At 45.0% G+C, this 102,750-nt stretch overlaps 7 protein-coding genes across 14 annotated transcripts; 3 read left to right on the top strand and 4 right to left on the bottom strand.

Moving 5' to 3' along the window:
* Positions 1 to 14,583: 14,583 nt before the first annotated feature.
* LOC131668732 (rotatin) lies at positions 14,584 to 24,339 on the bottom strand. 2 transcript variants are annotated; one of them, XM_058943137.1, is made up of 29 exons: positions 24,235 to 24,339; positions 23,721 to 23,905; positions 23,490 to 23,645; positions 23,314 to 23,426; positions 22,981 to 23,239; positions 22,748 to 22,906; positions 22,566 to 22,670; positions 21,974 to 22,495; positions 21,682 to 21,902; positions 21,351 to 21,585; positions 21,052 to 21,261; positions 20,726 to 20,932; positions 20,467 to 20,640; positions 20,264 to 20,399; positions 19,978 to 20,196; positions 19,656 to 19,917; positions 19,401 to 19,576; positions 19,091 to 19,318; positions 18,792 to 19,015; positions 18,427 to 18,720; positions 18,032 to 18,278; positions 17,742 to 17,904; positions 17,460 to 17,656; positions 16,722 to 17,380; positions 16,365 to 16,569; positions 15,937 to 16,148; positions 15,699 to 15,839; positions 15,246 to 15,375; positions 14,584 to 15,049 (listed from the first exon to the last, which is right to left on the bottom strand). In XM_058943137.1, the coding sequence occupies exons 3-29, from the start codon at positions 23,607 to 23,609 to the stop codon at positions 14,802 to 14,804; spliced, it is 6,066 nt and encodes a 2,021-aa protein (XP_058799120.1). In that variant the 5' UTR covers positions 23,610 to 23,645; positions 23,721 to 23,905; positions 24,235 to 24,339; the 3' UTR covers positions 14,584 to 14,801. The 2 variants fall into 2 exon arrangements, with proteins under 2 accessions (XP_058799120.1, XP_058799119.1); XM_058943136.1 differs by lacking the exon at positions 24,235 to 24,339 and adding an exon at positions 24,007 to 24,128.
* Positions 24,340 to 28,795: 4,456 nt separating this feature from the next.
* Positions 28,796 to 56,838, bottom strand: LOC131668803 (heparan sulfate glucosamine 3-O-sulfotransferase 1). Of its 2 annotated transcripts, XM_058943245.1 has the most exons (5): positions 56,518 to 56,838; positions 44,995 to 45,115; positions 41,358 to 41,581; positions 40,936 to 41,276; positions 28,796 to 39,485 (listed from the first exon to the last, which is right to left on the bottom strand). In XM_058943245.1, exons 2-5 carry the CDS (start codon positions 45,051 to 45,053, stop codon positions 38,880 to 38,882), a joined length of 1,230 nt encoding a protein of 409 aa, XP_058799228.1. In that variant the 5' UTR covers positions 45,054 to 45,115; positions 56,518 to 56,838; the 3' UTR covers positions 28,796 to 38,879. The 2 variants fall into 2 exon arrangements, with proteins under 2 accessions (XP_058799228.1, XP_058799227.1); XM_058943244.1 differs by having other exon boundaries at positions 40,936 to 41,581.
* Positions 56,839 to 68,313: 11,475 nt separating this feature from the next.
* Positions 68,314 to 72,986, top strand: LOC131668725 (probable protein phosphatase CG10417). 2 transcript variants are annotated; one of them, XM_058943119.1, is made up of 7 exons: positions 68,314 to 68,679; positions 68,876 to 69,008; positions 69,472 to 69,736; positions 69,811 to 70,582; positions 70,659 to 70,863; positions 70,942 to 71,397; positions 71,486 to 72,986. In XM_058943119.1, exons 2-7 carry the CDS (start codon positions 68,898 to 68,900, stop codon positions 71,699 to 71,701), a joined length of 2,025 nt encoding a protein of 674 aa, XP_058799102.1. In that variant the 5' UTR covers positions 68,314 to 68,679; positions 68,876 to 68,897; the 3' UTR covers positions 71,702 to 72,986. The 2 variants fall into 2 exon arrangements, with proteins under 2 accessions (XP_058799102.1, XP_058799103.1); XM_058943120.1 differs by having other exon boundaries at positions 68,314 to 69,008; positions 71,486 to 71,743; positions 71,821 to 72,986.
* A 214-nt stretch (positions 72,987 to 73,200) lies between these two features.
* Positions 73,201 to 74,332, bottom strand: LOC131668711 (intraflagellar transport protein 20 homolog). 2 transcript variants are annotated; one of them, XM_058943093.1, is made up of 4 exons: positions 74,013 to 74,135; positions 73,832 to 73,948; positions 73,574 to 73,728; positions 73,201 to 73,490 (listed from the first exon to the last, which is right to left on the bottom strand). In XM_058943093.1, exons 1-4 carry the CDS (start codon positions 74,053 to 74,055, stop codon positions 73,377 to 73,379), a joined length of 429 nt encoding a protein of 142 aa, XP_058799076.1. In that variant the 5' UTR covers positions 74,056 to 74,135; the 3' UTR covers positions 73,201 to 73,376. The 2 variants fall into 2 exon arrangements, with proteins under 2 accessions (XP_058799076.1, XP_058799077.1); XM_058943094.1 differs by having other exon boundaries at positions 73,832 to 74,332.
* A 69-nt stretch (positions 74,333 to 74,401) lies between these two features.
* LOC131668710 (BTB/POZ domain-containing adapter for CUL3-mediated RhoA degradation protein 3) lies at positions 74,402 to 78,306 on the top strand. The gene is made up of 6 exons (XM_058943092.1): positions 74,402 to 74,541; positions 74,653 to 74,795; positions 74,860 to 75,157; positions 75,231 to 75,543; positions 75,624 to 75,822; positions 75,895 to 78,306. Exons 3-6 carry the CDS (start codon positions 74,878 to 74,880, stop codon positions 76,102 to 76,104), a joined length of 1,002 nt encoding a protein of 333 aa, XP_058799075.1. The 5' UTR covers positions 74,402 to 74,541; positions 74,653 to 74,795; positions 74,860 to 74,877; the 3' UTR covers positions 76,105 to 78,306.
* Positions 78,307 to 78,483: 177 nt separating this feature from the next.
* Positions 78,484 to 80,746, top strand: LOC131668706 (INO80 complex subunit B). 2 transcript variants are annotated; one of them, XM_058943087.1, is made up of 7 exons: positions 78,484 to 78,653; positions 78,915 to 79,080; positions 79,152 to 79,335; positions 79,396 to 79,629; positions 79,694 to 79,866; positions 79,942 to 80,142; positions 80,627 to 80,746. In XM_058943087.1, the coding sequence occupies exons 1-6, from the start codon at positions 78,617 to 78,619 to the stop codon at positions 80,075 to 80,077; spliced, it is 930 nt and encodes a 309-aa protein (XP_058799070.1). In that variant the 5' UTR covers positions 78,484 to 78,616; the 3' UTR covers positions 80,078 to 80,142; positions 80,627 to 80,746. The 2 variants fall into 2 exon arrangements, with proteins under 2 accessions (XP_058799070.1, XP_058799069.1); XM_058943086.1 differs by lacking the exon at positions 80,627 to 80,746 and adding an exon at positions 80,205 to 80,340.
* A 1,264-nt stretch (positions 80,747 to 82,010) lies between these two features.
* On the bottom strand, positions 82,011 to 99,972 carry LOC131668705 (3-hydroxykynurenine transaminase). 3 transcript variants are annotated; one of them, XM_058943082.1, is made up of 7 exons: positions 99,631 to 99,972; positions 85,468 to 85,660; positions 85,013 to 85,213; positions 84,777 to 84,934; positions 84,238 to 84,393; positions 82,911 to 83,261; positions 82,011 to 82,173 (listed from the first exon to the last, which is right to left on the bottom strand). In XM_058943082.1, exons 1-7 carry the CDS (start codon positions 99,861 to 99,863, stop codon positions 82,011 to 82,013), a joined length of 1,455 nt encoding a protein of 484 aa, XP_058799065.1. In that variant the 5' UTR covers positions 99,864 to 99,972. The 3 variants fall into 3 exon arrangements, with proteins under 3 accessions (XP_058799065.1, XP_058799066.1, XP_058799067.1); XM_058943083.1 differs by having other exon boundaries at positions 85,468 to 85,657; XM_058943084.1 differs by lacking the exon at positions 85,013 to 85,213.
* Positions 99,973 to 102,750: the final 2,778 nt, after the last annotated feature.

Below are 102,750 nucleotides of genomic sequence, written 5' to 3'. Positions count from 1 at the left end.
TTTATCTGTTATAATATTTTTATAATGGCAGTTGACATAAATATTCATGACGAGGGTCCCACAAATCATTAATACCTAATCCAAGTCTAGAATAGATAGATAGATACAAAGTAACTATACCATTTATCGTATAAATAAATAATACTCGTTTATTTAAACAAATTACCACAAATTTGGGAATCTTGAAAAACTAATTATAGTAATGGATTTCAAGAAAAAAATCAGAATAATGCATAAAAAAATGATATAAAGGTGTATATAATTTTTGTACACTGAAAAACTAATTATGCCAATCGACTCTTTCGTTTTTTTGTCAGGCCCCATTTTGATGGCGTCAAATTATTACAAACAATGTTAATCCGAAGTAGCGATTCCGGAGCAGTGATTGTTGTATAACCTACGAAAATGAAGCTGAGAAAAAAATGCTAAAAGGTTTTCACCTTGGTTTTTACAATGGTTTGAGAAAAAATGAGCTATTTTTTTATACGAAAATTTGGATAAATATTGAAAGTTTGCGAACAATCGATTGACTCGTGTCTGTATAGACTCATCGAAGTAGCAGAGAATCACTTATTTTTGTGACGTGTTCGCGTCGAATCGGCGATATCTGGCAGAGAGAGAGAGAGAGAGAGAGAGAGAGAGAGAGCACGTGGCGCGTCGTCTCCTAATTCCAGGCGGGTTGCTTGAACTTTAGTGTGCGCCAGTCAATGTCAGGCGGGTCTGTTTGCAAGCCGAGAGCAAGTGGCTCGGAAAGGTAAAGTCGAAATTGAACGGAGAGGGGGGGGGGGGGGGGGGGAGCTCGCGCACGGCGCGCGTAAATCTCGTTTATCGTCATCGGTTTATCGACATTATTGCAAACAATCGAGGGCATCGCTTATCCAAGATCATTTGAACGAGGTGTTTTCGAGAGGCCCGGCCGACCGAAAGTTAATCGCCGCGACGCACGCGATAGACCTCGTAGAGAAAGGGAGAAACTAAACGGCTGGTCGACTCGTCGGCGCAAAGCGATGGAACTCACGACCCGAGCTCGACCTACCTCGACGGAGAACAGCCGAGAAAGTGTCTCGCTCGGTATGGTTCGTAGAAATTCCGAAGCCGCGCGCGTCAGCCTGAGAACACTTGTCGCGCAAATATTGACACTTCAAATCGAGAGAGGATAATCATTCGGCACAAAAGAAAGCCTCACGATAACCAACAATCGATCGTAGAAGCCCAAGATTTTATTTTATTGCGCTTGTGTTAGACGACAAAAGCCAAGCACACTTGACGTCTTGCATTTAATTGAGCCGCTCTCGCGCTCCAATATTTTTTATGCCTTAATTATGCAACGTTTCGATCGCGCAACTGTTACACGTGGGATACCGTCGAGGAATAGATTGCGGCTCGGCCGATTGACGAATAGCTCGGTGAACGACCTTGGCTAGTCTTCGCACTGATGTGCTTGTTTGTCCGAATGCTTCGCCTTTTATCGAGATCCACCTTAAAAGCTTATCCGGTTCAGTTGGCTGTGCAGTGAGCCGCGCGCCGGCGCGATTTGCCTCGATTTGCGTCATATCAACGGTACAACTTCCACTCGGTTATCTCTGCCCACTGCCATAAACATATTAAAACAACCATAATCCCTCGGCACTTATTTTTAATTTAAGCACGGCTAAACTATTTTTATTCGCTGCCCCCTCCCCCCCTTCCGTCTTTGTTTTTCTTTTTCACGCAGGTGGATCTACGCGAGATCCATAAATCAGCCTATGACTAAGTGACGCGCAATACAGTTTGATTACGCATTATATTCCGGATTCGTTCAACATTCTAATGTTTCAATCTCGTGTATTAATTGAGAGATCGTAAATTTCATCCATCCTTTTATACAACTGACCTCAAATGTAAAAGATTATCGCGAGATGAAAAGACTTTAAATGCAAATATCCGAGTAGTAATAGTCTTTTTCTTTTTATACGGCATATCTTTTCAATTGCACGCTCGGTAGAAGAAAAAAGCAAGCACACGCAATGGTTCAATCGAATGCACGACTTATAAAAAGCGCGCTTTGCCACATAAGATTGACGATAAACACTTTTACGCCGATCGCAAGTGCGTTGGCATTTCAATATTAAGTCGAGTCGCATGTTACGCGTGATATGATGGTTTATTTATTTTTCCGCGCGGCGAAAATAGAGCGGCAAGAAAATCGTGGCAATTGACGTCAGCACGCGACCTAACAACAGTAAAATGAAGAAGAGAGAGAGAGAGAAAAAAAAAAAGAAGAAGAAGCGAGACATCGATATTGGCCTATCGAATATCGCACGCGCCGTGCTCTTTTTCATTTTTTTTTCTTTCCGCACGTATCGTTCGTACGCGCTCAAGACCACGGCTTTTTTTGCGAATTGTTAAACTCGATCAAGCTCGCGTCACCGTGCTATCTAAAGCGCGATCTGAATTGCAAGCGCAACCTTCGCGAGAATCGCTGCGACACAAATATTCGTATTCGGCAAGAAAAAATACCGCGCGTCGATGTATTTTCGGATGATACACGTATCGGCGACATTGAGGATGGAAAAGTAGCGCGCGATTCCAACAAAAACCAAAACAAAAAGAGACATGCGTTCTCTCTCTCTCTCTCTCTCTCTCTCTCTCTCTCTCTCTCTCTCTCTCTCGCTTGCTTACACGCGCGAGAGCGTGGATTTCCATAACGAAACCGCGGTTTACGTGGATTCTCGCCTCGTTACATGCAGCGAGGCGTGGCGCAACGATGATACTCTATCCTACGACGAGACGTAATTTATGCTCGTACGAGTGTCGTTGGCTTATGCAACGCGGTGAAAAACTGTATTCCGCGCGTGAATAAACAAGAACAAAGAAGAAAAACGACGCCGCGTTCACGGCGTCGTCTGTCGCTTTATCGGGCATCACGTCTCCCGATCGGCTAGTTGCGCGCGAGCAAAAATATTTGCCACCGCGAAAACTTTATAGTCATGCGGATCGTCCGATTATCCGGCAAGTGATTTGGCGCTTTAACGGGAGAGGAAGAAAACAAAGTGCCGTTGCTTCCCTCGAGTGAGAACCTTGACACGTTTGAATTGCACGCATTGTAATCAAGAGAGAGAGAGAGAGAAATTCTTCTTGCATAAGAATGCATCGCTCGTTTCTTGTGGTTCTCGTGAATGAGTGTTCTTTGAGGCACCGAGCGTGAGAGGCAGCTATAGCCTTGCAGGTCGAACGCGCTTGTGCCAAGCTTCGTTCTCTGGTTCTATCCGCCGCGAGAATGAAACTTCCGATAGGAGTGAGCTTCGTGTCGATCGACGCAACGTACTTCCGCAAATCGTTCGATCCACTCACGAGCGTATCGTCTCTCTCTAAAAAATCTCTAAACTATGTTCAGAAATCGAGAGCAAAAGTCTCGCCGTCCACGCTTATTTAAGGAATTCAGCGGTCGAACGTTAAAATTGGCCGCGTTCATTCCGCACGAATCGGCTTCTCCCGGCAGCTCATTACCCCGCACGCCCATTAATTTCGGCGCTCGCGTTTGTTTGACTAACGAGGCAGAGCCGCGTATCGCGACGCGTCGGTATGTACACCGAGCTTTGACGAATCGGGTTACGGACGGCTTTGCGTCTGTTATCTTTCGAAAGGAGATCACCGAGGATTTACGTGGCTGGCTCTCGAATGAACGAAAATAGACGAGGCATCCATCTGACTCACGATAAAAAAAAAAAAAAGAAAAAAAAAAAAAAAACAAGTTACAAGCTGTCTTTTGATCGGCATCGTGAATCAGCGCCGGCTCGAATAAAAGAGAAAGAAAAAGCTGGCCAAGCAATTTGCAATGCGAATGGACGATATAGCGCGAAGATTGCCGGCGAAGCATATAGGTATCGTATCAGTGCGCTCGGCTGGTGATTTGGAGAAGGGCGCGCGGTTACTTTCGGACGCTGCGATCGATTGGAATTGAGCGCCGCAGAGATCGGGGGCCGATGGCTCGATCGAGCGGATCGACGCGTCGCGCGCGCTCCTCGGTTAGGTGCAGCGGTAAGGCGGGTACTCCGCGCGCGACAAACAATGCTAATTGGACGCGCGCTGCTCGGAGCGATCGATTTATCGCCGCGACCTAGAATCTCCTATGCGCGAGCGCGGCGCACGATCTCGCCGCGTGAGAACTTTATTGCCCGCGAACGCGCCCGTCGCTCCACATTCCAAGGATAGATCGGCGATTGGCTGAGTCTCGACTGCGTCGCCGACGCTCCTCCGACACCCGTGCGAAGACGAAGATGGAAAGTGCTTTGAACCGCGAACGAAAGTTGGCAGCGCGACATTTGAAAATAAGGCGGACTGCAGAGTTGGAAATGGACGGGGCAGCGCGAGCAGGCCGATAAGCCGCTTGTGGCCTGCGAGTGGACGCGACGGGAACGTCCGAGCAAGGTGGAAATGGCTTTGCTCGTTGGATCAGCTTCCAGCATAAAAATCGGGACGAGCGCTTCGTCTCGCTCGGGCGCACGCCCGTTGCGCGTTGAAATCTTAGACTCGGACTCGGCTCTCGACAGCGCTCGACAAAAGCAGCACGAGCAGACGAAGAAGAGGCGCGAGCATTGTCCGCCTAAGAATAGCCGGGCGATGCGCCAGATCGATCTCTTTATTGCCTTACTCCGCGCTTGCACCGCCGGCAAGGGCGCGGCGAGGCGCTACAGCCTCACCCACCGCGGCTTTCCATTGCCAATCCCTGTATCGATGAACGAGACAGCGAGAGAGAAAGAGAGACTTTTGTTTGGCGAATAAAAGCGCAGGAGGCGCGTGCTGCTCTTCCTCCTCCGGCCGCCGCTCGGTGAATAATGCGAACCCTCGCTCGCTCCCCGCTGTGACGGCCAAGTTCACGCGTGGGCTCGTCTCCGCGCAGATTTACGTACACGTATCTGCCGTTCATTGGACATTGGGAATGCCGATGGCAACAAGACCATTGTGCTTCTCCTCGCGGCGATATACATCTCGGCTGAGTGCGTAACTTTCGACAATGGACCAAGTTGTCAGAAAACCAAATGCGGCTACGCAAGGAAGAGGTGAACAGGTATAATCGTCGATTGAAAGCAAGCTGCTGAATAGTAGCAGGCGCCGTCTGGAAGCGATCCGCGTCGCACTCTCGGTTACGCCTTGTCTATCCACGTATGCTTTCGGACAGTCTCGTTTGAACTTTCAGACTCGGATTGTACTTCGTTGAGCGACGACAAGCATAGCCAACGCAACGGTATAATTGGTTTATAATTGGAAAACGTACATCGATGTTGAGAGTTAATAGGCGGGGCATTGCACAGCACGTGACTTTCGTATTCTCGAGCCGAACGAAGGGAACCACCGAAATCGGTTTTGGGACAAGCCTCTTTCCTTTGCAAATGCATTCAGAACGGAAAAACCACGACAGGCGAGAGGCGTGTAGTGTCATTGTTTTCGTTGACGACCTTCCGCGCACGATCGTACGAGAACGAAGACGAGCTGGCCAGCGAGGGAGGAAGCGAGCGAGGAAGCGAGCGTCGAGAGGCCGAGACTCGATTAGTTTCACACGCTCAACGATGTCAACTGAAGTTTCTTGGAAGAGCGCCAATTTCAACAAGTCCAAGCATCGCTTGACGTGGCGCGAGCGCCGGTCGATTTTCGCGCGAGGGCTGTTGGTCGGCGCCGAGGAGCCCCTTTCGACCCACCGTCTGCTCCTGACGACTAACGGCGCCGAGGAGGCTGTCGCCGTTTGGCAGCTCGTGGAGCCTCCGCGCGAGATTCCGAACGTATCGCGATGGCAATCGGAAAATGCGCCACGACACGGTCGGAATGAAGAGGAGCGGCGATCTCGCTTCCCGCTTCGCTACGGCGAGCCGACGACGGATTCCAATGTCGCGGCAGCCGTCGAGAACGGCAGTGCCGATCTTGGCTGCCGCGCGGTGCGCGTGGCGGGGGTATGTTAATTCGGGTCGCACGTGCCAACGCGCGCAAACTCGCAACGATATTGAAGAAACAAACAAACAAAAGCAAAAACAAAAGAAAAAAAAAAAAAAAACAAAAAGAAAAGAAAACCAAGCTCGCGGCTTTTTCGTGCACGCGCGTGCCATTGAACGGCATTCGCGCTATTGACTCGCGCGAGCGAGGATTAGGTCGCGAGTTTGCCCCTGGCAAACAGAGCCACGACTCGTCGCCGCCGCCGCCGCCGCCGCCGCCGCCGCTGCCGCTGCTGCTTCCGCGCGCTGCGTTTCCAACAGTTATCGCGCCCTTCGCCCTTTGCGCTTCGCCAAAAGATCTTACCGCGTGGCTATGGGGAACGAAAACACGCGCACTCTCTTTTCCTTTTACGAGAACATCCCATCCAACTGACCTTTATGCACGTTGATAAATAAAAATGAATTATCGCGTGATTAAAAGATTGAATGTTTAATTTGGCGTTGGCAAAAAGAAATCAGTTCAATGGCTTTGTATCAAATCAAAGATGTCAGATGGAAGTGGGCACTACTGTTTTCATTTGCGCGAGTTATTTGTTCGACAATAAAAAGTTACTTTTTATAATAAAGCCAATAGTTTTTTAATACTTTAGACAATTAAAGAGTCTTTGTACATTGAACTCAATACATTTCAACGACGTGAATATTTCATTTCCTCCGCGAAAACAAAATGCAAGTGTATTGACGCCGAGATAGCTTTTATCCTTTTTCTTCTTTTTTTTTATTCTCGTTTTCCTTGAAGAAGATTATTGGCTATATATACATGCGCCGAAAAACTTTCCGCTGTTGTAAAACTTGTACTTCGGATCGTTAAATTAACCGGGCATTATCTGCACGCACATGCCCATCGCGTCGAGCCAAAGAAAAGCGTCAACTTCGCCGACATTTATAGAAGCAAAACGAATCCTTGACGGATCACTCGGCTTGGCGATAAATCAGCTAGCACTCATGACTCTTGTTACCCTCCGCGAGCAGGCTAAAGAAACGAGCGCGAGCGAAAGTGAGGAAAAGAGAGAGAGAGAGAGAGAATGGTCGAAGGTCCTGCGATCAACGGCATCATTATCGTGATCGAGGTGGAAGGATGCACTTTAGCACCTTCGCGCATAAATCATCGGAGGATGTTGGTCAACCCTCGATTATACGTTGCAAAGGAGCTTGTTTCTCGCTTGGTGACGTCAATTGTCTGGATAAATTTAGCGCTAAATTTATAAATGGATAATCTTAGAAGAGACAACTACGCGACAAAAGCGAGCGGATAAAACTCGCGTATGTTTTTCGCGAGCCGTGGCTTAATGTCGGGGCACACGACTCGATGTACATGAGCCTCATCTCGATGTCTCTCTTGTCGATTTCGAAGGTGCGCCTTCGCTAACTTGCAGCGCCCATTTTTTTATCCTGTTTGACGACGTGCCAATACAACCAGCCAAAGTTGCCTCTCCGCGTAATCAGTTGATCGTTATACTTTAATCCTATTAACTTTGGCGAATCGACTCGATGCTAATTTCAACTAGTTTTAATTTGTTTCCTTTTTACTCATATTTTTGTCGTTAGTCTAATTCTACGCACAACTTTGAACAAATGGCTACACGCTAAAATAATAACTCCTTTTTAAGGATTTAATCCGAAATTATTTTAGGATTATTCATATCGTTGAAGGAGATAATCAATTCTTATTCTTTTCTCTGCTACAATTTCTAATCCCTTATTTGGTTTTGTTATTTTTCTTATTATCGTATTTGCTGTACGCAGAGACCTTAAAAGTGTAGTTATCGTCTGTCTATCACGACATATATATGATAAATAAATACATATTAATCTCGCTGGAAACCTTTATTTCATCCTTCTTGGGTGCCAATGAGGCATAAAACATCATGTGTTTATGTATATACGTGTGCGTGTGTAAGAACAAAATTTTTTTGCTTTTAGATAATTCTCGACGTGATCATATTCTTTAGACTTCGATATTTTGTAATTAGTTGGTCAGGCAAAAAGGTTCAGTCACATTTACACTCGTGATTAGATACAAATTGAAATGCGTACTTTACTTATTTGTTCAACGTTCAAAAATAGATTTCTCTAAATGGGAAACAAAGAAAATGAAATGACGCGCTTACAACGCTGAAAGACACATTTAACATTGGAAAATCGTATAATAACGAGGATTTCAAAAAAAAAAAAGAAAAAAAACAAAACATGAAATATAATGAGGATACTAAGATCAATTAAAAGGAATGCAAGGGTGACTATCACGCGAATTGCGAAAAAAATAAAATTGTGTTTACAAACTTGCGTCGAAACAAAATCAATACTGGAAGAATTATAACGCCATGAATGAAAATAGAAATGTACAATTCGACAATGTATTTGAAGAATTTATTGTTGATGAAGCAACGCGTTTTTTAATTTGGTTTTTCTTTCCATCCCATGTGATGTTTGCTGCGTGTTCACGTAGCAGTTTCCACAAGACGTGCGCACTTTGTTCGCGTCGTTCTCTGGAATAACATCGCGCTAGATATTTCAACATTTAACTGACGCACGACTTTTAGTATCAAACTGAGCTTAAATTAAGCAGAGGTTCTTAACACTCTCGTTCCCGTAAATATATTCCTTGTTTTCAAAGCATTCAGCAATAACAATGGCGATAACGTTTCAAAATTACGATCGAGAAATAGCAATATTATCAAGTAGACTCATCTTCTTCGTCACTTGCCAACGTCATGCTAATGGCGCCTTATATACTTGCTTTTTTTCCCTTTGTCTTTGCCGTCAGCATGATAAAACAATGCTTTCCTAAGTTACTATTTACACTGGTGAATATCAGCTTTACAAAAACTATAATTGTAACATATTTTTCATAATCAAACATTCAGTCGTTAAAAAGTACGTAGACATCGCCATTTCGAAATAATAATACTTTGAAAAGCAAAATTGAAAATCGATTTCCATTTATGCAATGAATACAAAATTAAATACATTTATTGATTGAATTAAAGGAATACACTTTGAATTTTTGGAAAAAATACTGTTGACGTGGGGTTACATATGGCGTTCATTCGGGGTTGATGTGGAGTTATCGTGGCCTATATCTAGGCTTCCTGTGGGGTTGATGTACGGTTAGTATTCACATCAAGCCTGAACTTAGTCCACATTAACGTCACGCTAACCTATGACTATCCCCGGATCGACGTCAATCCCATATTAACCCCATATCGACACCTCGATTAATGTAACGATAAAAACCCATTTAAATAAAAACCCATTGATAAAATATGGTATTCGATGATTTGTTTATACAGTGGACTTGTATGAAAACTTGGTCGTTTAACAGCATTTTCCATGTAATATCAATATTTTTACACCACTACCTTTTCGCTATCTATATTGAATGTATAATAATAGAATAATAATTTTGTAATATGGTACATGATGTATAAATTTCATAGTTAGTTTTAAAAAGAACGGCACTCATATAATTATATACTAATGTCACATCTTGAATACGATATCATGGAAATTATGTAAATATTAGATCAAGACGCGTATATACAAAAATATGATCTTGAAGAGACAGGTTAACAATTTCAATTACTCCAAGTTCATTTTTATTTACAATTATAATTTCGATGGACCAAACAAATGAATAACCTAGACTTTTTACTATCAAATCACGGCATTTGTGAGTAAATTTAATGAAAGTTTTTGAAAAATTAAACAACAGTATGACTTTCATTGACGTTTATTATTTCGGAATATTAAATGGAAATTGATCAAGCCGTCCACATGAACTACCATTGGGCATCTCGAGTGATTTCCAATCTCAAAACGATTTTCAAATATTTTCCCGGAGTGACCAAATATTTTGCGTATATCACATTCCGTAAGCGATAATCAACAAAGGCCTTTTTTTTTCGTTTTCTCTCGCACAAGCACACATATGAACAAGCCAGCACGTTAACGCCGTCCAAATGAAAAAGATTAACATGGACACGCGCTGCCGCGAGTGCGATGGAAAGTTTGCAACAAGCCGCGATCGACCAGGAAAAAAAGAGGCGAGAGCGAGCCTCAAAATTTGCCGGTGTTTACGCTCGAAATTTAGGGCCTCCCTCCCCGAGCTGGACACACACCGGCGTTGCGACAATGTTTGCCGGCAAATAAAAAGTTCCAGTTGGCGTTGAGCGTTGCTCGCGCGTGGAATATCACCCAACTCGCGGGTCACTGATACCGCGCGCGACCGAGTCAGCACGTTACACTTGCGCTAGGCAAGTGCGCGTTCGACGTCAATTGGATGGATGAAACTGGCCGCGAGCTTGCAGCAACCCGACGACGGGTCAATCGGACTGGCAATCGGTTTCGGTTCGACAGCCCACGGCAGTTGGATTCGCTTCCGAGTCGATAACGAAGACCGTCGTTTCTTGCTCGCACTGCCGATTTTTTATGCTTCACGAGACGCTGGTTAGATCGTGTCGGTGCGTTTTGCCAGTCCGTTCCTCCTTTTGTTTTTCAATATTTTTTCGGGAATGCGAATAAACGCGTCACCTCGAGACGGTAGCTCGGAGCTTCACACAACGTTTGCTTTGCCTATCGATTGCATTTGAACACGTGACGGGAATGGCGCTTAGTGGTCTATGGTCAATTTCAACACGTGCCATTAGAATGCAAGCGTATCTCAGGCTTGGTTATCATTTTGAATGTTTCGCATTGTCGACTTGCAGCGTTTGCGTAGGCTGTTTGTTCGTTTAGAAAGGGATTAACGAGTCCCTCTTGAATCATGCGACGAAGCTGTGCGTGCGCGAATCGAAATCAATCCACGTCGGTGAAGAAGACCTATCCAGCAACTGATAACTCCATCTGGTAGAATAGCCCAGCCAATTTTCGCTTAAAGTATGAATATTCCATCGGTTAGAATATTGATGCCAAAATCGATAAAATCGAGTGATCTATACCTTCAATTTCTATATGGCCGTTCGTATAGATGGGTACGCAGATGAATGGACTTTGATTGAGCTTACGAGTAGCAGTTTTATAACGTAAACTTGATTAATAGCTGCTCCTTTAACGAACGATCTTTCGCTTTGCGTGCACGTAGCTTGAAGGAAAAAACTTGATATAAATTGCCTCGTAGTATTGATAAATTTGAGGCGTTCAGTAGCAGCGACCGTTCGTCATTCGCCTTACTATTCTTTTGCGTATCTTTCGAAAATTACGCTAAAATTAATGGAGCTTTCGTTATTTCAAATCCTCGATCGCGGACCGGACCGTCGCGGCGATGCTCCGCGCCACGGGAAAGGCTAATAACGTCGGCTGTCGGAGAAGAACGGTTAATCAGTGCCTGCTCGCACGCGAGTGCCAATTGACGTCTTTACTCGAAGCGCCTGAGACAGATATCGCGAGAGAACGAGCGTCCGCGATAAACGAGGAGATCAAAGTCTTAACCGTTATATTTAGGGACTTTGCTCTCTCCCCCCTTTCTCTCTCTCTCTCTCTCTCTCTCTCTCTCTCTCTCTCCCGCTTACGCATTGCCGTAACCGATAAAGAAAAAAAAAGAGAAAAAAGAAAAAGCTCGTTTCGGCCGATGATCATGCCGATGATTGTGGTGCGACGCGTGCACACACAATTTGCCAGCCGCCACGGTCAATCAACTTGCCCGATTATTTTCAATTTTTTGTTTCTCTCTTTCTCCCAGCCGGCTAATGTCACTGCGAGCGAGGGATCGCGTCACTCTTAACCGCTGGATTCGACTCGATTCCGGTGGTTGTCCTCTCGACTGCTCCCGGCTTACGGACTCGCTTGCGATCAATCTCATCGGCTGAAAAATACTCGCAAAGTATATATTATGCCGCGACCACGCGAAATGCGCATTGATATGCGTAGTGTTACAAGATCGCAGCCACACGCGCCACGTAGGAAAAGAAGCGCCGAACCGAGTGGGAAGTACGCGCGAAAAAGCAAACACTCGGAGATGTATTTATCATCCCAGTTTTTCACTGGAAAGCCGCCACTGGAAGGTCAATGTGCAAATCCTCGACGAGCTTGAAGGATCGCTCCAACGCGAAGAGCAAGCGATCGCCGGTCAAATGTCGCCGACGGCTTCTTTGCCAACGGGGCTCGCCTCGCTATCGCACAATCATAAACGTAAGCGACTTTGGCCGCGGGGATCGAAAAGTTTGGCCGTTGCATCACTTGCCTTCGACTGATTCCCGACCAGTCGGAAGCGAGGGAAGGATCGGATTCGCTCGATAATTTATTGCGGAGACGCGCGCAGAGCTCGCCATCAATATTTGCACGAAAGTCGGTGATCCGATTGCCAGCGAAAACCAGTGCAGCCCCCGCTCCGGTCGACAATCGCGCAGCCGCGAACGATGTTGCCGACACTGCCGCAATAGGGTAACGCTGTCGATAGCACGCGCACGCAATTAAATTATGACGTCAACTGGTTAGAAAGTGTCCGCGTAGAGACGCGATTGACAATTTCACCTCGCAGCGAGAGGAGAGAGAGAGAGAGAAGTCGCTCTAACGAGTTTGGCCGTGCGCGGACAGATGCAAAATTCGCATCGACGATTCGCGCGGCATAATCCAACGACGGATACTTTCACTAAAAAAAGGAACGTCCGGCGTATTCGTTACGTGTCGACGAATCGGTTGCAAAACAGGTGACTTGGCCTAGGCTTAGGCCCGAACGAAACTTGCAAGGAGAGCAGCGAGAAACGCGAAGCAGCAAGCGTGGGAACGGAGAAGACAGCGAAGACAGGGCAGAACAACGTCTTCCGCGACGAGGCGAAACCGCGGACAAGAAGCGATCTTCGCGTCGGAGGCAAAGGGGTCGGCGGGACAGCGCGCAGCTCGGCCGATGGTGGCCGCGCGCGACGAGAGCGCTCGTCGGCGGAAGGGTGTAGCGCGCGCGGCTCCGCGCGGCTCCGCGCGGCTCCGCGTGGCCCGGTTAGCCGCGGCGCGCGCGCGCGCGAAGCGAGGCGAGAGAGCTCGTCGTGTGGTATGCCACTCCGGAGGTCAGCATTGACGCAAATCCACTCGACGTCACGTGGTACGGCACGCACTCGCACGCCGCGCCGCGCTCCGACCGAATATCTCTCTCGCCGCGCCGTGTGCGTGTGCGCCCGTGCGCGCGTGTGCGCGTGTGCCTGCATTGCTTATCCCGTACTCGATTGACGCTTTATATTGCAGGACGCTTCGCGCATTCGACAAGAAAACCTCCGCGATGGCTTCTCCTGTTTTTGCCGCCGCCGCCTCGCGATGATGACTCTACTGGAAACATAACGCGCCGCGAGCGAATTGCGGCGTGGCCTGACGAGCATGTATATCTGCTAAATTATCGCCTTCTCTTCTTTTTTAAATCGTTGATGGCACTCTTTTACCTTCGTTCTATTTTCTTTATTGTTTGGGCTAGCGAACCAATACTATTTTCAATTTTTCATTTTTCCTATGCTTCTTTGTGACGGTTTGCCTCATCGTAGATTCGAGCACTTGTAACTTTAGCTTGATATTTTCGCTATTGATTTAGGCAAACTCAAGTATCTCCCTTGTAAAGCGACCTGGACTGATAAAGTTGCACATCGACAGAGGTACTTTGGCTTTCTTATATGCATCGAAAAACGAGTATTGTTTGCGTTTGAATAAAATAAGGTTTTGACTATTGTCAAGCTGGGCCTTAAAAAACGAAAGGATATGTCGAAGAATCGCCGCTTTAAAAACGCATATAACGAAAGAATCGCGCCTATTGCACGCTTTCCCGATAAAATCGCCGTAATGCGTACCTCGCGCGCACATCCGGCCCGACGGCAAGAGGGCACACGTCTCTCTGGGAGCACGTTCCCAATGGCCAAACGGCGAGCTATCGTAGCTGGGACTGGCGCACGGAGATCAAACGCGTTCCGCGCGTGGAATAGGCAAACGATCGTTCGTTAATTCCAGACCGCGCGCCGAAGCAGCAGTTCTCCGACGAAAGGCCCGATATAGCATTCTCGAGCGGCGATAATAGCGCGCGTCGCCCGTGTGCCACTTCCTTCGCTCCGATGCTCGATCGAGGGGAGATGCCCGCGTACACTCTCACGCCTACGATTCTACATCGGCGGACCATTGGAAAATATCGCGCTCATCGCTCGTCAACAATTATGCATCGATGCTCGCGCGTAAATAAGGACGGCAATTGTGATCGCGCGTCGCTGCGCCGGCGCAGCGCAGCCCACCAGTTTTATTCCAACTCGCGCGTAGAGCCTCGCTCCACCCTTTTTACTTCCTTGTCGACTGGTTTTCCTTGAGGCGATCGAAAAATTGGGCACGCGCGTCATCGGTGTACGTAATTGACAAAGGACGCACTCATTAGAATCCTACGAGATATTTACAGACTCCGAGCCGTGATCGCGTACGACTTATAATGTACACGTCGAGTTGACCGGAGGCATGGAAGCATGCGTTCTTCATCGCAACCGCTTTTCAATTGAATACAAAAGAGCGCGCGCCGTCTAGGATCGATGCGTGCGTATATAGTATCGCCCGTTATTCGATCGACGCAAGTGTCAATTCTTGGCTAACTGATGCGACATGTACATACATGGTCTACATGCTCTAATTATCGGGATACTTTAAAAGTCAAGGTCGTTCCAGTCTTACTTTACTTTTATTATTCTGCAGGCATACAAATGTACAAAGATCTTTACAAAAATACTTGGTCGTGCACAAAAAAAGCTTCGTGTAGCGGCAGTTCAATAAATATACACACAGTGTCGACGCTTTAAGCTACGCTATAAATTGATTTCATTTACGAACGGACGACAATTTACCTACCGCGAGTTTATTTACAAATAATTCTACGTAATCTGCTCGCTAGTGAGACATAATCTCGTGTACGTACTCTAGCATTGCAACGAGCTCTTGCTCTTCGGCAGCGTTGTCCTGCTGTATAGACAAACGGCTAAGGACCGTTTGTATGGCATGTGGAAAGCCAGCGTTGCGGGCGATGAGCTTGCCCTTCTGGTTATTGCTAATGAGCGACCACAGAGTCGATCCGGCGACTTCGATCTCCGTCACCGTGCCTTCTTTCAACGACGAAAGCAGCAACTCAAGGAACTCGCCTGCGAATTCATTGTCCTCGTTATGATTTTGCGTTGCGTAACGCACACGGGGCATTATTAGATCTATTGTCACGTTGCTTACAAATTTTTCATTCAATTGAAGCGGATTCGTGAGCGCGCGGAAATGAGGAAAGTTTTTTTTTTCTTTTTACATTAATTAATTGGAGAATGATTTACGAACGAGGAAAGTACTTACTGGAACCTAAGAGCCTTGGTCGATTGGTCGAGTTGAACGCCAAGTTGCGCAGGATCGAAATAGCCAAAAGTCTTGGGGAACCGGTCGATAGCCGAGCTAGATTTATCAGCACTTCCAAGCTGTCCACCGCCTATGCGTGCGACAACAAAATATACAATTCCTGCTTTTGCTTTTTTAATGACTAATTCATATTTATAGATTAAATGTGTGACCCACTGTTTTTCAATTTTTTCAAACATTTTTCAACCCGTAAAGAGTTGGAAAATGTCGAGTTTTTTTTTAATCGTATATACTCGTGCGACAAGATAAGATTAATCTTTTAATTAACTCTATCCTTTAGAATGCGAGTGTTCCAGTTGAAATATCAAATCCGACAATTTTATTTTTCCAAGATAAACAGTCTGTTAATGAATGGTTGTAAATACGCAAAATATGTATCCAATTTAAATGTACCTTGGAAACGGCCAGTTGGCCTTCGTCGTAAAATGTGAAATCTATCAGGAATTCTAAGCAGTTTATCTCTACTATTTGCCAAAGCTTTGTGCGTTTCGTTGTCGATGGATGAATCTTCGTGAAGAATTGTAGTAGATTGCTCTGTACAAAGAGAAAATTTTTTCTTTACGATTGTCATGCGTATGAATCAGACGCAGATCGACGGAACAACAATAATTACTCGTGAACAAATTACTACCTTCGAGATAACAACGCGACATTCGTGACTGTGAATGGCATTTCGTAGAATTTGAAACGCAAAGTTGAGTTTCTGGCAGTCGGAATTGCGATTAATTACGTCGAGCTCCTTGGCAACCATTTGCATTATTACATGGATCAACGAGAGGGAATTTGGCGTTTTTCTAAGACCCACACCTGGCGTCACAGTCGTCAAGCACAATGAATGAGACGCTGCAATAAGAACAAAGAAAAAAACGATAACCGTTGTCAGCTGTTTCACTTTTTACTCGGAGTTATGAAATAGTTTCTTTTTTGCGGCAAAGTAGACAAAGACTGTAATTTGAACGAAACGATTTGCCAAAACCAATGATAGTTGCAAATTTGTTCTCTTATATACTTTCTCTTAGAGCAAAAAAGTATAAAGATTTATTCTCGCAGATCACTTACCTTCCACGCAATTCGTTGTAAACGTTGATAATAATTTCAAATTGGTAATGAGCGTTTTCTTGTTAACCGAGGTGTGAGCCCATAGTTTGTGAATGATGTCAGCCAATTCAATCGCAGCAAAAATGTTTTTAGCCTCAACGCTATCGTACATGAAGTTCATTAGCAGTATGTAAATCAAATCAATCTCGTGTAACAAAGGATGCAGCTGAAATAAAAAAGAAGCGTTGATAAAACACATTGGAATGTCAACGACCACCTGTACTCGACAAACAAAAGTGTTGGAAAACCCGCAGCCGAACTAATCAAATAATAGATCTCGTCAATAGATTTAGAGCTACAAAAAAGAAAAAAGAATACCTTGTGCGTGCGATCAGCTTGCGATTTGTATTTATGTATCGGTATAGCATTTAGTCTGATGTACAATTCCTTCAGCACCATCATGCAAGTCGTTGGAAAATTTTCGCCGATCGCGAATTTTTTCGCCTCAACGGATACGCAAAGTAAATTGGTGAGTGCAACGGTGATGACATCTTTGTCGCTTGAATATTTAGTTTTCTTGACGAGTTTGACGTAATTGTGAGCAATGAACAGATTCACGAGCGCTTTGCAGATTTCAGCGCCCAAACAAGATTCATCCATTGTCGTCGAGTTTACATTCTGGTCAATCAGATTTTCAGCGCTCAATTTTTTCACTCCCCAATTACCATTTGATTCAGTGTCTATTCTAGAATCCAGCACTTCTTTCAAAGGACTAATTTTAGTCTCTTCGCAGTCGTTTTGGATCTCTTGAGATAGAAGAAAAGCGAAGAAACTCGCCGCGCTCATACCGAGATCAGTTTTGGAAGTTTTCACCATTTCACAAATGGTCTTTACAAGAGCTTGCGTGTTACAACTTGTCAGTGCTACTTGAAACGAGTCAAAATGTTGATTTTCGGTCAGAGATAACGACGTCAAGAATTTCAAAATTTCAGCGCTCAATCGATTTCTTAAGTAAACCAATCTGTTATTAATCGCGACTATAAACAAATGGTGTATTTTTATTAATTATCAATAAAAAATGCACGGGTTTTAATTTTTTTCAAAAAACAAACTCACAGTATAAATCTTTGTTTAACATGTTGAGCAAATGTCGTAGAAATTCTGGTGAGAAAGTAACTATCGATGCAAAATCAGGACTATTGATAACGCAGTTCGTAAGCACTGCGCACAAGCTGGTATACATTTCCAAAACATTGCCGTAATGTTCGACTTTTCTTTCGCCATTGATATTCTTCGGAATTTCCCCGAAACACCTACTCATTAAAAAAAAAGGCGCATAATAGCTCACTCATAACTCGCACAAGTAGGGCAAATGTGTCATTGTAAAGATGAGCATACCCAACGATGTGCTTGTAGAGCGAATGCTCGAAAATCTCATGAATGACTTCGTGTTCGCCAATGCCAATGAGATTATTGAGCAGCATGCATAGAGCCGTAATCAAAGTCGGAGTTGTGATAAACTCCAGCTGATCATCGGTCATATCAGAGTTCCCAGCGGAATCTATAAATAATTTCAAGATCTGTCAATCACTGATGTCAATTTCGACTTTGAGAATCGCAGCTCGTTTATTAACGACCGGTTCAACGCGCAATCGAAGTGAAAAACGGACAAATAAGAAATTACTCACAGCCCTGAAAGTTGTCTCCGCAGTCGTATAGATAATATACAATCTTGGGTACCATCGACACCGTCGTACTTGTACGGCTACTCGTTAAACTTTGTGTTTGTATATCCTCATCGGATTCCGTCATATCGGACACATCAGGATCGAGGGTACTTGACATGTACAAATTAGAAAACATCACAGCGATCTCATGATAAACGTTGTTGTCTGTCACGTAAGACAGCATGACACTCGGCTTGAACTCGTCGACCTGCAAACAACGCAAAAATCAAAGATTCATTAAGACAAAATTACGATGAGTATCGAACCGACGTGCGCTGCCGAATGCAATTCGGAAAACGCGTGGTCGAGATTTGCTTTTGTCGGCACGCGGACGAAACTCCTTCGACTATACTCACATATTGAAAGACAATCGCGTTTGAATTCTTGATGAGGTTGGACATTGCCAAACAAGCTTCTTCCTTTACTATGCAAGATTCCTCCTGCGCGGTGATGAAGTACAACAACGAGTGACATAGCTCCACGGGAGATAAATCGATCGCTGTCAACAATTGCAACGCCGTATGTGGTCCATTGATGAGGCTTGCTAGCAATTGCAATGATGATGCGCGAACTAAGGGATCGCGGCTTCGCCAGAGAACTGGCACGAAGCTTAATGATTGTTCCTTGTCGTACCAAAACTTCGTCCACACCTAAGCCATAATAATGAAATGAGTGAGATGGTCGTTTTATTTGTTTAGGTTGAGTATTTAGGAATGCCGACGTTTTTGTGCAAATGAATTTGCATTTGATGAAGAACGTGGTTGAGACAAATGATGCAATCTCTCGTGATTGTCAAACCCATGAAACTAGCACTTCCTTCTTGGCTGAACGAAAAAATGAGCTCAATCAAAGCGTTGCCAGTAGATAGCAGCGTTTCTTCATTACCTTTCCACTGACATTTGCTAATTACGTAAGTTAACGTAGATAAGACCCATGCCAAAAATGCTACAAATGAAAAGATTGAATTAAGCTCACATCAATCTTACGTGGAATCGAAATTAATCGAGGAAAAAGATTCACCCAAATTGTAATAATCCCCGAAAAACAAATTTGAAACAGTAAACTCGATAAAGCTGATCCAAGAGCTTCTCGAGTCGTCGTTATCCTCATCATCGATCATTGAACAAGCGCGCGTCAATCTGAGCATCGATTGATAAATGTCTTCACTGCCACTCTCAGTATTGCGAATCCATTCCGTTAATGACTTCATCATATTTTTTACAGCCTTGCACAACCACTTTGATTCTTCTAAAAATGCATTTATAATCGCGCATTAATTGGTTAATTGAGCGAAGGAAATTTGCGAAAATCTGAAGCATTATGTATTTACCTCCGTGAGTCACTTTTACATATAGATGTAGAAAATTAAGAACGTTGACGAACAGTTCATAATCCTCTTTACAAGTAGGATATGAGTGTAAAAAACGTTCGAATGTGTCAGACCAAGAAAGTTGTATTATATTTTCCAGATTTTCATCATTTATTAAGTGACATAATTTCATATATCTGTGAAAAAAAGCAAATATGAGATGTTCAAATCAATATAATATTGTTATGCTTTAATGTGTCGTAATTGATTCCTTACATGGTGAGGTAATCTATTGCACAAGAAACTCCATTGTGTGTAATCGAGTTTTGAATATTGTACAACTGTTGTTGCATGCAATAATGCAGTGAAGTGTTAACTATGCAGGCGAGCTCTGATTCTTTGATTATCAGAGTTACAGAAATCATAGGATCATTAATTTCCTGCCACTTTTTCCACAAGATTTTTTTGCCCTCGTTCCATTCCCAGGCCCAAAACTGACGGACAAAAGTCGAAGCCACAGGATTGTTTCGGTGTAAGACTGTGAAAATAGTTACTGTTTGCATTCACCTGAAATTATTAAAAATCTTCATTGTCTTACCTGAAACATCCGATCGTTTATGGACGCTTGTTTTCCAATGGACTTTACATGTAAACGGAAGTTTCATGTTGACTGTGATGATGTAAGGCAGTGAAATATTGTAAGGATTATTTAAAGATTTCTCTGTGAGCTTCATAATATAACTATTATACAAAAGTAGAGATAACAATTGTGCAGCGTCTGTTTTAACACTCTCATTGTTGGGATATAAAAATAGACCTGAAATGATTCATTTCACTTCAAATTTCAATTTCAAATAGTTTAATTTCATCTACATAAAACTTACTTCTCAGTATATTGAAATATACATCAATACGGTTTGACAATTCAATTCTAACTGAGGTTTCGTTTGAAACAAGCAGCTTCAAAATTGTTACAACAGATATTACTGAATCAGGATAATTGATAAAGTCTTTCTCTAACTAAAACATAATTTTCATATAGTAATTATAATTAAATCAATCAAAATAATAAATGTGAACAATTTACCAAGGCTTTCGAGAAGATATCTAAAATTAATGGTAACCCATTTTGTGAAATGAATACTTTATGCAATGAAATATCAGTCAACATTACACTAAGTTGTACTAATGCCGACTTTCTAATTTTAGGCTCGATATTGGAAGACTCTAACATTTCGAGTACTGAAATCAGTGCGCTCCTCTGGAAAAAAGTGCAAAGTACATAAAGACAAAGCGCAAGAAATGAACAATATAATAGGAATCGAATAAATGATACGTTAACGTACTTGGTAATTTCCCTCTGGTCGTCTAGCGGACGTTTGCTTCTCAAACACACAAAGTGAATTAAGAGGTAAACCGTGTAATGACGAGAGTCGTGGTAACTTTTGCGACGAATTTTTCTCTTGTGCGAGTAACCATAATATTCTATATAAAGCTTCGTCTCTTACTTCAACGTGTGGAGAAAAAAGCAGTCTTGTGTTACCTTTTAGTACCTTGAATATATATATATATATATATATATATATATATATATATATATATATATATATATATATATAATACATTAATACAACAAATCTATTTGAATTAATTATAATTGTGTAATATATACTTCTATGTAAGGAAGTTTGAAAGAAGAAGAGTAGTCAGGATTCAACATTTTTGTAATAGATTTCCCTAAGGAAGATATAGGATGTGCGAGGCATTGTAAAAGAGGTAGAACTGGAATAAGCGTTTCCAAAAATTTCATCCATCCTGAGTCAGTCATTTGAGCTTTACCGTTTAATAAGAAAAATAGTATATCTTGCGACATATTGCTTATCTGGAAAAATAAAATCATTTAATAATAAAAAATTTTACTACTTGATTAATTTTTTACCTAAAAGTTATTTAAGTGAAATATCTGAATACCTTTTCATTTTCGTGTGTCATTCCATGACAAATAATTTCTGTTAAAATACTGGTTTCTATCAAAAATAGTATGTTTTTCCAAGTATATCTACTACCGTAATTATTTCCTAAAATTGCTTTTACCAAAGCATGGCATTCGGTATAAATTGCCTCTTGTATATCATCATCACTATGTGCAAGAAGAGAAAGTGTTATTTTTAATGTAGTTTCTACATCTTCTTCGCTAAGACTATAGCTTTAAAATAAATAATAAAAATGTATTAACATATTCCTACTAACCGATAAATCTGTTAAGTAAGATTTAAAGTTGCACTTTAAATTGTATCCTTACCCTGGTCGATTTTGGGCCAAAGCAATGAATTTTTTAATCAATTTAAAATTTTTGTGATAAATCAAACTAAGTTTTGACGCATGAATTGCTTTTAATTCTTCTGAATACGACTTCTCATTGACAGATTTCATCAAAGAAATAGCAGCTTTCATAGATTTAGTTATCAAGCGCGTTTCATCTAACAATTTGACCACGTCACATTCTTGAGGGCCGCGAAATCTCTAAAATAAAAATAAAAAATGTTTAATAATTAGATTTATTTACTAAAGTAAATAAAATATTTCCTAATTACCCTTGCATATTCCTGCAAAGTTGCATGAAGTGGTTGATACATTAAATAGACAGGAGCATCCATAATTGCAGCACATAGAGACACTTTCATTCTTTTTGGTATCACTTGATCAGCCAATTCTAAAGGTATGATATTACTGAGCATTTTAACTGTTATCCATAAAAAGTATAAATATGTTGCTCTATAATAATCTACATTGTTGAACTGTCCAAAGTAATCTAATATTTCACTTAATATTTCCAGCAATACTTTGACGTTTTCATGAATTTTCAAAGCAACGTTATCATTGCAAAACCACACAGTGGGCATTACACTAGTTATAAGTAATTGAACAAGTTCATATACCAAATCGGCTATATAACGAACAATTTTTAATGGACGTATCGAGTCATTTGAAATGCTTATCAGCTTTAGTACAGTCACAAGAGCTTCAGTACAAAAATTAGGTATGAACAATTGTTGTAACTGCAGTACTGAATCATCTACATTATCTACCAAACTAGAATTTCGATTTCTTTGTCTCTGAAAAATATTGAAATTAAAAAATAAAATAAATTTCAAAAAAAGTTTGTTTACAAAAAATATATTTTACCCTTGGTTGATGTTTTTGATAAACTTCCTCAGGTTGCTCTCCTTCAGGACTATCTCTTTGATGTAAAATTTCACTATTTAAAATTTGAATATTTCTGGCCAATATCTAATTATAAATTCAAAATTGTATTCTAATTCTAATATATTGTAAAATATTGCAATAATTATCGTTTGTAATTTTACCTTTTGGGCTTTATGTGCAATGCTTGGATCACAGTAATAATATATGCGAAACCTCAATGATCGTGCAAGTTTGTAAAGAGTTTTCAGAATAGTAATAATAAGAGTTTGTGGTTCTAAATCATTTTCATTTTTAGAAGACTGCAAAAGAGCTAACAGCATCTGAAAAATTTATTAATTTGAAAATTGACTACAACAAATCCATTACCAACAGAATACAATTTTTACAAACATACATTTATAGTGGTTGGCCTTTGCAGAAAAACTTCAGCTGGAAAATCTTGCACCATGATATTGGTAATGAATTGACAAGTTTGGATTTTTGTAGCATTATCTTCTGACCTGCTTAATGTTTCCTCAACAGAAGATAATACCCCTTTGTCTGTTGTAACTAGCACTTGCCAGGGCATAACTAGCCATTTAACACTACTTTCTGATCTTCTTGGTATTACTGCATTGTCTTTTTCATTAATTGTCAACTCAAATGGAACTGAACTAAATATAATAAATTTCATTGTGTTACGAATATTATTATCCTGTTAAATACATCAAATAGTATTTATTCATACCCATCCAAAGGAGATCCAAAACTGTGTATATCTGAAGAGCTCTCGCTACATTGTTGATGATGACAAGACTGAATATTGTTTTTCACAGATTCTGATAAAACAGCAGGTGTATCCTACAAACATTTTTAATTATGAATCAGTAATCTTTATTACAATGTAAAATTATTCATACTTACTGCAAAATTGTCAATGTATCTTCCAGGATCTGAAGCTATTTGTTCCAATAAATTTAACTTGTCATGCCATTTACAATCTAATTTACGTCTCAAATCTTTTAATTCAGTGTGAAATCTCATTCGTCCAAAAGAATTGATATAACTGCCTCTATCAGTCTATCACAAATAATAAATGATGTAATTTAAGAATCAATTTTAATTATCAATAAATATTTACTTTAAAAAATTTACTTTGATTAGTTTGATTATTAAGTCTAAAACTGTTTCTTCCTCGATGACTGGTTCAGTAGAAAACCATCTAAAAAGTTTAACCAGCAGTTCTTTTTTAACAGCATTGCAGTCACATTCAAAACCAAGTTCTAATTTAGAAATAATATTTTTTAACGCCCTCAGACGAATTTCCACAAGAGAATGATCTGATAAAGAAATAGAGAATATTTTCACGGTGAACATAAACATTCTTTTAATATTCTAATATAAAGAAAATAATAACGTCAAAAAAGCCAATTCAACATACCAAGTTTTCTAATATGAGCATTCGTTATTGCACTCATGGTAGATATTTTTTAAAAATAAAATCTTTGTTTAATTATGCTAGCATTATAGAACATATTTATATGCGGGTTACAACCTAACTTTTAAAAAAGACGAAAACTGATGTTCAAAATGTAATACTATTTTTTATGAACACGTTTGTACGGTTTTTACAAATGATGTTGCGACTTTATCATTGGTGATACTTAACTTTATCGATGCACAAATTCTGGACAATATCCATGGCCGACTAATGATAACAATAAAGGCGCGCTTTTTCCAACAGCGACGCTATCATGGAGACTGCATAGATATATCTCCATGTTGCGTGCATGGACGCTATATATCTGATCATATAAGTTTGGTTAGGTAAGCGTCCAAGTATTCTCTCGCGACCCAATATTAAAAATGCAAAAATTGGTATTTGAAAACAAAAAATAGCATATAGGGTATAAAACATAATATGAGGTTCATCATTTTTCAACTCGATCGCTGCAAGCGAACCTTGTGCAAAAAAATTAGCAAATTTGCAAAAACTGGTTTTGTGAGAATATTTTAAAAACTATTGTTTCGATCGAAAATTGTTAAACGAGAAAGTTGTAAGTATTGGAAAGACCTATAGATTGACATATTAATGTACTTATATGTTTGGTAATTATATGAATCATATTTAAAAAACTAGTAAATAGCGAGCTCTTCGTAACTTGTTAATATTTATCCGCTCTGTAATTATTATTTAGTATAAACATGGCTTTTAATAAATAAAAAAATGCTTATTTGACAATTAAAAAAATATTAATTATTTATTAAGATATAAAAATGTTGGCAAAATAACGCTCTAGCAAAATGGATACTCTTAGGTTGGAGATCCCACATTAACGATAATCAGCTTATTTTCTTCATTAAAAGTTGTACTATTATTGAAAACCTTTCGTAGATATAATCTTTCAAAGTATTTAAAAGTTAACGCAAAAAAGTTGCACTCACTTCGCGGACATGTTGCATTTTAATAACCATTTCAATTTTTATATTACCTGATTTCAGTATGGCATAGTATTACATAGTATTACTCGTATTTTTTCACACATTTAATAAAGAAAATTGTTGCTATGATCATTTGTAGCCGAGATAATTTTTTTATTTAACAAATATTTAATAACCTTGTTTAACAATTTACCGGTCAGTACTCGGTAAGAAATTAGCAAGTAAGTAATAAAAAAATATCCAAATAGATTTCATTTATTTCTAATGTCAGCAATCGCTTCATAAATAAAGTTTATACTATGTAGCTTGTGCGGCTGCGGACGTCGCCTGCTCATACTGGAAAACTTTGAATAGCGCTCTAAATGCCTGGCGCTTGTAAAAGTTTTCATATCTGGACTTCTACATCACGTAAAAAAATCGTTTTATACTCAAACTGGGGTGCCTCGGCGGGATTAAGACAAATTTGATAATTGACTCCAAGAAGTCGTAAAATTTTAATATTTATCAAATAATTTTGTTTTAATTTCATGAAGCTACAGTTACTATTTGTAATTTTATAATTAATTTTTATTTATACTTACAGTAAAATAGTAATTTAGATGCATAATAAAAGAATATGATTCATGTGGATGACTTTGAAATGTATTTATCAATCAAGACATGTATCGTACATTAAAGTATCTATAAAATCTAATTAAAATCTAGATCGTATAAGTACATACACGTTTAAGACAAATGTTTAAAGGGATGTAGTTCCCATTCTTTTCATTAGAATATCAGGTTTTCATTCTTAATGCTCATTATTATAACTATAATTTTCTTCTATGATTTGGTTCTACGAGTCTGATGAGATACTTTCGTCTAATAATAATGCAGGGTCATTTATTTTAACGATAGAACAGCATTCAAAATTATTACATTGCGTTAAGTCACAAATGTCTACATATAGTTATACATTTTAGATTATTTTTTCTACAACTACATAACTTTAATTGACATCCAGTCGCGTAACTATACGTAATTTTTGTTTTTAGAATTTCCTCCGGTATCAATGGTCCTTCCAGGTATAAATGGGCATTAATGTATATTGTTTACCTAACCATTTTCGCAAACGCAAATATACTCGGAAGGCACGTTGTCTGGCAATTCCTTTAGTTTGAGTAAGATTTTCCAATGATAATGAACTTCTAGAAGCGGATCTTTCGAAGTAATCGAAACGGTATTTGTTAAGTGTCTCCTTTCTTTCATCGCAATATAATAACAATATAATTTTGTACGCGTGTTCAACAAGTTGATCGCGGGGAGCATCTTTTTTATAAAACACATCCATTAGTAGCATCTCTTAAGACATAAATATTTTAAATAGTTTATTCTTTCCTTGGTGCTTCCTTGCTTGTAAAATGCAGAAACTGAAAAAACAGCCTGAAAAAACACGAAGAATAGCAACATAATTTTTTATTTGAGGATATCTAAATCTATTACGAATACCTTTGTCAGTATCTTGACCTCTTCCATTTTTTAAAAGATAAATCATTTTTGGTACTAATAAATTGTGTACTAAAAAAAACTATTAAGTCAACGTTTTCGTGAAAATGAAAATCTCGCGATACATTGCCGCATTGCAATCTGATTCTCGTCTAGGATTTAATATTATTGCCTGTATCTTTCGGATATCCATCAAATATTACGATAGTATTTTTATACTGATCGTGCCGTCGTTCGCGCTAATATCTGGAAGCTGAACTAAACATTTGAAATTGTCATAAAACTTGGACTTTGCTGTTTACCGTCTTCCATCTTATCAAATAGTGAAAGAGGGAATGGTGCAGGCTCATATTGAAGGTACTGCTTCATATGGTCTTGCTTTTTCACGTTTAAAGAAACTCGTTGGAAAATTAACAACGGATTGCCACGGCAATTTCATTGTCATTTTTTATGCTACAAGACACGAACTGCAGAGAACAAACTTTATTTTTTGATACAGCTATCATATTTGCAAAAGATTGTCCGATGTAGCTTTATAGAATTTAAAGCCTTCTCCGAGCGCGTTGAAATATTTGATATTACCAACACCGACTGTGCCCGAACAAATTTATAAAATAGATGTTCGAAAGTATCGCGTCCACAATTTACATGTTGGTCCTCATTTTTTAATGTTGTTTATTTACTCCATAAATTTATATTTGATAGTTATTACTACATTACTACTACTTTTTTAACTGCATCGGAATATTTCATCGGACAAGAAATTTGTTCTTCGTTTAAAGGAAGCTCATCCATTCGTTAGCGTATCACATTGAGCATTTGTATCGAAAAAAGCTTATTTTATTGAATAATATATGTTAAGAATATTAAAAAAAAATTATTTGATAAATATAATGAGAAATGATGAAAAATGAGAAAACGCAATTACAAATATAAGAATTGAATGAATTGTTTTCGATAACTAGTAATAAATACTATAATTTTTTACGACGGGTTGGGAGTGTTTCATATCTAATTCGCTCCGCAATGGAGATAATCGTGAAGACGGGTATATATATATATATATATATATATATATATAGATATATATTGTTGCTACGAACGTAGGAGATCGCGCTACTTATCGAAACGATAGCCACTGGCTAATACTCGCGCTGGATAGATTAATTAGTCGCGAAACGTGTGTTAGTCTTGCTCGAGCAATGGAACCGAAAAAAGATAATCGTTAGTTTAATAGAAACCTGCGCGGGTTGAAAGTAACATGTCGCGCGTTCGGCACCTGTATTCCTGATCGAACGATTTTACGTGTCGTTTACGTTATTTACGCCTTATTTTCATATACGCCCCCTGTGATTTTCATATATGACATAGTTTGGAAGGAAGTGAGTCGCGGTCAGGCCGTAAGCTTGCGGTCCAGCGATATAATCGGGCTGGCGATCTGTCGTGTCGTCTTCGGAAACTCTAAATGCCGCGTCGCTGCTGCATCTCGATCTTTGCATTGGTCAGAAATGTATCCTACTAACACTGCGTATAAGAGCTTTGTCATGTAACGTGCTGATGCTAGTCGAACGTCCGATCATGTCGGGTAAACGCAACCCGTGACACTATATAACTTTCGCTAGTCGTAAAGATATAGTATTCCAGTAAAGCTATTAAATATTTTAATCCAACAATTTTCGAGCCAAAAAATAGTTTTTGAAATATTCTAAAAAACCTTGGTTTTGCAACTTTGCGAATTTAAAAAATGGCGAACTTCGTGTTATTTTTTATACCCTATACGTCCATATATTTGCTTTCACGTACTAATTAAGTTTTATTTTAATTTATTGCAAAATCCTTTAATTCAAATCTGTATTTCAAAATCACTGTATACTCGTTTGAAAATATACATATAAATATGTGCTCATTCATTAAGGTCTCATGGCAATTAATGTGATTCATCCTTTTTATTTAACTTCCGCTCATTAAACAATATTCTACGATATTTTGTTGATACTTACATGAAGCATGGTTTCCATATTTCACTTTTTTTGCAGCTTCCAAATTATGATTGAGCAAATGAAAAGTGAAAATAGCTTGAAGACGTGATCCCAAAATAACAGTTCAAACAGCTCAAATAGAAGATTCATTAAGTTTGAATTGAGTCAGTTTATTTTTATCGAAAGAAAAGGAGTAATTCCTTCAAATAAAACCGTGAAAAATAAAAAAAACACTGCATACATTAATTGATAAATATTGAAAAGGAACGAGGAAAAGGGTGAAAAGACTTTTGGACTTAGCAATAAAGATGAAACCCATTCGAAAACGCAATCTTTATTTATTTGCTCTTTTTTTGACTTGTGGTCGAGTGATTATCGTACAGAGAGTGTGCCGCACGACCGCGTGCAACGCGGCTATATCAACCTGTACACACATTCAATCGGCGCAACTCCGTGCGACAGTCACGCGCTCGTCGTTTTCTTTTATACACAATTATAATTTGGCTAAACATACACATCGTCATTGAGAAGGAAAATCGAACGATCGAAGCGCAGAAGAAAGGCTCTCGTGCGCAGACGCTTCACGCGCGTACGAGTAGCCGCCTCTTGCTGTCAACTCCGCTGAGAACGACGTCGATAAACATACGAAAGTCTGGAAAGATTAGTGTCGGGCGAGCGAGGCGCGATTTGCGACGCGCCGAGCGATCTCATCGCGACTCGCTTCGCCCGCGAACGCTACTTCGTACGCGACACCGATAGTACACTATTTAACTGCATATAAACGTACAAAAACAGATTCCCTTCTTACTGTCGCTCGATCGCCGTGCCGTCGCACGGCGCTCTGTTTTCACTTCCGTCCCGGCGAACGCTGCTCTCTCGCCATCATTTATCTTTGAGCGTAAAGGCGCGGACGACGGCAAAAACAGGTGAACAAAGCCGACGGTCGATCGGACGCAGAGAGGGTCAACGCGAAGCGAGGAAGCGAAAGAGCGAGAGAGCAGTCTTCGATTGGATTTGCCTTGGCGCTCGCGGCGGACGTCCAATTATCGCGCCGCGGAGCCAATCTTTTGCGCAGCGGAGGCTCTCGTTCTGTCGCAGAATTAAGTATGGCTACACTCATTAAAAAGTGACGCGCGCGAGATCAATATTGTGCTTCGGTAATCGTTGTCCGCTTTTACTTTTACTTTTCATTTCTCTTCGCTGTATTGCTTGTCATTGCTTCTCTCGCGTCGCGCACCCAAATTCACGATAAAATTCCACATAGTAATCGTAAAAAAATTCACATTCATAGTTTTTTCTTTTAAGAAATTCAGGAATCTACTTTAAACGCCTGCCCCGCGTTGTCGTAAAGACGCGCGCGTTATTACCTGTTGCGCCAAACCTCTTTAACAAGCTTGTTTGTCCGCGTGCTTTGTGCTCGCCAGCCGCCAAACAACATTTTTCGTCCTCCTGGCGTTTCGCCGACTAATCGCGCGCTTCAGCCCCCGCTCGCAGTCGGCGGCGCGTTGCGCTGCGTTAAACGCCGCCTGTATATAAAAATCAAAAGTTACCCCCGTACAAAACATCGCGTGACTTAATTGATAATTAAGGTATATAGCGCGCGGCTAAACAACGTGTTCCAGTTTCCGAAAGCCCCTCGCCCTCTGCTAATATTGCTTTACGACCCTTTTACAAGTCTCGCCCGCGTCGGCTGACCTTCTTCGAACCTTCGAATTTCACGCGCGACCGAGATGAACCCTCCCACTCCCTGTCTCGAGCCAAGTTGCCACCGACTTTGTCGATTTTTCAAGCTTTAACGCCCCCCTCCCCCTCCCCCGCTTCCTCCCTTGTCGACCAATCAAACCAGCCACGCGTAAGGGTTATTTGTTTCTGGGAACGAATAGAATAGGAGTGTAAGTTGCGCGCTCGCGCGTGTAAAGCTATCTGATACGCGCGCAGGGGTGAGTCTAGTTGGTAAGAACGAGGCCGAGTTGGCGAATTGCCGGTACTCCCTCGATGCTTTCTATGTTTTTTCGAGGGCTTGTGACCCACTTTCATCCCTCTTTTTCTTATTTCGAGTTTTGATCGATTACACCGTTTCTCGAAGTTCCTTTAGTTTTCTTTTCTGTTCTTTTTCTTTTTTTTCGGGAATCTCTATTCTTTTTCGCGGAAAAGTTGAACTTTCGCTGCAACTACTTGTTGAACATCAAAGTGATTATCATCGAGGCAGGTGTGTACGTGTGTGTGTGTGTGTGAGAGAGAGAGAGCTCACGCGTAAATGAATCAGACGGTGGTTATACAAGAAATAAATAAAAAGTAATTATTTGTTCAAAGTGCATTATATCTATTAAACGAGATTGAAAGAAAGAGAGGGAGAGAAACCAATAAAAATGTAACTTCTTAGCAGCCGGACATACGAGGCGAAATTTTTAAACTGCACGAGCAGTGGTAACGAGTGTCAGTTGTCGGACAGAAAGAATTACAAAAGAGAGAGAGAGAGAGAGAGAGAGAGTGGTCGGATGAAATACTCGTTTAGCGTTACGCGCGTCGCAGGGAAGTAACGCAAATTAGCCCTAAATCGTGCGATACGAGCTAACTTGCGGCGTGCGCATTCGCCCCATTAGCCAATTACAGTCCGTGCGTTTTATACATTGCATTATTCGAATTACACGAGCGCAGTTCGCCACCCGGCCTCCTCAATAATTCAGCCAGTCTGGCGCGAGCGCGGTGCACAACTTGGCATAGTCCAACTGCAGTCGAATAATTGAGATGTCCGAGGGGTCGAGGGAGTCCATAACGGTCTTTAATCCAACGTTTCGACCCATTAGCAAGGCTGAGCGTTGCTTTCCATATTCGGAGGGGGCGCAATCTCGGCCCGCCAAAGTTGTCCTAGCCAGCGGCACGGATCCGTCACTTTAATGGCGCCAACGTCTCTCTCGCCTCGATTGGCGTGCGTGTGTCCCGCTGATTCATCGTTGTCGGCTTATCTCTACTGCTCGTTCGATCGGCTTTTCTTTTCCCACGTTCGGTCTCGCTCTTCCGCCGTTTCGCTTGACTAGCCTCGAGCTGATACGACGCACGCGCTCTAGCGACATTTGGATATACGCGAGTGGCGTGTCTGCGTGTGTGACTAGCGATAATGACGAGAGAGAAAGAGAGAGAGTTAACCATTTGATTCGTATCATTGGTGTACGAGACATTAAAGTATTAATCGCTACTGAGAATCGAGTGGGACACAAGCGCTCGCGCAGCGATACGGTTTTTATAACAATGCCAATTTGGCGTATGCGCGACGTACTGTCGGCGAGCGTTCTTGCAATTGAGTCTTCGATTTGCCGTCTAGGAAAGTGGAAAGTTAGATATTTCGATAGTCGAATGAGAATCAGGATAATATCGCGTCACGATGATTAATTTGGGGATCGAACGCGCGCATCTCTCTCTCGGACGGAGGTTGAATTTCGCGCTCCACCCACTGCGACAATTAGTCGCGGCCAAACGCTAGCAAAAACAGCAGCGCGGCAGCGTCCAGTTGGCAAATTCCGGCGCGATGAAATAATGGCGAGTAACGTACGGTAGCGCGCTCCCAAAGACGAATCCTCCGCGGATACGATAAAAGATTGTATCCGGCGCCAAGCGCTAACGAAAATAGGCAAAAATCAGAGCATGAAAAATTTACAACCGCGCGTTTGGTCGCGATGGGGGAGGGCGCTTGCGAGGAGTGAGCTTTCAAAAGCTCTCTCTCTCTCTCTCTCTCTCTCTCTCTCTCTCTCTCTCTCTCCCACGGGATGTTTGATCAATAGGTAGGCGCGCGCGAGCGAGAGTTGTAAGATCGATGCGTGCTACGTGTGTGTGCGCGCGCGCGCGCGCTGTCGAAAAGGGAAATTTCTTTTGGCTTTTTCCGCGTGGAAAGCCTATTTCGCAGATTCCCACGAAAAATCGGATTACATCCCTATGCGTATATAGATCGAGAGAGACTCTACTGAGAAGATTGCGGAATATATGCATAATTCTATATGTAGATGAATGGACACGTCGTATATATGCAGTTAAACAATTTCACGCGCGAGATACTTTAGAGCGCATCCGTCCCTCGAAGACGAAAAAAAAAAGAGAAAGCAAATGTCCTCGTAGACTAACAACGGTCGAGAATTGACTGAACGCGAGAGCTCTTTTTTAGCCATCCCGGCCGCCAACAGTTTGTTTTTGGATCCTCTTCTACCTTTTTCCGTTTCGCGAAGAATATGACTTTTTTCTTCAGCTTGATCGGATGAGAAAACACATATCTTTCTATTTACACGAGCACGATTAGATTTTTCTTTTCTATATAAAAATAAGAAAATAACGAGATTAAAACTCTTGGAATTTTTTGGAGCGGTAACAAGTGAGGAGACGAACGCATATGCAAACCTTCCTTCTATTTTTGGCGAAAGTATAATCTACGCGTTCGAATTTCGTTTGATCTGAAACACGGGACTGACTGTTTTTTTTTGTCTTTGGTTTTCAAAGAAGAAAACTGAGCTGTCTACTGTTTTTTCTTTGTTTTTTTTTCTCATTTTCATTTTTCTTTATCGACACGCCATCGTTATATACAAACAAGTAACAAACGCGCTTATGAGTAATAAACAAGTAGCTTCGTCTAAAGCTTTCGTCCCTCTTCCGTGTGCCTCGTTTATTGTAAAATACACCGACAAAAAATGAAGGAAAACGACATTGAAACATGCTATCGCTTTTAATTTATTTCCTAGAGATTTTTTTAGTTTTCGTGTTTATTTGTATGTCCGTTCCTAATTTAAATACTGCCTCGAGACTTTCGTTTTTCTTTCAGCTTTCTTTGTTTATGTACGCATCCGCTCGATCCGTACGCACATATGGGCTTAAGTGTAAAGTTTTTGCATTTAAAATTTCTTACTATTTACACATTACACGTGTGTGTGTGTGTGTGTGTGTGTGTGTGTGTGTATATAATATTTAATAAAATCTTTTTTGTTATATCTATACATGCAAGATCGTAGAATATAAATATTGTTTTCGCAAGTATGCCTTCAAAGAATCATGTATACGCACAATGTATATATTTATATAACCATTTTTTTATCGTCCCAAGCCCACATCCCCGACTTTGTACATCAATTGATATGTATGTGTATTAAATATTACAACAACAAATGATCGTTACGAAAAAAGTTGCGCAGGCCGTTACCGCAATATTGCAAACTATAGCGATATGCGTAGCGAGATTCTGCCACTTTGAACTGTCGACACGCGCAGTTATAACGATATGGATATCCTTTGATGTGGTCCTACCGTTGCATTAATGCGCGCGGCCGGGGCAAACAGCTACATATTGAAATCGGGAAAATTTATGCCCACGAGTTTGATCATTTTGCGTCTCCGTTTCCAAAGCTAATGTCTTTTTAATTACCGACTGCCGGTCGACCGGCCAGCGTTGATCACATTATTGCCTGATTCCCATTCGACTGCGATACAGTCCTTAACAGACCGTCTGTCTAATGACGGTTTGTCGCTTCTTTTCGTAGGGACTCGCATTACCTTAATTCGCACTTGGACTAAGTATCCTATTATCGGCCCGCGCGCGATTAGGCGAATCTCTGATATGTTCCGTTTCGTTGATATCACCAATGTTTCATCCTTAGTCTACGTGCCCTCGACTTTCTTGGAATCGAGCGCGCGATATGTAATTTGATGATAGTCACGTATAAATTAATCGTTAAAATTATAATAACAAGTAGTTTCGTATTCTCGACGAAGATTTACTAATAGATCTATACATATACATATATATATATCCACATAACTTTTTGATTTCTAACGAATGCGTGAGCATTGATGGATAGGTATTTGTAACAATCAATAAAAATTTGGTTCAGAAGTGACAATTACATAGTCGATAATAAACGTGTTGTTCAAAGTTGAACTATATTTTTGAATGAGCCAATAGGCGCCATAGAATATTCAAGTAGAATATGACATGCGAAAGGAAAAAATTAACTAGCGCAAGGTGGGCCGTCTCTTGGCCATGAAACATTTTTGCGAGCGTTTGACAAGTTGCACTAGGCCGAACCTAAGCGTATACGAAAACTCGCGTGAGCCCGGAAAGAAAGCAGCGCGCCGAAGGAACGCAATAAGAAAGTTTGCGCCATCTCGCGAAATAAAACACTCGAGCGGGCGAGGGAGAGCAAGCGACGAGAGCCCTTCCGGAGTTTCGCGAACGCTCGGCGTTCCGGCGGATCCTCTTCCGGAACGACGCGGAACAAAGACAACGGCCGCCGGACGATTGGCACATCGGGAGCGGGAAACTTGTCCCGACGATAGCCGCGTTGATTGGGGACTCGTTAATGCCGAAAGCCGGAGAGTTTGCTCGGCGCGTAACGAAATTATCGAAGGGCAAAGTAGAGACGGCGGCACCAGTAGCGCACATACATAACAAGGTTGGCTCAGCCACCGCTGACTTCTCTTCGCTCTTCGCTGATCTTTCCGAGTGAGGAAGCTCCACGAGAGCTAATGGAACTTTCAGAGCGACGTTATAAACAAAGTTGACGAGTTAACTTTGAAGCCCTGCTGCCCACCCCATTTTTCCCCTTCTTCTTCTTCTTCTTCTTCTTCTTCTTCTTCTTCTTTGCCGCGCGCCGCGACTTTTCTTCCTCTCCCTTCCTCTTTTCCGAGCGAGTTTGATTCCAGTTTGCTCCCGGAGAAGGATCTTTGAGGCGCGACGTCGCGCCGCGCGAGGACGCGAGGCGCAACGTCGCTCCTACGCAAAACATATACTTCTCGTTTTGATTCATCGCTCGCTGCAAAAGTTCCATGCCGAACAAACGAAAATAGCGTACCGGGAAAGTTTGCCGATCCATCGCGTCGACGGTACTATGGCGTACTTGCTTTCATCTTAGCTTCTAGTGATATGTTGATTCGATTGAACGTCCCGTTGAGACATCGACTGCTCAGTTTTCCCATGATACGCGCGCATCGGGATTTCAAACGAGCATTCCGTGAACCACGCACACGTGTCGCGCGCCGTGTGATCGCGGGAATGGCGCCTGCTCGAAGCTTCTCGCGCGCTCAAATTTACGATTTCCTCGGGAGTGCGTGCGACTTCTTTTGGCTCGACGCTCGCAGTCGTCTCTCTCGTCGTCGACTACGAAGGAACAGCGTCCGTCGATCGAGGATTTGCGAGCGTCGTAACTTACGCTGCCGCCGATTCTCTCTGCTTGCTGTCCACGTGTTTACGCGGAGATCAGGTTTGTTTGTCCCGCTCGATTTCAATATTGCCGCGCGCGTCATAGGCTCGCTGTTCACGAGCGTGTTTGACCGGAAAGAAAACCAACTCGTTTTTGTTTTCGCGAATGGCTTTTACCCATCGGACAAATATTGAAAAGAGCTCGAGAAGCGAATATCGGATTTTTTTCGGTCGCTCGTCAAACATTCTTTCTCTATGTTTTTTTTGTTTTTTTGTTTTTTGTTTTTTTTTTTTTTTTTTTATTTGGCACAGTTTCCTTCTTTCTTCGCGTTTTTCAATCCTCCCGAGCTACCAACTGATTTTTCAGCTTCGACGCGGAGAAACCGCGGTCGGCGATCAACGTTCGCAGCGAAGCTACGCGCCAAGGAATTCCATTTAATATTCATTAGTCGTGTCGGAAACATACCGACACGGTTTGAATTCTACGGCAGACGAGAGAGATAACGCTCGCGTAAAAATGTCATTTACAATTGAACCCACGCTAGCGTCATTTGTCATCGCAAAGCCAACGACATCTCGCTGCTGAGCAGCATTTAGTTTCGTATATAAACGGCTCATCAATCATCGCGAAAAAAAAAAGCAAAAACAAAAAAAAAAATATCGATAGCAATGTCGTTTAGCGCCACGAGAAATCGCACTGACACCTGTCGCGATATCCATCTCTTCCCCACGTGGATGTTTTTATTAATGTCACGAAAAAAGAAAAAGTATTCCCTCACACTCCGTTGCGCTAGGAACTTTAACTTCGAGCCCCCATTCCACGAGCACGCGCGCCTTGTTTTCCGGACTGACTTCGGGGCAGCAGATCGTCGCTTTTGTCTCGTTATGTCCTCCGAGCGAAATGAACCGCGACTATGTTAAGCGTATGATAACGATAAGCTTATCAACAGTCTTGTTACTTTTGTGTATTATTTATAACTTTGTGTGTTTTTATTAAATCACAGACGGGTTCTTCAATGCGTCGACTGACCTGTCGTCCTTCTATACATCGTAAGCTCGCGTTTCGTACGATAACCCATTTCTTTCTTCCTCTTTTTGTGCTGACGAGTCAATTATAAATTTGTACTTGCGTATATTTGAGTGGCGATGGGTGATTTGTGCATAGGTCAGGCGGCCGAGACTCTTGCGCCGATGAAAACAGAAAACGACGTCGACGGTCAACGCGGCGTCGTTTACGCCGGGCTATCCGGCAAATTGGATAATGCTCGGCGAGCGCGCTGCTTTCTGGCGGACGCCGAGTTTCGTTATTTTGACAGCCCTCTTTTGGAAAGAAGCGCGTCGACTACACCATTCGTACGAATCGCCCAGAACGTTTGCGCAAGCTTTACCGTTTAGGGGCTTGGGGATGCGCAATTATTGGAACAGAACGTTCGACGTAACGTTTAGTTGGTCGGTTACTCGGCTTCGAGCTCAATTCAGAGGCGAGCGTCGACACGTTCAAAGTATTACGTACGTATATTCGATCACACATTCATACCATAAGTCGTAGTTGGTCGAACTGAATATTTCATTACTCGACGCGAATATCGTTATAGAGTTCTTTCCTCTGATTCCGAGTCTTATTTTCATCGAGAAACCAATAGCTCCGTCGACGAATATCCGACGAAACCGTCGTGTGAAACCGTCGTTTGAAACCGCCGTTTGCCGCGGCACCGGATCTCGTCGATGTATTCTGCTGCCGAGAACAAAAAGGAGAGCATATCCGGTAGCGTCGTCAGTGCAGGGTTAATTCAATGAGCGTCGAAAAAGTTGCTACACGGCGCAAGAGTTTGCCGCGTGAAATCTGCACGGATATCAGCATAATGCGCAGCGGCGACGGTGGCGGCTTCAAATTGGTCGGAAAGTTGCGCCGGGAAGACGCGCGCTCGGCCTAATTGTCTCGCTCTGCCCGCCGTCGCGCGCAAATTAATTTGCCAAAGCCGCGTAATTGCAGATGGCGCGAGCTCGGGGATTACATTATCAGTCGTGCGGGGGACGAGCTGCTGCTGCCGCGTCACTCGGGCGCCCGGGCGTCCCTTTCGCCCATCCACCGCCACACTCCGCTGCGCGAGGCAGCGCGGCAAGAAGAGCGGCAATCGAGGTTGACAGGTGGAGCGTGCGCGCCGGACGCCGATCGGGTGCGACGACCGATCGCGACCGCGGCGCCGCGCGGCTCGCCGTCGAAAAATCGTAGCGCGCTACGTTGATCGCGGCTGCCTTTGGTTCCCGAGTCAAAGTGTGGCGGCGACGAGGCCGACGCGCTGCCCGGACGCGCGCTCAGTGTGCGATGCATGCCGTACGCTGTACAATAATAATAGCTTAACGATTAAATGCCATAACAACGTTTCCAATGTGGATTAGAAAAATATTTAATCTTTTACAATGCAACTAGACTTTCCATCTACGCGTTTACGTACTTTCCTCTTTCCCGGACCAATATGATCCATCCTTCTCCCTCGCACACTCTCGTTAAACAGTTGTGTCGACATTTAGAGCGCGCACGGCGGTCCGGAGTCTCCCTTATCCCCTGGCCAACGTCTCTTTTCCGGCTGGTGAGCTATCCGATTAAGAGAGAAAGAGAGAGGCTAGGAAAAAAAGCCGCCAACGTCGCAGCCCTTTGACGGTAATTTTCAGTCTCAAAAGCGCATGCATGTACACACGCGCGCGCGAGTTAATCGAGCGATGAGGCGCTCTCTCCCTCTCGCGCTCTCACAGATGGCGGTTTACGCGTGGAGCGCGCGATTTTTTCTTTCGCCTTTTAGAGCGCCGGCTTCAAAGATGCCTCGGCTCTGAGACGCAAAAAGGTAAGCTCGCACTCGGCGAGAGACACAGAGAGAGAGAGAGAGAGGAGAGGAGAGAGAGAGAGAGAGAGAGAGAGAAGGTTTGATCAAAGTCGTTCGCGTTGCGATATCGTTCTGGATTCCCGCTGGCCGTGCGCATTTCAGATTTGCGCGGTAAATTAATTTGCCCGAGTCATAATGGCTCGTCCCCGCGAGGGAAGCCCACGGAAAAGCAAACAAATAGAGCCCCAGCAGCCGGCCGGCTCGTAATTAGTTTCGCGAAATTGCACGGCAGGCGGGGGCCTTCCATTGATTTCCGAGGCGCCGCGGAACAAAGGGGCCGGAGATCGACGCCGCGCTCCCCTCGCGGCTGGCGGCCGGCAAGGATTCCGGGCGGCGCGAGGCGGTGAGGGCTTCACTCCTCGGGCCAGCCGAGATCCTCGCCGACGAGGTCGTAGAAGCGGCGGTTGTGCTCGCCGAAGAACTTGCGCAGCTTGGCGACCACCAGCGGGTTGACCCGCGGGTGCCTGCGGCCCTTCGTCTCGCGCAGGCACTTGCCCTCGGTGTCGCTGCGTATGCAGTAGAAGCCCTTGGTCTGGTTGAAGTAGAAGTGGTGCCTGCCGATGTAGGGCTCGAGGCGCAGGAAGCTCTCGATCCTCTTGAGCTGGGGCAGGGGGTCGTCGATCAGCTGGTCGCCGTTCACCACCAGCATCTGGCGCCGACTGAAGACCGCCAGCCACCTGGCCATGTGCAGGTGGTAGGTCGATATGGCGATCGGCCGGTAGGACTCGTTCACGCTGCCGTCGGCCCTCAGCGCCAGCTCCTCGAAGCGGCGCTCGCGGGCAGGCGCCGCCGGCTGGCCGCCACCGCCGCCGCCGCCGCTGCTGCTGACGTTCGCCGACGGCGCCGTCGCCGCGTGGCTCTTCAGCTGCGCGTAGTCCGAGATCGCGCGGGTCACTGGCTCGCGGACTATCAGCAGCAGCCGCACGCTCGAGTTCATCGCGTAGATGCGCTCGGGTACCTGCATTAGCATCGGCGTCGTTCAGTCTCTCCTCGGCGGCTGGCCGCTCGCAGGCAGGTGCGAGAGTCCGCGGCCGGCGCGAGACTTTGCCGGGCGGTGCATACGTACGCGGAGTGCAGCGAGTGCTTGCCCGTGGAGAAAATCAGGTGCACTGTGCAGGTCGCTGTTGCGACGACATTCACTCCGGTGCGCCATCGTCGATTCGCGCGCGTGCGCGCCGCCTGTCCGCCGTTCGCGCGGGATTCTGGACTTCGTTTACGGAACACACCTGCTAATGAGCTGCAGGCGCCGAGTCGCTTGCGCGAGCGCACGCTCACTTATTCATCGATTTCATCGACGCTGCGACCGATGTGCGCGTATCTTTTATTTATTTGCTCATTTATCTATTCGGTTAGTCGGAACAACAGGTTACTTTCGCGAAATTTCATAATTTACGAGCAGCGATAAACCATCAATTCAATCTTTCAATTATGATGCTGATCGTCGGCGACCGACAATTCATAAATAATAAAGCCTCGTTATATTCTCCGACAGCTAATAAATATAGGCTTATCACAGCCGTAATATCCAATTAACGTCGTGCTTACAAGTTTTCCCACTCAGTCACTCGTGAATTCGTGAATACACACGTGCGGGTGCACTTTGACACAGACACTCACGCAGTTTTGTGCTCACATACAGAGACAACCTCTCGTCTGTCAAAAATATCAAATCCACACATCGCAGGTGCACGTACGAGTTGCGCTGGTGCAGATCCGGTGACCGGGATACGCAGGTGCAGAGATGGCAGTCGTGGTGGCTCGGGTGCAGTTTCGCTCGTTATATAGCTTTTACTCTCTCGCTCGCCCTATTTTTTTCTTTTTTCTTTTTTTTTTCAACGTGCAGTGTGCAAAACAAAAGTATTATCCCGGTGAGAGGGCCAGTTTCACGCTCAAAGCATGCCAGAACAAAATCGAAAAAAGCAATTTTTTTAAACGAACGGACGATGGAAAGAGAGAGAGGGATAAACTGCATGCCCTTTGAAATGATTCGAATTTCAATCATTTGGCGCTCAATTGAGTTATGGCAATGTATACACGCGGAGGCGTGAGAGAGAGAGAGAGAGAGAGAGAGAGAGAGAGAGATAATTTGCTCGGTGTTTATACAGTTTGCATGCAAAACAAGTGAGTGAGTGAACAAAGGACTTCTCTGGCCAAGGGCCTTGTTCTCTACGTTTCCTGTGCAAAAAATCGATTAGTGCCGTCGCTACACGCTACCGTGACTCCCAAAAGGCAGCTCTGCTCCCTCGAAATCAGATTGCAGCGGAGCGTCTGCTCTCCGTTTTGATTTTATTCGTTTGCGGACGCAGCTGACTGTCGTGAATCACGGCAGGTTAGAGAACGTTGCCGCGGTCGGAAACTACAAATAGAACGTGAAAGTGGAAGCGAACGCATGCGGTAGCTTGACTAACCTCGGGAGTGACAAAGTAACTGGGACTCTTCTCAATGGTGATCTGTCCTTTGAAGGAGTAGGGCATTTTCCTTCGGTACCAGTCGAGGCCCTTCTCGTAATTGTCGTTCCTGTCGAAGAAGTGCACCTCGCCGGCGGCCTTCTGGATCTGCGGATGCAGGAACAGGTACTCCAGGAGCGCTCGGGTGCCGCACTTGCGCACGCCGACGATGATGGCTTGCGGCAGCTGGCGGCTGGTTCGTGGGAAGTGCGCCTTGCCGGTGACGAAGAGCGCCGGCGGCGGTGGCGGTGACGACGATGACGACGACGACGACGACGACGACGACGACGACGACGATGACGACGACGACGACGACGACGACGACGACGACGATGACGACGACGACGACGACGATGACGAGGAGGAGGAGGAGGCCGAGGACCGCGGTGACGCCTCGTCAACGGGTGCGACGATCACCTTGTTAGCAGCGGCGCGCAGACTGTAAACCGCGCTGTCGTAGAGGATGTGGAAGGTGAGGAAGAGCGAGAGCAGTGCCACCGTGAGGAAGGCCGCCGCCACCTTGGGCCTGGAGAAGCCCACCACGAGGATGCAGTCCGAGGCGCTGTCCCCTAGATCTGTTGGCCTCATAGCCGCGCGCGGCATACATCTGCAACCACGACCACCGCCAAAGCTGACTTTGTTCTTTCGATCAGTCGCTCCGTTCTCTCCGGGCGGGCGCACCGACACTCTTCCAACTTGTCGCCGAGTTTCGCGGCCGCGCGCCGGACAAGTCGTTAAGGACTTTGCAAAAGTGCAAAGTTTGCGCAACTAATTTCCCCGGAGCGAAATTATAAGCCCCCGGCCCGAAACTCGAGCGTGCTTGCAAAGTTTCAAAAAAGATGTGCGTTTGACGGATCGAAGATTTAAAGTTTGATCGCGCGAGCCGCGTCCCGGTACACACATTCTTGCCAACGGACTCGAGCGCGCCTCGTCGAAATTCGACTCGCGAGTCCGCCTCGACACGGCCACGGAGCCCGCGAAATCAACTCCCGCCTTCCGGCGCTAAAGCCTTCAATGGTGATTCCAGCCTGTAGTTCGCCCTTGATCGAGCTGTCGCTGCGAGGCCTCTGCGCGATTTCGCACGCTCGCGGACCTATTAACATTTCAGAACGAGCACAAACGACCTTTGTGAGTTGGCTCGTGCTGGCGCTCTCTTCCTCTCCTTTTTTTTTCCTTTCTTTTTGCAGAAAAATCATAATTAAATACTGTCGCGTGCAGCCTTTACTCTCTCGACCAAGGGTCGCTGCCGCAGCAGCGGGAGCGCGAAAAAACAAGCGAAACGATTTTCGCGCACACGACTTGCCGCTCCAGGCGACTGGAATATCGAACTCGCTCGTTTCATAAATAAATCGCGGTCGTGCACACGTATATTCCCTCAAGCTCGATCAATCAGAGCGAGAGGGAGAGAGAGAGAGAGAGAGAGAGAGAGAGAGAGAGAGAGAGGGAGAGAGCAATGTCAATACACATTGCGAGTGGTTGTTTATTCCTTTCTCGTCCGCACGACTAAGAGCTAAAAATAAAATCGCCTGGCTATTACCGCGCCGCACGCCACGTATACTTTTTATTCGCGTTCCGGAGGGTTTGTACAGCCAGAGTTAACTCGCAAAGACACCGCCCACGCAGTCCCGAGAATTTGCATTTGGCGGATTGGCTGCCAGCGTTAATGAGTTTTCTTCGCGTGGTATCTAAGTGGCCGATCTACGCAAACGCTCGACGCTGTCCGTTTGCGTCCCGATGAGAAAATTAAATTTTGTCGAGCGGGACGAAAATCGAGTCACGCGGCCGCAGGTAACAATGACGAATCGTCGCACGGCCGACACACTGCCCAGGCATCGCGTCGTCATAGCTGCCAAGCTCGCTCGCTAATTGGTGATTGGTGCGCGACCCCGTGACAAACGTAACGTCGCTCGAGCCGAGCGCCAGCGGAAGCCGGGCGCGCGCAACGGCGAGCGAGCGCTCGCGCGAATCGGCCCCGTCCAAAGCGAGAAAACAACGCCGGTTGCTCGTTACGCGCGCCCCGCGCGCCCGGCAGGCGGAGGAGGAGCCTCGCGTTCGGACGTAGCGCCCGAGCCGCGGGTGCAACAACCGGCCCGCCGCGGACACATTTGGGGATGAGGCCACGGGCGCGCTCGGCTCGTCGATCACGAGTAACGCGATCCGCGCGCTTGGCCGAGAGTACAGCTTTCCCGATGCGCGCCGGGCGAGGCTTCGGCTCGCTCTCGTTGGCGCCGTAATTCAAGCCTCGCTCAGGACGGATAAAGCAGTCGCGGCCAATCCTTGCCTGCCTTGCTTTGCGCCCCTGGGGGATATTTCCCGTTGGCGCTGCCGGCGTCGCTGCTGCTACTGCCGGAGCTCCGAATAACGGATAGCTCGGGCCTTTATCAACTTGTCGGATTCGCCTTGCGCCACATCTTTCGCGCCGCGCGAGAAATCGATAAGCACGTATGTGCGTATTTCACCTTCTTTTTGTCTCGCGTATACTTCTTCGGGAACGCTCTTCGTTACATTTCTTTTGTTTTCGCAGCTTCCGCAACGGCAAAGATCACGGGCTGGCGATTCGACGAGCGCCGACCGATAAGAGGCAGAGAAACTGCGGCACGGCCTCGAAATTTTCACGCTCGAGTAATTCAAATTGTAACATTGCAAAACCAAGTCGAGCGAACGGTACGACAAAATTCTCGTCCGAGGGTGATACGAGCGCGCGATAAATTTACAAAGTCGCTATCGAGACTCGTCGAAATTGGAGGCACGGTCGAAAGTCGAACGGTAAAAACAAAAAGAAGAATGAGAAAAAGGAAATCCCAGCCGATCGAGAGCGGAAAAAACTTGTTTACGGCATATCGCGCGCGCAAGAAGAGTTTCGTCGGCCGACAAATATTCGCGTGCGAGTCGGCGCGCCGGGACAGGCCAAATATTTATTTGGCTCCCTCGGCTCGCGCGCCCGATCGAACTGCGCCGCTGTTGTCGGCACCATTCGCCGGGAGAAAAAAGGACGATCAGTCGGGTGGGTGTCTCGCGCGCAACGGCCGAGCGTCCGCGGGCAACGCGAGTGGGACGAATCGCAAAGCCGAGAGCGCGTGGAAAACAAAATTCCTCCGTGTTCCTTTTCTTTACCAGCTGTTTATCGCTACACTTCAGGGGCAGATGTCGCCGAGCGAGAGAGTAACATTTTTAGCGTCGCTGCTTCAACCTGGGTTTTTATGCCTCGCAGTACAGAAAGAAAAGAAACGAAACGAAACGCACGCGGATAGACGAGACAACGTTTTTCATAAATATTGTACGATTATACGTATGAACGAACGTATCTTTCAGGGACAAGACAGGTCGAAGATCGGCCGAAAAATTTACAGCGGTTTTCTTACTCTTCTTCTTCGTTATTGGACGAAAGACTAATGATTCCGCAGGTGAACGCAAAGGAAAATCACAAAAGGTGCACGCGCGATACCAATGGCGAACGTTATCGACGCGAAAGTGGACCTCTCTCTCGTACTTCGTTCCGGCGAGTCATCGAGTTGCTCATTCCGGCGCGAGAACAAAAGCCGCAGCGCGACGCCGACACAATAGCCCACCGGCTCGCTCGATCGACTTTATTTAATTAAACTTCTCCCCAGAGGCGTAAGTCGCGATTATACGGCTTAATAAAGCATAACGGGAGGAGAGCGCGAACTCAGCGCGACGCGTTAATTAGGCCGCGGCGGAGGCAAAGAAAAAGCGGGCGCGGTTGGGCAAGGGGGAGGCCCGGCGGATGCAAAGCGTTGTAAATACGAGGGGCGGCGCGTCGTTCGTGACTCGGCGCAGTACGCGCGCGAACATTCCGCGGCGAGCTCCCGACGGCACGCGCGGTAATTCGGCGTCAATTAGCGGAGAGCAGCGATCTTCCGCTCGCGAAACTTTAATTAGTTAATGGCAGGCGGCGAGCGCGATGGCCGAGCGCGATGGCCGAGCGCGATAACGGCGGACGGAGGACGCTCGGTCCCGGGCCCGAGCAGGCGAGCGCCGGTCGATCGGGTGCATACTCACAGAACATCCAGGGGCAACGGGGCGGGCCAGCCGTGACGAGACCAAGCCTTCACGGGCATCGAGCCGTCGGTGGTCGTCGGCCTCTCGGCGGCTCTGCAGCAGCGGTCCCTCACATGCTCACCTGCAACGACAACCGAGAGCCAAGTGAGTCCCGATCCGCCTTCCGTCGGAGTCCGCTGCGCGGGAAATTGTCCAATTACTCGGGGAATTCACTCGCGGCGCCTCACGTCAGCGGCAGCGATGCAATTCCATTTGTCCGCTTTGTTTTTTCCCTTTCTCGTGCTCTCCTCGGGGCGAGCGAGGGCGTTTTAACGAGCCAGCGAACGAAATTACCGACACAAGCCGGCGGCGCGGGACGGGGCGTAGGTGTAGGAAGGAAATAATACGACGGCAGCGCGATGGGGCGGGGGAGGGCGTTCGCTCGATCGCGTGCTGCAGTCACTGCACACGTGTACGCTCGCTGTAGTTGGCTCCCAATCGGAGAGGAATCGATGCTCAGCGCCAGCTCGCGACACGCGTACGAATTTCGCCAGGCGCCGCGGCGACTCCGACGCCTCGATTAGCTCGGCCTCGCAAGAACAACGTCCGATCGAGCCGAACGACGCGCGACCGGCCGCAGCCCTCGCTCGGCCCGTCGTCGAGATCTAATGCATATTCGGCTTGTTTAGGTTCCAAAAATCGATGCGCGACGAGGCGGAACAGCCGCAACTTCTTCACTTGGACTTGGCCGTTCTCATTTGTGGCTCGGCGAACTTTCTCGTGCTCCGTTGCTCTGTACCCTCAAATGCAAACAACGCTTACGTATAATCTAGAAAATGAAGCGGCGACCGCTCCGCTGCATCCGGCCTGCACTCGGTGGCGCGACTTCGCCTCGAAAATCGCACGGCTCGCCGCGAGCGCATTTCCAACAAGGACCGATTGCCACGGGCGAATCGATACGGCGTCGCGTGCGATCTGTCCCGTCGCAGCCGACCCCGATCCGACGAACAGCGCGGGCAACGATGCGGAGGCTGCTGGCCGAGGTCCGTTCGCCGGCGTCGGCTACGCGCGCTCGAGCCGTCCCACGGCGGCCTCGATTCGTCGCGAGCGCCGCGCGGCCGAATCGAGACGGCTATAGCAGCGAGGCCAAGACAAAAAGAAACGAGCGGCCGCGCGCCGAGGTGGCTCCGGGCAGCTTTACGTACTCGCGCGGGTCGTTCGCACGCTCGAGCGCCCGGGAAACGGAGCGGATTACTCGTTTTCCAGCGGCCAAAGCCGCGAGCTTTCTTATCTCGAAGGCCGAGCTGCGCTGCTTTTTAGTTTGTTCGCGGCCGCGCGAAACAACTTTTTCCGCGAATTTATATGTAGGTCGGATCGATGTTTAATGCATTCTCAGAGACTCCGAAGCTCGCGCAGCAGAATGCAGCTTTCCCTTTGCGTTGCGCGCGCAAGCTCTTAACTCGCGACTTTGTATCGGCAACTAGGCTAACCTTACTTCTCATCGGCTCGGTTCAAAATTCTACGTGGCTGATGAACAGCGCGATTTAGTCGCCACTTGTAACTCGGGAGCTCGGACGGCGAAGAACGAGATGCATTTGATTTGGGTCTACCAGCCGTCCACTTCGATTAGGACGTACTAGGGCGCGACTGCTACCGGCGACTTGGCGCTGTTCGGCAATTCAGTTGCGGCGTGGTAACGCGTCGAAAAGCAATAAACCGTTCGAGTACATAGCAGTGCGCCGATGAAAGCCTGCGATGGCAAAAGGAAAAAAAAAAAAATAGTGCGCTGCGCGGTTGCACGGAGGAGACGGCAGAGAAGAAAAAATAGATCGAGATCATGCACGACTGCACAATTATTCATGGCATCGCATCGATCGTCGCTCTTGCTCTTTCGTAGCTTATGCCCCATGGCTTGCAAGTGTGCAGCAGCAGCAGCAGCAGCAGCGCGGCTGCGCGTGCAAGCTAGAGAGAACGGAGGGCTTGGGGGAGAACTCGTGGGAGAGCTCAGCCATTGACAATCGATTTTCCATATTTTATTACACTTATGTGCGCGTGGCCCGTAACCACGGACAGAGACTGGTGCGCGGCGAAGGAAACGGGACAAGGGTGTCGGTTTACTTTGGCAATTTACGATCATCGCTAGTACAATCCTGATGGATTGCGCTCGTTATTTCGTTCGCTCTCGCCTGTTTCTCGCGCTCGGCCGCTGGCTAACGAGGCCTCTGATGAATATTATTCTTTTTCTTTCAATTTCCCTTCCGCAGAGTGATTTAAGAGCGCTTTTTTTAAAATAATGGACTTGATTAGAATTGAGGTCACGTGGTAACGAGCTTCGGAAAGTTTTCGGAAAAGAGAGACTACTTTTCGAACGTCCAGATCTCCGGCGACGGCGCGACAGAGCTGGAGGTTTTGAATTTTGTTTGAGATTGTACGGCAGGACGACAAAGTGCCTTTACGAGTTTCAGTAGCGTTCGACTTATTTGCGCCTCCTATCTCGCGCCACGCACTTGTAGCGCTTCCTTTTTCCTCGATGGATTATCTCTGGCAGTAGTCTCGAAATGCGTTCGGCCCGTCGAGCTGGAGAGGAGGAGTCCCCCCGCGCCTCTCGACAAATCAGCCGCTCCCGTTCGGATGGTTAGCGGGAAAAGCAAAGCGAGCTTCGGGCTCGAGTGGCGGTAAAAATCTGAGGCGTCAGAGCAGCGGTAGCCCCGGAGCCCGGAGCTCGGAGCCCGAAGATTCGTCCGACAAATAAATAGGGGCCAGGAGGGTGGCAGCGGAGAATCCCAATCGCCCTGGGGAAGGCTCGCAAGAGGCTTCCGAGCTATAGCGCCCAAAAAGAGAAAAAAGACCGCAGACTCTTAAGGGGTCGACGCCACGGCGGCGGCGCTCGGGCTCCTTGTCGCGACTCGCCATCGGACGTCCAAGTTTACAACGCTTTTACCGCGACGTGAATAATAGAGCGGGCAATTTACGCCCGCCCGCTTTTATGCCGCTCTTCTTTTCTTCTCCTAGACGGGGACAGAGACTCGCTCGCTCGTCTGCTCGACAGGACTGATGCGCGTGCAAGTGCACCGACAACGAGATCTCGCGGCTGACCGTAGCGAGTTCGTTTCGCTCGGCGCTTGTCCGCGAGAAATGACGCGGCGAGGTGCCCCCGAACGGCAGCCGCCGCGCCAAGTATTTTTGGTCCCGCGTGCCTCGCGCAATAGCATTAGCTGCAGCGCGGCGGCAGGCTAAAAAAAAGTCGAGCGAGCGTGCATCCCTCGGGCCGCTCAGGCAAATTGGCAATATCCTGCGAGAGCAACAGACCAGTCGGCCGGCTTTTTGCGCGATTGCAGCTCGGCCCCTGTTCTCGCTCCGCGCGCCGCTCGCCAAATAAGTAATGGTGCCGGCAAGCGGCCGAGGTGAGGCGGGGCGAAGCGGGGCGAAGCGGGGCGAAGCGGGGCGAAGCGGGGCGAAGCGGGGCGAGGCTCGAGCGCCGACCGGCGCCGGCAAAAACCGGGCCGCGCGGACCCCTTTGTTTGTTTTTCGGCGGCGAGCTCGGCGGCAAAGCAAACGGGCGGATCGCTGCGCCTCGGGCAAACAGCTAGCTCGATCGAGTGACTTGGTCCAGCGTAAACTCCCAAATGGGCAGTCCGCGCGCGTTGGCAGCGGCGACGATGACGATGACGACGACTCGAGCCGAGATGATGGACACATCCCGCGCGATCGTTCGCATTTCGAGCTGCCTGGTTGTCCTTGACGGGCGCCAAATTGCCAAACGGCTCTCGGTAATTCGTGTGTCAACGTGTAATGAAACGGGAAAAAGGTCGTCTAGCCTCGTCGATTAATTCGCTCGCCGTTACACGTCCAACGCCATTGGGGTATATAGACATACCCTCGGTACATAATTAAAAGTTCGGCTTATCCGAAGAGAAACGGAGGGGGCGAACAGTTAATTGGCAAAGAACGCAATCATTCGAGTTCTCTCACTCTCTCTTTCTCTCTGGCAGTGCTATTGAGAAATGTCAAGAGCCATCGATTCTCTTTTTTTCTGTTTGTTCCGCGAATTCTTGACCTATTGCCGGTTTAATTTGGAAAGCCACTCGACTCGGTTAGCTTTAATTGATAGAATAGATAGTTCAGTGTGTCAATTAGGTTTGTGCCAGGGGTCATTGATAATGCAGGTTGACGCCAGTTCGATAATTAACTGTCTTTCGAACCCACGGTCTCTCATAAAGCCGTGCAATTTTAATGCGCGGCCCGCTCGTGTCTCCGACGTGCAATCCGATTGCGATTGCTTTCTTCGATGGGTCATTCTGACGAAAGCTCCAATCGAATTTCTTAAGACTTTTGCAGGCTGTGCCTCGCGATCTAGAAACGGAAAAGGGAGCTGCTTGTCGCGGTGCAGTACATTTCGTAAAAGAACGGGAAAATATGGCATCCAACTGTAGTGGCCTTAGTGTCAACAATCACAAAAAGCTCTCCTCTTCGCTTTTTTCTTTTGTCACTGTTGCCGTCAAAATTCAGTTCAGACATTTTAGGAGCTTTCGCCCAACGAATTCAAGCCGCTCGCGCAAAAAGCAAATAAAAGACGCGACACCTTGGAAAACGAGACACCGTTCTCTCGAAAAACCTGTTATGTCGCGCGTCGTCGTCCGGGGATGCCGAGGGTGAGAGAGACCGGGGAGGCGAGAGAAGGGAAAAACGAGGTCAAGGGTGATTAAGAACTCGCCAAAGCTATATATCGCGAGGCGTGTATGTATAATGCACAGAGGTCAATGGGATTCAGAGGCGTGTCCTTGTCTCTCGCCGGATTTCTCTCGCAGTATCGGTGAATTACGACGAACCTGCTCGTTATTAGCCGAATGTATTCGGCTGGGCGTCGAAAGCGCGCTTTGACTAGATTTTTAAACGGACGAAATTGCTACGAACGATCGGAGCACAGGAGACTCGAGAAGCCGTCGTCGATCAGTTCTCCATACTGCAACTATAAATCGCGAGAGAAAGAACCAGCGCTACTAATCGACGAGCACGCCAATCATCTCTAACGAAAAAATATCATGCCCTAAAAAAAAAGAAAAAAAACTGTCGTTGCGCTTGCTCTCTCGTGTACGGAGCCGTAATAACAGTCGAGTCGGGACGCTCGTAAATATTGATTTTCGCGCGCGGATAAGTGTATTAGGAATATTCCGGGCGTTCGGAGGTCAAGCTCGTGAAGGCGTAATCGCGCGGGAGACCGGCCATTAAAATCAAACAAAAAGGCCGTAAACCCGTTGACATCTTGGGGCAAGCTTCACGGGAAGCTGGAACGAGCCCTCGAACTGCGCGCGAAAAATAATATTAAGGCGCGAGTCTGCTGCTTTCTAATTTGGGTGTCTTCTTCTCTTACTCGGGCGTATTCGTCTCGCGGCGAGGTACGACCCACCCAAACATTGCAAATAATTAGCCAAGTGCTCTGCAAAGCCTTCTCGTGAGTCGATTCATCGCCGACTACTCTTTCGCGCGATCACTTGGCGGATATATCCGGCGCAAGCGACGGCAGCCCAGCCGTCACTCGATCGCAAACTATTTTCAAACGGATCAATCCGTCATTCCAATGCATTGTCCAACGAGATTTATCTCGAGTCGTGGGAACGTAAGCTTTAATGTTTGAACAGACGAAAAGCCTTTCCAAATAAATTACTCTCCTGGATAGCCTCATTCAAAAGCTTACAACGGCAAAGTAAGCTACCATCGCGTTATTATTCCGTTCGAATAACCACGGCGATAAACGTCGAGGCGCGCCAGTGGGAAAGAGCTTTAGGTGTTTTGGAGCTGTGAAGGTGACATAAACTGTCTTACGAGCAACTTAAAAATGCACGCTGTAATGAATAATAGATTACGTAGCTAGGCCGGCAAAGTATTGGTGAGTCCGTAACACGCGAGAATTGACTAGGAGAATCGAGGCGAAGCCGAGGTCGGCAAACGCGTGCTATGGGCTTGCCAGTTTCCCGGTCGCGTTGCGCATACTATTTTTTTACCCAGCAAGGTCGAAATAAGCATATTACCGACCGGCCGCTGGACGAAAAAGGCAATTTCGAGCGATGCGTCGTGCGTAAACGCACACGCTACGGGATTGCAGAGGGACGCGCGCGTACGATTATTAAGCGTGGCGAGACGAGGAGCCGACGATCCTCACGGCGTCACCCGTCAGCTCGAGCGCGTTTGGGCTCGCTCGGTTTCAGCGGAAAAGCGAAGCTGTCGGCGAATTCGGCGATGCTACAGTGCCATCGGCGCGTGCGGGTACGCGCTCACGGGAGAACGGCAAGAAAAAAGAAAAGACGAAGAGGACGCTACCATTGAGATCGGATTCCTATTCAAATCGCCGAAACTTCAAATCTGTACGGTCGTTCGGGGAGATTCGATCAACCTCTCGGCCTCCGGACGAGCACCGGATTCCGTTCGTCAGCGTCGGAAAAAATAAAAAAGCACAGGTTCGCTCATGATTAAAGAAAGAGCCCACGCTCCTCCGAGATTAAAGTATTTCTTTCCTCTCTTCTTTCTTCTCTTTTTTGGGCGTGCCGCTGCCCCCCCCCCCCCCGTACATACATTAAGCAGATTCCGAAGTCCCCTTCTCGCTAGACCGATTCCCGGGAGACGCAAGCGTGCACGCGGTTGATCGTCGTCGTCGTGCCGAACGCTTTCTCGCGGCGCCGAATACGCCAGCGTAATTGTAGCGAGCAAATCGATATGCGCGGCAGCTCTGACGGTGTGGCGCGCGCTGATCGCCGCCGCGTCTTCCCCAGAAGCGCGCGCTCGCGGTCGCTCGCAGTTTCCTCGCGCCGCACATCGACGATTAAACGGCGCTGCGGGCGGATCCGCGCCTGCCTCGTTTTGGAGTGGAGCGCCGCCACGTAAGTCCTGTCGGAGAGGGCTCTCGAGATAAGAATTGCACGCCGGGCTTTATACTTGTTTTGTCGCGAGCGAGGGCTGTTCGCGTTCCATTGAGCTCGCGCTGCACGCACGCGCGCGACGTCCAAGACTGCAGCGTTGGGGAAGAGCCTTCCATTAACTCGCGAACTCGATAGGACTTGGTTCGCGGAAGAGCGGGGAAAATTGACCGACCGCCGGCAGCCGCGGCCTGCGTGACAGGACGCTCTGCATTGCAAAAGCAGCAGCGATCTTTCCGGCAGCGCGCGAACGTTTAATGACGCGAGAGCCACGAAGAGGGGAAGCGAAAAAAATGCTTCCACTCGAGCTCGAATGCAGATTATCCAATTTCCCGCTAACAAGCGAGAGGGAGAAGCTTCGCGCACGGAGAGTCCCTCGGCGATAAGATGCTACTTGGAGAATAACAAAAAAGAAGAAGAGGTGGAGGAGGAGGTGGAGGAGGAGGAGGAAATCCGCGCGTATTTTCCGGAAGGCCGGCTGCAGTTTCTACCCCGCGCACCCTCGGCCCGAAAGAAGCCACGGTCGTCATGAATAATTCCATAAAAGCCTAGCGCTTCATTTCTCATTCCACGCGACGCGAAGGCGAGGGAAGGCAGGAGTAACGAGGAGCTCGCGCTCATCCTGACCATCAATTTTGCCGATCGCATGCGCGTTACGAAAATTATTAGCTTTCTCGGGCAGTGACGAGAGTCCGGCTGGACATTCGCGCGAGGAAAGCGCGGGGGCCGCGTGGGTTACGTCCGCTGTACTGAGCGCTCGCCCCGCGGCGCGGCCGAGTTCCTTAGGGGTGCCCAGCGCCGCCAACGGGCGGGTTATCGCGATTCGGCAGCGATCCGCGACTCGCGCGCGCGATATTCGCTCTTATTCCCGCGAACGCGCTGATAGTGCAATTAACTTTCGGTTCGTTCGCGCGCTCCACTGCGAAATTAATTCGCGCCTATTTGCGCCGAAGCTCGTTACAAGCGCAAGCGTACAATCATCGGGACGCCCGAGCGCCAATTTCAATTTCATTCCTGCACCATATTTAATTTGCAATTTTGCTAATTGGGCCCCGTCTCTCTCCCCCCGTCCCTTCGTCTTTCTCTCGCGACTGCGATCGAATCGCCTTAAACGCGACGCTCGAGTCGCAAACTCGTAATTATTAATCGTTTCGGAAGCGTGCCATCCATTTCTCTGATTAAAAATAAAAAGCGTTCGTGCACGACGAAAGGGAATTTGCGAAAAAGCACTCGCGAGTCGCAGTTCAAAGCTGCGCCACGCGTCGAGCCACAGGGGGGGGGGCGGAAAAACGGAGGCAGGCATATTTACCTTTTCCCGCGCGTAAAATTTATCTCACAATCAAAGCGTGGAATGGAAAGAGAAAAAAATTTTTCAGCCGTGCAATCCCAGGCAAGCGGCATTTCAACGGCTGCGCGAGGCACGCGAGCGAGTTTAAAAACCAACGAGATACGTACTTACTCCGAGGCGGCTCGACGCCGACACGTACGCTGAAAGAAGCCTCGGCGCAAGCCAAATGCTGATTCACGCGCGCGCGGCCGTTGAGTAAATATTCGATAATTAGGTTCGTGAGATATCGTTCTCGGCGGCGAGCGATCGCACTGGCGGCAGCCACCGCGGCTCGTTGGAAATTCACCGTCGATGCCGAATTCGAATTCGTCCTGGGTTCGGGTAACGAGCCGTCCGATCGGCAAAAAAAATGCGGCAGGCGCGTTCACGTCGAGCTTACGCGCAACGATATTGCACGTTCTAACGGTGCGAAATTTTACCGGACAAATATTTCTTATGTTTCCACTCCCAGCATAAACGCGACATTGGAACAGCGGACCTGTCTTTTTTCCTTGTTTTTATTGATTATCGACGTTCTCGATCGCGCTCGTGAGATTTGTCCGGCGGGTCGGTCCGCGACGCCGAGAGATTTCGCGTAATCGAGGCATCGAGGCACCAACGGCAGAAGGACAGAGGTGCGATGCTCGGCGTCGCGACCGCGTCGAAAGTTCGTAAAGCCCAATGGAGTCGAGGCGAGACTCAGCGGCTCGTGCACAATCTCGCGCGTTAATCTCGATCCCCGGCGAGAAGGCCTCGACTCCTCCGGCTTGAAAACTGACCCTTTTTGCCCCCTCTCCCATCCCCCGCACGGATAAAGGGCACTCGCGAGCGAAACGCCTCAAAGGCGAGAGACTATTTATTGGCCCTGTCGCTGATTTATATTGCGCGGAGAGTTTTTGATTATTCGACGCCGCGCATCCAACCGGAGCCGCTTTGCGCGAGCTTGTAATTAGTAGCGCGTGCGGCAAAGAAGAGGAGAGAGAGAGAGAGAGAGAGAGAGAGAGAGAGAGAGAGAGAGAGAGAGAGAGAGCGCGAAAGATGAGGTGCGCAACGGAGATTTTTTCAATTCGGAAGAACAATAATGACAAAAAAACGAGGTCGGGCAGGCAATTTTTCGACATAAATGTTTGAAGAGAAGTCTGTCGGCTATACGTATACATATTTTCACAATATCTGGCAGAGCGTCGAAGCTTCGTCGAAAAGAGCGTTAACATTTAACTGGGAAGTTTCATAATCGAACGACGGCGAACGTCACTGAAATTGAAAACTCGCGAGCGCTCGCGAACGTCCGTTTGCAGAGGTCAGCCGAAGTGTGCGGCGGTGGTTGTGCTCGCGTTTCAATAGCTTAATTGGCCGCCTCATCATCTAATAAGTCGCCAAATTATCATTTAATGCGGTCGAGCGAGACGGGGCCGATCGGCGAAGAGGAGGCATTAGACGCCGGCAATTGTATTGATTGCAGACCGCGCGCATCGTCTCCGTGAACTGAATCTTGAAAGGCTATACTTAGCTCAGGCATCCGAGAGAGACTAAACGGATCCATTTCAGGCCGCATATTCTAGCTCTATTTTAGGCACTCGGAACGGTCGAATAATTACAAGCGAGAATATGGTCGCGTGGATAGTTCGTCCGCAACCAGGACGATTTGCATTTTGCAGCTGCGGACTCTTGCCGAACGCAGCCGAATCTGTTCGGCGAGCGAGGAGAGGCCTCACCGCGACCGATAAGACGAAGGTCTAGTGCATCTCGGAGCAAAGTTGGCGCGCAGCCGGTCTACGGTACGTAACCCGTCGAGCGACTCTCCGACGGTAATCAGAGCGCGCCGGACGCGCCAGCGCAATTAAACTTGGGCCAATTAAAGTTTTTCCCGCTTTTCCCTTTCTCCTCTCGGCCAGCGTGTGTCGCGCCAAACGCGTGATTTCGATTCGAGCCAATCGCATCTCTGCCCCGTCGCCGAAAAGCGCGAAATTCCGTTGCGAGTTCCTCTTTTGCCCGACAAACGAGTCTTCCTCCGAGCACGCGCAGTCTCGAACGACTCACTTTGAAGAAGCGGCGCGAGATCTCTCGCCTCGAGCTTTTCTTTTGGGAGACAGGAAACTACCGGCAGAACTACTGGTTGCTAAACGGAGAGCAGAGTGGCGCGCGCGCTCATTGGCATCGAGGCCAGCTGCGGAGAACGTAATCACGCGGAATGCTTGTCGGTCATGAGTTTCGCGCGAAGACGTATTTCAAATATTAACGCCGGTGTATAATGCGCGACGCGGGCGCGCTTAATTGTTTCAAGGTTGACTTGTCGTTCGCGCGCGAAACGCGCCTCGTCCGGCGAGAGGCGAGCCAAATTATCCTCGATCGTAGCGATCCCAGAGCTCCTCGCGGCTCCTCGTTCTCGCGCAGTCGAGACTAGCTACGGCCACGGAAACTCCGGTAATTAGGCTTCGCCGAGCACTCGTAAACGGAACGACGCATTCGCAAAAGTAAAGCGGACGAAAAGACAGCAAAAGCGAAAATAGACGGGCACACGCGATGAAAAAACGTACGCTACATGTGGCTGCAGGTGGACCCACGCATAAAACCCAATCGTAAAGTCCGAAAGCTCGTGAGGTGTGACAAAAGCTCCAGCCCGGGCGCCCCCTCCGACGTCCCGCTCAAACAATCCGAATTGAAGCAAATAAAAGAAGGAGAGAGAGAGAGAGAGAGAGAACACGCGAGAGCGGCTTCGCTCGCGTTGTCCTCGGGCTTGGAAGTTTATCTTTGTTAACTCGTCAACTAACCCCCTTCCCCCCCGGCCTCTTTTGTGTGTTCGCAGCCCGTTAAAGACCGCACATTACAATGCTTCGTGCCGGAACGACTCTCTCTTGTTTGCACTCGCAGGCTTTTTAATGTTTCAGGTGTCCCGAGCGAAAGAAATGCTCGACGACCTCGCGGCGCGCGAGATATTAGGCGCTCAGCGAGATTACGTTCGCGCGCGTACACTGTCGGGTATCGAGTGCCAAGCAGCCGTGAACCGAGGCTGCTATTGGTGACGCTCACCGAATCTGCGCCAGACAGAGAGAGAGAGAGAGAGGCTTAATTAATTCCAAGTAGTTTTGTCGCGAAAGGCCTTAATCCTCGGGCCGGGCTGTTTGGCGCAGAGAGCAGCTCGACACGCGATTACGCCGCTGAAAAGCTGGAGTATAATTGACTCGCACTTCGGGCGTGCAGCGCACGCAGCCTCGAGCGAGCGTCCTCGCGTCCTTTGTGATCGATTGCACGCGCGTGTGCCTCGGACCGGAGTGGCAGGGGCAGCTCGGGTCGGGGGGTGCTTACCTGGTGCGCGGGAGCCAAGGTCGGGTTAGTAGGTTGCCGCCGTTGCCGCGGCTGGTCGCTGCGGCCGCTACCTCGTGCGAGCCGTGCGGCGTGCCTTCGCAGTGGAGCAGCTCGAGCTTCGGTCGGACGCTGCACTGTTGACGGTGGCGGGAGCTGGAGGACGGCCGCGGGAGCCAGCGAGCGAGCGAGCGTGTGACCGAGGGGGGAGGGGACAGGCGGGCAGAGAGAGAGAGAGAGAGACAGAGAGAGAGAGAAAGAGAGAGAGAGAGAGAGCGAGAGCGAGCGAGCACGGCTCTGCGGGACTCGAGTGTAAAAGCTGCGAGGCTCCGCGGTCTACTGGCGAGCGGAGCGCCTCGGCGTCGCGTATTATACTCGTCCGTTCGTCGACCGACGCCACCTCGCTCCGTCTCTCTCTCTCTCTCTCTCTCTCTCCCTCTCTCGCTCGGTCCGCGCGCGCGAGCGTCGGCACGGGTAGGACGTAGTAAAGCGTAGGCGCATGCGCTCTGCGTACGCCGAGCTTTTTTTCGCTCGTCGCGGTGGCGCTGCTACTGCCCTTAGCCGACTTTATCTCCGTATTGTTCGCTTGCTTTTGTTCATTTCCAAGGAGAGAAGGGAGGCTGTGTGGGTGCAAGCGTGAGCGCGCGCGCGCGCCTTGCCGCTGCACTTCGCTTTGAAAGCTCCGCTGCCGAGATTAGAGTTTAGTGCCACCTGCGCGCGCGAGAAAAAAAAACAAAGAAAAAGAAAAAAGAACAGAGCCCGCAGTTATTTCGACTCTGCTCTCGTTTTCTTTACTCCGGAGCGGCTGTGGATTTGGACCTGGGAAAGGATCGCTCTTTGCCGAGCGCGACTAGAAAATTGGGCCGTATCTCGAATCTTCAACTCGAGCTTTGCCGCGAGATAAATCCTCGTCGAGCGGATTGTTAATTTGCTAAATGGGATCGTATATTTCCAGAACCATGCCTCTTTTTGCTTTTGAGGCTTTCCCCACCAATTCAGCGAAACATCAAGTTCTTCGTTTATGCGATTTTCGAATAGCTACCTATCTCGCGAGGTGTACGCTCTCGTTCTAATTTCGAATTGTAGATTGCTCTTTTGTGCGAAAATAGATTTTAATCATATCTAAAGAGATTAACGAAGCATTTTCACTTTCAATGTCGAAGGATAATTTGCCGCCACGAAACTCTTAATAAATATTTACGTCGATTAGAAGAAATTGGCTTGTAAAGCAACAAACGATTTCTCTTTGAGTTTCAATGTTTCATTGCGTGGATAAATAAGTGGAAAGAATGCCATCCATCAAGATTGTCGCTTGAACTGGTATTGAACGAACGCTGCACTTTGCCTAAATGAAATTAAAGATTGCAGCGAAGGCTAGTTTTTCGAAATGATCCTGGAAAACATTACGAAAAGGCTGGATGGTTCATGGCCGTATCATTGGCCCTTTGAAAAACTGCATACTCGATTGCAGTCGACGTCGAGCGAGGCAACGCGTGCCTCGTAGCGCTTTTGCCGTCTGTCGTCAAATCAATATCAAATTGAATTCGTTCGCGCGCGCACTCGCGTCGCTCGTGGAGCTACAGTCCCATAGCCCGACGAGCGAAGTCGACACTTTCGGTTGCACAACGGAGCACCGGACGGAGCTCCCATAAATTTCTCACGCTGCTCTCCTAACGTCCGCACCGAATAACGTTCTCTCTCAGTCGCGGTGGAACTCCAAAGCCGCGGCACTGGCGCTCCTCTATTTTCCCTCGAGGAGATTTGGCTCGGTCTCTCATTAGGTGCTGGCCGGCTGGGCGAAGAAAAGTGGCGCGCTTAGGGCGGATCAAAAGCGAGCGAGATCATCTGGGATTCGGGGCCGTCGCCACCGCCGCCGCCGCGGATTGTCGGCTTTGCAGCGAGATTGCCGCGGCACATCCTGTCGCTCGAACAATGCGCCGCTGCCTTCCCCCCGGTTCGCGTGTCTCCGCTCTGGATGCGCGAGACGTCGAGGGCTTTCTTCGTAATTTGCCCCCGTCAATGCCGATCGGCCGCCGATTTCGCCCGGCGCGTCAACCTACTTGGCGTCCTACGATAGAATTAGGCGACAAGGCGATCGATTTGGGAATCACGAGTGCGCTCAGGTCGACTGCGGCGTCGCTCGTTCTCGCCGCGACGGGCGGAGATATTCGGGAGAAAGCTCGGCGCTAAACAGCACTCGCTTCCGTCTCGCAAAGAAGGCGAAAACAATTGCTTCCGCCGACGCTGCATTGTTGAGCGCCGACGAGAATCCTTCGCTCTGTCAAAGCAACACTCGACAGGCAGGAGAGCCGACAAAGGCAGGGCGCGTATCTCGAGTCCCGAGTAAAAAGAACAACGCGGCTGCGGGAGGAACGTGCCAGCCGCAGTGCAGCTGCTGCCTCGCGCGCAGCATTTACATGCGTAGCAATAACCCGCCGCCGCCGCCGCCGCCGCCGCCGCCGTCGCCTCTCCTCTCTCCCGACTCCAGCTGTTCGCTGGTAAAGGCCTTGTCTGTCGACGCCAGAACGGTACGATTAATAATGCAAAGACTTTTCTTACGTCCGACAGAGTTGCAAAGTAGCTCAATGCTTGTCGATCGATTTATTGGCTCGCGCGAGTAACGCCGCGAAATTGAGTTTCCCCACGGCGTTTAGCGTAAGTTCCGCGCGATAGGCGGGTGGAAGAAGATTTTCTTAACTTTGCGCGCGATATGGATTTCGCTTTTGGTGGCATAATTTGGATTATTTGTCGGCGACTTCATCCCGCAGTATTTCTTGCTCTCTCGCTGGCTGAGAACACCGTGGAATCCTCTTTACATTTTGATCCCGGATACGCTCGTCGTCAAAATGTCCGTCGCTTTTATTGGCGTGCAGGACAGCTATATTTGAAGCAAACGGAATGGCAAATATACATTTCTTTCGAGCGCGTTAACGTAAATCTGTTGTTTTTGATTTAATTTCATACCAACTGTAAGATACTTGTTCTTTAAAAAATCTTAAACAGAAACAGCTTTTATTCGAGCTTTAGCCACAGTTGATATAGTCGAAGATCCAATCAGTTCGAAACCATCTTATGAACAAGTGATTTCAAATGAAGAGCGCGATCAGATGTTTGTAGAAGATGAACTCTGAGAAAGATGCATTGAGTTTGTTTCGAACAAGGAATAAAACTCTTGTATCGTTGATCAGATCAACTTAGATATTTATTCGCCGGAAATGGCAACGGTACAAGTATCGAAAGGAGCCTCAGTAAATTGTGGAAGTTCGTGTCTTTTTTAGATTCCTCTCCATTACTTCCTGAAATCAATTCTATTGTTTATGGCTTTAATCAAGCGAGACCGACATGGTATTTCCATGTCCGAAAACACTCAACGTAGAATTTCGATCGAACGCCGGTAGTCGGAATTATTTTGACTGTTGGGTGGGAACTTATTTCGGTTAGCCATACTGGTATAATTACAACCGTAATGTGCGAATGCTTATAAATTGAGGTTGAATGGCTTTTCAACAAATGTTGGTCGGCACGTTTAGGCCATCACGATCAGCTCCTGAGGTGTAAGTGACCGATTTTATTCAAACTTGATGTAAATACTCTCTATTTAATAATGAGCTGCGTTATTAATTAATATTGTACGAAAAAAATAATTGACAGATTAAGAAAAAATAAAAAAAGTATTATATAAAAATATTAAATTACTAAAAATAACAAAATATTTTTAATAAACAATAATCATAATAAATACCTTTTAAGGTGGCTGCAACCACGATGCGCCGGTATTCAACCCCATTGAACGTACAGAGGAAGCGGATGATTGTCATTAACATTTTTTTCAAATATGAGATGGGATTTACGAGTACACCTCACAGTATCAATGTACGTTAATCAAGGCAGGAAGTCAGCCGGCAACGAGGTCGACTTAGGCTGTAGCGCCATAGGCCAAACCCCGTGCCATTATTTCTTATTGCTGCTGATATTATGTCAACTCAATTTTAATGTTCGTTCGTGTAGAAGGAAAGGCCAGGGACCCCAACGCGAAAAGAATTAAAAAAATTAAAGATATACTTCTGGAAGTAAAAGCCCTTTGTTCATAACAAAAGTTTATAACTTTTGGAATATTATTGAAAACGTATTCCTGCATGGATACATTGATAATTTACAATTTTACGTGTATTTAAAAAAATTGATATTAATAGCTTTAACGGTTGAATATGAATCTGAGATATGAATTATGAAAAATTTTCATCGTAATTATTTCATTGTTTATTACTTTTGACCTACTTTAGAGGTCGGAATTGTCTAAATGTCCATAACAAAGTTTACTACTATATAGAGAACGTTTAACCAAGTTTCAAGAAAATCGGTTACCTACACCTCAAGAGCTGATCGTGATACCCTGGAACGTACCAGCTATTGTAATTTGGTTGTAGGTTTGTCGAGTCGAACTCTCCGAACATTTACCCTTTGCTATGGCAACCTTGGTGCAGAAATGCCAATTGTTCGCTTGCAATAGAAGCTATTTTGTTGTCGCATTTCATCCAGCATTATTGTCCTCTTGATCAGTCGTAGGCTTACGTGCGCGTCTGAGTGTGCGTGTGTGTGCTGGAGTCAAGTGAAGAATTGTGCTCAACAAGAACAGATTCTTACACTCGTCAACGCATAAGTAAACATCGTATGCATTTGAATAATTGATTTCATAATGCAACTTCAGTGAATAACTTTTTGTCGTACCTCATTCGATTCAAAGTTGCACGAGTTACATCTGGACTTCCGTGTACAGTTATTAGCATAATGTAATGTATGCGCCGTTTTGTACTGTGCCTCCATAGAATTTCGCGCACTACAATAAATATGTATATTTCATAGAACAAATTGACATTTTTCCGAATGTTAAAAGAGCATTCTCACCGAATCTTCAGGGCGCAGCCCCTTAACTTGTCGATTTTATCGTTTTGCGCAGTGTGACCCCGACGAAACTCGTTCGAGCTGTCGCCACGTAAAATCGCGTCATCACAAAAAATTAAAAAAAAATTATAAATGCACGCGGTCGGTCTGTTTAAAAAGCGACGCTCGTCCGCGCGTGTAAATGTAAAAAAATGTTAGTTTTACGTTTCGAAAGATTCCGCGGGCCTGACGCCAACATCTCACAAAAAGAAATTAACACCTGCAACTGACGCTTCTTAATCTGTGTGAACGTGTGCCTTGGCGGCGTATTCGATAAAAGTATTTATGCTTATTAGGTGCTTAATTAAAAGAAATGTTGAAGAAGCCCGTAACCCGTTCGACTTTTGAAAGAAGCACACTGGTGATAACGTTTTTCCACGTGACCGTATCCGGATCGATTTTCAGTGCTCTCTTTCTCATTGAGAAAGCATATGAAAAAAGCAAGGGATTCAAAAGCGAGTTCTTGAGGGTATAGCCCAATCGATTTAGCGAATAAAGCTCAGTCTTTCGCGAACGATAGTTTTTCACGATTCTTTGCGGGCTTTCTCGATATTCAATTAGTACCGTGAATCATTTTATTTCGTTTTAAATTGATGCTTCGACACGATTTTACAGTGGCTTTTCAATCATTGTTCCTTCTATGTTGTACGATACTGAAAAGTGCGCAGCTTATTATGATGGATCTACTTACGTGTATTTTTCAATTTCTTTCAAACTCTAGCAAATTGCCACTGATAGATCTGAAAATAAAATTCGTGAAAATCGGTATAGTAGAAATTCACTTTGACGCATCTTTCAATGAAGCTTATTTCAACGAGTTTTGATTTTTGGTTTTAGCTTATTAAAAACGTCATTGGCTTTGCTCGATCAACTTCAAAATATGTGTTTTCAATAATTTCTCGATAAAGCTGCGTAAATCACGGGTTTATTGGCTTCAATAGATCTGTAAATTGACCGTGATTCGGAGCTTAGAAAAACGACAGTCGACAGCGGTGCCTGCCATAGCAATGCAAAAGTGTGACGCACTGCCTTATCTCCGTGCGTACAGTTGTCCTCGCAACATTAAGCTCTCTCAACTTTTTTTTTTCAAAAACGAAATAATCTCACAATCGAAAATATATAATTCTTTTTGATGTTCAAGGAAGCACTCAGTCAATCCCGTTGGCAACGTTTTTTTCCTTTTAACTACGCATACATCTCGTCCGCTTCAGATACCATCATCAATTGTTATTTGGAGTGAATGTTCCTAAAAGATATGATTGGCTTGATAGTTTCGTTGAGAACACATCCTGCAACAAAGGTATGACAAGAATTCGAAAAATGAGAGTGACAATAAAGTTTAGTGTGCACACGAGAAAAATGATTGGTCAGGTCTAAAATGGAGGCAATAAATGTAATCGTAATAACGAGAGATAAGTCAGAAATGAATGTTAGCGTATCGGATCTAAAGGCATTTGATCGAGCTTCAATTACGGTCCGATTATCAATTAAAGTTGCAATTATCTCCTACGGCCTTATCGTAATTGGAGGTGGGCCACAAATAAGCTGCCCAGGTTGTCGGCAATACCCAGTCTCGACGAGCCTTATCACTCAGAATTCGAGTCCTCATAAAAGCCTGGAGCCCACTCCAAAGCAGCACTAAAGATAACGAAGAAGAAGAAGCAGCGGCAGACTCGCACGCGGTGTAGCGATAATTAGAGCACTGTGCGACTGGAATTCGGGTGCTGCAACTTAAAGCCCCAAGTGCAGCGGCAGAGAGGAGAAAGGAGGGCTCGGGGAGGCGAGGCTGGTCGGGGGAGAAGGCCATTGCTCTAATTCGCTTGCGCGTGACTCGCCTGCGCGAACGCTGCGCACACTGACAAGTGGGATTAAAGAGACGCCGCCGACGGCGGCGCAGCAGCCACCGCCGTGGAGGCAAATAATTAGAGACCAGTCACGGAAATTTTTCTTGCCTCGAGATACTGTCATTAAGCTGCGGACGGATAAGATGCAACCCTTCTCTTCATCCGTTTGCAATTGTCCAGGCGGATGTAGGTCGCTAATACATGCGACTCTTGCATTTTGCTGTTATCGTCGAAACTCGGGGATCCCCTTGTTCTCGTTGCAGAGTAACTTTGTTTCGGCGAGCATAATGAAATGCCACGACGGCGCGAAAAAATGCCGAGTGCGAAGTTATCCGGCTCGAAATAAGCGACTGTTTTTCTATTCTGCTTACTTCTAAAATGAAATTGTGGCATAAAACGCAGCGCTGAACTGCAGCTCATTCGTGAAAAATTTCGGAGCGCAAAGTTTCCACTGCAAACAAAATAAGAAAAAACAAAAAAAAAATTGCACGGGGCTTCGGGCAGCAGAAATTTGCATTAAAAATAACAAATAAAAAAACAAAAGGTATAGGTAACTTTCCATGAATAGGAGTCGGCTCGTTGCAAAAAATGAGAAGAGAAAAAACGTTCCTTCGCGAACGGTGCAAGGAGAGGGGGGGGGGGGGGGGGGTAATAAATTCATGAAATTTGCAAGTCCAACTCATCGTGGACGCGAGGGTCATTGATTCTCGATGAAATTGCTCTCAAGTTTCGCGATCGAATTTGCGCACTCTTCGCCGGGCGCCCAGTCCTGATTGCAGCGAGCAAATCAACGACAGCCAATTGCAGAAAGAGAGAGCGAAAGAGGGTAACGAAAAGCGCTCGCGAGAGCGCGGAGCCATTGTGCCCGAAAAAAAGGAGAGCGAAACAATGGACTCGCGTCCCACAAAGCGTCGGCGATAAGACAGAATCAGCGTCGAGCGAGGCGAGCGAAAGGGACGCAGGCGAATTAGCCGCGACGCGAGCGCGACGACAACGAAGCGCCGAAGAAAAGGGCACCCGCAGCCTCCGAGCCGCAGAAAAATGAGCTCCCGCCGGAGTGCACGCGAGACCGAGAGGGGAGGGCTTGAGAGCGGCGCCCGCGCAGGCACCTCCGCCGCATCGATCGCGGAGGCGCGCGCCCGCGTAGCGCAGCCCACTGGCACGCTTCGCTCCCAGCGAGAACAGATCGGCGGCCCCGCGGCTGACTGCAGCTCGAGCGTTACTACTTGCCGCGGCGGGACGCTCGCTCGGCCAAGTGACCTCGGTCCGCGTTCGGCGGGACTGCGATCTCGACGCCGAGGCGTCCCCCGGCTTGCAGCCTTGACGAGCGCGTCTCGGCCAAGCGGATCGAAGACGCGCGGCCGAGAGATCGATCGCTGCGGAAAGCGAAGCGCGCGTCCAACGGGGGGCCGTCGTCGTGGACCGAGTCGCATATTACGTGGCTGTCCGCTTCGTCGTTCCGCCGACCGGCCGCGTCGATTTGCGTAATCGGAGGCGATCGGCCGCGAGTGGTTTCGTAGCTGAAGCCACTTCGCTAGGCGCAGCGGGAGGAAAACCCGGCCTTGCCTCGTCCTCGAGGCGGAATCGATCGACTGCTCGGCGCTGTTCGCGCGCGAAACTGCTAATCGGAGCACCCGCGCGTTATTGTCTCGGGATACTGGGTGCAGTCCTGGAACGGAAACAGCTTCGAACTCTCACGGACGCACGACGGTCCGAAGCGAAACTCTTTCCAGCGCTCCTTCCTCCTTGACGGCTCGCCATGCTTTCAATTGCAGTCGGCTAGTTTCAGTAGATTCAACGCTACACTTTTCCCCTGGAATTGGCTCGGCGCTGGTTCGGTAGTTTCGCCTGCTCTCCTTGGGCCTCGGCGCGAACAACGTGACAAAGAAACGCGAAGGCACAGGCTGGCCCTGGCAGTGTCGCAATCAATCCCATGGGGTTTTCCATGCGCGCACGCACAGTGGCTTCCCGCCATGTTGTCATCGTTAACCTAAAGGGGATCACGGAGCTTGGGAGGACCTACGTGACATTGCGACGGGACATTTGATCCCGGTACGACTGGCTGTGAACACTGTACAAAAGTCTTGGTGGGAACCGCGCGAGTTTAATAGTGGCTGTACAGCAGCCTCGCGCCACTCGGGCGTAAATGTCACGCGGGACGAGAATCTACTTTCCCACGCTGGTTAGCTAATGTACTGTTGTGCGGCTAACGGAACTCAGCGGAACATTGGCCAAAACCGCTGAAAAAACAACAGATAAATTGCATTCTGTTAACAAAGACAACAAAAGTAATTGGCTCATCCGCGTCATTTCGTTTTCGTGGAAAACGCGGGAAAAAAAGCAGCGTGTTTGCAGTTGCAAAAGCCAGTCCGAGTGGTAGACGAAAATTTTTGCGCTTATTTCCAAACGTCTTCAGTTTTGCGATGGTGCTCTCTCACTCGTGGGTTTGTCCCAGCGAGTTCCGCTTCGTTGCGCTCGATTCAGCCACTGGCGCTGGAGCACAAGCCAACACGAGCGCGAGCCTGTTGCTACCGTTGGTACAGGTGAGCACGCACAAGTTGCCGATGTGGGAGTAAAGGCAGCTGTTCCCGACTCGCTGTCGCTACGGTAGGTAGTTGCTGGCGACTTGCCGCGCGGCTGCCGCTTCGAATCGCGTTGGAATCACCACTCCGGAGATGCGTTCGATTGCAAGGTGAATGCACGGAGTCGTGGGCGGGGGTCGCTCCGACCTCCGACTACATATCAAGCCAATGTTAACGAATGATCAACATGATGCCTCGCACACGAATTTCGAAACCCGCAAAAATAAATATGGACCGACGAATCGCTGCCAATCAATTTTGGCTCTTCCTCTCCTGTAATTTTTCTCAAATAAATGCTAGAAAATAGTCTTTTCAAACATTGTGCTATCATTTATCAACTGTTGAGTTATGCAAACAAGTCTCCAAACCTTGAAATACTGTTGTAGTAAAGCACACATTTATTACAATAAAATTAGTAGCGCAACGAATAATTCATAATTATTTCACATCATAAACTTTGCAAGTTGTCGTAAAAAATAAAATTGAAGTTGGCCTTTTGTTGCAATAATTATCCTTATGGAAATTTAGAATTTTTCTTGAGGCAAAAAGAAGGTTCTCGTCGTATTTTAATTTTCGTATTAAATCTCGTTTAAATCTCGTATTTTAATTAAAAGAATAATTTAAAAATAATAATAAAATACGGCCTGCCGTCGTGAAACCATAGTTACCAACAGTTCTGTATATTTCACTATTCTCATTCAGTTTTAAAATGTTTAAGAATCAAGTTCATTCGAAAGCTGCGCCATGACAAATATATTCAATCTAATGAAATGGTAGAATGATGTGCCAGTTGTACGTTCGATTTCAATTATGACATTATTGTTACAATATACCTGAGTATAACAAAGATTTACTTCGAATAAAAATATTTACTTTTGCAATCATAACTTCTTATGTATAACTAACTACAACTTTCAGTCCTGATGTTATATAGTGACGGTTCACTGTCAAAAATGACGTAAGAGAAATCATTTTGTTTGTTGTTATTTGACATTGTGCAGTTTTCTAATGGGCTAATAGAGCACGAAAGTTAGTGATATTTGACAACAATTTTAATAATAAACCAATTATTCCATCAGGTGCGGAATAGTGAATGGATTTGAGTCTCGCGTGAACGTTTGCAAAGAGGCCAAGCGAGGCTGAAATCACCTTTCTCGCGCATGTATTTAGCTTGATTTTTCGATACGACGCGTGTGAGCCGAGATTTGAAGCACGCTCGCTTTACCGAGCCTGCGTCAATCGCGCACGGAGCGATCGGTCAGATTTGAGAAGTGTACACACGTCAACTCCGATTCACAGAGAAACTGAGGATTTGTCTCTGCTTGCTTAGTGCTGTGACGTATGCAAATCAAACTGCACCGGTGTCGACTTGCGATCCGCATCACCGAGAAGAGTATTATTGCGTTAACCTTAACGCTTTTATAAACTAAAATAGATATCAAACGCAGAAATGAAATAAAAAGTCCTCGACATGTTATTGTTAGTTGATACTAAAAAACAGCGCGAAATTTATAATTTTCGTATGCTTTGAAATATATTTTTATTATATATTTAGCAATGGAAGATTTATATTTCAGCAGTAAATTCAATTCATAATTAATATGGTTAATAATCTGCAAAAATAGATATATACCGTAAATAAATAGTTTTAAGAATAGAAGCGGTTATGTTTTGAAATAATTTTATAAGTATCTATGATACTGAAATTATAATATTGTGATAAAATTTGGTTGAAAAAGAAAGAAAGTGAACGGAATAAAATTGGAGGACAATACATTTTTATCTTTTGTACATTGTAAATTAAGAAATATGCGGGCAATTGAAATTAAATATCAGAATATTAAACCCGTTAAATTTAAATTTGAAGAATGTTCACGGGTATTTTCAACGAGGCAACGAAAAAACACACGACGTTAAATGTATTACTCATACTGATATATGACTGGGCCATAACCAGTATTTAAAATATTTAAAATTTACTATTGTATAATAGCTTAGTATATTTTACCAATCGTGGGTTCAATTAATTTTTTGGATAATTTTTCCAATACATCGTGAAATAAGTGAAAGTTCATCGTTTCTTTTAGATAAAATGGGTTCAAATTCAATTTTATGCATTGCAAAGTTTTTCGTTTCAATTAAAAATTTACACCTTTTCGTCCATTTTTCAACACCAAATATTTTGCCTCGAACCTTTTCACAGTGACAATAAACATAACATAGAGCCTTACTATTTTTATATCACGAATAAGACTAATATGTAAATGCAATAGGTACACAATTCCTTACTTTCAAATAATAATTTTGAGCGTAACTTAAAATCACAATTTGACGGATTCAAAAATGATGTACAACAGCGTCCAAGTTCCTCGTTTTAACAAATTCGCTGTTCGTTCCGTCCCGATTTCATTCCGTTCAAAGACCTTCGCAAAAGCCACATTCACAAAACTACGCGCTTGTCGCAGCTGAAAGTTTTTCTCGCGATTCTTTGCAAATTTAATCATCGCTTGATTGTCACAAGCTCTGCGTCTACTATCGCGAAAACTAGAAATCGGAAAAACAAAGGAAACTGCTGTTTTTGGCGTAACGCCGACATGTGAACATTGTGAACGATACCTAACCTCACGTTGTAGCGTGCATAAAAGCGGGACAGGCGAAGATCGTGTCCAAACGAGTGCGAGCAGGACGGAGCTAGTACATCAATTGCATACTGCGTGCGCGGCGGCCAGTACACAGACATTTGCGCGCGCCAACAGTCGTTGGCACTTCGGCAGCGTGCTGCGGAGCAGAGCGCCGGTGTGAGTGAGAGTGAGAAAGAGAGAGAGAGAGAGAGAGAGAGAGAGAGAGAGAGAGAGGGAGAGAGAGAAAGAGAGAGAGAGAGAGAGAGAGAGAGAGAGAGAGAGAGCGAGCGAGCGAGCGAGCGAGCGAGCGAGCGTGAGTGAGTTATAATTCGCACCGATTCCGTTCGTTCATCATCACGTAGTCCATCCGTAGTTACGGAGAATAGAGTCTCAAAATGGGCGCCTACCTGTCCGAGCCGAACACCGAGAAAGTCTCGAGCGATGAGGATGGCAAGAACCTCGCCTACGGTGCCAGCTCCATGCAGGGCTGGCGCATGACCCAAGAGGTATGTAACACGCTCTAAGCCGCTGCCGCCTCCCGGCAATTCGAACCTATTTCAGCTCTATCTCCTCTATCGCCGTCTTTTCTTTCTCCTTGCGAATAACCGCTGGTCACATTTATCTTCTCGCGCGAGCTTATCGAGCTATTTGTTGCTGCTGCTACTGCTGCTGCTGCTGCTGCTGCTACATGTACCTGCCGGCAAAGTAGCCACCTTTACGCTCTCTCGCTCTCACAAATTGTGCTCCATTTCGTGGGATACGGTTATACCGCTTGTTGAACCGACGCACAGCCCTTTCTTTTCACATTTCCATCAAACCGGCGACACATTGTCTGGGATATTATTAATGTAGATTACAAGCCGCGAATTAACTGAAATTCCTATTTTGTCTGATATATTGAGAAATTGTATGATCATTTCGTGTTTGCACATAGTCCGTAGATTCATTTCAACAAATATATTTATGCAGGATGCCCACAACTGTTGCATCAACTTTGATGAAGATGTCTCATTCTTTGCTGTATATGATGGGCATGGTGGGCATGAGGTTGCCCAATATTGCGCCAAACATCTACCAAAATTTATCAAAAACACAGATGCCTATAAGCAAGGAAACATGCAGCAAGCTCTAATCGATGCATTTTTAGGTTTTGATGCGACACTTGCCACTCCACCAGTGATAAACATTCTCAAAGAGCTTGCTGGAAAGAAGAATACTTTAAATACTGAGTCTGGTATACATTATAAATTGTACAATTGAATTAAATTTTTTCTGTAAACTTTAGTCTTTTCTTTTGTGTTATATTAGATGAAGAAGAGAATATTGATAATCTCTATGAAGAAGCAAACATGCCATTGGAAGCTGTAATGCGCAAATATTTGCACAAAGTAATGGTTCCACATACTCAGAATGAGCGGGCTAAAAGTTCTAAACCAGCAACCGACCAATCCAATGAAACACCTAGGTGGCAAAGAGCTTACTCTTTGTCTCAAGCAGGTTGTTCCACTTCGTCAGCTTCATCATCTTCATGGAATACCAATGAGACTGATGTTAGTAGCTCCAGTCAACCTTGTCAATCATTGCCTTCTTCCTCTGCAAACCAAAAAACTGATGTAAGTGCAGGCAGTAGTGAAGCGGATCAAGTGCTGGATTCCACTACTAGTAACGGTGATGTTCCTCATCCTTCTCAAGTTGGATCTTCTGTAGATTCTGAACCAGCAAAATTATCAGAAATGCCTGACAGTTCTGAAGATATTGATGAAAAAGTAACACCAAGTAAAGAGAGTAAGGAAGCTGATGTAAGCTGTACACCAAGAGAAGTGGAAGTCAATGGAGAAAAGCCATTAAAAAGTATTGAGGATGCAGATAGCAGCAAAGCTGCCAATGACAATGAGTGCAGCAGTTCTTGTACACCATTGGAAAATGGAGAAGCTGAAGAACACAACAAAATTAGCAGTACCGATAAGAAGAACAATGAATCTACAAAGCATTATACGTTGATAACAAACAATCAAGGAGCTGCTTTAGTGAGCAGTGATGATGACGATGAAAATGATGAAAGTTTTGATGGACAAGAAAGGTATTTGTCTATCCACAAGATTTATTAAAAAATGATTATTTATAAAATATTTTATTGTGCTGTATATTTTTACTAGCGACGAAGATGATGAACAATCTGATGAGTTAGATAATGATGATGATGATGATGATGATGATGATGATGACGACGACGACGATGATGATGATGATGATGATGATGATGATGATGATGAGGAGGATGAGTATGTGGATAATGAAAATGAGAATGATAATGAAGAGGGGGAAGAGGATGATGAAGATAATAATGCTCTATATGAAGAGGTTTGTTAAATTCCTGCATTTATTAATAAATACTACGACTAAAAAAATTAATATTTGGTTATTAAAACTGTTGTACAGCCAGGTTCTGGTAGTGGATGCACCGCAGTAGTAGCTCTCCTCAAAGGGAACGAATTGTATGTAGCTAACGCCGGTGATTCTCGATGTGTATTATCCCGAGCTGGTAAAACTATAGAATTAAGTCTTGATCATAAGCCTGAAGATGAGCCAGAATTGGAGCGTATCACGAAGGCTGGTGGAAGAGTTACCCTAGATGGTAGAGTAAACGGTGGACTTAATTTATCTAGAGCGCTCGGTGATCATGCTTACAAAAAGAACACAGATCTGCCGCTTCAAGATCAAATGATTTCGGCATTACCAGATGTCAAAACAATTCAGATAGATCCGGAGAAGGATGAGTTTATGGTTTTAGCATGTGACGGTATATGGAACTGTATGTCAAGTGAGAGCGTCGTTGATTTCATACGACATCGTCTAGAAGAGGGATGCGAGAAACTTTCTCAAATTTGCGAAGAGGTTTTTAATTTTAATATTTTTATACATAAAAAATCATCTTGACGATTGGATATTATCTACTTTTAATTATTTATCCGACTGTTTTTAGCTTTTCAATCGTTGTCTGGCGCCGGACAGTCTCGGTGACGGAACTGGCTGCGATAATATGACGGCAATAATTGTGCGATTCAAGAAGCAGAAAGTCGATGAAGATGGAAATATCACAACGGAATTCAACAACTTACGCAGGAAGAGGATTCGGAGATCCTTCGTTGATGCCCTTTTAGGAATTAAGCGCCATAAAACAGAATCTAATCCGTGCTGAGGACTTTGAACTGGAACCCCTACAGGAGCCGTTGCATTGAATGTGAATTTTTGTAAAATTATGAAACTTGTAAAGCTATGAATTTACTTCAAATTCATAGCGATTTTCATATGTTATAGTTTTATGTATAAAAGAATGTATCAGCGTTGAATAATGGTGATGGACTGACTGACATCAGGAGCACATGCGGATGATATACTTCTTTCAATTACTGTGGTTCTTGTTATCTACTTCAAGTTCGTATGCATACAAGTATTTTTTATTATTTTTTTTAAATTTGAAAGTAACTGCCGCGAAAGGTAAGCGATCTTTACGAGTAAAATTTTCTGCTCAAAAATAAATTATTCGTATATTGGCCAAGTCTTACTTTGATTATACTTGGATATTTAGATCTATTGAATTAAAACTTGCTTAGCTTTGTTTTTGTAAACACAAGTTCAAATTTTTCGACACGATAATTTTACAACGTTAAAATGCAATTGAATGATGATATTATTTTCCTCTTAATTTCATATAAATAATATTAACTCTTTTATTTACGGATATATAGAACAAATTATTATTTTAACAGTTTGACATTACTTTTTAGATTACCCCATTTGCTGCATCAATTAATATGACGCATCAACTTTTCTTAGAGGTTGCATAATTTGTAAATTCATTTTTGCACCTATATATTTTTTTCAGTTGTTATCTACTAATCGCGTCAAATAATCGTAAGAACACTAAGTCTTATTGATTGAAATCTTATCATTTTTTTAAATCATCGTATTATCACTCTTTTAGGCTTATTCATTGTAAATATTTATGGTACTAGCTTGTAGAATTTATATTTGTAATTTGAAACAAAATCATTTCTTATTTTTATTGTAACAAATAACGAAGTTAATTTTTTAATTCCTGGTCACAATGTTATAAACAATAAATGAAGATTGACTGGAAACTTTGTTGTAAATTCTCAAATTAAGACTAATCATTTTTCATGCAGGCAGAATTGTCTTTGTTATTCACCTAAGCGAAACAAAATTAACATTATTTCTAACTTTAATTTTTATACAAAGAAAAAACGCTAAATTATATATGCAAGTTTCAACACGAAAGTCAATGATAATTTTGTAAGGCTTAAACACACCTAATTGCCCTGTTCTTACAGTACAAAGTGTATATTATGCAAAGTAATATCAAGCTTTAACAGATTTCTAGTAATTATAACTTATTTGCTCAGAAAACGACTTTTCTAGTATTTATATACAATTAACAAATTTTGATTAAAACTATTCTTATAAGGAAATATTGTTTTATTTCTGTTTTATTTCCAATTCATAAGTTTGAATGGAATTCTGTCTAGTTACGTTACTTAAGTTGCATATAAGAAAGTAAGCGAGGCATTTCATTTTTCGATCTATGTAAAAAAGCTGTGGGTACTTTTATCAGCTCGACGATTGCGTGTACACGATAAAGGAAGCTACCTCTAAAATAATATCTTATGAATATCGTATTAATCATTATTCTATGTGTGCTGCTTTATTTTAACTTGGCAATCATTGGTACAGCGAACTATTGATTATTGAACAGGTATAAGACAATCGTTCATATTCTCTAAGTATGAAATAACGTAGCCATGAAACGAAATAAAAGTGGTACTTTTTTTTATTGAAAAACTGATGGATTCAGTTTAAGTGGACGTCAAATGCTCGATAGTTTCCAATTGCTCTTGTTCGATTTTCTTCAATGACTCGTATTCGATGCGCAACCTATCCAGCTGCATATTTTTCTCCAGCAACATTGCCTAAAAATAATTGCAATGGATTGTGAAACTAAAAGAAAAATTACTGAGAAAGTCGATTTATCGCAAAAGCTTGATGAATTTACCTCTAACCGCTGTTTTTCCGCGTCTGATTCTTTGGACATGGTGTGCATTAGATTGCGAAGGCCAATCGCCCGCATCTTCTCCCTTTCAACTTGTTCCGCCAGATGATGCATGATTTTGATAAATTCTTCGGCGGCTTTGTGAAAATCGCCAATCTCTAATTAACAAAAGTAACAAAATATTGAAGATCAGCCTGCAATAACAACGATAATATTCAGTGATTCTACGAAACACAATTGTTCATAAACAACTTCACTTACTCGCAACAAAATTTTGGCATTCTTCTCGCAGTTTATCCGTCTGATGAGCGACTTCCGGATCGAGTACGCGAATTTTCGACAAATCGTCCAAGTGAAGTCCGTACTTTTCCAAAGAATCTGCCATGTTTACTGTTCGGTTGCTATCGTGGTAACTAAGCTCTCGAAAGTCAAAACATTTTACCTGCGCAGGATTTGGCGTGCACGGTTGAAACACAATGAAACATGCACGGTTTTTCGGCTTCGATTAATTTTTCATCGTCATAAAAATAGAGATTGACTCGGCAACAATTTTTTTCCCACGCTAGCGTTTGCAGAATGCTATATCAGCGCCAAATAATAAGCAATTCATAATAATTTTCATGTTGCACTGTAATTGCATTCGCATTAATAAATTATGTGATATTATCGCAATCTGTGAAAGATAAATAAAAGAAAGATCGCTTAAGAAATGTTCAAATACAGCCGCGCAAATGTCAGCTCACGGGTTATATACTGCGCGTTCACTGTGGTCACTAGACCGCGACATACATACATACAACAAGGCTGCTTCGCACGCTGGACGAACCAACGGAGAAGTCTACTTTTCATTGCAAATACGTAATCTAGTTATCAGCTAAGCCCTGATCTGATTGTTTCAAAACAATTATCAGATAAGAGAAGGAAGCGAAAGAATACACATCACGGGCGCGCCGTTTTCATGTATACTAAACGTAAGTGTGTAAATCTGACTTCACGCGCATATACGCGTATGCGTGTTCAATTCTTGAGATCAGCTCAACTTAGTCGTGTAGTGTACTGGTATCTAATAAGCTCTTTAACAGGTTCAACTGGACTCAGCTCACGCGCTGCTCGCACGTAAAAAAAGGAAAAAAATAAGCGCGAGAAAAACTACCAATAGAGATGGAATTAATCGAGACGACTTGAATTCTATACATCTAGAGGGCCTCAATTACCTCTGCTCGACGTGTGTACCCACCCACCAATCTGTTCTTTAACAGTTTTTTCCTCTTATTCCACCTCTCTCTCAGGGGGTTCATATGGATTAAATGTTGAGTCTCGCACTTGAGAAAATAGATATTTCATCATCAGCATCGTCCTCATCTTCACAGCTAACTTCTACACTCATTGACTCAGCTGATCCGCAATTCTTTGTTGAGTCCTTCGTCATGTCTGGCATTCAACCAGGAATCAAATGCCCATCCGAATATGTCAAGCTCAACGTTGGTGGCTCTTTGCATTACACCACCATCAGTACCCTCAGGAAGCATGACACAATGCTTCGCGCCATGTTTAGTGGCAGAATGGAAGTTTTAACAGACTCTGAGGGTAACGAGTTATCTTTTTAATGAATTACTGCTTTGCTTGACTCATCAACTTAATAATTTAATTTGTTATCTAGGCTGGATTCTGATAGATCGATGTGGAAAACACTTTGGGACAATTTTGAATTTTCTTAGAGATGGTAGTGTTCCTCTACCAGATAGTACAAAAGAAATGGCTGAACTGCTTGCTGAGGCCAAGTATTATTGTATCAGTGAGTTGGCTGAATCATGTGAGCAGGCTCTTCAAAAGAAGGAAAGAGAAACTGATCCTATCTGTAGAGTACCTCTCATAACGTCGCAAAAAGAGGAACAATTACTCATTAGCAACACTTCTAAACCTGTTGTTAAGTTGCTTGTGAATAGGCACAATAATAAATATTCATATACAAGGTAGCGTAACAGAAAAATTTATAAAAAACAGGTTTCATGCTAAATTAACGATATATTGGTAATTAGTCTTTATTTAACAGTACCTCAGATGACAACCTATTGAAAAATATAGAGCTATTCGACAAAATGTCTTTGAGATTTAGTGGTAGAGTTTTATTCATTAAAGATGTGATAGGCTCCAGTGAAATTTGTTGTTGGACATTCTATGGACATGGCCGCAAAGTGGCTGAAGTTTGTTGTCATTCAATTGTATATACAACTGATAAAAAGCATACAAAGGTAATTAATATCACAGTTATTTTCCAACATTAGACGTTTATAACATTACTCTTGAAAAAATGATTCACACAGGTTGAATTCCCTGAAGCCCGCATTTACGAAGAAACGCTAAATATCTTATTGTACGAAAATCGAAATGGTCCAGATCAAGAGCTTATGCAAGCGACGTCGTCAGCATCGAAAGCTGCTGTGAGTGGTGCACCAGCTTGCACGTCGGACGAAGAGGAAGGTGAACGATCAGGACTAGCCCGACTTCGCTCCAACAAGCAAAATACTAACTGACCCATCTTCTCTTCACCAAGTTATCCTGCGATACGAAACGTAATGCGACATCTTAATCGGGCCAACAGATCCGCATTGATACGTGTTCACCAAGATATTAAGAATTTAAGGTTGGAACCTTAACTAAGCCTATTTCGTTTTTGTTGTTAATTATTTTATTTCACTCGACTTTCGCAAGCCTAGTTGAGATTTGAACAATATTTCGATAGATCTTGAAAGTGTCAAATATGAAGTAACAAATTCACACAATCATAGTCCTAATGAAAGCACATTTTATTTTTTATTTACCAAGGTAGATGATATTAAAACTGTCAATTTTCGGTCAGTACATTATCTTATATTAACCATTAAATGTAATATTTTTATTGCTATACTACTGTTAATCTTTTTTATTAGGCTAATCTATTCTTGATAAAATTAGCTAGTTGAGTAAGTTCATGCAAATCATTCTGTCAAGTTAACATTAGTGTAAAAATTGTAGAATTTTTTAATTAATAATTTTAGAGTGATAATCAATGTTGATCATTGAAGATTAAAATATTATTACATTCATTTGGTACTTTAACAGAAAAGTAATTCATTTTTTCACTAACAACATTTTACTTTAACACAACATTCAATTTTTGATCCTGACATTATTATGTAGTTAAGAAAGGAAAAAAAATGACCTAGTGATTTGCAGTTTTTTATGAGCATTGGTATCAATTTCAATAACGTGCCAAATTTAAACATCATAAAATAATTAAAAATTAATAAAAGATGCCACTAAAAAATCCCAATAAAAAAATATCGATAGCTTAGTTCTTAAAAAAAAATTCAGTAGTTAATTAATAGCGAATTAAAGAAACTAGATAAGGATTGCTGTAGCATGCAAATCATCATTGTTGTTTTTGTTAATGTAAAATCGACTGAAACTTATAATTTGAAAGTATTTACCTCTTCATAGTTATAACTATTAAGGATTTATTAATATTTAGTGTGACTTATGTAAAACGACCATTATTTTATTTTGAGTAGTTATGTAATATCATCGAAAACAAAAGGATATACACTGAAAAAATAGGTAGCTTAAACGTTCTTATTTAAAATTTAATTAAGTCTTTGATATTTATATTGTACATATATGTACCTATCGACAGTCTGTAATTCAAATTATTTTAAGGAAATAACGAAAATAATTTTGCAACCAAACGAACTTTTTAAATAAATTATTGAAATACTGCCTTCTTCAAACAACGTTTCATTGAAATGATATTTCAAAATACTACTTACTAGTTATGATATTTTGTAAATATTTATGGCATATTCACATGTTGTACTGAAAATTGTATTTTACATTTAATATTATTCAAGCATAGTTCTATTTCTTACCTTTATATATTGAGTACTTTGTTGTTTTCTATTATTCAGTACAGATAATCAATAACATTTGAAGTTAATAAATTCAAATTATTTTATATTGATACTAGTAATTTTTATCACTAAAACTTTTTATTGCATTAACATTGTAAACTAATTTGATTATAAAGACTAATATAACTGAAGAATGATAAAATCTGTATATATTCTAATTTAACCACTTTATTATTTATTATAAAATTACTAACAAATAATAATAATAAAAGTATCAAGTGTGCATAGAAAGAATATTGGAATGGAAACATAATTATCTTAAATTTGACAGGGTATTGTAAACATAATCTATGCAATCATGACATTTATGTATAGGTATATACCTAGTAATTAAAAATAGTAAACACTTGACTTGGACAATTAAACTTTGTGGAAATTTACAGTTTTTGTAATACTGATTTCAAATTTTCATTTCTGGAAAAACTGTTGAATTTGATATATGATTGAAAAACGTAATGGTAAATGAAATACGGTGGTTGTAATTTGTTTGCTTATATATTATGACTATAAATAATTAAATTAAAAATAGTACAATCTAATTATATACAACGGTTATAATGAAGCGACAGCTCTTGTTCCATTGTGTCTGTGTAATTGTGGACATGTTCTTGTAGATATTTAAATCTAATGATTACGATATTTACAACGTATATAAGTATATATATACATTGTCGGTTAACTATAGAATGCAAGTGCCAAAATCGAGAAAATTAAAAACATCGATTTGCGTTGAATATATTACGGTGTGATAAATGATATTGTAAAACATGAAATTAATAAATATCATCTAGTGAGAATTTATCGTTTTATTTGACATTTATTTATTACAAATACGTTTATTTAATACATCTTTTATGTAAAATGTTATAATCATTGTAATAGATTTGAAACGTTACTTTTCCATTCTTCATTCAATGATTCCCTCTGGTGAGCTATTGCGTAAACAGTTGAATCAGCTGACGCGAATGATCAATTTTTAACTTTTTAGTCAATAGTCAAATATTAGGCCATCCATTTTTTTATTAGTAGATTTGTTAGATGTTTTTCAAGCGTCAATTTTTTTTATATATGTTAATGAATATATGATGAAATCAAAAAAATGAAACAAGACAGTTCTGACGATGATTTATTAACAGGTAAATTTGTATTTATGCCTTTCAAATCATAAAATTCTAGTATTACAATCTTTTTTCTAGAGATTTTCTTTGGTTTTGTTGTTTGCTTGCAAAATTAAAGAAAATCTTTATAAAACAATGAAATCATAACTTTAATAATGAAGAGTAATGACAGGACCAGCACTTCACAAGTAAAATCCTCTTTATAAGGAGTTCGTGTTCGTCTTGCTCGACCTTTCAGCTAATTCAATGATATAACTGTACTGGAAATTTTTTTTCTAGACCCTTCTGCTATTGCAGTTTCTCAAAAAAAGCATAAAAAACATAAACATAAGAAGCACAAGAAAAAGAAAATTGTGCAAGATGGTGAAAATTACATTGGTGTTTCTATGGACTCTGACTTAAAAAAAACATTTAAAGTGCGAATTAGGAAGGAAGAAGATAAGAGGTATAATAAATTGATGATTTCATTAAAAATATGTTATTGATAACAAAATATACATTTAATTATTTTTGTAGCTCTGATAAAGTGAAAGAAAAGATTTTCAAACTAACGAATCTCAACATGGCCAGTACAAGCACAGGACTTTCACCAAAAACTGTGAAGAAAAAAGTTGTTAAAACTAATCGTGGGAAAGATAGTGGCACCAGTAGTGAAGAAGAAAGGTGGTTGGATGCTATTGAATCCGGTAAATTGGAAGAGGTAAGGTCATGAATTAAATATTATTATATTTCAATGTTGAATCAAAGTATTTCATTGTAGGTAGACGATGAACTGAAAAAAATTAAACCCAAAGATCCCAAATTAATGACTGCTAGGCAGAGAGCAATGTTTGAACGTAAAACAGATACAGAACCTAATTCAGGCATAGAACAATTAATGTCTTTGCCAACTGGCTACAAAGAAAAAGTTATGACTGCAGAAGCTATTCAGAAAGCAGCTTTAAAATCTTTAAAGCGTAAACAACTGGCAGATGAAAAGAGAGAAAAAGATAAAGTATGTAGGACTATACAATTTATTAATTGTAAGTAATATGAGTAACGGTAAATTTTATATTTAGAAAAAAACTATGGAGAGGTTACTAAAAAAGCAAGAATCTAAGACATCCAAAGTTGTTACAAAGGGTAAAGTGTCAAAGAGACAAGTTCCAATTACTACATACAAAAATAACTCAGAAGGCAGCTCATTATCACTACCACTTGGTGAACTGTTTCCATTAATTGATAAAAAAGGGTGAAATTTTACTATGTATAAGAGGTTTTATTTTTATTTTAATAATTAGTTTATAATTTTTATTTTATTTTCCAGAAAGGAACCACCAAAAGTAACTATATGTGGAGTACCACTCTGTTCTAATACAAAAAAATATTCGTGTTCAAAGACAGGCATTCCATTGTGCAGTTTAGAATGCTACAAAATGAATATTGCTGGAATTGTATCTTAACTGACAGTCAAGTTGTAAAATTAGTTTAATACTTTTTTACTTTTCATTTGCTTTAAGTAATTGAGGTAAATAGATCTATTTTTATACTAATGTTTAAAATGTTTTTATTTAAAAATATTTATTTCAGACAAAAGATTAAAAAGCTTGATTAGTTTATTGATTTTTTTCGAAAGCTTTATAATAACTCGATCCAAAACAGTCTCGTGAGCTATTAATATCACTTGAAAATAGCTTATATTATTAACTAAGAGTCGAAAAACTCGAGCCATATATATATATTTATAAAATTATACGGTACAACTCATTACACGATCTCAGATTTACTACATGTTTGAGTGAGGTTTGAGTATTATGTTAAGGAAATTTAATTTCTTCAGTCGGTCTGTTAGATATCTTCCGTTATCGTTTCATGAATTTTATGTCTCGTATTTAATGTAGTTATTTCTTTCATGAATTCTATGGCAATTTTCAAACAAAGTCAATAATTTTTACTTAATGTCATTTGCTTTAATTAAATAAAAACCACTATAATTTTTTTTAATTAATCAGGTCAAATTTTTTGAAACCCGCATTGTAACGAATAAACTCTAATAGATACATTAGTACAAGTCTTGACCAATCGGATTTTATGCTAAACAATAAAACAGATGTATGTTCTTACTGTGAACGAAAATAGACACTTATCTAAGCTTAATTGGATAGTTATTACGCTGCTAACATTGGGTTTGCTTGAAATTACAATTCTTTTCTGACAATAGTAAACATATGGTTACAATAAAAGCTGAAAAGTGTGAGATGAACAACTATGCAACGAATGTATGTACATACATAGACGTTTATAGATCAGCTCTGTGTAGAACAAGAGACACACGGGTTTTCCAATTACGATTTAGACCTAACCATCAGCTAAGGATTTTATACCATTCGATTACGCCACCTAACGACTGCGTCACCGCGACATTATGGCTTACCCAGCAGTTGCACTAAGGTAATTTTTCTTTGGTTGGTTATGCATCAACAAGTATAATCTCATTTTTAAAGAGTTGAAACATTTTCGGCATAATTGGCTTTCAATAAAATTGTTCGACTACACCTTGCCGTCAATTACAAAAAATACAGATTTTCTTAATGTTTTTAGATTTAAAAAATAATGACATGTTTCACTTCAGAACTATTCTAACTCAGTGTCACTTTCACGACTATGATAACAAGGGAGCTTCATGCACGTTGCCGCAGAATCCTAAAAACAATACTTACATTCTAAAAATTAAAGCGATAAATTTTTAAATGATAGCTACTTGATAAATGAAAATAAATGGAAATATTAAAAGAAACAATAAAGTATGTTTTGAAATCGAGTTTATTCGTAACTGTAAAGTAAGCCTACTTATAATGACATTTGATAATTAACAGATGTAATAAATAAAAGTACAATTGTTCAAGAGTGAAAATATAATTAAGTTTGTAAGTTTATCGTTGGTCAGATTTCTTAGGAATCAACTTTGTGCATTACAGTAGTTTCATCTTAATACTTAATAGCCTTAAAATGTCTACAAAAATAAGTTCATTATGGTACATATAGTCTGCAATGGAAATCCGTCCATTTTAAGTGATATTCATTCAATAAAAATAAACTAAAAAATTCAATAATGAATTTCATAGGGAAACTAAAAAAACTTTGAATTCATTATTGAGTATTTTATTGATTAACAAAAAAAAAAACTCTTTGCTCTGAATGACTATATATATCTTTAGTTGTATTCACATTAACAAATTTAAATACTCGTATAAATAAAAATTTGACTAAAATAAATATGACTACCGAAGTTGTGTTTTAATTATCGGTTAAAGCGTTTCAAAGGGAACAACGGTGTTAAGTCTAAGCAATGTTATTTTGGAATCTCGAAAGACCATGAAACTAAAGGAACTGCGGTTAAATGTGCGAACGTAAGTGTTGTTTTGCGTGTTTGATCGCTTCGTCGAGCGCGCGCAACACCAAGTCCACGTGTCCTGGCGTGGCGTTGACTCCCATCAAACCGATACGAATGACTTTTCCGACCGTGGGTCCCAGCCCTCCGCTGATTTCCACGTTATATCTGCAAACAAGTAACCAACCAATTGTTATTCCGCTCAATTGTCTTATATTAATTTTTTCGCCTCGTCGCATCAGCATTCGTTGACTTTGGCGTTGATATTCACGAGACGACTTTGCAAATTTTCTCATTCACAACGTTATAGCGCAGTTGTAAAAGCTCCGCGAAGTGGACGCTGTTTAAATTTCAAGGCGCAATGTTTGCTTAGCAATGAACGGCATTTTGAAAACTCGTCACGTAGTCAATAATAATTATTATCCATAAGAGGAAATCCATTCGACGCCAATCAGTCTGAGTGGACTTTCAAAATAAATGCGTTAGTCATGCGATAAACATTCGAGCCGACAATCGACATCCTTTGCGGAGCGATAATGTTAAAGATCGATCTTTGTGCGCAATGCGACGACATTCGAATTCATTAATTATAGCTTTACATTGTAACCGAATAAGTCTATTTTCGTGATTTCCCGTTGAATCTATTTTCAAAGTTTGTATAAAATATGTAAGATTGTTAGCTTACTCAGGAAGACTTAATTATGAGGAGTCCGATTATCGGCGGTTTTTATTCGACATCACAACTGATGAAAATAAATGAATCCCGGTCACGTCGCGGAGCTGTAAGTTGACAATTTAACATTTGCATTATGAAAAACGATCGTTGCAACGCTTCGAATCGAGAGATGTTGCATTGCAAAGTCATAATGCCGTAAAGGAAGACGACGAAGCGGTACGAGTCTTACTTTTGCATAGCGTAACGAATAACAAGTGGCGCTTCAACATCCTCGGGAAGGACAATGGCGCTGACAGTTTTGAGTCGATGGTCGGGATCCTTGACGAAGAATCGGTAGCCGCGCTTAATGAGACCATCGTGGAATTTGTCAGTGACGGAGGCGTGACGCGCCCAGCAATTGACAAGACCCTCCTCAGCCAGCTGAGCAAGTGCCTCGCGAAGTCCGTAAACCAAAGTCGCGCTGATCGTGTGGTGATAGGGTCGTGGACCCTGATTCTCGAAGCAATTCCAATATCTGCCGAGCCACGTCATGTCCCAGTAGAACACCGGAATCGGACTCTTGCGGTTCAGTATTTTGTGCCTGCAACGAGCGCAACTGCATTAATTCCGCGGGAGGGGGAGAGGGGGGGGGGGAGCAAACGGCAGCCAAAAAAGTCGCTGTGCGCGCTACGAACTTGGCTTGCGAAACGACCCTCGCCGCAGTGCCAACAGAAGCCCAAACCGCAACAAATCGGTCCAATTGCACACACGCTCTCGTGCAGCATACAAGCTGCTCGTTACTTCCGCCGTTGGGAAAGCCAAAACTTTCGAGAGGCACGAGAGCGGTCCGCGAAACAACTCTCGACGCGCATTCGCGGGGGAAGAGAGAGATAGAAAAACAATGTATTGGGCTCGTGGCCGCGCAAGCGGAAAAGTTCGCGGGCGGCGGGCGGCGGGCGGCGGGCGGCGCGAGCCCGGCCGGTACGACGTCGCGGCTTTTGCACTCGTGACTCACGGCGCGCGACGCCAATTGATATTTCGAGCGGGCCGCGCGCGGAATCTCTTTCGCGCCTTTGAGCCTCCGTGCGCCTCGTTATTTCTTGCGTATGGCGTCACGAGCGGCAAGCCCGATCGGTCGACTTTTCATTATCGGCGGGCGAATTGCTCTCGGTTCCCGCGCGCTCTACGCTCATCCCATCCGCCTAGAATTATGCGCGGGCGCTCACTCTCTCTCTCCCTCTCTCTCTCTCTCTCTCTCTCTCTCTCTCTCTCTCTCTCTCTCTCTCTCTCTCTCTCTCTCTCTCTCTCTCGTTCGCCGGTATCGAGAGCCCAATGTACGAGAGTATAGTCGTAATTTTCTACAAGATCCGCGCGGATTTGCAGTTCTCGCCCGTACACCCGACGTTAACAATCTCTCGTGCCTCTGAATTTCATTATTATCGAATAACCTCTCTCTCTCTCTCTCTCCCTCTCTCTCGGGGAAAATTTTCAATCAGCGCTCTCGACGTTGAAAGTATGCGCGCGAGTGTTGATTAGCAATCGCTCGATGCAAATGCAATATGTTTAATAACACTTACTCGGCCTTGGGGCTGAAGCTGATGGGAGTGATGCCGGCTGGTGCGCCGAGCACCTTCTGGCTGCCCGAGTAGACGACGTCGACGCCCCAGGCGTCGGCGAAAAACGGCTCGGCGCCCAGCGATGCCACTGTGTCGACGATCAGCAATCCTCCGTATCTGTTGCGAGGACAACGAAAAATCTCATGACTTTCCTTCGGATCGCTTCGGGGACGATCGGCAGTCGGAGCGAGTGCTGATTAATGGCCAAGTACAAGCGACCGAGCAACGCTTGTAAGAATTAGCGAAGGAACGCTATCAAGGGGACGTACTTCACATCGGAAAAATATCGACGAGCAGCGGTGACGATAAACAAGCCGCCAATGGCAACGCGGCGGAAAGCAATAGCGCGCCGCAGCGGAGGCTGCTGCTGATCCCGAGGAAAGGGCTAAGGCCACATAAATAACGGCAAAGGAATAAAAGAAAACGAGAGGATGGGAGAGCACGAGCACGGGAAGGGAGCAACGGAAGATGCCCCTTTTCGGCGAGCCGGCCGAACTTACTTGTGAACGACGTCGGCGATCCCTTCGAGGGGTTGTTTCAAGCCGGTCGACGACTCGGAGTGAGCCACGAACACGGCTGCCGGCTGATGCTTCTTTACGGCTGCCTCCAGCTCCGACAGCCCGAAGGCGACTCCCGGCTCGATCTCCAGAAAGCCCACCTGCGAGCACAGAGCAGGCGGCTCAAGAGCTGAAACGCGGCCCCGAGGCGTTGCACACTCGCGCACGACGATACTCACTCGTAGGCCGAGGCGCGCGGCCACGTCGGCGGCGCGCTCGCCCCACAGCCCGGCCTTGGCCACGAGGATCGTCTGGCCGCGCTCGAGCACGTTGCCGATCGCCGCCTCCATGCCCGCGTGCCCGGACGCGCTCACGGCCAAGGTGAGCCTGTTGCTGGTTTGGAAGGCGTAGCGCAGCCCGGCCTTTATCTCGTCCATCAGCTGCGGACAGACGAGCGCCACTGTCATTGTCGTGCTCGACCGAGGCTGCGCCGGTCCGCCCCGGACAGCCGCGAACGACCGAATAATCGCGACGATTCTCATTACAAGTTATTCCAAGTGCAAACTTAATTCCAATTGAGCGGAGTCCGCGATAGATAGGCCTCGGGGCTCGACAATAAGTCAGGGACAAACCGGAAGCTGCAAGTCGAATTACGCAACGGCGAGACGGCTCTCCAAGAGGAGGGAGACTTTACCTGAAAGATCTCGGGATGCATGTGACCCAGGACTTGCTGTTGGAGCGCCCGGAGCACCCGCGGCGAACAATTGCTCGGTCCCGGCCCCGTCAGCGTTCTCTGCGGCAGCTGCAGCGGCTTCAGTAATTCCTGCGCCGGCCCTTGCACCTTCATCTTGGCCGGCAGCTCTGCTGGCAGCGCTGCTCGCTCGCTGCTGCGAAAATCCCACAATTAATGGCCGCGGTGATTTGGCTTGTGCCCGCGGCGCGCGCGTCTCGGACTGCGAGCGTCGAGGTCACGGAGTGCTCTCTTTATGCGCGAAACGAATGATAACCCCGCTGTCCACGGAGAGAGAGAGAGAGAGAGAGAGAGAGTTCAAAGCGTTCGTTGACGTCGATAGTCGGTCGATCGCCGCTCGTCGCACTCTCGCTGTTCGTCTAGAATACGTCAGCGAACACGCTGCGCGGCGCGTCTCGTTAACCAGCCGCGCGAACGTCCCTCCCTTATCGAGGAATTTCGTACCGAAAGGAAACAAGCGCAAGAAGTGGGAGGGAGGAGGGGTGTGAAAACCAATGAATCATTCCGGCAGATTTGTCAGGCGCTAAAGTCCACGCGTGTAAGAGTTAGAGAGAGACGGAGGGAATCTCTGCCACCTGTTGCACGTATCGTCTCTCGTTTGCAGCATGACGCTCGCGCACACACGAGCTGGCTCGTGCACGGCTTTGAAAAAATACACGCGGATCGCGGATGAGTCACCGGGGCGTTTCGAGAACTCTCTCTCTCTCTCTCTCTCTCTCTCTCTCTCTTACTCTCTCTTTCCTCCTCTCTCCCCTAAAAATCTCGACGAGGGCGGCATCTCCGCATACCACCGCCTCGTACGTCCGCGAGCAGCGCAATCGTCACACTCCACGCGCGTTTTACGTTAGCTAGCCAAGACGTGGGCGCATCGAGAGTCCACGGCTCGAGCGGCTCGAGTCTGTACGCTTTGGGCAGCAGGTCGGCGCTGTGCCGCAAAATTAGCGGAAGCAGCCGACGGCTGTGTGAAAACGTTTGTCGCGTCAGCACTCCCACGGTGGAGGCTCTCGGAAAATCGGGGGAATGAAAAAGAACAGAGTGAGAGAGGGCGAGAAGGGCAGGGACAGGAGGGGGACAGGAGGGGGCCGGGAGAGAGCCGTTCGCGCCTTTGCGCGCTCGCCGACTCGCTCTTTTGACATCGGCGGTCGTCGTGCAACGAGTCGCGTCTGCACGCGCAGAGACGCAGAGACTTTTCGGCCGGCTAGCGGCTGCCAGCCACTCGACGCGCGTGTGGCTTCAGTGTGGATAATTTTCATTGCAGCGTGCGCGCCCGATATAGCCATTGACGTCTGTCGCGAAAACGCATTGACGTGTCATCGCGACGCGATCACTCTTTTGATCGCTTCATTGAAAACTTTCGTGATGAAAAACTATAGCAGCAGTGGCTGTCCAAAATTCACGATGGTGCGGAACACCAGTCACACTTGCATACCTAACGGGAAACCATTGACGCGAGTCAATCTTTCCACTTTTCTATGCACCCTGCTCTAGATTTACATCACCGTGTTCGAACATACAAAAGTTCAAATGACTTTTGAAATGCGTTTACAAATGTCATTCGTGCACGATACAGCAAGAAAGTTTACAATCCTCGAGCGTTAAATTGGTAGTAACAAGCGTCGCCAATTCACACCGGACGAAATTCACATAAAGCCGCTATGTCTACCGTGAATAATTGAGGGATAAACGCACAATGTAATGCAAAAACAGAAGAGAGTGTCAAAGTGTACCAAAAAAAAAAGGAAACAAAAAAACGCGCAGCATTAATGTTAAACGATGTACTCTCTGGAGCGAGCTCGCGAGGGAGGTAAAGCAGAAAAACAAGAAAAAAAACTCCCCTCCTTTGCGCATTTCGAATGAAAAGCCATGGCCTACGCGCGCGCAGCACCGAGCTGCTGCGTGCTCATTAGAAAATAATTAGGCATCTCTCCCTCTCTCTCTCTTTCTCCCTCCTCGCGGGCTCAACATCCGCTCGCGCGCACACGGCACGGAAAAGCCTCTCTTTTCGCAGGTAGGTAGGAAGCTTCAGGGAAGCTCGCGCACACACACGACGAGGCGCGCGCACGCCGGGGGATTGAAACGCTTTGTGTGCGTGCGCCCAGCGACATTTTCTCCTTTTCGGCTTTTCAAGCTGCCACAGCTCTCTATGGCTTTTCACTCTTCAAGAGTGAGAGAGAAAGAGAGAGAGAGAAATCACCGTGAAAAGGCAGATAATGCGATATTTATCGGCTGTTCAGGAGCCTCTCCCCTCGACTCTGACAGCTGGACAAAAAGAAAACGGGTTTTCGTGAAACACAGTTATGCACGCGTATACGTTTTTATTTATCTCCCGGCTAAGATTGAGAGGCCGCTGGCTCATCTCTTAATACGATATCGCGTGAGTGGTCGTCGACCTGGAAAATCGTTCAACGCCACGGCGCAATGCCTTGTGTATTTTGAGGTGCGCGAGCGCGCGCGCGGTTGCGCTGTGACGGCCGATAGCTCGTTGAGAAATCGACGGTCGCGGCGCTTTATTTATTTTTTCATTCGGCCGAAAAATGATGCCCGAGCGGAATTCGCTGATCCATCCGCGTGGATGAACCGAGTCACACGCGCTCGATGGGCCGAAGCATAGATCAAACATGCTCTCTCGACGAAGCAAGTGAAGCCATCGCTCACTCGGGTTCTCTTCCTATACAAACCTGTCGGGCTGGCTCAATTTCGATTATACACCGAATTCAGTTTCGCCCGCGCTGTGCCGTGCGGAGCGCGCGACTAAAAGATCGTCAACGACTCGCGCGGGCTAAACTTGGAATTGGAAGCGCCGATAAATTAATTTTTCTCCTTCGCTAAAAAGAGCGCACATCCTTAAATCACGGCGCATCAAGAGCGAAAGAGGGTCAATAAATCGCGTCGAATTTCGCGAGAGAGCGACTGCCTTTCTGGCTGGCTACGCGCGCGCGCGGAAAAAAGCACGAGCGAGCGAGTCGATGCGCTTGCGTGCGGCGCACACGCGCGGCTCGACGCCAGCTGCTGCCTCGCAATCACGCGGCTGGCAGGAAATTCGTTAAACAGCGACGAAAAAACGAGCGAGAGCTCGAAATTCTCCGCGGCTTTTAATTAATTTAGATTCAAGCTCTCCCGTGAAATTCGCGCATCGGATTGTTTTACGGCGAAGCACGTTCGCTTGTTCTTTTAGCGCTGCTCGGACGCAAGAGAGAACAAGTTAGTGAAATCAAGATAACGACCGTCCATTAACACAACGCCGCGCGCACGCTCTCGAATCGACGCGATTAGAATGTAACAGCTTTATTTACCAACTGCCGCGCTCCGGTCTCGATCCGTCGGCCTAACGCTACGAAAATTAGCGTGGCGACACCGCCATCCTCGGTTACCGACCAACTTGCAATCAAAAGTTACGCTCAGCACGCGGCGCTCAAACTTGGGCGCAAACAACCTTCAATCCGAGCGACAAACTCGAAAGTGATGGATCATCGTCGGCGCCGCTGCGAAATCTGCATTTCTGCGTGGAGGGCAAGCAGCGCGACATTCGGCCGTCGCCGTCGCCGCCGCCGCCGCCGCGACTGTCGCACGTGCGTGCGGCAAGCCCGAGACGCGCCGTAACGCGCCGTTCGACCGATTGCGAGGAGCCGCCGCGCGCGAGTCGCTCGGCCACCCAGCGCGCGTGCGATCGAGCGTTGCGCTTTTTTTGTCTATGTTGTTTTTTCATTGTTTGCCTCGAGTTGCCGGTGCGTGCAATTCGGCTATCGAACGAGCATTCCAAGGCACGAGCGCTCGGCCGCTTTCGCAATCTCGCTGTCCGCGCGCGAGCGCTTGATTGTAGCCCCGCGAGTTCGAGCGGCTGATACGACAACGGCATAGTCTTATACGTATGCGATGCATTGTGAGCCGAACGCGCGCGCGCAAGGCGAAAGAATGCACCGTGACTTTGCACGCCTATGCTAATTCAATTTAAAATGCAGCACGAAATACCTCGCCGCGAACAGCCGCTTGACCGTCCGAGTTTGAGGCGCGTTCGTTCGCAGGAATAATCGGCGACTTGGCAACGACGAGAGCGACGAGCAACTTGCTACGTTTCATGGTTTTCCGTCGATGGCGCGGCAGCGAGCAATGGGACTCGCGGTGTAGTACGAGGAGAGCGGCAGCTACTCTCGCGCCAGGGCTCCGGCAAACGGAACAGATCCACGGTGTAATCTTGCGACAACGAGAAGGGTCTGGCGCGGCTGGAAAGGGATCATTGATAAAGAGCCGCGACGATGGCTCTTATTTTCGTCGTGCCGACTATGCGTGCCGCTCCAAATCACTTTGCCATAGCAGACGCACCACGCGCTCGACAGATATATGAGTTTCATGCATATACGTGTCCCCCGCGCCGAGGAAAGGAACGTTACATAAAGTTTCGAATGAAACTGTCGCGAGCTTCTTTTGCATTGTCGTGTACGCTTGAGAGGGCAACAACGCGCTGTCTCATTCGACGACGACGGACTCGAGAGTCGACGAAAATGGAGCTCACTGGCGAATGTAAAAGGTGCACGCCAAACGGCTCTCGTTTCGAGACGACCTTACGGCATCGTTTTCTACTTCCGTCGATGGATTTTTCACGGAGGCGTGCAAACGGAGCGATTTTTCGCTCGGGAAATTGACCCTTTTCTCATTCCGCGCAGTGGATTTTTCGAGAAAAGATACGCAAGAAATTGTGCACGGCCGAAACGATGTGCCGTGGTGTCGCGGTGCCGTGGAAAGGGAACGGGAACGAGAGAAGCAAGTTGACTCGAAAATTACTTTCGTTGATTGTTAACAAATCAACGCGACTATTATGCATAATACATTTGTGAATCGTACACTTGACCACGCGACGCGCCCAACTTTCTCCCTTTTACGGCTCGCGCAATTTTTTCCATTTCACCTGATCTACCGTTATCGATTTCGAACTGTTGCACTTAACCGAGAATGCAAAAAAAAACTTGCTGCAAGAAAATTACAATAATTTCTCTCTTCGCTCGATTAGCAACGACTGTCATAGCAACATTGCAAGAAGAAGCATCCGGCGAGAAATGCGAAAAACATTTTCAATTTCAGCTAATTGCTCGAGATATTAATTCGTCCCTGAACTCATACACACAACGCGTACAACTGTGCAAATGCATTATATCTGCACTTTGCAATCAAAACGTGAAAAAAGTAAGTCTGGCCAGCGGCCACAGCCAAGTCATTACCAAAACACAATTAGTTAAGCATGAAGCGTAGGTAAAGGCAGGCAGGCGGAAGAATCGAAGATCCATCCCAACTCACAGACACAGACAGACAGACAGACACACACACACACACATAAAGCGCCGTAAGAGAGAGAGAGAGAGAGAGAGAGAGAGAGAGAGTCTTGTTCCTAATTACACGGCACTCGTGCTGTTATACGGCCTGCTGTTGTGTGTTGCAGCTTCGCAAAAAGAACAAGGTCCGCTGAACTGGCCACGCTAAATGGAGAAAAAGAGAGGGAAGGACACGCTGCTCCCCCTAGCGCGGCTACGGCAACGGCGGCGGTGGCAGCCGATCCGATCCTCGCTCTCTCTCTCCTCTCGCTTGCTGCGCTAGCGCGCGACGCGCCAGTCTCTGCCGAGCCGCCTCGACACGCGGACCTCGTTCTCGGTCGCACTAAACCTCGCCGCAATGGTTCACCCGCGCGCGTTTGATACGTCTTGACGTTCACTCGAATGACAGTGTGCGACGAGTGCATGCCCAAAGAGGAATTGTCCTGCGATACGGAAACGAGTAGTGCGAAAAAATTTGGTGCGGTTGTTGTTGTTTTCTTTTTATTCGGCGTTTTCCATTGTTCACTGCTTGCACGTACACCCACGCTGTGCCGAGGCAGAGAAAGCGCGCGCAGGCCGACACCACGACCGGTGCAAGCAACACTCTGTGCCGCGCTGATCCTATGCCTGCAGCCGCCACTTGTCGCGCGTGACTGGACCTCACGCCAGCAGCAGCCCGCAGCGTTCGCCGCTGCTGTGCTCCTCTCCTGTGTGCGGTGCGTTGTTGTGTTGTCCGCAAGCTGCAACGGTGTCGACTTTAAACGCCACCGCATCACCGTATCCGTCTATTAATATCCTTCGAGGTACCTTTTCTCTTTTGTAGCCTGAATAACTCTAAAGTACAATGTGTGTGTGTGTGTGTGAGCACAGTGTGATGCGTCAACCTTCGCGTGATTCAACGCACGTAGCCTGCTGCTAGACTGATTCGTCGCTTTTGTTTTTGGGAAAAGGGACCTTAATTTTACATTGTTGTTTTAAGATGATGTGCTGTTTTTGGGGTGGGTGGGCGAGTGAAATTGTTTACGACTGTGCTCCTCGCAAGCTAGCTAATCCAATGACCTTCCGTGTGTATATAGAAAGAGCGCTCACGCGCTTCGTGGAAAAGGAACTTTTATGGCCGCAGCCGTAGTAGCATCAGCGCAGTGGCTATACACGATGAGTACCGAGAAATAGAGTTAAAGGATTATGCAAGACTTTGAGGGGCTCGATTACACACCTGTGTGCATTTGAGACTCCCTCTTTTCGTTAGTCATCGTCGGCAGCACCGCCAATCAATTTGGCAGTATATAGAACGTAATCGCGGGGTAGTTCATCAGCTCGTGCAGCAATCCTCGTGTTTATCAAGTTGAGTGCCGAAATAAGTCACGTCCTTGACCAAACTGCGAAGAATTGGCAGACAGCCTCTCTCGCGGCCAATCCTTCTCTTATCCCCTTCGCGAGTCCCCAGAAAATCTCATTCTCGTTCTCAAATCGAAGCTATAAATTCGCCCATAAATCGGAAAATGAAAGACGCATTCGCCTCTCAGGCAGTGCATCATTCTCTCTCCACTTCTTCGCTTGCTCTCGCTCTCTCGGCTCGCCAGAGGAATTTTCGAGTACCGGTTTCTCTCGTTCTCTCTCTCTCTCTCTCTCTCTCTCTCTCTCTCTCTCTCTCTCTCTCTTTCGTTCTTTCGCTGGCGTTCGGCAGCAGCGGCAGCACATGTGCTGCTTCCTTCTTTCGCGAGTTTTTCTTTGCAAAGGAATTAATTCTGCGCCGCTCCGGCCAAAGTAAACCTTCCGGCCCGTGAGTTTTGACTGAAAATACGATTGCTCTGAAAAACAAGCGCAGCGCGGGAGCCACTTTATTTTTTTTCTCCCTCGGGAATGAGCGAGAGCGAGAGAAGTTGGTTATATAGGGTGAACTCACCACTTGATGCTTCTTTTGTATCTGACGATTTCGCGCGGGCAACGTTACCGAGCTCGTAATAGTAGACGCCGACTGGAATGCAGATAAAAATCCACTGATACACGTCAGGTGCGCAAACGCTTGTGACTCTCTCTCATTAGGCGTCTCTCTCTCTCGCTTTTATTTTTATTTCATTGAAGGCGTGACTACAAGCCAGTCGAAATTTCGGTCCCCCCTCTCCCAGCAATAAAGTTTCTTCGCACGTTTATCAGCGAATAAAATGTTGTCGATCGCTTGCCAAGCTTTTTTTTGGGAGGCGTGCAAGCGAAGCAGCGGCCTGGGGTTGCGTAATGCCGTAAAAGGACTCTTTCGCATTGCCGTATACATCGAAATCGATTGCGCGTGATATATAAGCGGAATACAGCTCTTTTTTTCGGTTGCGTTGTAAGGAGGCCATTGCACTTTTCTTTGAAGATCATACCAAACCATTTACATAATTCAAAATCGTTACGTCTTATATATAGGCTTCCTTTTGTCGGCGACTCTTTGATTTTCTTCTCTCCCCCTCCCCTCACCGTCTAGTTCACTTAAGTGCTCTCTCGCTTAAAGCCAAAGTGGAAATCATTTGTATTCGATGCCGGCGTAATGCGCTATTTATTCTGAAAACAATCGTCTCACCCTTCCCACTTTATGCAGCACGCATAATTACAAAAATTATTTGGAATGGAAACTAAGATGAAAGCTGTTTTTAGGGTGAAAAGCCTGCTATTTTTTTGCTTATTTCATTGGGAATTTTAATGATCTCGTTTTTGACCCAAGTACTTATGTAAAGTTTACAAACTGAAATTTCTCTTGAAAAGTTTTTTATTTTTTATTTTTTCGTGGATGCATGCTGAGTTTAATGATAACCTCCGTAGTCACTTCGCAGAGTCGTCTCTCTCTCTCTCTCTCTCTCTCTCTCTCTCTCTCTCTCTCTCTCTCTCTCTCTCTTTCTTTTACGCTATAAAGTTCAAACGACTCAGCCATAAAATTCACATCTCACCAATCCGTTTTGGAGGTGATTTTTTTGAATAAAGTTTACCACACGACCCACCAACACGGTTACTTCCTTAGTTACTTAAAAGTATCATGAATACGATCAATAATTCAAAAACTATTACTAGGCATTATATTCTATACTTTTCTATACAGCTCATTTGTTTTTCAGAAGCTTTATGTTTAAACCTAAAGCGAGACGTGTCATTCAAAAGAAAGTGACAAGCTGTCGGAACATGATTTTCAAAAAAGTAAAATTTAAATAATATTAAAACTGTTAATTTGTTTATTAATTTAAATTGTGTAGACCAGGTATGGCTAGGTTTGTTTCGTACTGATATTGATTTTACACGATTTAATTTTACATACATTTTTTAATTTTATTGATTTGATATAGAGCTTTTGTATTGAATATGAAAAATAAAATAATATTTAAAAAAATAAGAAATATTAAATATCTGACATACTTTTCTACGACAAAATAAAAAAAAAACAAACGATAAATTGATATATGTATATACCTATCTGTTATACTTATCTATTCCGGCAGACGTATTTTATGTAGAATACTCTAATCCAATTATTTTCCAATCGTATATTTTATAGAATATTAACATGTTCAGTAGCATCTTTATTCTAATAAATACTATTTTATATATTCTGTTTCTGATAAATGTAAAAAATGCATTGAACAAAAATACGTTTTTGTGAAAAAACCCCTCTTTTATTGCAAATTTAAGTAATATTATATAAATGTATTAATTGCTCTCGTTTTTATGTATAAAGACTGCTATTACCGTGACGTAGCCTGTAAAAAAATATCCCGTTTTAATTGAATAAACGTCAAAGTCTCCTAAATCTCATAAAAAGTCTGAAAATTGACAGAACTTGGAAGTATCTTTGAAAAGTCGCGAATAATTGTAAAGTTTTAAGAAAAGTGTCCCACAATACTTGGAAGTGAGTAGGCGTTCGCCAAATACGACAGCGTGCAACAGTGCAAAATATGCAAAAAGATCCAGCCAGTTTATTAAACGATCTGCGTGTGGTCCGCGGTTCAAGAGAGAGAGAGAGAGAGAGAGAGAGAGAGAGAGAGAGAGAGAGAGAGAGAGAAAGAATACGCGTGCCACGCTTGTGCGTGCGCATCCCGATGATTTTCGAGAGAGTGATGGACAGACAGGCTGCCGCGGCGGTAGCAACAGCCTCCTGAAACAAGCACGCATACAAAAATAACCGAAAGAAGCGAAGCAGCAGCCCTCATTTTCGAGCGACACAAACCAGACTTATCTTGGAAAACGACGCGCGCGCGCGCGTAGTGGGAGGGTCCGCGTGTACGTGTGCAGCCAACACAGCGGCAGCTCGACAATGGGCGCGAAACTATTTAGCGCGAGCCGAGGTAGATAGGTAGGTAGGTAGCCGCTATAGAATGCCGCGCGCCGTGGCTTTCCCTCTGCTTTGGCTTTTCGACTCGCGCGTCTACATTTATACACGTGAAAGGAGCGCTCGAAATCTCCTTTTGGTGCGCGCCTACGGGACGAAAAAGAAGAGGGAATTTTACGCCGATTCCCGGCTGAACTGCGCCAGATTTCACGGGTCTTAAAGATAACCGGCGGATCTTCTCCTCGAGTGGCTCAGGCTTGCCGCCTCAATTGAGACGGGGTGCCGTTTTGTGCGTCTTCATTTGCGCGCCAGAGCCCGCAGAGGGCGGGATTTCATTTTGCGGTCTTGCTCGAAGGCGGAGGTCGACGTGAACGTAGCTCGCGGAAGGAAGGCTCCTTTCAAGGCGGCCGCGCATTATTTCGTCCGCGGTGCATAATAGATCGCTCGCGTGCACGCGCGCCCAAGATATCGCAAGACTTCCAGCGGGACCGCGGTACCAACACATTTCGTCGGAAGTGAAACGAGAACTCTCCGATATCTAATTGAGACGTTTCGACAATCTCCCCGAGGAGCTTTCCTTCCCTCTCCCGTGTAAAAGGCTATTCGATGCACCACTCGCTTCCCGCTCTCTCTCTCTCTCTCTCTCGTCGATAATTCTACAACGCATTACTTCCTCCGAAAAGGCGAAAATGTACGTATAATTAACCGGAGGAGAAAAGAAACTCGAAGCGATATGTGAAAACATATTTCTGCTTGCGCGGCTCGAAGACAAGTGTCGAGGCTCGTGAGGGAAAAGTGCCTCGACAAAGGCAAATCGCGAGCACGGACACTCTCATCAAGATGAAGAATTTAAAAGGCCTCGCTTAGATCACATTGTCGCGCATCCCTCGCGCGCAACCCCTTTGTCGCATTCAAGTCTACAAGCAAACAGACAACAAAGTCCGCTGCCGGCTTCCGTAAGGAATCGATTAAGCTTTTCCCCCGCCCGCCGGCGGCAGAGAGAAAAAAAGGAGGAAGGGGCAGGCGCTAATTGTAATACAAGTGCGTAAACATTTCGCAAGCCTGTTTATTTTTCCTTTTGTTTATTCCCCTTTCTGTCGGCTTCTTTGTCAATGCTGCGCTGCGCACGTTCCTTTGCTCCAATCGAGCGAGAAGCCGAATGGGAAAGCGCGAGTAAGTCAAGTTCCACGAGTTACTGCCGACGTTTCTCTCTCGCCGGCCAAAACTAAATAAAACTGTACAGGTACGTTTCTTTGTATTTTTGTAGAACAATGAGGTGAGCTCTCTGTCTCTTTTCTCTCTCTTGCTCGCTCTGTGTTTTTAGCCTCCCCGCGCGACGCCAGCGTTTTCAAGCAACCGCACGCCGCCACAGCGATGTTTTTGCTTGTTATTGTCGCACGAGGGAACGAGTTTTCGACTTCTCCTTGTTCGCCTGCTCTCTCCTCGAAGGCGGACGATTAAGTGCCCCGCGCACGAGGCGAATCGCGAATCGAAAAGCGTCTCGAAAATAGCTGCGGTCCTCCCCTCGTTACACGTGACTTCGGTCTTGGACGCTGCGAATCGCGCGGCGTCGATCAAGGCCGCCTTTTTCTTTTTCAACGCCAAATCTGCCGACTCGTATGACGGACTCGCGCGCTCTCCGAATTAATTCGACCGCCCCGCGGTAGAGACAATATTTACCGCGATAATGCACACAGCCCACGCGGGCGAGCTTCCATCGTTATTTGCGCCAACGTGTGTTTATATATCATAAGCCGACATCCATCACATCCATCCATGTACACACTCGCGCTCTCCAATTTGCCTTTTTCCGATAACCACTGAATTTCTTTTCCGCCTCTCTTGCGTTCGGACCCACGTCAGAGCCAATAACCACGAGTAGCAGTGAGTTTCCCTCCCGCAATCAGTTCTATTAAAACATTAGCGGGGGAAATGGAGCTCGATCGATTTTCCCGCGGTTTTTCCGCGATTTTTCCGTGATTTTCCCGCGATTTTCCCGCGATTTTCCCGCGGTATAAGGGACGAAAAACGGGCACGGAAAAGAAAAAAGAAAAACACGAGGCGAAAGCGGCTGCTAATTTGCAAAAAGCGCGATTCCTTGCGTTTTGCTATCGGCCGGCGCGATCCCTCGCAGAGCGAATCTCGCATCGCAGCAGCAGTGCCTTTAACCGAGAGAGGATACTTCCCGGGAATTCCTTAGATCGATCGCCAAGCGCGAGCCCTTTTAGCTGCTCTCCTCGTCGAAGGCTGCTGCTCTTCTTTTTTTCTCTGGCTTGGCTACTTTGTGCGGCCCGCAGCTCGCTGCTGCGTTATTGTATAATAACGTTAATTAGCTTGGCCGATGAAACGCACGCTACAACGCCAATTGCCACTCGACGGAGGCAGCTTGATAAGTTTGCCGAGCTCGCGCGCGCGCGCAGTTTCGCAACAACATTGGCGGCAATTTGTCGCGCACCGATCGATTTCAATTTGTTGCGAGAAATCAGGTTGCCTTTGAAATTGGGATTATTTCCGAAAGTGACTGGAAAGTGGCTCGGATTTACCGCGCATTGAGAGCCGATTTATCTCTGATTCACGCACTGCTCCCGCCGCCGTGAGTACGAGCAAAGCGATGTTTACATTCAAGTGTACGTAACCCGCGGTCCGACTGAAATACGCGCCATTGTGGCTCGAAAATTTTCGCTACACGTCGCGGGGGACATTTACGAGCGTGCAGTCGCTTTTTGGAAGATGCCGCGTGCTCTCCGCGCTATGATTGTCTCTCTTTCGGCTGGGCTCCGCGTACTTTCTAATCTCTACTTTCGCCGCTCTCCGCCGCGCGCACTGTTATTCAACATTATTTACGAGATTTTCTTTGCGTCATCAGCTGCCTCGCCAAGCAGGAATTCCGTCGCTATCCGTCGCTACGCTTCGGCTACGTCGTTATGCTCATTCCTTATTCTACGAGCAAGAGTTTCATCGAAAAGTCTTGTTTACCGAGTCCGTCCCTTCTTTCTCATAGTCAATCTCGATAGCGACGACATTACAATGGCTATTTCGCGTTTCGCGTCAAGTTTTAATTACCGTCGATCGCACGGAAAATTGGAACAATCGGTTCAAAGTTACAGGCATTATAATGAAAACCAGCCGAAAGTTTATTTCAGTGGAGCCCTGCGATTGATTTCTATTCGTGCTTAATTAAAATTGCGAATTATTGGTATTTTAAGAGAGATTACATTAGCATAAACCAAGAAACCTGCTTGGACAAGTCAAGAATAATTGTACAATTGCATTATAGCTTGAAAACCGGACTATCGACAATTCAGTTACAGCATTCTTCTAGCTCGTTACTCTCACTTTTCAGCTGATCAAACTGAAATTTATTACTTTTCAACGTCAAAACACAAATTCAAGATTGTTTTAAACGTACTCTCTGTGCGGGTATATCAGCGTGAATTATTGAAAGACACTGGGAATTCAGTAGCTAAAGTTTGGTGTGGGGAGCGTTCCTGAATAATTTTACAAAGGGCCGGAAACCCAAACCTTCTGTTAACAAAACTTTTTGGTCAAATATTTGCGGTGAAAAGCCGAATATGTATGAAAGGGAATACATCAAGAAGCGTCCATATACCCAGCGCGAGATTATACAATTCAGAGTCGTGTTGTTCTGTTATACGCACTGGCCGCGAATTTGTCATCGTCGACGAAAAAAAACCCCGAAACAGCGCGTTTCCCCGTATAAAGCGTCGTCGAGCACGAGCGAGCATAAAAGAAAACGATTCATCGTCGATTGGCACGTCGCCGCGCGCTCTCTCGTTCTTTTTACCGTTCACTCGCTTCGCGTGAAACAAGCTCATCTTTGCACGCGGCGTGGCTATATCAGCTTAGCTTCTACTTTGAAAACTTGTCCTTTCTCGATATTGATAAACTAAAGAACCGGAAAAATGCTTTTTTTCTTGCCGAATAAACACTCGTTATTTACGCGCACTTCGGGAGCAGGGAAGAGCGAAGGGGCATCGATTGAAATTCAAATGTGCGCAGGTCTGCACTTGCACACAGGTGGAAGTCGCGGTGGGGATACAGAAAGGGGCGACGAGGTTGCGCTCACTGTACAACGGAGAGAGAGAGGAGAGAGAGAGAGAGAGAGAGAGAGAGCGAGCACGAGCACGCGATAATGGTGTGACACGCTGTAATGAGGCAGGCTCTTCTTAAAAATCGATCGCTAAGGTAACTACGTATTTTTTCCTTTTTTCGGAAGTTCCGTGACTTCAAAGAATCTTTCGGTCCTTTCACCCGCGCCCAGTGGCGCCTCAGCAGACATTGTGCTCGCGTACCCTCTCCTTTTCACTTGAATTCGTGAAGAGCGTACGTTTCTTTGAACTCTCTTATCCATTCCCGCGGCCGTGTCACTCGTTGCATCTTGTTGTGCAAGTATACGTAATACGGGGATACATCGCAATTAACGCTCTGCCTCGTAAAAACTCGTTCATCCGCATACACCGTAAAATAACTCCAAAAATCACTAACTTGTCAACGATAGCGCTGGCTAGGTCGGAACTCCTAGCTGTAGACAAATTCGGCATCCTTGCAGCATTCGTACATCCCATCAGATGATCTCTTACAGCTAGCAGATTACAAGTCAACCTGGTTTTACAATGTCTGCATCTGACTGTTGGTCTGTTAACTCTTGAAGTCCTCAACATCTTCAAGTTTGCGTCGTGCAGCATCTGGATTTCGCTGAAGCAACTATGCGGGGCCATAAAAACAATATCAACACACGCGCATACACTTTATTCGACACAGAGTTCACAAATTCAAATCGGAACTCCTCGCCTTTGCTCGACAGTTTTTCGACTGACGACTCGTGGCTCGCCGTTGGCTCACTGCGCTCGTCTTGGAATTTTCGTTTCCACCGCGCTCTACAGACTGCGGCTTAGCAAGCCAGACAGGAGAGAGCAGCTGATTCACCCCGGCGCTAAACGCCGCGCGCTCGACAAGTCGTTACAAGTCCAGACTCGCTTTCGTCATCGTGGTGTGGGCTTTGTAACGGTCGTTCGCCAACTCTGTGCTCCGTCTCTCACTAAGTAGGCTTCCCACTCGGGATAATTACAGAGAAAGAATAAAGTACGTATCAGCCATAGTAGTTGTACGGCAGAATGCGCTCGACAAGGCGCATATGGTCCAGACTCGTATTTGTCGTTGACGCGTGAGCTTTGTAGATTTTCACCCACAGAATAATGCCAAGACTCGAACAATGTACAGCACTACGTACGATCGTAGGTGAGTAGCGTGCTTTAAAATATCTCTCTCTTGAATGCAATGCTCTCTCATAGTTTTCTATGCTCTTATAGTATCATTTACTGGTAAATAAATATGTAGTAACGTTAATGTCCTCATTCCAAGTTCTATGTTGAAAAACCATCCAAAAGTTTCAAAAACACGATAAAAATGTAATATAAGTTCTAAAAACATTATTGTTGATCATAGTTTTCACAATGTAAATAACATACTTCGGTAGACGTTTACGGTTGTAATTAGTGCGTTTTCAAAAAACTTCCAATGTTTTACTTTACTAAACAAAGCCGAAATCATTACAATATTTCATCGTAGTGATCTATCAATTTGTAGTTTTTATTGTCGAATTTGTTTATTCGAAACTAAACTTTCACAAACAGCAATGTTCGATTAATTTTTCTATCGACTTATCAGTCGGTTATTGTTTTGACGTTGAAATGCTTTATACTGCAGTTATTTTTCATAAATGTGCACTAAATATATATGCTATCACAGAACAGCTGATCACGTAACTATTTTTCAGTTAATTAAATCGCCAATAAACTGACTACTCTGTTAAGTTTTCTTTTTTATAAGGAAAAGGAGGAGGAGGATCACAATGAGATAATCGTATATTAATATATACGACCTTGTAACTTTTGACTCGAGGATTGGTGATAACTACATTTTTCCAGAGATTTTCAATATTAAACTTCCACAATAGCTCATAAACAAGTACAATTAACTTTTTTCATCGATAATTTGTTGCTTCTCGGCAATTTTTCTACATCTACATTCTTTTTTCTTGCAAATAATCGACACGCCATGGATCTCGATGAGATCATTAGAATCAGGGATGTCAAAAAACACTCCGCGACAATATTGAACAACGAACTAATTTATAGCGGTTTTGCTATAACTCTGCTTTAAATAAGTTTTTCTGATAGTCTGGAAAAACGGCCGGATTCGAGGTGTAAAAACGAAGGGTATGGCTTTGTCGTATCGATATTTTTTAAATTAAGTGATGATTATTACAGTTAAAACCATCGAATTAGCAACAAATTTTTTGGGCACTAGATTACTTGCGCATTCGCGTTCAGCGACTAGTCTATAATTCGTCCGTCAATCGGCCACGTAAAGGTACCCTGCGCCTAAAGTCCAGACTCGTTTCTGTCGTTGACGCGTGGCGGACTGTGTAACGGCCACTCGTCGAGTCTGTGCTCTGTCTCGGGCTAATTACAGAGAACGAGGGAGGAATGTATCGGCCGTAGTAGCTGTACGGAAGCACGCGCTCATGATTTCGGAGCGCGTGTGCGGAGGGTCGTGCACTTGCTGAGTCGAGAGGTAAGTGGGTTAGAGAGGTGGCTTGGCTTAATTAATACGGCCGCTCTCTCGGTGGGCTTTCGAGTGACTCTCTCTCTCCTCTTTGCCCGTGGTTTTTCGTGGATTTTCCTTCTTTGTTCGCGTTTGCGTGCGACACTTCAATACCAGCCAGTCGAATCGCGATATTTCGCCCGAATGTTTGTCAACTCGACCTGCCGTAAGCGCCTCGGCTATTGCGACACAATTCACAGACGGTGCGCCCAGTGACTCGGTTATGACAAGAGGTTCAGTCACGCCCGCAGACATAAGGTACCGATTGTCCACTGCCTGCTGCGCTTGCACGCTTTACGGTAAATAATAGCGCTCGTTGGCCTCTACGAGCATTCTGACTCATATTCGACGTAAACACTGCGTAATAATCGCAGATTACTACGGCACCGATCCTTCGAGATTTTTTGTGGCTAAGTGGACGTAATTAGCTGCGATTGTCGCGACTTTTTATTCTGTCGTTTGTCATTTCGTTTGTTCTTTCTATTTTGCTTTTTCTTTATCCGAGCGAATTGAATGGTATTCAATTATGAACCCTGGCTGAGAGAATCACAGTCCTTTGATGGCTGTATAGTAGCAAACATGGCAGTTGAGAATGGGCGCAATGCACTGGTGCTACTGCCGATGCGCTTGTTAAAATTAATGACCTTGCACACTGAAACGTGTCCGGCGATTTATTTGGAATTAATCTGTTTGTGCTAAAATATTTGTGTAATTAGCTGAAAAAATGGGCGTACGAGATGTTGCGATTAACATGACGACACAGCACAGACGAGTAATGTTATAATGTCAGTAATTCCATTAGCATCTAACAATGACTGGATATACACTACATTCGCAACGAAAATTCAATTTCATCAGGTGCATTATCATTTGCAAATAGATGCGCTTGCGTGCTAAAATTAGCATTCAATTACTTTGATAAATCGAGCGCAATTACAATGTGCGCTCGCCCGCCGAAAATGTTGGCTTTGAAGCTCGCGGGTCGGTAGCTCCCCCTTT

The sequence above is a fragment of the Phymastichus coffea genome, unplaced genomic scaffold (genome assembly GCF_024137745.1).
Source record: "Phymastichus coffea isolate CEN01 unplaced genomic scaffold, Cenicafe_Pcof_1.1 PCOF00083, whole genome shotgun sequence".
Classification (NCBI taxonomy): Eukaryota; Metazoa; Arthropoda; class Insecta; order Hymenoptera; family Eulophidae; genus Phymastichus; species Phymastichus coffea.
Note: the sequence above shows the minus strand (reverse complement) of the source record. Positions and strands in the feature narration are given on the sequence as shown.

Coding starts and splice junctions, on each gene's coding strand:
- LOC131668710 (XM_058943092.1), top strand. CDS start 74,878: ATGTTGAGTCTCGCACTTGAGAAAATAGATATTTCATCATCAGCATCG. Junction 75,544..75,623: donor AATAAATATTCATATACAAG/GTAGCGTAACAG, acceptor TTTATTTAACAG/TACCTCAGATGACAACCTAT. Junction 75,823..75,894: donor CTGATAAAAAGCATACAAAG/GTAATTAATATC, acceptor TGATTCACACAG/GTTGAATTCCCTGAAGCCCG.
- LOC131668706 (XM_058943087.1), top strand. CDS start 78,617: ATGAAACAAGACAGTTCTGACGATGATTTATTAACAG. Junction 78,654..78,914: donor TGACGATGATTTATTAACAG/GTAAATTTGTAT, acceptor TTTTTTTTCTAG/ACCCTTCTGCTATTGCAGTT. Junction 79,630..79,693: donor AAAAGAGAGAAAAAGATAAA/GTATGTAGGACT, acceptor TTTTATATTTAG/AAAAAAACTATGGAGAGGTT.
- LOC131668725 (XM_058943119.1), top strand. CDS start 68,898: ATGGGCGCCTACCTGTCCGAGCCGAACACCGAGAAAGTCTCGAGCGAT. Junction 70,583..70,658: donor AGTTTTGATGGACAAGAAAG/GTATTTGTCTAT, acceptor TATTTTTACTAG/CGACGAAGATGATGAACAAT. Junction 71,398..71,485: donor TTTCTCAAATTTGCGAAGAG/GTTTTTAATTTT, acceptor GACTGTTTTTAG/CTTTTCAATCGTTGTCTGGC.
- LOC131668732 (XM_058943136.1), bottom strand. CDS start 24,043: ATGAGTGCAATAACGAATGCTCATATTAGAAAACTTG. Junction 23,906..24,006: donor TGCTCATATTAGAAAACTTG/GTATGTTGAATT, acceptor TTTCTTTATCAG/ATCATTCTCTTGTGGAAATT. Junction 15,376..15,698: donor GCCAACTGGCCGTTTCCAAG/GTACATTTAAAT, acceptor TCGCACGCATAG/GCGGTGGACAGCTTGGAAGT.
- LOC131668705 (XM_058943082.1), bottom strand. CDS start 99,863: ATGGCCCCGCATAGTTGCTTCAGCGAAATCCAGATGCTGCACGACGCA. Junction 84,394..84,776: donor ATCGCCGACGTCGTTCACAA/GTAAGTTCGGCC, acceptor TCCTCGCAACAG/ATACGGAGGATTGCTGATCG. Junction 83,262..84,237: donor AGCTTCAGCCCCAAGGCCGA/GTAAGTGTTATT, acceptor CGCTCGTTGCAG/GCACAAAATACTGAACCGCA.
- LOC131668803 (XM_058943244.1), bottom strand. CDS start 45,053: ATGCCCGTGAAGGCTTGGTCTCGTCACGGCTGGCCCGCCCCGTTGCCC. Junction 41,582..44,994: donor CCGTTGCCCCTGGATGTTCT/GTGAGTATGCAC, acceptor TCGTGGTTGCAG/ATGTATGCCGCGCGCGGCTA. Junction 39,486..40,935: donor GTTACTTTGTCACTCCCGAG/GTTAGTCAAGCT, acceptor ATGCTAATGCAG/GTACCCGAGCGCATCTACGC.
- LOC131668711 (XM_058943093.1), bottom strand. CDS start 74,055: ATGTTTCATTGTGTTTCAACCGTGCACGCCAAATCCTGCGCAG. Junction 73,729..73,831: donor ATGCCAAAATTTTGTTGCGA/GTAAGTGAAGTT, acceptor TTTGTTAATTAG/AGATTGGCGATTTTCACAAA. Junction 73,491..73,573: donor CGGAAAAACAGCGGTTAGAG/GTAAATTCATCA, acceptor AATTATTTTTAG/GCAATGTTGCTGGAGAAAAA.